The sequence below is a fragment of the Salvelinus fontinalis genome, chromosome 1, assembly GCF_029448725.1.
Source record: "Salvelinus fontinalis isolate EN_2023a chromosome 1, ASM2944872v1, whole genome shotgun sequence".
Lineage (NCBI taxonomy): Eukaryota > Metazoa > Chordata > Actinopteri > Salmoniformes > Salmonidae > Salvelinus > Salvelinus fontinalis.
In genome coordinates, this window is record NC_074665.1 from 67,925,705 (window position 1) to 68,069,883 (window position 144,179).

General features: G+C 44.1%; 2 protein-coding genes and 1 long non-coding RNA gene across 6 annotated transcripts; 2 read left to right on the top strand and 1 right to left on the bottom strand.

Moving 5' to 3' along the window:
* Positions 1 to 31,710: 31,710 nt before the first annotated feature.
* LOC129860449 (suppressor of cytokine signaling 3-like) lies at positions 31,711 to 41,950 on the bottom strand. 2 transcript variants are annotated; one of them, XM_055930842.1, is made up of 4 exons: positions 41,522 to 41,950; positions 40,793 to 40,908; positions 39,542 to 39,971; positions 31,711 to 34,847 (listed from the first exon to the last, which is right to left on the bottom strand). In XM_055930842.1, exons 3-4 carry the CDS (start codon positions 39,668 to 39,670, stop codon positions 34,251 to 34,253), a joined length of 726 nt encoding a protein of 241 aa, XP_055786817.1. In that variant the 5' UTR covers positions 39,671 to 39,971; positions 40,793 to 40,908; positions 41,522 to 41,950; the 3' UTR covers positions 31,711 to 34,250. The 2 variants fall into 2 exon arrangements, with proteins under 2 accessions (XP_055786817.1, XP_055786826.1); XM_055930851.1 differs by having other exon boundaries at positions 40,793 to 41,950.
* A 4,267-nt stretch (positions 41,951 to 46,217) lies between these two features.
* Positions 46,218 to 67,294, top strand: LOC129860464 (CDP-diacylglycerol--glycerol-3-phosphate 3-phosphatidyltransferase, mitochondrial-like). 3 transcript variants are annotated; one of them, XM_055930872.1, is made up of 10 exons: positions 46,218 to 46,542; positions 55,892 to 56,102; positions 56,581 to 56,755; positions 56,835 to 57,024; positions 57,147 to 57,325; positions 58,301 to 58,503; positions 58,672 to 58,963; positions 60,122 to 60,246; positions 60,636 to 60,774; positions 66,788 to 67,294. In XM_055930872.1, exons 1-9 carry the CDS (start codon positions 46,355 to 46,357, stop codon positions 60,753 to 60,755), a joined length of 1,683 nt encoding a protein of 560 aa, XP_055786847.1. In that variant the 5' UTR covers positions 46,218 to 46,354; the 3' UTR covers positions 60,756 to 60,774; positions 66,788 to 67,294. The 3 variants fall into 3 exon arrangements, with proteins under 3 accessions (XP_055786847.1, XP_055786838.1, XP_055786855.1); XM_055930863.1 differs by having other exon boundaries at positions 46,219 to 46,542; positions 60,122 to 60,270; XM_055930880.1 differs by lacking the exon at positions 46,218 to 46,542 and adding an exon at positions 52,460 to 55,531 and having other exon boundaries at positions 60,122 to 60,270.
* A 611-nt stretch (positions 67,295 to 67,905) lies between these two features.
* LOC129854934 (uncharacterized) lies at positions 67,906 to 87,422 on the top strand. The gene is made up of 3 exons (XR_008759407.1): positions 67,906 to 68,445; positions 77,020 to 77,228; positions 86,898 to 87,422. It is a non-coding gene; the product is annotated as an uncharacterized LOC129854934 (long non-coding RNA).
* The last annotated feature ends 56,757 nt before the right edge of the window (positions 87,423 to 144,179 follow it).

Genomic DNA, 144,179 nt, shown 5'->3' on the forward strand with positions numbered 1-144,179 from the left:
ATTATAACAATGCATATACAATGATGTAGGCCTGCATTTAGGTAAACACATCCATATAATATATGTAGTATACCATAATAAACTCAGCAAAAAAAGAAACATTAGTTTTTCAGCGAGACAGGACGGACAGATGATCGTCCTCACAGTGACAGACCACGTGTAACAACACCTGCACAGGATCGGTACATCCGAACATTACACCTGCGTGACAGGTACAGGATGGCAACAACCACTACCCGAGTTACACCAGAAACGCACAATCCCTCCATCAGTGCTCAGACTGTCCGAGAGAGGCTGGACTGAGGGCTTGTCGGCCTGCTGTAAGGCAGGTCCTCACCAGACATCACAGGCAACAACGTCGCCTATGGGCACAAACCAGACAGGACTGGACCAGACAGGACTGGCAAAAGGTGCCAGACTGACGATTCACGTTTATCGTCGAAAGAATGAACGTTACACCGAGGACTGTACTCTGGAGCTAGATCGATTTGGAGGTGGAGGGTCCGTAATGGTCTGGGGCAGTGTGTCACAGCATCATTGGACTGAGCTTGTTGTCATTGCAGGCAATCTCAATGCTGTGTGTTACAGGAAAGACATCCTCCTCCCTCATGTGGTACCCTTCCTGCAGGCTCATGCTGACATGACCCTCCAGCATGACAATGCCACCAGCCATACTGCTCGTTCTGTTCATGATTTCCTGCAAGACAGGAATGTCAGTGTTCTGCCATGGCCAGCGAAGAGCCCGGATCTCAATCCCATTGAGCACGTCTGGGACCTGTTGGATCGGAGGGTGAGGGCTAGGGCCATTCCCCCGAGAAATGTCCGGGAACTTGCAGGTGCCTTGGTAGAAGAGTGGGGTAACATTTCATAGCAAGAACTGGCGAATCTGGTGCAGTCCATGAGGAGAAGATGTACTGCAGTACTTCTTTGGGATAGGTGGGACGGTAGTGTCCCACCTGGCCAACATCCGGTGAAAAGGCAGAGCGCCAAATTAAAATTAAATTACTATAAATATTAAACTTTCATGAAATCACAAGTGCAACACATCAAAATAAAGCTTAACTTGTTGTTAATCCAGCCAAGGTGTCAGATTTCAAAAAGGCTTTATGGCGAAAGCAAACCATGTGATTATCTGAGGACAGCGCCTAACACACAAATGCATAACAAATCATTTTCAACCAGGGAGTTGCGACACGAAAGTCAGAAATAGCGATACAATATATTCCTTACCTTTGAAGATCTTCTTCTGTTGGCACTCCAAAAGGTCCCTGGTTCTATTACAAGTGGTCATTTTGTTTGATAATGTTCTTCTTTATATCCATAAAAACGCAGTTTAGCTGGCGCGCTTCAGTCAATAATCCACTCGTTTTCCCTCCTTCAAAATGCATACAAAATTAATCCCAAACGTTACCAATAAACTTATCCAAACAAGTCAATCAACGTTTATAATCAAACATTAGGTACCCCAATACGCAAATAAATAATCAAATTTAAGAAGGAGAATCGTAATTGTCTTTAACGGAGATAAACAAAAAGAACGCGCTGTCTCGGCCATGCGCTTGGAAACACTACAGCCAAAATGGGAGCCACTTAGAAAAACTACAACTTCTCCCTCATTTTTCAAAAAACAAGCCTGAAACTCTTTCTAAAGACTGTTGACATCTAGTGGAAGCCCCAGGAACTGCAATCGGGGACGATTTCGCCCTATTATAAAAGTGCAGGCCATTGAAATCAGTGGTATGCTGAATTCTTTTGTTGTTGTTGATGGTTTGTCCTCAGGGTTTCGCCTGCCATTTCAGTTCTGTTATACTCACAGACATTATTTTAACTTCTCTAGGGTATGTGGGACGGTAGCGTCCCACCTCATCAACAGCCAGTGAAACTGCAGGACGCCAAATTCAAAACAACAGAAATCCCATAATTAAAATTCCTCAAACATACAAGTATTTTACACAATTTTAAAGATACACTTCTTGTAAATCCAGCCACAGTGTCCGATTTCAAAAAGGTTTTATGACGAAAGCACACCAAACGATTATATTAGGTCAGAGCCAAATCACAGAAAAAGACAGCCATTTTTCCAGCCAAAGAGAGGAGTAACAAAAAGCAGAAATAGAGATAAAATTAATCACTAACCTTTGATGGTCTTCATCAGATGACACTCATAGAACTTCATGTTACACATTACATGTATGTTTTGTTCGGTAAAGTTCATATTTATATCCAAAAATCTGAGTTTAGGCGGGACGCTACTGTCTCACTTGGCCAAAAGCCAGAGAAAATCCAGAGCGCCAAATTCAAATAAATTACTATAAAAATCTAACTTTCATTAAATCACACATGAAAGATACCAAATTAAAGCCACACTGGTTGTGAATCCAGCCAACATGTCAGAATTCAAATAGGCATTTCGGCGAAAGCAAACAATGCTATTATCTGAGGATAGCACCATAGTTATCTGAGGATAGCACCATAGTAAACAAAGAGAGAGAAGCATATTTCAACCCTGCAGGCGCGACACAAAACGCAGAAATACAAATATAATTCATGCCTTACCTTTGACGAGCTTCTGTTGTTGGCACTCCAATATGTCCCATAAACATCACAAATGGTCCTTTTGTTCGATTAATTCCGTCGATATATATATCCAAAATGTCAATTTATTTGGCACGTTTGATCCAGACAAACACTGGTTCCAACTTGTGAAACGTGACTACAAAATATCTCAAAGGTTACCTGTAAACTTTGCCAAAACATTTCAAACTACTTTTGTAATACAACTTTAGGCATTTTGTTACGTAAATAATCGATACAATTGAAGACGGGATGATCTGTGTTCAATACAGGATTAAAACAAACTGTAGCTAGCTTTCTGGTCACGCGCCTCTAACAAACAGGACGAGTGACCCTCGTTCAAGATGGCCGTACTTCTTCATTACACAAAGGAATAACCTCAACCAATTTCTAAAGACTGTTGACATCCAGTGGAAGCGGTAGGAACTGCAAGAAGGTCCCTTAGAAATCTCTATTCCCAATGAAAATCCATTGAAAAGAGAGTGACCTCAAAAAAAACAAATTCTGAATGGTTTGTCCTCGGGGTTTCGCCTGCTAAATAAGTTCTGTTATACTCACAGACATGATTCAAACAGTTTTAGAAACTTCAGAGTATTTTCTATCCAAATCTACTAATAATATGCATATCTTATCTTCTGGGGATGAGTAGCTGGCAGTTTAATTTGGGCATGCTTTTCATCCAAAATTCCGAATGCTGCCCCCTACCCTAGAGAAGTTAACAGTTTTAGAAACTTTAGAGTGTTTCTTATCCAGATCTACCAATTATATGCATATCCTAGCTTCTGGGCCTGAGTAGCAGGCAGTTTACTTTGGGCACGCTTTTCATCCGGACGTCAAAATACCACCCACTATCCCAAAGAAGTTTTATTGCAGCAGGTGGCCACACCAGATACTGACTGTTACTTTTGATTTTGACCCCCCCTTTGTTCATGGACACATTATTCCATTTCTGTTAGTCACATGTCTGTGGAACTTGTTCAGTTTGTCTCAGTTGTTGTATCTGGTTATGTTCATACAAATATTTACACATGTTAAGTTTGCTGAAAATAAAGCTGACAGTTGACAGTGAGAGGACGTTTCTTTTTTTGCTGAGTTTACATCTGCAGTGCCCTACTGCACATGAACGTGTGTGTGTGTGTGTTCTCTTCCTGCTCTGCATGCTTTTGGTGCTAATTTTAGTGTACAGGTGTTTCAGGACAATATTAGGGACAATTTCAGAGACCAGTTACATTACACTCAATGGCTTAGATTGTCTGTCACTGTCTATTTGAGGTGACGGTCACAACGGCATGAGATAAGACACACACACACTTCTGACTGACAGTACATTATCTGAAAACTCTGTCTAATTTCTAAAGACTCAGTCTAATTTCTAAAGACTCAGTCTAATATCTAAAGACAGTTTAACTTCTTGCGAATATAGGGGGTGCTGTTTCGCATTAGCATAATTTGCTCTACAGATTAAACTGCCTAGTACTCAATTCTTGCTCGTACAATATGCATATTATTATTATTGGATAGAAAACACTCTCTAGTTTCTATAGCCATTGGAATTTTGTCTCTGAGTGAAACAGAACTCCTTCTACAGCACTTTTCATGATAGGGAGTCAGATTTCAGACATCTTGGCCCCTGATCTGGAGTCAGTTTAAAGGTCCCTGTAAATGCTATGGAGAAACAGACACTTCTTACGTCTTCCCCTGGATGTCAGTACGTGATGACGCTTTGAATGGAGTCGATTGCGCAATCAGTGCCTCTATAAATCACCAAATACCGGAAGTAACTTCCTTTGGCTGCCTGCGCCTGACGCACGAAGGACGTCGGACTCGCCTCCTTCCAACCTTTTGTTTAGCCAGTAATATTTCTCCGGTCATGTTTTTACTCGTTATAGGTGTTAACAACATCATAAGGTAGTTAATTTGAACCGTATAAATTTATAGCAATTTATATCCGTTTAGTGCGATTTTGAGGCATTTCTTTCTGAGACACTTTGAACCGCTGGGCACGTTTCCAGTTCATGCCGAACGTTAGTGGGCATTTCCACATGGCAAGAGGACAGCTTTCGACCAAAAGACGATTAGACCCAAGAAAGGATTCATTGCCCAAGATTCTGATGGAAGAACAGCTCAAAGTAAGAACAATTTATTATGATAAATCGTGTTTCTGTCGAAAAATGTGAAACGCTTATGCCGCCATTTTGTTAGGTGTAGCTTCGCTTGGCGCAACCTGTATTGAAAAGTAAGGATAATTTAAAAAATGTAATTCAGCGATTGTATTAAGAATTAAATTGTCTATCAATCGCTGTCCACCCTGTATTTTTTAGTCAAGTTTATGAGTATTTATGTATAAGACTAGATCACTGTCTAATATGGCGCACGACATTTTCTGACCAGCTGGGCTACTTTTGTCATTGTCTAACCATGATTTTGGTAGCTAAATGTGCACATTTTCGAACAAACTCTATATGTATGTTGTAATATGATGTTACAGGAGTGTCATCTGAAGAATTCTGAGAAGGTTAGTGAAAAAATTCATACATTTTGGCGATGATTACGTTATCGCTCTCTTTGGCTAGAATCAATGCTCTGGTAACGTTTGCACATGTGGTATGCTAATATAACGATTTATTGTGTTTTCGCTGTAAGACACTTAGAAAATCTGAAATATTGGCTGAATTCACAAGATCTGTGTCTTTCCATTGCTGTGAGTTGTGTATTTTTAAGAAATGTTTTATGATTAGTAATTAGGTAATACACGTTGCTCTGTATTTTTTCTAGTCGAGTTGTGATGGTGGGTGCAATTGTAAACTATGATTTATACCTGAAATATGCACATTTTTCTAACAAAACCTATCCTATACCATAAATATGTTATCAGACTGTCATCTGATGAGTTTTTTTCTTGGTTAGTGGCTATCAATATCTTTATTTGGCCGAATTGGTGATAGCTACTGGTGTTGAGAGAAAATGGTGGACAAAGAAAAATGGTGTCTTTTGCTAACGTGGTTAGCTAATAGATTTACATATTTTGTCTTCCCTGTAAAACATTTTAAAAATCTGAAATGGTGGCTTTATTCACAAGATCTGTATCTTTCATTAGGTGTCTTGGACTTGTGATTTAATGATATTTAGATGCTACTAATTAATTGTGACGCTATGCTAGCGATGCTACTCAGTGTGGGGGGGGGGGTGGGGGGTGCTCCCGGACCCGGGGTAGAGACCCGTGAAAGGTTAATATCTAAAGACTCAGTTTAATATCTAAAAACTCAGTCTAATATCTAAAAACAGTCTAATATCTAAAAAAGTCTAATATTTCTTAAGAGTTGCAGTCAGTGTGTACGGTTCTCTGGCTTTGTAGCCTAAGTGAAAGTCAATGTAAACCTGGAGTGCGGTTGTACAATACAGAGTTGGTCATAAGTGTAATGCACAAACAACGCATAACATACACACACCCACACGTGCATACACACCCACACATGCACCCAGACTATAAACGTTTTCTTTTTCACTCACAATCAAACATGTGTACACACACTGTGACACACACTTGCTTGTTTGATGAGCAATGACTCATTAGACTGTGTTATTAGCGCTATGTGGTAATGCCAATGTGAGTTCATGAACAATGTGATGGGTGAGCGCATCTGTGCGTGCCTTCATGCATGTTTATTCTCCCTTATTCAGTACATTCCAGCATTGCTGCATCTGTCAAAGAGCAGTGTTATGGGAGTGTGTTTTACTTTGTGAGTGTGGAAGAGGTGAAACAAATGTTGTTGTCTATCACCTGGGTCTGACAACATGGATGTAAAATGAGGGCGATAGCCGACTATATTGCCACTCCAATTTGCCATCTCTTCGATCTAAGTCTACAGGAAAGTGTTTGCCCTTTAGGCCTGGAGGGAAGCAATAGTCAGTCCGCTACCCAAGAATACCAAAGCACCCTTTACAGGCTCAAGCAGCCGACCAATAAGCCTGCTACCAACCCTAAGTAAACTTTTGGAAAAAATTGTGTTTCACCAGAGTATTTCACAGAAAACAAATTAACAACTGACTTTCAGTATGCTTACAGGGAAGGGCATTCAACATGTATGGCACGTACACAATTACTGATGATTGGCTGAAAGAAATGGATAAAATCAAGCTTGTGGGAGCTGTTTTGTTAGACTTCAGCACAGCTTTTGACGTTATCAACCATAAGCTGCTGCTGGAAAAAATGTATGTGTTATGGCTTTACATCCCCTGCTGTAACGTGGATCGAGATATACCTGTCTAACAGAACACAGAGGGTGTTTCTTTAATTTAAGCCTCTCCAACATAATCCAGGTAGAATATTCAGGGCAGTTGTCTAGGCCCCTTACTTTTTGAAATCTTTACTAATGACCTGCCACTGAAATGTCAGAATAATAGTAAAGAGAATGATTTATTTCAGCTTATATTTCTTTCATCACATTCCCAGTGGGTCAGAAGTTTACATACACTCAATTAGTATTTGGTAGCATTGCCTTTAAATTGTTTAACTTGGGTCAAACGTTTCATGTAGCCTTCCACAAGCTTCCCACAATAAGTTGGGTGAATTTTGGCCCATTCCTCCTGACAGAGATGTTGTAACTGAGTCGGGTTTGTAGGCCTCCTTGCTCGCACACGCTTTTTAAGTTCTGCCCACAAATGTTCTTTAGGATTGAGGTCAGGGTTTTGTGATGGCCACTCCAATACCTTGACTTTGTTGCCCTTAAGTCATTTTTCCACAACTTTGGAAGCATGCATGGGGTCATTGTCCATTTGGAAGACTCATTTGCGACCAAGCTTTTACATCCTGACTGATGTCTTGAAATGTTGCTTCAATATATCCACATAATTTTCTTTCCTCATGATGCCATCTATTTTGTGAAGTGCACCATTCCCTCCTGCAGCAAAGCACCCCGACAACATGATGCTGCCACCCCCGTGCATCATGGGTGGGATGATGTTCTTCGGCTTGCAAGCCTCGCCCTTTTTCCTCCAAACATAACAATGGTCATTATGGCCAAACAGTTTAATCAGAACAGAGGACATTTCTGCAAAAAGTACGATCTTTGTCCCCATGTACAGTTGCAAACCGTAGTCTGGCTTTTTTTATGGCGGTTTTGGGGCAGTGTCTTCTTTCTTGCTGAGCGGCCTTTCAGATTATGTTTATATATTGGACTTGTTTTACTGTGGATATAGATACTTTTGTACCTGTTTCCTCCAGCATCTTCAAAAGGTCCTTTGCTGTTGTTCTGGGATTGATTTGCACTTTTCGCACCAAAGTACGTTCATTTCTAGGAGACAGAACGCGTCTTCTTCCTGAGCGGTATGATGGCTGCGTGGTCCCATGGTGTTTATACTTGCGTACTATTGTTTGTACAGATAAACATGGTACCTTCATGCGTTTGGAAATTGCTCCCAAGGATGAACCAGACTTGTGGAGGTCTCCAACTTTTTTTCTGAGGTCTTGATTTCCCATGATGTCAAGCAGAGATGCACTGAGTTTGAAGGTAGGCCTTGAAATACATCCACAGGTACACCTCCAATTGACTCAAATTATGTCCATTAGCCTATCAGAAGCTTCTAAAGCCATGACATAATTTTCTGGAATTTTCCAAGCTGTTCAAAGGCACAGTCAACTAAGTGTATGTAAACTTCTGACCCACTGAAATTGTGATACAGTGAATTATAAGTGAAATAATCTGTCTGTAAACAATTGTTGGAAAAATTACTTGTGTCATGCACAAAGTAGATGTCCTAACCGACTTGCCAAACTATAGTTTGTTAACAAGAAATTTGTGGAGTGGTTGAAAAACGAGTTTTAATGACTCCAACCTAAGTGTATGTAAACGTCCGACAGTATGCTGTTGACTGAACATTATACATGACAGCTACCACAGCAAGTGAAGTCACTGCAACACTTATTAAAGAGCTGCAGTCAGTTTTAGAATGGGTGGCTAGTAATAAGCTAGAACTAAATATTTCAAAAACTAAAAGCTGTCATGGAAATTACCGCAGGAACACCTGAAGTCAATCTGAAATGAATCATTCTTTGTGAACAGCAAGCTGGAGAGGTCACAGTCAAACTTAGATAAATAAAGTTCCGGTCTGAAGTGAGCTCTACCGGTGCAGTCTTGTTAGTTCTCTTATATACTGCTTACACAGACAAGCTACGTAAGGTTGATTCCTGCATGTGACTGGCACGTCTCCTATCTTAACTTATTCTGGGCATTCTGCCAAAATATCTCCCCCTCATATCTCTACCCAGCATCTACAGGAACCAATGATTGTGTGAGACAAGATGTACAATTTAAGCCTGTCCCTCCAGACCATACATTTTTCCTCCACATTCTCAACTTTGATCACTTCTATGATAATAATCGTTGAAAATGTAATGAGATAGACACTTTCAAACCTTTCATTCTGTGTTATACAATCAAATTAGTATAGTAATACTATAATCATAATAAAGGTTATACCTTTATACACACACATACACTACACAGCATGTTAATAACACAATTAGGCCAACTAAGCAAAAGACACACGTTGCAGCCCATTTGGCAATTTGGGATCCCCAGCTTCCAAACAGGGATTCCAACCAAGTTGCAAGCGTCCCCTCTGGTTGTGGAGAATTATTCTTAGCAACAGTGGCAATGTATTCGGCGAGATAAGTCATTAGAAGAGTGATCTGGGACAAAAGTACAACATTCGTCGCCAATGATTGCACGAGTGCACATATATGATTGCAATAATTTGCACATAAATCATTCCATCTAACCCATAACACATTAACTGCCCCACTTATACAGTTATAAACATATTAAAAACTTGCTCAAGTCAGTTACAAAACACGTGTCCGTTTCCACATTCCCTCATCTGGAACAATAATCATTCACATGTTCCACCCCACCTAGAAACCATATTGACTTTCACAGGAAGATAGAGAACACATTTTATAACAGTTTCACACCAACCTTGATAAGAATGAGATTGGGGCAAGGTTAGCCCAAGCTGCAATCTAGTGGCTCTCCTCACATTTTAGGGGCATCACTCTGTCTCTAGAAGCCTCGCCTTTCCAAATTATAATTAGAACTATTGATAATTTATCCAACCCAAATTTAGAATGACATTCCTTAGTGCTTCACGTTGGTTCTATCACTCAAATTGAAGACCCTCAACTTAGCACACACCGACACTGGCAGAATGTACATTTATATAGACATACAGTATATATGGTCAGATGACGTGGATGCTACGCTTCAGGACTGTTTTGCTTGCATAGACTGGAATATGTTCCGGGATTCATCCAATGGCATTGCGAGGTATACCACCTCAGTCACCGGCTTCATCAATAAGTGCATCGATGGCGTCGTCCCCACAGTGACCGTACGTACAAATCTCAACCAGAAGCCATGGATTACAGGCAACATCCGCACTGATGCTAGTCGGATGTGGCAGGGCTCGCAAACTATTACGGACTACTAAGGGAAACCCAGCCTCTGCCCAGTAATGCAAGCCTATCAGATGAGCTAAATGCCTTTTATGCTTGCTTCGAGGCAAGCAACACTGAAGCATGCATGAGAGCACCATCTGTTCCGGATGAATGTGTGATCAAGCTCTCCGTAGCCGATGTGAGCAAGACCTTCAAACAGGTCAACACTAACAAGGCCGCAGGGCCAGATGGATTACCAGAGCATGCATGGACCAAATTGTAAGTGTCCTCACTGACATTTTCAACCTTTCCCTGACCGAGTCTTTCCCTAACTTACATGTTTCAAGCAGACCACCATAGTCTCTGTGCCAAAGAAAGTGAAGGTAACTTGCCTAAATGACTACCGCCCCGTAGCTTTGAAAAGCTGGTCATGGCTCACATCAACACCATCATCCCGTAAAACCTAGACCCACTCCAATTCACATACCGTCACAACAGATCCCCAGATTATGCCATCTCAATCGCACTCCACACTGCCCTTTCCCACCTGGACAAAAGGAACACCTATGTGAGAATGCTGTTCATTGACTACAGCTCAGCGTTCAACACCATAGTGCCCTCAAAGCTCATCACTAAGCTAAGGATCCTGGGACTACACCTCCCTCTGCAACTGGATTCTGGACTTCCTGATGGGCCGCCCCCAGTTGGTAAGGGTAGGCGCCCTCAATGTGAGCAATACAAAGGAGCTGATCGTGGACTACAGGAAAAGGAGGGCCGAACAGGCCCCCATTTAAAAGTTCCTTGGTATCCACATCACCTACAAACTATCATGATCCAAACACACCAAGACAGTCGTGAAGAGGGCACGACAACACCTTTCCCCCCTCAGGAGACTATTTACATTGACACACCCCCTATTTGTTTTTACACTGCTACAACTCGCTGTTTATTATCTATGTATAGTCACTTTACCCCTACCTACATGTACAAATTACCTCAACTAACCTGTATATAGCCTCGTTATTGTTATTTTATTGTGTGGCTTGTTATTTTATTTTTTACTTTGGTTTATTCAGTAAATATTTTCTTAACTCTATTTCTTGAACTGCATTTTTGGTAAAGCGCTTGTAAGTAAGCCTTTGAGAGTAAGGTGTTGTATTCGGCGCATGTGACAAATAAAATGGGATTTGATTTGATCCTTACCTCCAATGAACTCTCACATCCCAGCCAGCTTAGACAGTTACATGCCAACTGCCCCTGCTGTGGTTTGGCCCCTGGTCTTACCAGCTGAGACCCTCTCCTAGATCAGTGAACCAACTGCCTCTGTTCAAGTCTTTAACTGCCGGCCACAGCTCAGCCTCGCCCAAGGCCGCCCCACCCCCCTCGTCGCTATCCCATCACCATTGACATCATGTCTGCCTGCATCCAGATGCTGAGACTAGGTTACGTCTCCATCGCAGTCTCTCCGCTGGCGTTCTTTCGCTCCCCACGATGTTACGAGTATACGTTTTCATCTTCTAACTACATCGTTTCTGATCATCTCAGCATGTCAGACACATCACCATCCTAGACAAAGATACCTTCACCTTCAAACACCGTAAACTGATCAGTTTGGAAGAACCACACCCGTCTACCTGTTCCCGCTACCATCTACCCTCAGCCCTTAAGAACCACTCACCTACTTCCTACAGCTCAGATAATCTCTACATGCTTTTCCATCCAATTCACTATTCATCACCGAATATTGTTCCATCGCCAAGCCAAGGGTTCCCATCTGAGACAAATACTATCCCTGTACGCCTATCCGGCTAGCCAATTCTCCGGACACTCTTTCCACATCGGAGCTGCATCCATGGCATCTCGACAGGGCATCCCAGCCCACACCATACAACCAGTGGCGGTTCTAGACCATTTCAAATGGGGGGGCCAAGCTAAGGCTAGTTGTACTGTTAGAGGGGTCAGTTACATTAGACGTTATTGTTGTCATATTGTTTTCTTCACTGCATTGCAGGCATTAGCAGGCAAAAGACCATGTTCATAATCATCATCGTTGCCACTGTCTAATAACGGATGTAAAAAAAGAACGATAGCAAAAATTAATTATGTCAAAATTACTTCATTCTCCACATTTAGGGGGGCCCAAAATTGTTGTCAGGGGCACAGCCCCCCCCCCCCCCCAGAACCGCTAGTGCATACAACTCTTCAGATGCTTGTACTCTGAAGCCTATCATTCCTGCATCCACTTTGACATCAACAGCCCACAACATTCTCATCTCTCAGAAACAGCATTTACTCATGCACAGTCTTCCAGTCACTGCCTCATGTCACGGACACCATCTACCACACACACCGAATCCTACCCCCCCATCCAAAAGAGGATTAACTCCCCAGCTGAGCCTGGTTCCACAAGGTTTTCTTCCTTGCCACCGTCACTTATGCTTGCTCTCCTGGGGTCTAAGGTTGGGTCACTCCTTTGGCATCTCGTCCGTAAGCCTGTACTACCTCAACTATATCGGCAACCATTCAGCACCTGCAGTCCAGAACAGCTCACTTCCTCTCCAGGGTCCGGCTAACTTGGAGTGCCCTTTTTGAGGATTGCCATCACCACAACAGTCTAACTATGACGGCCTGACGATGATGTGTACCTGAGATTCCAAGCCACAGAGTCCACCCATCCGGATCCTTCATCTGCAGCCCTCTGCTTCATCTGGTCCATTCTCATTCCCCTCCGGAATCCTAATTTGTCATACCCATTCCATTTCCTCAATAAATATTCTACAATATTGCACACTCTTGGCATTCTCTCAACTTGCTTCACCTGTAATGCTTTTCAAACTGTCTTGAAGGAGTTCCACATATTATACTGAGCACTTGTTGGCTGCTTTTCCTTCACTCTGCGGTCCAACTCATCCCAAACCATCTCAATTGGGGTGAGGTCAGGTGATTGTGGAGGCCAGGTTACCTGATGCAGCACTCCATCACTCTCCTTCTTAGTCAAATAGCCCTTACACAGCCTGGAGGTGTGTTGTGCCATTGTCCTGTTGAAAAACAAATGATAGTCCCACTAAGCGCAAACCAGATGGGATGGCGTATCGCTGCAGAACGCTGTGGTAGCCATGCTGGTTAAGTGTGCCTTGAATTCTAAATAAATCACAGACAATGTAACCAGCAAAGCACCCCCACACCATCACACCTCCTCCTCCATGCTTCACGATGTTGTTATTGTCGGTCAATCAAAGCAGCACTACAGTCAGAGGCTCTATGTGTAGCCAGTGAAGAGGGAGCTAATCAATGCAAAATGAATTAACTTGGCTAAATGAGAAGGAGTAGGCTACAATGATCAATCAAACAGTAGGCTGTTGTTTCATATGAATGGTGTTGCTGTAGACAATGGACAGGGATTGCAGCATAATAGTCTCAATTAGCTAGCTTCTTTACAACAATTTGATGCAGTCAAGACAGGCACTGCTAGATGTAAGTATCCTTGCACGAGCCAGAATGGCTCATAGGCTCCTGCCCTATCTCCTGTTTCTGTAGTATGAGGCAGCTTGATGTACAAGTACACCCCCTGGACAGGGGGGTGTACAAGCCTATCACAGGACCTTTACCCCAAATCTATCTCCTTATTGCTGAGTGCCAAGCAGAGACTCATCAGGTCCCGTTTTTACAGTCTTTGGTACGACTCGGCCAGGGATCGAACTCACTACCTTCCAATCTCAGGGCAGACACTCTAGCCAGAAGGCCACTGAGCTGGCACTACTAGGTGGTATGATAGACAAACTTGTTGCTGCCATAGATTGTCTAACTAGCATGAGTCGGTTTGGCTACTTTCTCTTCCTCGATGCCACATATAGCCTGTCAGAGCGCAGCGCACCGATTCTCTTTCTCGAGTCTCAATTGAAGTTAAAAATATATATATCTTTAAAACACATGTATTTCAACTATCCAGATATCCGAAGAAATATCATGATATTATTTGAATACTGAAGTCATTTCAAATACCCATTTCTACGTACCAGCATCTACCCCCTGTTTCTCCCCCTTTCCCTCTTTCCTCCCCCTCTTTCTCTCTTCTCCCCTTGTCCCCTTTTCCCCCATTTAACCCATTTTCAACCCTCCTCTCTCTACAGCTAGCGCCCTCTCTCTCCCCCCTTTCTCTCGCTCTCTCAATTCAATTCAATTCTCTCTCTCTCTCTTTCTCTGGTAAGTCATGTGACTTCTCTGAAGTGGAGACCTATAAACCAGCTGTACTGGGGGCTCAGTCTCCATACTGCTCCCTGATTGGCTCTCAGAGGGTCAGGTGATGTTCTCTTCTCTGCTGGAAACAGACCCTGTGTTTCTCCTCCTGGGAGCAAATGACATCCCACAGTAATATGTGTGTGTGTGTGTGTGTGTGTGTGTGAGTGTGTGAGTGTGTGTGTGTGTGTGTGTGTGTGTGTGTGTGTGTGTGTGTGTGTGTGTGTGTGTGTGTGTGTGTGTGTGTGTGTGTGTGTGTGTGTGTGTGTGTGTGTGTGTGTGTGTGTGTGTGTGTGTGTGTGTGTGTGTGTGTGCGTGCGTGCGTGAGTGCATGTGTGTGTTAGGGGGAGAGGGAAATGAATGACATCCCTCACAGTAAAGAGAAGGGTGTGGAGGAACAGGCCATTTACCCTTATAGGAAGGTTAATGCACACACACACACACACATTCCACAGACGTACCATAAGTGATAAGCCAACAAACAAACTGGTATGTAAACTGGGGGAGAAAGAGATTACTAATTTCAGTACCAGTAGTAAGATTGTCTCATTTGATAATGACACTAAACTGAACAAACATATAAACACAACATATAAAGTATTGGTTCCATGTTTCATGAGCTGAAATAAAAGATCCCAGTAATTTTCCATAAGCACAAAAAACGTATTTCTCACAAATTTGGTGCACATATTTGTTTACATCCCTGTTAGTGAGCATTTCTTCTTTGCCAAGATAATCCATCCACCTGACAGGTCTGGCATATCAAGAAGCAGATTAAACAGCATGATCATTACACAGGTGCACCTTGTGCTGGGGACAATTAAAGGCCACTCTAAAATGTGCAGTTTTGTCACAAAACACAATGCCACAGATGTCTCAAGTTTTGAGGAAGCGTGCAATTGGCATGTTGACTGCAGGAATGTCCACCAAAGCTGCTGCCAGATAATTGAATGTTCAATTCTCTACCATAAGCAGCCTCCAACGTCCTTTTAGAGAATTTGGCAGTATGTCCAACCAGCCTCACAACCACAGACCTCATGTAACCACACCAGCCCAGGACCTCCACATCCGGCTTCTTCACCTGCGGGATCCAGCCACCCAGTCCAGCCACCCAGAGTCCAGCCACCCAGACAGCTGATGAAATTGAGGAGTATTTCTGTCTGTATTTAAGCCTTTTTGTGAGGGAAAACTCATTCTGATTGGCTGGGCCTGGCTCCCCAGTGGGTGGGCCTATGCCCTCCCAGGTCCACCCATGGCTGCGCCCCTGCCAAGTCAATTGAAATCCATAGATTAGGGCCTAATGAATTTTTGTCAATTGACTCATTTCCTTATATGAACTGTAACTGGAAATTGTTGCATGTTGCGTTTATATTTTTGTTCACTATATATGGAAATGCTGTACAGTCCTGTACATGTCTGTTGGAGCATACAAAAGCATGCATATGACCAACTGAATATGCTTCCCATTTGGTCTACATTCATCTGTCTCTTTGTACGCCCCTCTCTCTCTCCTCACTCTCTCTATCCCCTCTCTCTCTCCATCCCCCTTCTACTCCTCTCCCCTCTCCCTCCCTCTCTCTGCTGATGTTGTGCTGTGAGTGATGGAATGTTGCGGACGGTAAATCCAGATTCCTGGAATCCCTCTCCAACTTTCTCAGAACCTGGCTGTAACTGAGGGACTGATGATTGGCCAATCAAACGTCTTTCCTGTAACGGCTTTCCCGTCAGAACTGATCGGCTAACTAAGACCCTTTACTGGAACCCTATAGTGAAGTCCAGATTCATAGTTAAATGGGGGATTCATCCTACCGGCCCCCATATTCCTGGGCATGCCAGCATAGAAACACGGTTGACGTGTTTTGAATTTGGGTTTGAGTCCCTGGTCAGCTGAATAAGGACTCTGTTACATACTACAGTATAGGCATGTAAAGGATTCAGCCAAGTATTGATACTGTAGGAAGGACATAAGATGTTAGCAGTAGTTGACTTGGGTACCGGCACCTCAAATTTTCTACTGCTTGAGCTCCTGTTCCTCTTATAGAATATTGCTTCAAAAGTATTGAGGAGCTCTTGCACCTAAATATAAACAGTACAGGCATCCAAATTAAGTACCAGCACCTATTTCAGTCCAAGTCAAGCACCGGATGTTAGGGATACATTAATGTATATATCCATGCAGCTACATGGTGGAATGTGTAAAATGGTAGGGTGTCCAACCCTCCTCCTGGAGAGCTAACCTCCTGCAGGGTTTTGTTCCAGTCCAGTAGTTGTGAGGGGAAGAGAGAAGTAGAAATTCTCTCAGCTATAGACTATAACCTAGATTCCATCACCATTATCCAGATACTTTAGGGAAATATAAAGTTAGTCACTATTAACCGGCCTGTGTAGAGTGCGTGAGATTGTTTGTGCGTCCCTGTGTGTGTGTATTCTCGCTTCAGGGTTATTTTGGTGTGTTTTAGGAAGGAAGGCTGATTGTTCCTGTTTGGTAGTCTGTGTGCGTCAGTCGTGCCTGTGTTGCTCATCTGACACACACACACACATTCCTCATCATCGGTTACCGGGAAGAAGACAGGAAACGGAGGAACCAAAACTAGAAAAAAGAGAAGACAGAATGACACAAATAAATGACATGGGCACAGTGTGTTGATGTTGTTGTTTCTGCTCTCTCATCTTTCCTCTCTCTCTCTCACAAACACAGGCACACATACACACACACAGTCACGTCATAAAAATTCTACAAAAATAAAGCACCTCTTTCCTGGAAACGAACCCCAGACTAAACATAAGGCGCATAGAGAATGGGAACCTTGTGTGTGTTTGGTTTTACTATCCTTGTGGGGACCATAAGTCCTCACAAGGATAGTAAAACGAGGAGAATTCTAACAAGTTGGGACATTTAGCTGGTCACCACAAGGAAAAAATATATTTTAGGGGTTAGGTTAATGGTTACAATTAGGGTTAGGGGTGAGGTATAGGAGGTTTAGTGTTAAGGTTAGGGTTAGCGTTAGGGGTTAGGTAAAGGATTTTGAATGGGAATAAATTGTTTGGTCCACATAAGGATAGTAAAACAAACATAGGCCAGACAGACTGTGTGTACGTGCTTGTGCGCATGTCCATGCGTGTGAAAGAGAGAGAGGGGGATGGGGGGAGGGTGAAGAAATTCTCCCCCAGGTTGATACCAATGCCAGCAATCCACCCAGATCCTCACGCACACACACACTCTATACACTGTTAATCACAGCCCATCATGAATCTCTCTCACATGGAACCTTTCACCTCTCTGACCTCACACACACAAATTCTCTCTGACCCCCCCCCCCCTCTTTCTCTCTCCCAGACCTTCACACACACACACACACACACAACGGTACAGTTCAGCTCAGTACAGTACACATTACCATCCCCTCAGGCCGGATGTGTAAAAGCTCACTGCATTCCATTGCTGTTAGGTACACCCCAGAACGAGACTATAGCATACTGATGTGTGTGCGATTTGTGGGAGGGGTTGCCTGAAACAACTGAATGCATCTGGGAACCCGTCTTTGTTTCTTTGTATCGTGACACTAGGCGAAACCCAAATGCAGACACAGGAGACAGATGGTTAGAGTTTAAGATGTTTAATAAATCCAAAGGGACTAGGCAAGAGAATGGTCGTGGACAGGCAAAAGGTCATAACCAGATCAGAGTCCAGGGGGTACAGAGTGGCAGGCGGGCTTGGGGTCAGGGTAGGCAGAATGGACAAGCAGGTGGGTAATGAGTCCAGAACAGGCAAGGGTCAAAACCAGGAGGACTAGAAAAAGGAGAAAAGGCAAAGCAGGAAAACGGGAAAAAACGCTGGTGGGCTTGGACATACAAGATGAGCTGGCACAGAGAGAAAGGAAACACAGGGATAAATACACTGAGGAAAACAAGTGACACCTGGAGGGGGTGGAGACAATAACGAGGACAGGTGAAACAGATCAGGGTGTGACACTTTGACCTTCCTGTTTTAGTGCTAGTGTATGTGTGTGTGCATTATAACCAATTATAACTCTCTCTCCCTCTGAATGTCCCTAATGAGTATTGAATGCAATGCAAGAAAATGAAAACAGAGTGCATTTACTGTCAGACTGGACCCCACTTACATGCGGCTGTGTGCTTGTTATACATATGAGTTGTGTTATTCTAAATATCCCCTGAGCAACAATACATTTCATTATATCTCATCTTTGAAGTTAGGGTCCAGAGATTTGACTAGTCATGTGGTCATTAAAAACTTTTGGTCTCAGGCATAATGCGTCAGCTACAAGGCTGTTGTGCTCTGGATATTGTTATCATGCAGGGCTCTGGGAATTGCCTAAAACAGTGAGGTCTTTGTATTTGTTGGAACCAGGAAGTGGAGTCCTCCTGATGGGTGCCAGATACTAAACATTACTGTAATAGTATATTACCCTATTCCCATCAATGTTGCTGAATCTGTCAATCTATTATGTAATCAGGATTCCAAGTATGGTGACTGGGAGGTAGTCAGGTGAAGGTGATCCGTTTGGCCTTCCCTTTCTTTATGAAAACATGCCTCTTAAATAGAAAATAACTTGACTGAACAAACACACAGTACCAGTCAAAAGTTTGGGCACATCTAGTCATTCAACGGTTTTTCTTTATTTTTACTATTTTCTACATTGTAGAATAATAGTGAAGACATCAAAACTATGTAATAACACATATGAAATCATGTAGTAACAAAAAAGTGTTAAACAAATCAAAATATATTTTAGATTTTAGATTCTTCAAAGTAGCCATCATTCGCCTTGATGACAGCTTAGCACACTTTTGCCACTGGTAAGCTGGAGAAGTGTACTCTTCATTGATGAATTCCGGTTTCAACCGTATCGGGCAGATGACAGGCAGCGTGTATGGCGTTGAGTGGTTTGCTGATGTCAACATTGTGAACAGAGTGCCCCATGGTGGCGTTATAGTGTGGGCAGGAGTAAGCTACGGACAACTAACACAATTACGTTTTATCGATGGCAATTTGAATCCACAGAGATACAATGGTGAGATCCTAAGGCCCATTGCCGTGCCATACATCCGCCGCCATCACACCTCATGTTTCAGCATGATGCCCAATGTCGCAAGGATCTGTACACATTTCCTGGACCCTGAAAATTTCCCAGTTCTTCCATGGCCTGCATACTCACCAGACATGTCACACATTGAGCATATTAGGGATGCTCTGGATCGATGTGTACGACAGTGTGTTCCAGTTCCCGCCAATATCCAGCAACTTCGGGCTAGCCATTGAAGAGGAATGAGACAACATTCCACAGGCCACAATCAACAGCCTGATCCAATCTATGTGAAGGAGATATGTCGTGCTGTATGAGGCAAATGGTGGTCACATCAGATACTGACTGTTTTTCTGATTCACACCGCTACTTTTTTTTTTAGGTACTGTGCCTATGACCAACAGACGCATATTAGTATTCCCAGTCGTGAAATCCATAGATTTAGGGCCTAATGGATTGATTTCATTTGACTGATTTCCGTATACGAATTGTTACTCAGTCAAATCTTTCAAATGGTTACATGTTGCGTTTATATTTTTGTTCAGTGTACATACTATGGCAAATACTAGATCTAGAAATAGGGACAAACAAACACAGCGAAACAATGTGACCATGGACCAAGTAATTGACAAATCGACTAAAGTGAGTTTAGAGACACCACTAACAGAAATTTGCACTGATAATGAGAAACTGTCTAAGCAGATGAAGAAAATATCCGAAAGTATAAAAGCTAATATGTAACGGTCGTCCGATGAAGAAGGAGTGGACCAAAGCGCAGCGTGGTAAGTGTTCATGATTTATTTTCAAAAAACACTTGAACAAAATAACAAAGAGCAAAACGACAACGAAGAGTTCTGTCAGGTGCAGAAACACAAAACAGAAAATAACTACCCACAAAAACCATGTGGGAAAAAGCTACCTAAGTATGGTTCCCAATCAGAGACAACGATAGACAGCTGTCCCTGATTGAGAACCATACCCGACCAAAACAAAGAAATACAAACATAGAAAAAAGAACATAGAACGCTCTAATATGACTGAACTCGCCAAACAAACGTTTGGAGAAGGCTTAAAATGGGTTAACTCTGGAGGAAATCACACAAGAAAAGCCTCAGAAAATATATCATTACAGGGCTTATTGAAACATGTTATGGGATGGAGGACTTCAGTTGCCTGTCAAATCTTCTTTTCGTAGTTTTCCCCAACATTTCCCCGAAAGAAGAATTTCTAGAAAGGGTAATGCCACAACTACTGGGTCAGGATGACTTCACATAGGCTCCTGGTTCACCAACTACTTCTCAGATAGAGTTCAGTGTGTCAAATCGGAGGGCCTGTTGTCCGGACCTCTGGCAGTCTCTATGGGGGTGCCAGAGGGTTCAATTCTCAGGCCGACTCTCTTCTCTGTATACATCAATGATGTCGCTCTTGTTGCTGGTGATTCTCTGATCCACCTCTTCCACAGACGACACCATTCTGTATCCTTCTGGCCCTTCTTTGGACACTGTGTTAACTAACCTCCAGACGAGCTTCAATGTCATACAACTCTCCTTCCGTGTCCTCCAACTGCTCTTAAACGCTAGTAAATCTAAATGCATGCTCTTCAACCGATCGCTGCCCACACCTGCCCACCCGTCCAGCATCACTACTCTGGATGGTTCTGACTTAGAATATGTGGACAACTACAAATACCTAGGTGTCTGGTTAGACTGTAAACGCTCCTTCCAGACTCACATTAAGCATCTCCAATCCAAAATTAAATCTAGAAATCGGCGTGCTATTTTGCAACAAAGCCTCCTTCACTCATGCTGTCAAACATACCCTCGTAAATCTGAATATCCTGCGATCCTTGACTTCGGCGATGTCATTTACAAAATAGCCTCCAACACCCTACTCAGCAAATTGGATGCAGTCTATCACAGTGCCACCCGCTTTGTCACCAAATCCCCATATACTACCCACCACTGTGACCTTTATGCTCTCATTGGCTGGCCCTCGCTTTATATTCGTTGCCAAACACACTGGCTCCAGGTCATCTATAAGTCTTTGCTAGGTAAAACCCTGCCTTATCTCAGCTCACTGGTCACCATAGCAACACCCACCCGTAGCACGCGCTCCAGCAGTTATATTTCACTGGTCCCCCCCAACGCCAATTCCTCCTTTGGCCGCCTTTCCTTCCAGTTCTCTGCTGCCAATAATTGAAAACAAATTGCAAAAATCACTGAAGCTGGAGACTCATATCTCCCTCACTAACTTTAAGCACCAGATGTCAGAGCAGCTCACAGATCACTGCACCTGTTGCCTTACAACAGGCCTACAAGCTATCAGATCAGCCTCTCTCAGTCTATTGTGGACAGTCTGAGCACTGATGGAGGGATTGTGTGTTCCTGGTGTAACTCGGGCAGTTGTTGTTGCCATCCTGTGCCTGTCCCCCAGGTGTGATGTCCGGATGTACCGATCCTGTGAAGGTGTTATTACATGTGGTCTGCCACTGCGAGGACGATCAGCTTTCCGTCCTGTCTCCCTGTCTTAGGTGTCTCACTGTACGGACATTGCAATTCCTTGCCCTGGCCACATCTGCAGTCCTCATGCCTCCTTGCAGCATACCTAAGGCACGTTCACACAGATGAGCAGGGACCCTGGGCAGCGTGCACTGCGTCCGGCCAGCCACAGGAGTCGCTAGTGCGCGATGAGACAAGGATATCCCTACCAGCCAAACCCTCCCTAACCCAGACGGCGCTAGGCCAATTGTGCGTCGCCCTATGGACCTTCCAGTCGCGGCCGGCTGCGTCAGAGCCTGGGCTCGAACCCAGAGTCTCTGGTGGCACAGCTAGCACTGCGATCGATAAAATGCAATTGTATTCAATGTCTGTAACTTATGCCTGCCCATACCATAACCCCACCACCACCATGGGGCACTCTGTTCACAATATTGACATCAGCAAACCGCTCGCCCACACAACACCATACACGCTGTCTGCCATCTGCCTGGTATAGTGTCCATCGAAGGTGAATATTTGCCCACTGAAGTCGGTTACAACACCAAACTGCGGTCAGGTCAAGACCCTGGTAAGGACAACAAGCACGCGATGAGCTTCCCTGAGACGGTTTCTGACAGTTTGTTCAGAATTTCTTTGGTTGTACACACCCACAGTTTAATCAGCTGTTCGGTTGACTGGTCTCAGACAATCCCGCAGGTGAAGAAGCTGGATGTGGAGGTCCTGGGCTGGCATGGTTACACATGGTGTAAGGTTGGTTGGACATAGTGCCACATTTTAAAAGTTTGGGTTTTATTCTGTTAATTTTGTAGTAGCATTATGGCATCGATTGAGGATTTTATCCATACTCCTTCTGAAGAGTTGCTTATGCAGTTTACGAAGGAACTGCTTTTGAAGTTGAGTGAGTATTATCATGTTGAGATTAGTGACACTGTATCTCAAAGATATAGTGAGGTCTATTCTGTCAGCTAATTTGCTTTCAGCTGTTATTTTGAAGGCAGAATTGAGTGAACCTAGTCCAGCTGTACTGGATGTAGCAATTGTGTCTAGAGCTAGTTTGACATTCAAGCAAAAAAATGAGTTACTTTTATTGCAGCTAAATCATGACAAAGATCTGGAAAGGTTGAAACCGCAAAAATTACTTGATTTGGAACGGTTGAATGAGAATTCGGAACAAGCTAAACTATGGTTGCAACATCAGGGGTTAGAACTTGTCAGAGAAGGCAAGTTTTCATGTGAATTCTTTTTGAGAATGACTACTCAAGCTCCCCAATGGGACGCTCTTCCCTTGGTCGTTCTCCGTCTTTGATGTTGCTGGTAATCTCTGGTTGTTGCCTAAATTTACTGAAAAGGATCCTGATCTATTTTTTATGTTATTTGAACGTGTAGCAGACTCTTAGGCTTGGCCTGATGCAGACCGTACTTTGACACTACAGTGTCTTTGACCGGTAAGGCTTAGGAGGCTTACTCATGTCTTAGCGCTATAGATGCCGACGATTACGTAAAGGTTAAAACTGCTCTTCTGCATGTTTACGAGTTGGTCCCTGAAGCGTATCGACAACGTTTCAGAATGTTGAAGAAAGGTGAAAAACAGTCCCATGTTGAGTTTTCACAGGATTTGGTAACTCAATTCAATCGTTGGTGTACTGCGTCAGCAGTCACTAGTTTTGAAGATTTGTGTAACCTGTTTGTCCTCGAACAATTTAAAGAATCTGTCCCCGATCGTCTTGCTACCTATATAAATGAACATAAAGTACGGACTGCATCTGAAGCTGCTGTTTTGGCAGATGAGTACGTATTGACCCACAAAAGCAGTTTTGGGGGTCCCGTATGCGCGATTGGGGACAGAGGAACATTTCAAGTGGATTTCGCTGTTACGGCTGTCGTCTTCCTCCTCCTCGGACGAGGCGAGGAGAGAAGGATCGGTGGACCAATACGCAGCGAGGTATGTTGACATAATGAATTTATTGAAAAGACGAAGACTGACACGAACTATACTTGACTTATACAAAATAACAAACAAACAACGTAGACAGACCTGATCGTGGAACTTACATAAAACACGCAGAACTCACGAACAGGCACGGACTACAATAAACGAACCGAACAACCAAAACAGTCCCGTGTGGTGCACAGACATGGAAAACACAGGAGACAATCACCCCCAAACAAACAGTGAGAACAACCTACCTTAATATGACTCTCAATCAGAGGAAATGCCAAAAACCTGCCTCTAATTGAGAGCCATACCAGGCAACCCTTTAACCCAACATAGAAACACAACACGTAGAAATGCCCACCCAGCTCACGCCCTGACCAATAAACACATACAAAACAAGAGAAAACAGGTCAGGAACGTGACATTCGCTCAGCAAATTCCTTTGTTTCTGGTAATGACGCATTTCCATCTAGATCCGAACATGGTTCATGTGGACAGAATGATGTAAGTAAAATCTGTAATTATTGTCAAGGTAAAGACCACTGGAAGAATGAATGTCCTGTCTTTGGTAAAAAGGTAAGCAGATTGGCCAGCAGAAATTTAACCTGTTGCGTTAGCTGGGCCTGTTCCTCATGTTAATCCTGTTGTGCAAGCTCAAGAATTGTCCACACCTTTTAGTACTTATTATTTGCCATTTGTCAGAGGGTTATGTTTCACTATTGGGAAGTGATGTGCAAGTGCCAGTAAAGATTCTGCGAGACACTGGTGCCTCTGAATCGTTTATTTTGGAGTCTGTTCTGCCCTTTTCTCTGGAGACAGATACAGAAACCAGTGTCCTGATTCAAGGGATAGGTTTGAATACATTGTCTGTACCCTTGCACAAAGTCAAACTTATATCTGACCTAGTCCAAGGTGAGCTTTCCATTAGGATGTGTCCCTTTTCTGCCCGTTGACAGTGTTCATGTGATTTTGGTTAACAACTTAGCCAGCAGTTGTGTCTGGCGTGATGCATCTCCTCTGGTGGTTTCTCATACCCCATCCCATGTAGGGATTATCGATGAAAACGTACAGAGATCAAATCAAATCAAATGTTATTTGTCACATACACATGGTTAGCAGATGTTAATGCGAGTGTAGCGAAATGCTTGTGCTTCTAGTTCCGACAATGCAGTAAAACCAACAAGTAATCTAACCTAACAATTCCACAACTACTACCTTATACACACAAGTGTAAAGGGATAAAGAATATGTACATAAAGATATATGAATGAGTGATGGTACAGAACGGCATAGGCAAGATGAAGTAGATGGTATAGAGTACAGTATATACATATGAGATGAGTAATGTAGGGTATGTAAACATAAAGTGGCATAGTTTAAAGTGGCTAGTGATACATGTATTACATAAAGATGGCAAGATGCAGTAGATTATATAGAGTACAGTATATACATATACATATGAGATGAGTAATGTAGGGTATGTAAACATTATATTAAGTGGCATTGTTTAAAGTGGCTAGTGGTACATTTTTACATAATTTCCATCAATTCCCATTATTAAAGTGGCTGGAGTTGAGTTAGTATGTTGGCAGCGGCCGCTAAATGTTAGTGGTGGCTGTTTAACAGTCTGATGGCCTTGAGATAGAAGCTGTTTTTCAGTCTCTCGGTCCCTGCTTTGATGCACCTGTACTGACCTCGCCTTCTGGATGATAGCGGGGGTGAACAGGCAGTGGCTCGGGTGGTTGTTGTCCTTGATGATCTTTATGGCCTTCCTGTGACATCGGGTGGTGTAGGTGTCCTGGATGGCAGGTAGTTTGCCCCCGGTGATGCGTTGTGCAGACCTCACTACCCTCTGGAGAGCCTTACGGTTGTGGGCGGAGCAGTTGCCGTACCAGGCGGTGATACAGCCCGACAGGATGCTCTCGATTGTGCATCTGTAGAAGTTTGTGAGTGCTTTCGGTGACAAGCCGAATTTCTTCAGCCTCCTGAGGTTGAAGAGGCGCTGCTGCGCCTTCTTCACAACGCTGTCTGTGTGGGTGGACCAATTCAGTTTGTCCGTGATGTGTACACCGAGGAACTTAAAACTTTCCACCTTCTCCACTACTGTCCCGTCGATGTGGATAGGGGGGTGCTCCCTCTGCTGTTTCCTGAAGTCCACAATCATCTCCTTTGTTTTGTTGACGTTGAGTGTGAGGTTATTTTCCTGACACCACACTCCGAGTGCCCTCACCTCCTCCCTGTAGGCCGTCTCGTCGTTGTTGGTAATCAAGCCTACCACTGTAGTGTCGTCCGCAAACTTGATGATTGAGTTGGAGGCGTGCATGGCCACGCAGTCGTGGGTGAACAGGGAGTACAGGAGAGGGCTCAGAATGCACCCTTGTGGGGCCCCAGTGTTGAGGATCAGCGGGGTGGAGATGTTGTTACCTACCCTCACCACCTGGGGGCAGCCCATCAGGAAGTACAGGACCCAGTTGCACAGGGCGGGGTCGAGACCCAGGGTCTCGAGCTTGATGACGAGTTTGGAGGGTACTATGGTGTTAAATGCTGAGCTGTAGTCGATGAACAGCATTCTCACATAGGTATTCCTCTTGTCCAGATGGGTTAGGGCAGTGTGCAGTGTGGTTGCGATTGTGTCGTCTGTGGACCTATTGGGTCGGTAAGCAAATTGGAGTGGGTCTAGGGTGTCCGGTAGGGTGGAGGTGATATGGTCCTTGACTAGTCTCTCAAAGCACTTCATGGTGACGGAAGTGAGTGCTACGGGCGGTAGTCGTTTAGCTCAGTTACCTTAGCTTTCTTGGGAACAGGAACAATGGTGGCCCTCTTGAAGCATGTGGGAACAGCAGACTGGGATAAGGATTGATTGAATATGTCCGTAAACTCACCAGCCATGTTTTACTCACCTCGGCTGCAGTGAAGGAGAGCCCGCAGGTTTGGATAGCGGGCCGTGTCAGTGGCACTGTATTGTCCTCAAAGCGAGCAAAAAAGTTATTTAGCCTGTCTGGGAGCAAGACATCCTGGTCCGCGACGGGGCTGGTTTTCTTTTTGTAATCCGTGATTGACTGTAGACCCTGCCACATACCTCTTGTGTCTGAGCTGTTGAATTGCAACTCTATTTTGTCTCTATACTGGGACTTAGCTTGTTTGATTGCCTTGCGGAGAGAATAGCTACACTGTTTGTATTCGGTCATGTTTCCGGTCACCTTGCCCTGGTTAAAAGCAGTGGTTCGCGCTTTCAGTTTCACGCGAATGCTGCCGTCAATCCACGGTTTCTGGTTTGGGAATGTTTTAATCGTTGCTGTGGGTACGACATCGTCAATGCACTTTCTAATGAACTCGCTTACCGAATCAGCGTATTCGTCAATATTGTTGTTGGACGCAATGCGGAACATATTCCAATCAGCGTGATCGAAGCAGTCTTGAAGCGTGGAATCAGATTGGTCGGACCAGCGTTGAACAGACGTGAGCGAGGGAGCTTCTTGTTTGAGTTTCTGTTTGTAGGCTGGAAGCAACAAAATGGAGTCGTGGTCAGCTTTTCCGAAAGGAGGGCGGGGGAGGGCCTTATATGCGATTCCTGGAGGTATTCTCTGCATGTGCTGTGACTCGTGCTATGACCTGTGCTGACACTACGGTCAAAACGGAACTTACACAACACATAGCCGAACAGTTTGATAATACATTAAATTATTTACCTTTGCCTATGTCCTGTATTGATCTTGTGATGGAGCAGTCTGCTGATCCTACCTTAAAAGGTTAATTTGATCAAGTACTTCTGGGTGAGGAGGTAAGGAGTGCTGCCCAGGGTTACTACATTCAAGATCAGTTGTTGGTGAGGAAATGGATGCCTCACAGCAAAAGTTGTGGGTGACGCTATTGTTCAGATCGTTTCCTTCTTAGCTTCGAGATCTAGATTTGAAAACATCTCATGACCTTTCTGTTCACTTTGGGGTTAGTAAAACCTATGATTGAATTTTGCGTCATTTTTGTTGGCCTCGTTTAAAGACATTTCCTCTTACATCAAAACATGCCATGTTTGTCAGCTGTCTGGGAAGCCTAATGAGATGTTAAATCCAGTCCCAATACAACCGATTTCTGTTACAGGCTAGCCATTTTAGCATTTGATTATTGATTGTTTTGGACCCTTACCCCGTTCTAAAGCTGGTCGCACCTACATGTTAACTGTGTTGTCAGGCTATGAGATATCCCGCAGCCTATCCACTTTGCAACATTACCATTAAGTCTGTTGTGAAGGCTTTGTCACAGTTCATCTCAATTTTCGGAATACGTACATTAAGGCGATTCAGATTGATCAGGGTTCCAACTTCACTTCGCACATATTTGCACAAGTCTTGCGATACGTGCGTATATAACATAATCAGGCCAGTGCTTATCCTGCACAGTGTCAAGGGCCCTTGACCGTTTTCATTAGACTTTGAAGTCACTGTTATATGCGTACTGCACTGAATTAGAATGTGACTGGGAAGAGGGGTTACCCTGGTTGCTACTCGCTGTTAAAGTATCACAAGAGAGCACAACTCAGTCCTAATGACCTTGTTTTTGGTCATACTGTGCGTGGTCCCCTTGCTGTATTAAAGGATGATTGGAAGGTGGTTGAGCCTTTCCCAAATTTGTTGTCATATGTTAGTGGTTTTTGACGCAGGTTGTATGTAGCTTGTGAAATGGCTAAAGAAAAACTAGCATCCTCTCAGGTGAGGATGAAAAGGTTGTTTGACCGGCAAACTGAGCCGTGGCAATTTAGTCCAGGGGACCAGGTTCTGGCCCTGCTGCCCGTTGTCGGTTCTCCTTTTTCAGTACAAATTCAGCAGCCCATACAGTGGTTCTTCCTCTAAAAGTTTTGAGCTTATGCCACAACCGTTTGTGATAGATTGTGGTAAATTGCGACATTCTGGCAACAATGGCTGACACTTAAATAACATGCCATAGAATTCTGAGGCACCCCGCAAGCTATGCTGCAGTACACTGCAACTTTTAAAGGAAGAACCACTGTACACTGTGGTTTGCCAATTGACCAATCCATCAAGCTAACAAAGTTATTCCCGGATGAGTTTTGCAATGGAGCCCTCTTTGTCTGGAGAAATAGGAGCTATCGGAGTTGTATGTACTACACTTTGTTTCGGGACAAACTGGAGTTCCAATATGGAAATTGTTTGCTTGCTGAGGATTATAGGCTTGAGGTGGCTTCCTTTTATTTATTTTTTATTTATTTTTAAATTTCACATACAGTAGCTGAAGCTACACATCCAAGGATATCTGACCAAATTATGAAAAACAAGCATTTTCATTTTGAAAAGTGAGTGTGGAAGAGGTGAAAAAAAACATTGTCTATCAACAATGACAAGCCACTGGGGTCTGACAACTTGGATGGAAAATTACTTATAGCGGATGATATTGCCACTCCTATTTGACATATTTTCAAATTAGCCTACTAGAACGTGTGTGCCCCCAGGCCTGGAGGGAAGCAAAAGTAATTCCGCTACCTAGGAATAGTAAAGCCCCCTTAACTGACTCAAATAACTGAGTCTTGTTACCAACCATTAGTAAACCTTTGGAAAACATTGTGTGTTGACTGTAACGCTCGTCTTCCTCCTCGTCTGAAGAGGAGCAAGGATCGGACCAAAACGCAGCGTGGGTTGAATACATAATAATTTTAATAATAATAACGAAGATGAAAAAAACACTTGAACAAACTACAAAATAATAAACGACGTTAACAGACCTGAACTTGAGAACACATAAAACATGAACGCACGAACAGGTAGGAACAAACGAACGAACGAAACGAAACAGTACCGTGTGGTGAAACAAACACAGACACAGCAACAGTCACCCACAAACAAACAGTGAGAACAGCCTACCTTAATATGGTTCTTAATCAGAGGAAACGTAAAACACCTGCCCCTGATTGAGAACCATATCAGGCTAGTTGACAGTGAACCCAACATAGAAACACATAACATAGAATGCCCACCCAGCTCACGTCCTGACCAACTAAACAATACAGAACAAAGGAAATAAGGTCAGGAACGTGACATTGACCAGATACAATGCTATTTTACAATTTTACAACGGCTGTTCAGCACACTTATAGGGTAGGACATTCAACAAGCACAGCACTTACACAAATGCCTGATGATTGGCTGGGAGAAATTGATGATCAAAAGATTGTGGGGTCTGTTTTGTTAGACTTCAGTGCAGCTTTTGACATTATCAATCATAGTCTGCTGCTGGAAAAACATATGTGTTATGATTTTACACCCCTACTATATTGTGTATAAAGAGTTACCTGTCTAACAGAACACAGAGGGTGTTCTTCAATGGAAGCCATCCAACATAATCCAAGTAAAATCAGGAATTCCCCAGGGCAACTGTCTAGGCTCCTTACTTTTTCAATCTTTGAGTAAAGCCAGTGTGTATATGTATGCGGATGATTCAACACTATACACGTCAGCTACTACAGTGACTGAATGTCCAGTCTGACACCTTCAAGTTCAGAGTTGTCATCCAAGACCCTCACCAGAAGAGGGATCCATTGTGAGCTTGATCTACAATCCATTGGTGACCATGGTTCCAGTGGTTCTGCCAGTGAAGAAGATCCTGCAAGAGCTGTGCAGACTGAACCTAGGCTGGGATGACTTCGTGCCAGATCAGCTTGCTCAGGAATGGTCGACCGGATGAAGGTGCTCCATCAGTAGAAAGACTTGAGTTGGTCAGTGCTTTAAACCCTCAGGCTTTGTAGAGTCACCGTTCGCTCAGCTGTATCACTTCTCAGATGCGAGTGAAGAAGGCTATGGTACAGTGTGCTACCTGCTGCAACGGAACAGCCACGATGAAGTACATTGTGCCTTCATCATTGTGAAGGCTAGAGTTTCTCTGCTCAAACATACCATTATTCCCCTTATGGAGCTCACAGCAGCCACCATGGCAGGACGCATGGACAACATTCTGAAAAGAGAGCTGTAGCTTGAAGATTCCGTTTTGTGGACGGATAGTACAGCTGTACTGAAGAACATCATAAACATGGCTCTTTATGTAGTTTTGAGTAATTGTTTCATGTTTAAGATAACAATTAGGGGCCGGTAATGTGGGAGCCAATTTAGGATTGTCAACATTAGTATAAAATACATTTCTTGGTTTACTTATTGTTAAATAGTTTAAGTCGTCTCGTTATTTTTTGTTGTGGGATACTGTCTTAAGAGACCATGCAGTGGCTCATGTCCACTCTATTTTGGCTTTTGGGTTTGTTTACATTTTAGAGCTCTAGTTGTAACTGACACTTTCAGCTGTTGTCATACAGTTTTCTTACCACATCCTAATTGTTATCCCTGTGGAAATAATTGTGCGTACCTGAAGATACTTACCTTGGTATTGTTACTTACTTGAAGATCTGTGGATACCTGTACACACTGGAAACCTGTGGAATAAAGTAATTTGGCTTTGGAGTCTGTGTTTGTTAGAGTGATGAGTGCGTCTGACGCGCATCGCTGCCCCTACATGGCATTTTGTTTTGTGTTATGTTTGTGAAGTAGAAAAACATAAACAAATGGTCAATTATGTAATCTAATAGGTTCATGGAGAAGGGGAGGCAGTATTGGTAAAGGTGTGTGTGAGGGTTTGTTTGTATGTGTGTGCATGCATGCGTGTGGTTGTGTGATTTTGGCAAGTTGCATGAGAGCTCTAAAGCAGCTGTACCTTCGAGTTAAAAAACTTGAGGTAGAAACCACAATGTAGAAATGAAACTGTGTAGGTGTGTTTTTTCCTTTATGGTGTGAGAAAGCTGCGAGATGTTCTGTGTAAGTGTGATTGTGTTTATTCATCTGTGTGCATTCTCAGTACAGGAAACCTCATTGGATTTGTGTTTAAACCATAGCACTTGTTTTCTGATTACACCGTGTAAGTGTGATATTCAAAAAGCAGAGACAGAAATGTGTGTATCCAACAGACAAATGAAGGCACAAGGAGAATCAGTTCAATTTTGTAAAAATAGTGCTCTTTAATATACATTGTTGAAATATCTTAGAAATATAAATATGTGCAAAGTTCAATCTTTAATTTCTCTTCTGAAATGCTTTTAGTTTTTTGTTGTTCCAGATAGTTGGGCTTGCACTGTCTGCCAGTCTAGTGGCGAGGTCATGAGCAGTCTTTATAAAAGACAAGTACTTCTGACACACACATGTAGCTGAGCTGGTGCGACACATTAGGTTGATATGACGATAATAGATGTTAAAAATTACAAACGTTGCTCTTCTACTAGCTAGGCTCCTATCAGGAAGACATGGATTTAGCTAAACACGACATCATCCTCTTCAAATGAAGGATTTGTTGTCTCTGTGGCCCAGTTTGAAAACAATCTTGCCTACTCATCCCTCACCACTCACTCACTATTACCGCTTCTCCCCCAATCATCCTTGCCTGTCCCCCCCCCTCATCCAGCCTCAGCCATACTCATCTTCAGCACTCTTCCCTCACCCTTCAATCCCTCACCATTCAATCCCCCCCCCGCACTACTGACTATGTTCGGCTTCGGTTTTTGTTTCTGACTGTGTCCCAAATGGCACCCAATTTTATATACAGTGCACTACTTTTGACCAGGGCTAGTGTACTTTAAAGGGAATAAGGTAGCATTTAGGACACATGTTGTTTCTGCCTGCCAGGAACTAAAATAAGATCCACTGTTAGCTTTGGGGTTGAGTGAGAGAGAGATCTATTTATTTATATAAATAAGCGAGTGAGCGGTGTTAGTGTTATCATAAATCTTCTATAGTGAGTAGATGGATGGAGAGATGGGAAGAAAGACAAAGACACAGAGGCATCTCCATCACATTCTAACAGAAGAGCTACCAAAGCTGCAGTTACAGTGCCGTGAAAATGAATTTGCCCCCTTTTTGATTCTCTATTTTTGCATATTTTTTCCAACATCGCTGTGGAGGAATTTAGGCCCACTCTTGCATGGAGAACTGATTTAACTCAATGACATTTGTGGGTTTTCATGCATAAACTGCTTGTTTCAAGTCCTGCAACAACATCACAATTTGGATTAGGTCTGGACTTTAACTAGGCCATTCCAAAACTTAAAATGTGTTGCTTTTTAACAATTTTCATGTAGACCTGATTGTGTGTTTTGGATCATTGTCTTGCTGCATGACCCAGCTGCCTCAGGTCCTGGACCACTTGCCTTAATAGACAGAACCATGAATTCTACTCTGTATCAGAGAATTCTACAGGAGAATGTCAGGCCATCCGTCTGTGAGCTGAAGCGCAGCTGGGTCACGCAGCTAGACAATGATCCAAAACAAACAATAAAGTCTACATGAAAATGGCTAAAAAGAAACAAATTTGAAGCCTTGTCAAAGTACAGACCTAATCCCAATTGAGATGTTGTGGCAGGACTTCAAACAAACAGTTCATGCTTGAAAACCCACAAATGTCAATGACTTAAAGCACTTCTGCATGCATAAGTGGGCCAAAATTCCTACACAGCGACGTGAGAGACGGATCAACAACTACAGGAAGCATTTGGTTGCAGTCATTGCAGCTAAAGATTGCACAATCAGTTATTGAGTGTAAGGGGGCAATTACTTTCACACACAGGGGCATTGGGTGTTGCCTAACTGTGTTTATGAAATAAGTATATAATTGTGTTATTTGTTCACTCGGGTTCCCTGTATTTAATATTAGGTTTTGGTTGAAGATCTAATAACATTCAGTATCAAAAATATGCAAAAGTAGAGACAATTTGAAAGTGGGCAAATACTTTCACAGCACTGTAAGCTGTATGTACATACGTACGTGGTGTCTTGTGTATGTTTGTGAGGCTAGTGGCTGTCTTCAGCCATGATCCCCCACACCCTCCTATGAGGCAATGCTAGTTGGCATACAGCAGTGGAAATGTGTACGACACCACACACACAAACACTTTCACTCTGCTTTTGGCCCCTTCGTTTGACATACTGCTGTTCTCCAGACACTCTCATTACGCTGCTCTCCTTGTCTCTCGCTTCCTTTCCCTCCCTCTCGCAGTCCATTGAGCCCATTCTACATGTCAAACAGGAGAAAAAGGGAGGAGATGAAAGCCTCTGTTGATCAATAGAAGGAGCTATACCTCAGCCACAGCAGCACAACAAACCCAAAACAACCTTCTGGCTACATTCCTAAAGCCACACACAGCAGTGTGTATGTGTTTGCATGCATGTGTGGCGGGTCCACGTTCTGCATTATCGACCTATCAATCTTTTTGACTACCCAATCACAGCACCCGCTGGGAGATTGGGTCACTGGCTGAGAGGGCAACGACTTTTAACCCTACCAGTCTCGTCTTGACTCCCATCAACGGTCTGTCCAGGAGCGGAGGCGTATCAATGGTTACCTATATTAGGCTCCCCTTGGTAAGAAAGCGGTGGCATCGATCTGGAACAGCTTACCCTTTCCAAATCCTATCCTCAACCGTTAGAGGGGAAACCCCAAACCTGAACTGTGTGAGTATGTGTGTTTTTGTTTGTATGTGTGTGTTAGATGGGGGCATCGTACTCCTCCAAGAAGTTCCTGAGTGTGTGAGGGAGCTGGTGTGTGTCGGGGCTGACCGAGCCCCCGAGGTGTCCGTTCAGGGTCCTCCTACACAGGTGTTGGAGGGAGGACAGGGAGGAGGGGAGGGGTCTACGCAGCTCCAACGGAACCTTCTCTCCCCCTGAGTGGATCAGATACACACTCCCAGTCCCCGACCCCACAGTCTCTCCTTCCGGCGCAGCCGTGCCTCCCCCCGCCCTTACCCCAGCCTCCCCCTCTCCTCCTCCTGCTGCTTCTCCACCTCTTCCTTCCTTCCCCATGTAGTGTCCAATCAGTTTGAGCACACAGTCGAAGCGCGGGGGCATGTGTGTGCAGCACGAGTCGGGTTGCAGGTAAAAGCTTCCCCCCTGGCTGTGGATACGGAGGTTCTTGGTCCCGCGGGCCGTCTGGACCGACAGTGTGAAGAAGTAGTGGTGGTCGGATGAGTCTCGAACCAGGAAGGTCCCGGGGGGCTGGGAGCGGAGCAGAGAGCTAGCCTCACGACCCCCCACTGCACCCCAGTAAAACCCACTCTCTTGTAGCTTACGCACTGCACACAGCACCTGAAGCAAGGAGAAGAATAGGTTACTTACTGTATATTATAAACTGGGTGGTTCGAGCTATGAATGCTGATTGGCTGAAAGCCATGGTATATCAGACTGTATACCACAGGTATGACAAAACCTTTCTTTTTATTGCTCTAATTACATTGGTTAGCAATTTATAATAGCAATAAGGCACCTCGGGGGGGTGGGGTATATGGCCAATATACCATGGCTAAGGGCTGTATCCAGGCACTCCACATTGCCTCGTGCTTAAGAACAGCCCGTAGCCACGGTATATTGGTCATATCCCACACCCACTCGTGCCTTATTGCTTAAAAATAGTTGATGACAATAACTACGATACATACACTGTCGTTTGACATATTCAATCTCTCCCTATCTGCTGTCCCCACTTGCTTCAAGATGTCCACCATTGTTCCTGTACCCAAGAAACTAAATTACTGTCCTGGGCTTCATGGCGGGCTGCCTCCAGGAGGTGAAGGTAGGCAACACCACCACTACGCTGATCCTCAACACGGGGGCTCCACAAGGGTGTGTGCGCAACCCCCCCCCCCCCCCCCCCCCTGCACTCCCGGTTCACCCATGACAGAGTGGCCACGGACTTCTCCAACTCAATCATCAAGTTTGAACACAACAACAGTCGTGGTTCTGATTACCAACAATGTCGAGACAGCCGGCAGAGAGGTGGTGAGGCATCTGGCTGAGTGGTTACAGAAAATAACCTCTTCCTCAACATTAAAAAGACAAAGGAGCTGATCGTGGACTTCAGGAGACACCAGAGGGAGCATGCTCCCATCCACATTGACAGGTCCACTGTGGAGAAGGTGAAAAGCTTCAAGTTTCCTCAGAGTACACATCACTGACAAACTGAAATGGTCCACCCACGCAGACAGTGTGGTGAAGAAGATGCAACAGCGCCTCTTCAACCTCAGGAGGCTGAAGAAATTCAGCTTGGCCCATAAGACCCTCACAAACTTTAACAGATGCACCATTCAGAGCATCCTGTCGAGCTGTATCACAGCCTGGTATGGCAACTGCACAGTCCAGAGGTTGGTGAGGTCTGCCCAACGTTGGCATCACCAGGGGCACACTGCCTGCCCTCTAGGACATCTACAGCACCCGGTGTCACAGGAAGGCCACGAAGATCGTCAAGAACCTCAGCCACCTGAGCCACAGCTTGTTCACCCCGCTACCATCCAGAAGGTGAGGTCAGTATAGGTGCATCAAAGCTGGTACAGAGACTGAAAAATAGCTTCTCTCTCAAGGCCATCAGACTGTTAAATAGTCACCACTAGCCGGCCTCTGCCCAGTACCCTGCCCTGAACTTTAGTTACTGTCACTAGCCTGCTACTCTCCGGTTACTCAAACCTGCACCTTAGAGACTGCTGCCCTATAGACATAGAACACTGGTCACTTTAATAATGTTTACATACAATTTTTTACCCAATTCATATGTCTATAATGTATTCTAGTCAAGGCCTATCCTATTTAACTATTGCTGTACATATACTATTCTTCAGATATACTACATATTCTAACCATACTCTCTCCATAATGTCTATACATCCCATCATACACACACACAGTACATTCGAAAAGTATTCAGACCCCTTAACTTTTTCCACATTTTGTTACGTTACAGCAAGAATAGGTTCAGACATTTTTGCAAATTTAAAAAAAACTGAAATAACATTTACATAAGTATTCCCGACCCTTTACCCTTTACTCAGTACTTTGTTGAGGCACATTTGGCACCAATTACAGCTTCGATTCTTTTTGGGTATGACCCTACAAGCTTGGCACACCTGTATGTGGGGAGTTTCTCCCATTCTTCTCTGCAGATTCATCTCTGGAGACCTGAACAGCTATTTTCAGGTCTCTCCAGAGATGTTGATTGGGTTCAAGTCCAGGCTCTGGCTGGGCCACTCAAGGACATTGAGACTTGTCTGAAGCCACTCCTGTGTTGTCTTGGCTTTGTGCTTAGGGTCATTGTCCTATTGGAAGGTGAACCTTAGCCACCCAGTCTGAGTGCTCTGGAGCAGGTTTTCATCAAGGATCTCTCTGTACTTTGCTCCGCTCATCTTTCCCTCCATCCTGACCAGTCTCCCAGTTCCTGCCGCTGAAAAACGTAGCCACACCATGCTTCACCGTAGGGATGGTGCCAGGTTTCCTCCAGACATTATGCTTGGCATTCAGGCCAAAGAGTTCAATCTTGGTTTCATCAAATCAGGGAATCTTGTTTCTTAGAAGCCTTTTGGCAAACTCCAAGCATGCTGCCATGTGCCTTTTACTATGCTGTGCCTTGATTGTATTACTGTTGATGATATCTGGAAATGTGCATGTACATCCTGGCCCATCTACTGTTGCTAGCCCCAATTCTGACTTGTGCTCTGATATCTGCTTCACTGATTTCTGCTCTCGTAAAAGCCTGGGTTTTCTGCCGTTAACACTAGAAGCTTATTACCTCAAATGTAATACAGCTCCAATCCAGATGTGTTGGTCATTACTGAGACGTGGTTAATTAAGGAAGTGTGTTTTGAATACTGATGTTAACCTTTCTGGTTATAACCTTTTTCGGCAAGACAGATCTTCCAAAGGTGGAGAAGTGGCAATCTTTACCAAGGATCACCTTCAGTGCTCGGTTGTCTCCACCAAGTCTGTCCCCAAACAATTTGATTTGCTGGTTTTAAGCATTCAACTTTCAAATAGCTCTTTGTTGACTGTTGCTGGGTGCTATCGTCCTCCATCAGCACCAGCCTGTTCCCTACCTGCCCTAAGCTCTCTCCTGGCCCCTTACTCTAAGTTTGAATTTGTCCTGCTTGGTGACCTAAACATGCTTAAACCACCTGACCAAGTCCTAAAGCAATGGGACTCCCTAAATCTTTCTCAGATTATTACCAATTCCACAAGGTATGACTACCATTCGGCCATCAGATTTGTCACCACTGCTCGTTATAGAACACATCACTGCACTCGACACTGCTCTATAAACTGGTCATCTCTGTATACCCATCGCAAGACCCACTGGTTGATGCTTATTTATAAGACCCTCTTAGGCCTCACTCCCCCTTATCTGAGATATCTACTGCAACCCTCATCCTCCACATATAACACCCGTTCTGCCAGTCACATTCTGTTAAAGGTCCCGAAAGCACACACATCCCTGGGTCGCTCCTCTTTTCAGTTCGCTGCAGCTAGAGACTGGAACGAGCTGCAACAAACACTCAAACTGGGCCGTTGTCTCCATCTCTTCATTCAAAGACTCAATCATGGACACTCTTACTGACAGTTGTGGCTGCTTTGCGTGATGTATTGTTGTCTCTACCTTCTTATCCTTTGTGCTGTTGTCTGTGCCCAATAATGTTTGTACCATGTTTTGTGCTGGTACCATGTTGTTATGTTGTGTTGCTACAATGCTGGGTTGTCATGTGTTGCTGCCTTGCTATGTTGTCGTCTTATGTCTCTCTTTATGTAGTGTTGTCTCTCTTGTTGTGATAAGTGTTTTGTTCTATATATATATAAAAATATCCCAGGCCCCCGTCCCCGCAGGAGGCCTTTTGTCTTTTGGTAGGCCGTCATTGTAAATAAGAATTTGTTCTTAACTGACTAGCCTGGTTTAATAAAGGTTAAATAAAATAAATAATAAAATACTGAGGAGTGGCTTCCGTCTGGCCACTCTACCATAAACGTCTAATTGGTGGAGTGCTGCAGAGATGGTTGTCCTTCTGGAAGGTTCTCCCATCTCCCCAGAGGAACTCTAGAGCTCTGTCAGAGTGACCATTGGGTTGGTGGTCACCTCCCTGACCAAGGCCCTTTTCCCCCAATTGCTCAGTTTGGCTGGGCGGCAAGCTCTAGGAAGTGTCTTGGTGGTTCCAAACTTCTTCCATTTAAGAATGATTAAGGTCACTGCTCTTAGAGACCTTTAATGCTGCAGAAATGTTTTGGTACCCTTCCCCAGATCTGTGCCTCAACACAATCCTGTCTCGGAGCTCTATAGACAATTCCTTCGACCTCATGGCTTGGTTTTTGCTCTGACATGCAACTGTGGGACCTTATATGTACAGGTGTGCGCCTTTCCAAATCATGTCCAATCAATTGAATTTACCACAGGTGGACTCCAATGAAGTTGTAGAAGCATCTCAAGGATGATCAATAGAAACAGTATGCACCTGAGCTCAATTTCGAGTCTCATAGCAAAGGAATTTCTGTTTTTTTAAAGATTCTAAAAACCTGTTTTTGCTTTGTCATTATGGGGTATTATTGTGTGTAGATTGCTGAGGATATGGTTTTATTTAATCAATTTTAGAATAAGTCTGTAACATAACAAAATGTGGAATAAGTCAAGGGGTCTGAATACTTTCCGAAGACACTGTATATGTATCCTAATGTTTCTATATTTATACATTTTATTTTTAACTTTTTAGATGTGTGTATTGTTAGATATTACTTCACTGCTGGAGCTAGGAACACACGCATTTCGCTACACCCGCAATAACATCTGCTAAATATGTGTATGCGACCAATAAAAGTGGATTGATTTATCAACAAGAGGAACCATATTATACTATGTTGTAAAGATAACAATTGGACAAACCAAGAGACTGGGGGAGGAATAATGATGATGAGGCTAGCTAGTTTACCTCGAGTACATGTGGAGCTGACTGACACAGTCATGACAGTATTTAACTGACCTGTTGGTAGTGTGCATGTGAGCTGAAGGGTTTATAGCGCAGGGGGTGCACACGAGACCCATGACCTCTGGGCTCTGGGGGGGTCATGCTGCTCATGGTGGGGGGGTCGCGCCTGCTGTGGGTTACCATGGCGCCCTGACCCCCACGCTCGGCTCGTTGACCGAGGGGTGGGGGGTCCAGAGCAGGGAGGGGCGAGGGAGAGTAGGGGGCAGGAGGGAGAGAGAGAAGAAGGGATGAAGAGGGTTTGCGATGTGGGGAAAGGGTGAGGGCGTGAGGAAGGAGGGGAGGAAAGGGAGCGATGACGTGAGGGAGGAGGGGGGAGAGGGCGTGAGGAAAGTGGGGAGGAGGGGGGTGCACACACGTTTCCCAGAGCGACGACACTGAGGAGCAGTCCAAAGAGGACCTCAGAGAGACCACCTACTGCAGACAGCTGCAGAGAGAAAGGAGAGAGAGAGAGAGCAGGGGGCAGAAATGTGTTATAATAGTGTTATCATACATTTTCTCTTGTGAACACTTCAAAGGTGTGAAGTAGTCTTTTTCCACTGATTCTATATGGAGGCCAACACATGGTGGAGTACATCTTCTGTATATAAAACACTTTCACAAAAACACAAATAGCTACACACCCACAAACATTCAGCTAGAGGTTTGAACCTCGATCCCTGTTGTCAGTCAGGTCATTATCATCTTTGACATTAAGGTCCAAATAACTGTGTTCACACACACACACACACACACACACACACACACACACACACACACACACACACACACACACACACACACACACACACACACACACACACACACACACACACACACACTATACGTGTACAGTGTTAAACAGCTCAGCTCAAACTCTCTTTTACCACTGGGGGGGGGGGGGGGGGGGGGGGGGGGGGGGGGTCAGAAACCGGGTTATTATGAATGAGTCCAGGTTCATTCTGAATAAATAACCTGATTCCCATGCAGCCTGCTGCTTTCACCAGCAGAGCTCTATGGTTCTCCGGTTTCATGGTAAATAGGCTACCCCCAGGTGGGTGGGTCTGGCCGTCTCACTGTGCTGCTGATCAGTGCATTTGAAGCAAGATGGAATGGGCCCAGCTCCATATTGAATAGATCTCCATTCACCAAGGACCGGTGCTAGTTGTTACTTGAAGCGGCAAGAGATGCCATAACTGCCCGCTCTGCAGCTGCTAAACATGGCTGAGCTGAGGCCCCTTCCAGCCACAAAATAGAAATGTGACTTACCCCCTAATTCTAAGAGAGTAGGCTGACTCGAGGAAACCTGGAGTTCCTCAAGGAGCCATTGCAGTCAATGGGTTCATATTTTCACCGTCGGTTAGTTGAGGGGTTCTTGGAACAACCTTTAATGTTTCAATATAGCAAAGGGTTAACATGAATAACATTTACTCTTACAGTGGGGACAAAAATAACTAAAAGTCATGCCTCCAATCTTCTGATAGGCTGTTGCCACTACAATATATTATTGAATAGGTTCAAAATGTAACCCCTTGCATCACAAAAAGGTTACTGTTATAAGCTTTACACAGGGGTTCCTTGAAGAACCTTTTCAGAGAGGTTCCTCAAGGAACAGTTTTGACCTGAAAAAAAGGTATGTGGCAATCTGTTGAACACCAAAAGGCTATTTGAGGCTTATTTCCTTCCAAGAGTGTACAACATAGCACTGTCTATCTCTGTGTGTCTATCTGGAATAAGGAGAATGAGTATAATACATCTCAAAAGCAAAGTCCTGTTCTGCATTACGCCATTAAACTGCCTGTAGTAGAGCTGGTTCCCTGTGATGTTTTGGAGGCACAAATGGCTTCCCATATCGCCGTTATGATAATCATGTTTTTGCGCAATTACAACGTCTTGCTTAACATGTGGACTGTTACACACATATGCAGTGTGCTATTTTATGCACCATTTACAGCACCAGCAGCACTCTATGCCCCGGTATGGAGCCTGTTTATTTACCTTGGAGATTGTTCCTGTTTCGGGGTCCAGCGTTCCTCTCCAGGGAGAAAATATCCAAAGTCCCCGAATGTCTATGTGTTAAATCATTTATTAACTTGGTCATTAACTCTGAATAGACTGCCTCTTCTAACCGACGGAGGAGTGTATCGGTAAAGACGTCGGCGTCCCCTCTCTCTCTCTCTCTCTCTCTCTCTCTCTCTCTCTCTCTCACTCTCACTCTTTCTCTCTCCAGCAAACGGAGGTAGCTGTGTTACCGCGGTCAACGAGTAGAGCGAAGGCTCCACCTCCTCAGCTCTGAGGTTCTTCCAGTAAATACACACACACGCGCGCGCGCGTTGGCAGATTTCCAATAAATAATCAGTGCGTGGCCTTTTACGGGAAGATTCCCGTAGTTATTGGCTGGTGAGTCCTCCCTTCCCATCCACTCCTCTGACAAGGTGAAACAGTTAAAGCCGTTTGCTTAGACTACCCTTGATAAAAACCACAATTCAAGCCTGACGACTAGCCTACTGCACCTATAAACAAAGTGTTACACAATACACAATTTAAACTCAAGCTTCCACAGTATACTATAGGCCCCTCAAACTCAACTCTGGAATCGACGCCAGTCACACTGCGTTTTTTCATTGTTACCGTCTAATGTACTGATTTATATCTGGGACACCAGGTGGGTGCAACTAATTATCATGTAGAACAGAAAAACAGCAGGCTCCGGACCTCGTATGGTAAGTTGTATAGCCTGTCCCTTCTGTTGGGTATAATGTACTCCAAAAATCATATCCAAATCAATACAACCGGTGTATACCTTTTATTTCATTTATTTATTTTACCTTTATTTAACTAGGCAAGTCAGTTAATAACAAATTCTTATTTACAATGACGGTGTCACGTTCCTGACCTGTTTTCCTTGTTTTTGTATGTGTTTAGTTGGTCAGGGCGTGAGTTGGGGTGGGCATTCTATGTTCTGTGTTTCTATGTTGGGTTAAATGTATTGCCTGATATGGTACTCAATTAGGGGCAGGTGTTTGACGTTTCCTCTGATTGAGAACCATATTAAGGTAGGCTGTTCTCACTTTTTTTTTTGTGGGTGATTGTTCCTGTTGCTGTGTCAGTGTTTGTGCCACACGGGACTGTACGGTATGTTATTTTGTTATTTTGTATAGTGTATTGTTTTCATGTTCATTAAATCATGGAAAATTACCACGCTGCACATTGGTCCTCTGATCCTTCTCGCCTCTCCTCGTCTGAGGAGGAGGACGACTTAGACTGCCGTTACAGAACAACCAACCAATCTTGGACCAAGCAGTGTAGCAACGGGCAGCAGCGGCAGCAGCAGCAGCAGCAGCGGGACCAGGAGAAATAGACTTGGGAGGGCGTATTGGACGGAAAGGGTTGCTACACATGGGAGGAGATCCTGGCTGGTAAGGATCGCCTTCCATGGGAACAGGTGGAGGCAGCTAGGAGAGCGAAAGCAGCTGAGAAGGGGAACCGGTGTTATGAGGGAACACGGCTGGCCAGGAAGCCCAAGAAGAAATCCCCAAAAAGAGAGCGGGAGTACGGGCAGACACCGTGTTATGCGGAAGAGCGCACGGTGTCTCCTGTACGCGTGCATAGCCCGGTGCAGGTTATTCCACCTCCCCGCACTGGCCGGGCTAGATTGAGCATTGAGTCAAGTGCCATGAAGCCGGCTCTACATATCTGGCCTCCAGTACGTCTCCTCGGGCCGGTGTACATGGCACCAGCCTTACGCATGGTGTCCCCAGTTCGCCAACACAGCCCAGTGCGGGTTATTCCACCTCCCCGCATTGGTCGGGCTACGGGGAGCATTCAACCAGGTAAGGTTGGGCAGGCTCAGTGCTCAAGGGAGCCAGTACGCCTGCACGGTCCGGTATATCCGGCGCCACCTTCCCGCCCCAGCCCAGTACCACCAGGGCCAATACCACGCACCAGGCTTCCTGTGCGTCTCCAGAGCCCTGTTCCTCCTCCACGCACTAGCCCTATGGTGCGTGTCTCCAGCCCGGTACCACCAGTTCCGGCACCACGCACCAAGCCTCCTGTGCGTCTCCAGAGCCCTGTTCCTCCTCCACGCACTAGCCCTATGGTGCGTGTCTCCAGCCCGGTACCACCAGTTCCGGCACCACGCACCAAGCCTCCTGTGCGTCTCCAGAGCCCTGTACGCACTGTTCCTTCTCCCCGCACTCGCCCTGAGGTGCGTGCCCTCAGCCCGGTACCACCAGTGCCGGTACCACGCACCAGTTTGAGAATTCAGTGTGCCCTGTTCCTGCTCCCCGCACTAGCCTTGAGGTGCGTGTCTCCAGTCCGGTACCACCAGTTCCGGCACCACGCACCAGGCCTACTGTGCGCCTCAGCAGGTCAGAGTCGGCCGCCTGCCCAACGCCGCCTGCACTGCTCGTCTGCTCAACGCCGCCTGCACTGCTCGTCTGCTCAACGCCGCCTGCACTGCTTGCCTGCCCAGCGCCGTCTGAGCTGACTGCCTGCCCAGCGCCGTCTGAGCCATCCGTGTGCCCAGCGCCATCTGAGCCATCCGTCTGCCCAGCGCCGTCTGAGCCATCCGTCTGCCCAGCGTCATCTGAGCCATCCGTCTGCCCAGCGTCATCTGAGCCGCCCGTCTGTCCCGAGCCATCAGAGCCGTCAGTCAGTCAGAAGCCGCTAGAGCCGTCAGTCAGTCAGGAGCTGCTAGAGCCGTCCATCAGTCAGGAGCCGCTAGAACCGTCCGTCAGTCAGGAGCCACTAGAGCCGCCAGCCAGTCAGGAGCTGCCAGGCCCGCCAGCCAGTCAGGAGCTGCCAGGGCCGCCAGCCAGTCAGGAGCTGCCAGGGCCGCCAGCCAGTCAGGAGCTGCCAGGCCCGCCAGCCAGTCAGGAGCTGCCAGGGCCGCCAGCCAGTCAGGACCTGCCAGGGCCGCCAGCCAGTCAGGAGCTGCCAGGGCCGCCAGCCAGTCAGGAGCCGCCCTTCAGTCATGAGCCGCCCTTCAGTCATGAGCCGCCCTTCAGTCATGAGCCGCCCTTCAGTCATGAGCCGCCCTTCAGTCATGAGCTGCCTTCCAGTCATGAGCTGCCTTCCAGTCATGAGCTGCCTTCCAGTCATGAGCTGCCCGCCAGTCATGAGCTGCCCGCCAGTCATGAGCTGCCCCTCAGCCCGGAGCTGCCCCTCAGTCCGGAGCTGCCCCTCTGTCCTGAGTTGCCCCTCTGTCCGGAGTTGTCCCTCTGTCCGGAGTTGCCCCTCTTTCCGGAGTTGCCCCTCTGTCCGGAGTTGCCCCTCTGTCCTGAGCTACCTCTCTGTCCTGAGCTACCTCTCTGTCCTGAGCTGTCTCCTCTATCTAGGGGGGACCTTTGTGAAGGTTCCTAGAACAGGGTCTGGGGCGAGGGTCGCCACTCAAAGGACGCTAAGGAGGGGGACAAAGACAGTGGTGGAGTGGTGTCCTCGTCCTGCGCCGGAGCCGCCACCGCGGACAGATGCCCACCCAGACCCTCCTCTTGAGTTTTAGGGGTGCGTTCGGAGTCCGCACCTCAGGAGGGGGGTACTGTAACGTCCTGACCAGAGTTCTCATGTGTTTTGCTTGTTTAGTGTTGGTCAGGACGTGAGCTGGGTGGGAATTCTATGTTGTGTGTCTAGTTCGTCTGTTTCTGTGTCCAGCCTAATATGGTTTTCAATCAGAGGCAGCTGTCAATTGTTGTCCCTGATTGAGAATCATATATAGGTGGCTTGTTTTGTGTTGGGATTTTGTGGGTGGTTGTTTACTGTCTTTGTGTTTTGTCTGCACCAGAAAGGACTGTATCGGTTTGCCACATTTTGTTATTTTGTTATTTGTTAAGTGTTCACTGTTTATTAGTTTTATTAAACATGTTGAGCACTGGCTACGCTGCGTATTGGTCCGATCCCTGCTACACTCTCTCTTCTCGTGAAGAGAGGGAAGGCTGCCGTTACAGACGGACTACACCGGTCAAACCCCGGACGACGCTGGGCTAATTGTGCACCGCTCTATGGGACTCCCAATCATGGCCGGTTGTGATACAGCCTGGACCTTACCGTGAAATGCTTACTTATAATGCAGTTAAAAAAATGTTGTTAAGAAATTATTTACTAAATACACTAAAGTATAAAAATGTTTTTTTTTTTTTTAAGTAACACAAAATAATTACAAGGCTATATACAGGGGGGTACCGGTACTCAATGCGTGAGGGTACAGGTTAGAAAGTAGGGTTTCCCAAACTCGGTCATGGGCACCCCTGGGTTCACGTTTTGTTTTTTGCCCTAGAACATCACAGCTAATTCAATAACCAAAGCATGATGATGAGTTGGTTATTTGAATCAGCTGTGTAGTGCTTGACCAAGCCCATGACCGAGTTTGGGAAACACTGCTATAAGGAACCCTAGTTAGATTAGTTTATCTTTGCAATTTCCAAAGCCTTCTGCCCGTAAGGCCACTTGAATTAGGTAGGCTATCATCCAAGTAAATATTTTTTGCCTTAGAATATTGATCTACCCCTGATAGCTAAATGTGTAGCCTATAATAGAGGTGCGATTTCAAGGTGCCCATAAAGTACCCTCAAAGTCAGGTCCCGGACAGAACCACCTGGCTCTGTAGTTCAGAACTCGACCGCTAGAGGTCCCGCTAGAACTGGAAATGTATTATTAATACAGACAAATAAGTAATGTACTGTGTGTGGCGCATTCAGTTACGCTGAAATAATGTGGATACATAGATTTCTTTAATCCAGATTCTGCCCTCAACTAAATTTCAGAAAGTTTATTTATAATCCAGCTGTACCCCGATGCACATACGTTGAATATTGTGTGCAGAACATTTTGTGCATGTGCAGTGCGGATTTCCTTGTTTCGTCTCAATTTGCTGATAAAGTTGGGTGGATTGAAACGGCTGTCATGATGGCGGCTCCCATGTCGTGGAGGAGGCTTGTGTACTCTGTGTACACACCGGTCCTCACCGGGATTTTCACCCGAATATCAGACCGATTGTTCCGCACAAGGGATCGGAGGAGAGGGTAATATACGACTGTTGTAGACATGGATAAAAAAAAGACAGACACTTTTTCTTCGTCAGACGTAATGACAGAGCTCTCATGTCTTGCCAGCGACGTGTGCTTACTGCCTGTCTTTACGTGCACAGTGTTTCCTGTTTTGTTTTTTTTCGCAATATCAATTTGATAGCTTGCGTCGAATATTATTGAAACATTTTAATGTTGCATTCGTTGATCTGATTGTCATTACTGTTGTGTGCAAGTAGTTTAAATCTTACAACATAGCTACATGCTCAAGTCAAGGTTACATAATAAACACACGTGCAAGTCAAGTTCAGCCAGTAGATATAAACTTTGCAAAACATTCTCTGTAGGCTAGATATGGCGCGATATGAGACTTCCTTTCCAGTTTCTTTAGCCCTTATCTATGAATTCGCCTCTTCCTCCTTGTGTTGTCAAGTCTCTGCGTGTAGAGTAAGAGTGACTCAGAAATTCTCAGAATGAGGACATATCTAAGGTCTTTTTGTGGTTTCCTGAAAACCTAAAGTAACAACGACTGTCAGATGTCTGTCCACAACTGCCTATAGTATGCGTCAGTTTTACATCATTTTAAGTAGCTAATACCATAGTGCCTCACAGACAGTCTGTCTGGCCTAGGCATAGCTGTGAGTACCAAGGTCAGGGTTGTAGACTGTCATGCAGGAGTGAGATCAACCCTGGGCGGTCAAAACGACTCCTCATCCAGACTAGGGTTGCGTCCCAAATGGCACCAAATTCCCTATTTAGTGTACTACTTTTGACCAGGGCACGTAGTGAATAGAGTGCGATTTGGGACATAGCTGAGCTTTATCTTCATTCCTATAACCTGAGGTGGCTATCATGGCACCTTGACTAGCTAGGCTACATGGGACTCTTAATAATAATATGTGGTGTTTGTATAGTTTAAGGACCAGTATAGCATGCCTATGGCCATAGACAGAACAGTTTTATCTCAATATTCATGGCACCCTAGAGGCTTGATTTGGCTACACACCATATCACATCTCTATTCACTGCAGCTGAGCGACAGATGATGGAGGCACTTGCATGTACAGTTGAAGTTGGAAGTTTACATACACTTAGGTTGGAGTCATTAAAACTCGTTTTTCAACCACTCCACAAGTTTCTTGTTAACAAACCAGAGTTTTGGCAAGTCCGTTAGGACATCTACTTTGCATGACGCAAGTATTTTTTCCAAAAACTGTTTATAGACAGATTATTTCACTTATAATTCACTGTATCACAATTCCAGTGGGTCAGAAGTTTACATACACTAAGTTGACTGTGCCTTTAAACAGCTTGGAAAATTCCAGAAAATTATGTAAATTGGAGGTGTACCTGTGGATGTATTTCAAGGCCTACCTTCAAACTCAGTGCCTCTTTGCTTGACATCATGGGAAAATCAAAAGAAATCAGCCAAGTCTGGTTCATCCTTGGGCGCAATTTCCAAATGCCTGAAGGTACCACGTTCATCTGTACAAACAATAGTATGCAAGTATAAACATCATGGGACCACGCAGCCGTCATACCGCTCAGGAAGGAGACCTGTTCTGTCTCCTTGAGATTAATGTACTTTGGTGCAGAAAGTGCTAATCAATCCTAGAACAACAGCAAAGGACCTTGTGAAGATGCTGGAGGGAACTGGTACAAAAGTATCTACACTGCTCAAAAAAATAAAGGGAACACTTAAACAACACAATGTAACTCGTTGCCTGCTGGAGGTTATTTTGCAGGGCTCTGGCAGTGCTCCTCCTTGCACAAAGGCGGAGGTAGCGGTCCTGCTGCTGGGTTGTTGCCCTCCTATAGCCTCCTCCACGTCTCCTGATGTACTGGCCTGTCTCCTGGTTGCACCTCCATGCTCTGGACACTATGCTGACAGATACAGCAAACCTTCTTGCCACAGCTCGCATTGATGTGCCATCCTGGATGAGCTGCACTACCTGAGCCACTTGTGTGGGTTGTAGACTCCGTCTCATGCTACCACTAGAGTGAAAGCACCGCCAGCATTCAAAAGTGACCAAAACATCAGCCGGGAAGCATAGGAACTGAGAAGTGGTCTGTGGTCACCACCTGCAGAACCACTCCTTTATTGGGGGTGTCTTGCTAATTGCCTATAATTTCAACCTTTTGTCTATTCCATTTCCTCAACAGCATGTGAAATTTATTGTCAATTAGTGTTGCTTCCTAAGTGGACAGTTTGATTTCACAGAAGTGTGATTAACTTGGAGTTACATTGTGTTGTTTAAGTGTTCCCTTTATTTTTTTGAGCAATGTATATCCACCGTAAAAACCTGAATGGCCGCTCAGCAAGGGAGAAGCCACTGCTCCAAAACCGCCATTAAAAAAAGCCAGACTACGGTTTTCAACTGCACATGGGGACAAAGATTGTACTTTTTGGCGAAAAGACCATCGTTATGTTTGGAGGAAAAAGGGGGAGGCTTGCAAGCCGAAGAACACTATCCCAACCGTGAAGCACGGAGGTGGCAGCATCATGTTGTGGGGGGGTGTGTTGCTGCAGGAGGGACTGGTGCACTACACAAAATAGATGGCTCATGAGGAAGAAAAAATATTGAAGCAACATCAAGACATCAGTCAGGAAGTTAAAGCTTGGTCGCAAATGGGTCTTCCAAATTAACAATGACCCCAAGCATACTTCCGAAGTTGTGGCAAAATGGCTTAAGGACAACAAAGTCAAGGTATTGGAGTGGCCGTCACAAAGCCCTGACCTCAATCTTTTAGAAATTTTGTTGTCAGAACTGAAAAAGTTTGTGCGAGCAAACCTGACTCAGTTACACCAGCTCTGCTCTGTCAAGAGGAATGGGCCAAAATTCACCCAACTTATTGTGGGAAGCTTGTGGAAGGCTACCTGACACGTTTGACCCAAGTTAAACATTTTAAAGGAAATGCTACCAACTACTAATTGAGTGTATGTAAACTTCTGACCCACTGATAATGTGATGAAAGAAATAAAAGCTGAAAACATTCTCTCTACTAAACTCAGCAAAAAAAGAAACGCCCCTTTTTCAGGACCCTGTCATTCAACGATAATTTGTAAAAATCCAAATAACTTCACAGATCTTCATTGTAAAGGGTTTAAACACGGTTTCCTATGCTTGTTCAATGAACCATAAACAATTAATTAACATGCACCTGTGGAACTGTCGTTAAGACACTAACCGCTTACAGACGGTAGGCAATTATGTTAGGAATACTTAGGACACTAAAGAGGCCTTTCTACTGACTCTGAAAAACACCAAAAGGAAGATGCCCAGGGTCCCTGCTCATGTGCGTGAACGTGCCTTAGGCATGCTGCAAGGAGGCATGAGGATTGCACATGTGGCCAGGGCAATAAATTGCAATGTCCGTATTGCGAGATGCCTAAGACAGCGCTACAGGGAGACAGGACGGACAGCTGATCGTCCTCGCAGTGCCAGACCACGTGTAACAACACCTTCACAGGATCGGTACATCCGAACATCACAACTGGGGGACAGGTACAGGATGGCAACAACAATTGCCCGAGTTACACCAGGAGCGCACAATCCCTCCATCAGTGCTCAGACTGTCCACAATAGGCTGCGAGAGGCTGGACTGAGGGCTTGTAGGCCTGTTGTAAGGGAGATCCTCACCAGACATCACCAGCAACAACGTTGCCTATGGACACAAACCCACCGTCGCTGACCAGACAGGACTGGCAAAAAGTGCTCTTGACTGACGAGTCGCGGTTTTGTCTCACCAGGGGTGATGGTCGGATTCGCGTTCATTGACGAAGGAATGAGCGTTACACCGAGGCCTGTACTCTGGAGTGGGATGGAGGTGGAGGGTCCATCATGGTCTGGGGCGGTGTGTCACAGCATCATCGGACTGAGCTTGTTGTCATTGCAGGCAATCTCAATGCTGTGCGTTACAGGGAAGACACCCTCCTCCCTCATATGGTACCCTTCCTGTAGGCTCATCCTGACATGACCCTCCAGCATGACAATGCCACCAGCCATACTGCTTGTTCTGTGCGTGATTTCCTGCAAGACAGGAATGTCAGTCTTCTGCCATGGCCAGTGACGAGCGCGGATCTCAATCCCATTGAGCACGTCTGGGACCTGTTGGATTGAAGGGTTAGGGCTAGGGCCAGAAATGCCCCCCCCAGAAATGTCCAGGAACTTGCAGGTGCCTTGGTGGAAGAGTGGGGTAACATCTCACAGCAAGAACTGGCAAATCTGGTGCAGTCCATGAGGAGGTACACTGCAGTATAAATGCAGCTGGTGGCCACACCAGATACTGGCTGTTATTTTTGATTTTGACCCCCCCCCCCCCCCCCCTGTTCAGGGACACATTATTCCATATACATTCGGGAGAACAAGTATTTGATTCACTGCCGATTTTGCAGGTTTTCATACTTACAAAGCGTGTAGAGGTCTGCAACTTTTATCATAGGTACACTTCAACTGTGAGACAAGGAATCTAAAACAAAAATCCAGAAAATCACATTGTATGATTTTTAAGTAAATCATTTGCATTTTATTGCATGACATAAGTATTTGATTTACCTAGCAACCAGTAAGAATTCCGGCTCTCACAGACCTGTTAGTTTTTCTTTAAGAAGCCCTCCTGTTCTCCACACATTACCTGTATTAACTGCACCTGTTTGAACTCGTTACCTGTATAAAAGACACCTGTCCACACACTTAATCAAACAGACTCCAACCTCTCCACAATGGCCAAGACCAGAGAGCTGTGTAAGGACATCAGGGATAAAATTGTAGACCTGCACAAGGCTGGGATGGGCTACAGGACAATAGGCAAGCAGCTTGGTGAGAAGGCAACAACTGTTGGCGCAATTATTAGAAAATGGAAGAAGTTCAAGATGACGGTCAATCACCCTCGGTCTGGGGCTCCATGCAAGATCTCACCTCGTAGGGCATCAATGATCATGAGGAAGGTGAGGGATCAGCTCAGAACTACACGGCAGGACCTGGTCAATGACCTGAAGAGAGCTGGGACCACAGTCTCAAAGAAAACCATTAGTAACACACTACGCCGCCATGGATTAAAATCCTGCAACGCACGCAAGGTCCCCCTGCTCAAGCCAGCGCATGTCCAGGCCCGCCTGAAGTTTGCCAATGACCATCTGGATGATCCAGAGGAGGATTGGGAGAAGGTCATGTGGTCTGATTAGACCAAAAAGCTCTATTTTTGTCTCAACTCCACTCGCCGTGTTTGGAGGAAGAAGAAGGATGAGTACATCCCCAAGAACACCATCCCAACCGTGAAGCATGGAGGTGGAAACATCATTGTTTGGGGATGCTTTTCTGCAAAGGGGACAGGACGACTGCACCGTATTGAGGGGAGGATGGATGGGGCCATGTATCGCGAGATCTTGGCCAACAACCTCCTTCCGTCAGTAAGAGCATTGAAGATGGGTCGTGGCTGGGTCTTCCAGCATGACAACGACCCGAAACACACACAGCCAGGGCAACTAAGGAGTGAGAAGCATCTCAAGGTCCTGGAGTGGCCTAGCCAGTCTCCAGACCTGAACCCAATAGAAAATCTTTGGAGGGAGCTGAAAGTCCGTATTGCCCAGCGACAACCCCGAAACCTGAAGGATCTGGAGAAGGTCTGTATGGAGGAGTGGGCCAAAATCCCTGCTGCAGTGTGTGCAAACATGGTCAAGAACTACAGGAAACGTATGATCTCTGTAATTGCGAACAAAGGTTTCTGTACAAAATATTACGTTCTGCTTTTCTGATGTATCAAATACTTATGTCATGCAATAAAATGCAAATTAATTACTTAAAAATCATACGTGATTTTCTGGATTTTTGTTTTAGATTCCGTCTCTCACAGTTGAAGTGTACCTATGATAAAAATGACAGACCTCTACATGCTTTATAAGTAGGAAAACCTGCAAAATTGGCAGTGAATCAAATACTTGTTCTCCCCACTGTATGTTAGTCACATGTCTGTGGAACTTGTTCAGTTTTTCTCAGTTGTTGAATCTTCTTATGTTCATACAAATATTTACACGTTAAGTTTGCTGAAAATAAACACAGCTGACAGTGAGAGGACTTTTTTTTTTTTGCTGAGTTTATTATTCTTACATTTCACATTCTTAAAATAAAGTGGCGACCCTAACTGACCTAAGACAGGGAATTTTTACTAGGATTAAGTGTCAGGAATTGTGAAACTGAGTTTAAATGTATTTGGCAAAGGTGTATGTGAACTTCCGACTTGAACTGTATTCATGGTCATATTAATTTGGGCACACCGTAGCAAAACGTTTAGAAGTGAAAAATGAAAATGAGCCTTATTGTTCAAGTGGTCACTCCATGTTTTAGTTTGTTTTCTTCCGTTTGATGGGAATGAATGACACATTTGTCTGTCAATGCCCTCCTGACTGTGGGGTAAAGGAGGGAGGGAAGAGAGGAGGATTGTGTTGCCTGTTAGCAGTAATAAGAAACTGTTTGGATGGAAGACACATGATCTAAATTAACCCCCGGGACAAACACGTACAATGGCAGCCACACGTACTCACAACTAAAATTGCTTTCTTCTAGCTGTCACCGATATGCCCCTATTGCACTAACTTTTTTTCATAAATTCCCCCAGCACATATCTCAGCTCTCTAAGATCTATCCTCATGATATTACCACTGTTCTACGAAGAGTGAAACTAGTGTGTTCTCTCTATAGACACTGTATTCCATTGTACTTACACCCATCCAACCTTAGTCCAGTGGTAAAACAGGGGTAGTATTGTATACTTAACCTATATGGATAGGACACGGAGATGTTGGATCACCATAATAAAGATTATACTTCATAGCTTGTCTACCTGTTTAAAAAAAAAAATAATAATAATAATAATTAAGAAGCCTATATTCCCTTGTCTCTCCATTTGATAGGCTATGAATATGACGGAAGGCTATGATTCATCGTTTTTATGCATGGCTTTTTCCAGATCAAACAATTAATGTTTTATCTCAGTTATTTGAATAGCCTAAAACCTTAATGTAGCCAGAGGACTAATTATAAGCGAACAATATCAATAGCCGGGAAAATCCCTCAATGCGAGTTTGAAAACCAAATTGTCAATCTATCCTCCTCCTAGGCCTATCATGAAAGACATGTTAAAGTTATGAACAGTAGCTTGTTTCCCAAATATTCTAGCCTATGAAGTTCTAGCCTAGTTGTTGTGGCTTTCAAAAATAACAGATGAAAGTCTATAGCCTAGACTATTCTCATTCACAGCTTTGAGGGATAGTACGAACAATATTATAAATGTTTCTATTTTATTAGGCAAAAAAAGCTATTATTATCCAGTTGTGAAGACGGTAGACTGCTTCTATCCAGCCCATGATGAAGGCCTATAACCTAGCTCACTTCAGTAAGATGGCCCATTCCTCTTCACTGCTCCATCATGTGCCTGCGCACACACACCTGCTCTGCTTCTCCACCAGAAAGTAGTATTAGAGAAGATTTGCCATCGCCTGCACTTAGCCTCTGCCCAGGCTTTCAACATTCTCTTTCGTCATGATTTGTCCAGTTGCATTTGAATTCGCACTATAGCCCAACGGTCATTAGCTGATTTAAAAAAATATATATATTTGGGGGAGTAGCCTCAAAGGGGCGACATCATTGTATTGTTAGGTTTTAAATAAACAGAGTAAAAACTCAGTATGACTAGTAAAGCTCAAACCAGTTTATTCACCAACAGGGTCACACAGCTGCATAAGACAAAGACATACAGTTGAAGTCGGAAGTTTACATACACCTTAGCCAAATGCATTTAAACTCAGTTTTTCACAATTCCTGACATTTAATCCAAGTAAAAATTCCAAGTCTTATGTTAGTTAATGTTAGTTAGTCAGAATAATAGTAGAGAGAATGATTTATTTCAGCTTTCATCACATTCCCAGTGGGTCAGAAGTTTACATACACTCAATTAGTATTTGGTAGCATTGCCTTTAAATTGTTTAACTTGGGTCAAACGTTTCGGGTAGCCTTCCACAAGCTTCCCACAATAAGTTGGGTGCATTTTGGCCCATTCCTCCTGACTGAGCTGGTGTAACTGTAGGCCTCCTTCCTCACACACGCTTATTCAGTTCTGCCAACATATTTTCTATGGGATTGAGGTCAGGGCTTTGATGGCCACTGCAATACTTTGACTTTGTTGTCCTTAAGCCATTTTGCCACAACTTTGGAAGTATGCTTGGGGTCATTGTTCATTTGGAAGACCCATTTGCGACCAAGCTTTAACTTCCTGACTGATGTCTTGAGATGCTGCTTCAATATATCCACATAATTTTCTTTCCTCGTGATGCCATCTATTTTGTGTAGTCCCTCCTGCAGCAAAGCACCCCCACAACATGATGTGCCACCCCCTGTGCTTCATGGTTGGGATGGTGTTCTTCGGCTTGCAAGCCTCGCCCTTTTTCCTCCAAACATAACGATGGTCATTATGGCCAAACAGTTCTATTTTTGTTTCATCAGACCTGGGGACATTTCTCCAAAAAGTACAATCTTTGTCCCCATGTGCAGTTGCAAATCGTAGTCTGGCTTTTTTATGGCAGTTTTGGAGCAGTGGCTTCTTCCTTGCTGAGCGGCCTTTCAGGTTATGTCGATATAGGACTCGTTTTACTGTGGATAAAGATACTTTTGTACCTGTTTCCTCCAGTATCTTCACAAGGTCCTTTGCTGCTGTTCTGGGATTGATTTGCACTTTTCGCACAAAGCTACGTTCATCTCTAGGAGACAGAAGACGTCTTCTTCCTGAGTGGTATGATGGCTGCGTATTCCCATTGTGTTTATACTTGCGTACTATTGTTTGTACAGATGAACGTGGTACCTTCAGGCATTTGGAAATTGCTCCCAAGGATGAACCAGACTTGTGGAGGTCTATAATTCTTTTTTTTCTGAGGTCTTGGCTGATTTCTTTTGATTTCCCCATGATGTCAAGCAAAGATGCACTGAGTTTGAAGGTAGGCCTTGAAATACATCCATAGGTACACCTCCAATTGACTCAAATGATGTCAATTAGCCTATCAGAAGCTTCTAAAGCCATGACATAATTTTCTGGAATTTTCCAAGCTGTTTAAATGCACAGTCAACTTAGTGTTTGAACTTCTGACTGGAATTGTGATACAGTGAAATAATCTGTCTAAACAACAAAAACATGTTCTGCATTCTCTCTTAGTGTAGTGAGTTGATTTTAAGGATATTTCAAGTTTATAAGTCAGAACCCATCAGTCTATCACAATGTTTTCCAGCTATAGACAAATTTCTCTATCTCTTTCTCTTTCCCTCCACGTCTCCCCACCCCCTACCTCTCTCTCTTCCAGGTCATCCGTGTTGCTCTTAGCCCCTCTCCTAGCGGAGGCAGACCCCTCTCCCCTTCCTGTCTTCAGGTCCCCTGGCTCGACTGGAGTTCAGGGCACCGATGGCCTCCGTGCCCGCTTCCGCTGGATGGCAGAACACGTGCCTGCCTTCAGGGTGCCCGGCGCACACATCCACATCCTCACATCCCCTGACCAGTTCTACCACACCATGAAGGTAAGGTGTGTGTGTGTGGTGGAAGCTTTCTCTAAATCATGTGATGTACTAATAAACAGGGTGTAATAAACCAAAAATTAGGAAAGGAAATAATTGATTGTTTCCTCCAACACAGTGTGCTCTTTATACCACAGTGGCGCTCAACTGTGTGTGTTTGTTTCTTTCCGTGGTTGACTATTTGTTTGAATTGCGTACAGGATGTGTGAGTTTGTGATAATGCTTGAGTCACCGGCATCAACCCTTTCGGGCACAGCAACAACAACAAAAAGCTGTTTATTTGGCTGTGTGGGAACATTAGGAAACAGTGCATGTGACTCACCTGATTGAGAAATAATGACTAGGCTGGAAGAATATCAGGCTCTGTGTGTTTGACGTCTTTGAATTTTATTTGGAGGGAGTTCAAGCCCCCTGATGAAGCCCTCTAGTTTGTGTCCTGTAATGCCTGAATCTACTGTAATTTATTGTTTTTTCCGTTCAGGCTCGTATAAAGACGGCTAAGCGGCGGGTGGTGATGGCCTCCCTGTATCTGGGTACAGGGCCGCTGGAACAGGAGTTGGTGGACTGTATGCAGGAAGCTCTGAAGCGTTCACAGGAGGGTGACAACCCCGACCTGCAGGTTTCCATTCTACTTGACTACACTCGTGGCTCACGAGGTAGGAGTGTGTGTGAGGGAGAATGCCATATTACTCTTACAAAGTTGTCTGTTTGTAACCCTTCTCTTTGTCGGTCTAGGTAAGACTAACTCTAGAACCATGTTGCTGCCGTTGCTGAAGCAGTACAGCAGTCAGATGCGTGTATCTCTGTACCATACCCCTGACCTGAGAGGGCTGCTCCGGCTCCTGGTCCCACAGCGCTTCAACGAGACCATCGGGGTACAGCACATCAAAGCTTACCTGTTTGATGACGACCTCATCATCAGCGGGTACACGCTCACGAAAAACAGTTGGTGTTTTTCTCATACAGTAGCTGATGTTTTTTTGGCGTCTCTCGTTCAACCTTGTCTCTCTGTCCTTCACTCTCCGTCTCTCCTCCCTCCTTCCGCAGGGCCAACCTGAGTGACTCGTACTTCACCAACAGACAGGACCGCTACGTGCTCCTGGAGAACTGTGGGGAGGTGGCCGACTTCTTCTCTGATCTGGTGGGCGCCGTGGGTGACGTGTCGTTACAGCTACAGACCGACAACTCTGTGAGCATGATGTACGGCATGGTGCACCCCTACAGAGGTATAAAACGCACACATAACACAGAGGTAACACACACAGACCCTAAGTGTGTAACTCCTTGCTCAGTTCTGCCCGCACACTCATAATGTGGTGGTGTTGGAAAGGTTAATGGAATCAGATTGGCTGCAAATGTAGTCTGGTTCCAGTTCAGACACACGGTGAAATCAGCGAACTGGCATGTGTGTGAATGAGAGAGTGGGAGGCAGGCGAGAGAGCTGAATGACACGTCTGCAGAACTGGACCGCAGTTGGCACGGAGACCAGAAATAGAGCAGTGATGTCAGAGTTGCTGGTAAGCAGTACGGAGTGGGAAGACACACACACTCTAATCATTAGTGAATGAAGTTCCCCAGCTGAAGGGTAGCGTTAACTTTAAATGCATGTCTTTAGAATGAACTCAAATGCTGAACTTACAGGTACCCCTCTCTCACTCCTTCCCATCCCTCACTCCTCTCTCTCTGAGTCATGTCTGTGCGTGACCCCAGCCGCCAGGCGTAGTCCAGATATTGACCCACAGCCGTCATGCCCAGAACTAAATTACCTACTGTACTTTATGCACTCACCTGCTCTACTGCACACTGTGTGTGTGTGTGTGTGTGTGTGTGTGTGTGAAAGATGTCATTCAACGTTTGCTGCAGTGTATGGTTAAAGCTAGAATCCTTCATCGAAACAATAATAAAGGGGTCACCCCCATGTGTTTTGGTAAAAAGCTTAGGGATGGGCCTGGAGAAAGTTGACGCCCTTAAATTCATAGACATCGCTATGGTTGCTAGGACTGACCATGATACCGACATTATAATTTTCACCATTTTTTTTGTTTAACTAAGGTCATGGGGCATTTATAAGTCATGTTCTTCATGAATTAATTGATGTGTGTGCATATATCATTAATTTAGAAATCCTAAAATGGATTCTAGCTTTAACCAGGTCGGTCTGTTTCCTCTTCTCTTACATCACTACATTCTTTTGTCACTAGGCAACAGGGATGAATTTTCGGCGTCGGCTCGGCAACACATCATGGAGGTGGTCAACACGGCTCATGCGCGGCAACACATCGCCGAATCAGAACGTTTAGTGCGGGAGAGCGAGGGGGAGGAAGGAGGGAAGGAGGATACTTGGGTTTTTCCTCTGGTTCAGATGAAACCTCTGGGAATACAGGTGGATGAGCAGGTCACACAGGTGGGTACACAGACATGCACCTGGATACCACTACCCTCACCAACTAATATTGGACAAACAACTCCCATTGTACATGTTATCTTGGGATGTTTTTGTCTTTTTTGTTCATGTGTGACTTAAAATGTAAATGTGGCCACTACATCTGAACTTCACCTTATTTCCTTGTAGCGTTTGCTGACTGATGCAGGTCCCGGTGCGACGGTGTTTCTGACGTCGGGGTATTTCAACCTGACCAGGGCCTACATGTCGCTGATTCTCGGGCTGGGCGCCGACTACCGGATCCTCACCGCCTCCCCGGAGGTCAACGGGTTTTTCGGCGCCAAGGGCATTGCCGGAGAGATCCCAGCCGCCTACATCCACATTGCCAGACAGTTCTACAGCAAAGTGTGTCAGCTGGGACAGCAGGAGAGGGTTCACCTCCACGAGTACCACAGAGCACAATGGACCTTCCACGCCAAGGGTGGGTGACACACAGAGTGCAGAGAAAGTAGAATACACACACAATATAACCCTTTGCCTGAGAGCCTAGATAGAACTAATCACAACGGAGTAGAATCAGTTTGGCTGTGAGTTATGCCAGGTAGTGATGTGATTGTTGTTGCTATGATGTGCCACGGTCAGAGAGTGAGCTTCTGGGAAGCCGAGGGTGTGTCCCAAATGGCACCCTATTTCCTATATAGTGCACTAAACTTTTGACCAGAGCTCTATGGGCCCTGGTCAAAAGTAGTTCACTATTTAGGGAATATGGTGCCCTTTGGGACTCGCACAGATTGTCTATTCCAGTCTGACAGACAGATTAGCTGGACCACGTTCTACTGTTCTGTTCTCTGGCTCTGCTGTTCTGTCCCTGTGGTAAGCTAGACATGTTGCGGGAGTGACAACGGCTTGTCGAGTCATTCACCCTTAGCCCCGGGCCAAGGAAACACACACACACACACACACACACACACACACACACACACACACACACACACACACACACACACACACACACACACACACACAGTCATTTCTGGGTTTTGATGGACTTCGGGGGTTTCTGTGCTTTAGTGTGTTCTTTATATTTGTGGGTGTGGGAAATGGGAACCAAAATCCCCATTTGAAACGGCTTATAAACAATGCTCTGACAAATGATATCTAAACTACTGCCAACATGCACTTCTCTTTCGCTGATACTTATAGAATAAAAAGGCAATGTGTCCAAAATAAATAATATTTGACTTAACTGAAATGTTAGTGATGCATTAGTAGCTAGGTAAGTTGTTTTTTTCAAAAGACCAGTCTTTGAAAAAATGTAGGGGAGAGGGAGAGCGGGAAATGAACACACACAGTGAAGAGAAGTCCCTTTTATTAGATGAAGCAGGGCGGGCCGGCGGTTTCCCGTAAGCACAGCAAGCACTGCAGGAGCGAGAACAGTGGGGGAGAACACACACAGCACCCAGCTGGGAGAGAATCAATGACCATTAGAGTAGAGCAGACCCTGACCCCCCGCTGCAGAACAAATCACTGATATGGGGAAACTACTCCCCTCTTTCCTTCCTCCACCAATATCTCTCTCTCGTGTGTGTGTGTGTGTGTGTGTGTGTGTGTGTGTGTGTGTGTGTGTGTGTGCACGCAGGGTTGTGGTACTACCTACGGGGGCAAGTGCGGCCATGCCTGACACTGATTGGGTCTCCTAACTTTGGCTATCGCTCTGTGCACCGGGACCTGGAGGCCCAGATCGCCATAGTAACAGAGAACCAGGTACTACAGGCCCAGCTGCAGGAGGTAGGCCATTCAAACTGAAATCGTTATTTAAACGGACTTGATGGCTCGATACTGTGGCTCTGCTTTATACAGCTCTCAACCAAAGGCCTGTCTACAAAATTCAACTGGTCTGATAATTCCTGGTATAATAAACTATGCTGAGCTGGCATATGCAACGCAGACTGAGATCGAGCTTGGAGGGAAACTTGTTCAGCAACTTGTGCTAAATGTCTGTATGTGAGACAGTGGGAGCTGATGTATGGCTATACTATGGCCTTCAATTTGAATGTGCTGTGTTTACCTGCCACTCCCCTTCATACACACATTATTTATTTATCTTTCTGCTTCTCTACATCCCGATCGCTGTCTCTCTATCACCCACACAGGAGCAGGAGATGTTGTACCAGAGGTCTACCGAGGTGTCCAGCTCTACGTTCCAGCAGCCAGACCGCCACGTCAAACTGTGGGTCAAACTGCTTACTCCCCTCATCAAGAACTTCTTCTGAGAGACACCTCCTAACACAGGTACCACATGCAGACAAGAGCGCACAGGCACACAGTGTACTAACCCAACACACGTACCACTCCCACTGAACGATCATCTCTTAGTCACGCACAGAAGTAGATGCTGTCTAGAATGGCAGAATGTCCTCAGTTACTGCTGTGTGTACCAGCCCTCAACCCAAACTCCAATCCTAGATTCCAATCTAGCCCTGCCCTAGGCCGCATCAACCTCCGAAACTAAACCGAGCTACCCCTGCTTGAATCCTACCCCCACTGCCCTTACCACACAGACCTTTATCCATTGTACATGTAGGGGACACTCCCTCCTCAATGTCCCGGCTCTGAGAGAAACTCTCTGGCCTTTGATCCCTCAGCTGAGTGCATCAACATTCTGCAGTTAGCATCTGGACCCATTCAGCTGTGCGAGAGTGAGTGAGAAAGGAATGTGACAGCGTGTTTCCCTCCTCCCACTAGTTAAATCCCCTCTCATTATGGCATTGTGGTGATGATTTGACAGATGGCGTATGCAGTGTACGAGACAGTGGGGTCAGAGGGAGGATAAGAGGGTGACCTGATTTGTGTTCAAACAGGGATGTAGATTTGTCTTATGTCACAGCCACATGGCTTTGAGAAAGAAATTGACTGTCAGGAGTTACATGGACTTGACATGGAAAGAGTCATTGTGGGCGGTTTTGAAAACTAAGGTAGGAACATATTTTTCCTTCACAAACTTCTGTACTGTGATGTTATTCTGAATATGCGTTTCATATTATCACGGCAAAGCACTATATATTCTCATGTTTTGTTGCTGTAGCCTACATTGATTTATTTTAAGTTATATTTCAATATTGTGATATTTGGTCTACTGCTACATTGGTATCTTAAATTACACTTAACAAAAATATAAACGCAACATGTAAATTGTTGGGCCTATGTTTCATTAGCTGAAATAAAAGATCCCAGAAATGTTCCATATGCACAAAAAAGATAATTTCTCTCAAATGTTGTGCACATTTGTTTTACATCCCTGTTAGTGAGTATTTCTCCTTTGCCGAGATAATCCATCCACTTGACAGGTGTGCCAAAGGAAGAAGCTGATTTTAACAGCATTATAATTACACAGGTGTAATTCTGTCGCAACACAATGCCACAGATGTCTTAAGTTGAGGGAGCGTGCAATAGTCATGTTGACTGCAGAAATGTCCTCCAGAGCTGTTGCCAGAAAATTTAATGTTCATTTCTCTACCAAAAGCCTCGTCCAACGTTGTTTTTTTTGGAGAATTTATCAGTATGTCCAACCAACCTCACGATCGCAGGCCACTTGAAGCCATGCCAGCCCAGGACCTCCACATCCGGCTTCTTCACCTGCAGAATTGTCTGAGACCAGCTGATGAAACTGTGGGTTTGCACAACCGAAGAATTTCTGCACAAACTGTCCAGATGTCTCAGGGAAGCTCATCTGCATACTCGTCATCCTCACCAGGGTCTTGAACTGACTGCAGTTTGGCATTTTGTTACTTTACAGCCTTATTCTAAGATTAAACATCAATCAATCTACACACAATACCCCATAATGACAAAGCGATAAACATATTTTTACAAATGTATTAAAAATAAAAACAAATCACATTTACTTAAGAATTCAGACCCTTTGCTATGAGACTAAAAATTGAGCTCTGGTGCATCCTGTTTCCATTGATCATCCTTGAGATGTTTCTACAACTTGATTGAACATGTTTTGGAAAGGCGCGCACACACCTGTGTGTGTGTGTATATAAGGTCCCACAGTTGACAGTGCATGTCAGAGCAAAAACCAAGCCATGAGATCGAAGGAATTATACTTAGAGCTCCGAGACACGATTGTGTCAAGGCACAGATCTGGGGAAGGGTACCAAAACATTTCTGCAGCATTGAAGGGCACCAAGAACAGTGGCCTCCATTATTCTTAAATGGAAGAAGTTTGGAACCACCAAGACTTTTCCTAGAGCTGGCTGCACGGCCAAACTGAGCAATCGGGGGAGAAGGGCCTTGGTCAGGGAGGTGACCAAAAATTTGATCGCCACTCTCTCAGAACTGCAGAGTTCCTCTGTGGGGATGGGAGAATTTTACAGAAGGACAACCACCTCTGCAGAACCCCACCAATCAGGCCTTTATGGTTGTGGCCAGACGGAAGCTATTCCTCAGAAAAAGGCACATGACGGCCTGCTTGGAGTTTGCCAAAAAGCCCCGAAAGGACTCTCAGACCATGAGAAACAAGATTCTCTGGTCTGATGAAGCCAAGATTGAACTCTTTGGCCTGAATGCCAAGCGTCACGTCTGGAGGAAACCTAGCATCATCCTGACAATGAAGCATAGTGGTGGCAGCATGCTGTGGGTGGTGTTTTTCAGTGGCAGGGACTGGGAGACTAGTCACGATCGAGGGAAAGATAAACGGACAGATCCTTTGATTAAAAACCTGCTCCAGAGCACTCAGGACCTCAGACTGGGGTGAAGGACCCCCAGCCATAGCCCAGACTTGAACCCGATCTAAACATCCTCTGAGATCTGAAAATGGCTGTGCAGCGACGCTCCCCATCCATCCTGACAGATCTTGAGAGGATCTGCAGAGAAGAATGGGACAAACTCTCCAAATACCGGTGTTTATTTTTTTTATTTTACCGTTATTTTACCAGGTAAGTTGACTGAGAACACGTTCTCATTTGCAGCAACGACCTGGGGAATAGTTACAGGGGAGAGGAGGGGGATGAACGAGCCAATTGTAAACTGGGGATTATTAGGTGACCATGATGGTTTGAGGGCCAGATTGGGAATTTAGCCAGGACACCGGGTTTAACACCCCTACTCTTACGATAAGTGCCATGGGATCTTTAATGACCTCAGAGTCAGGACCCCCGTTTAACGTCCCATCCGAAAGACGGCACCCTACACAGGGCAGTGTCCCCAATCACTGCCCTGGGGCATTGGGATATTTTTTATTTTTTTTTAGACCAGAGGAAAGAGTGCCTCCTACTGGCCCTCCTACACCACTTCCAGCAGCATCTGGTCTCCCATCCAGGGACTGACCAGGACCAACCCTGCTTAGCTTCAGAAGCAAGCCAGCAGTGGTATGCAGGGTGGTATGCTGCTGGCAAGCTTGTAGCGTCATATCCAAGAAGACTCGAGGCTGTAGTTGCTGCCAAAGGTGCTTCATGAAAGTACTGAGTAAAGGGTCTGAATACATATGTAAATGTGATATTCCTGAATTTTATTGTTACTGTAGTACATTTGCAAAAATGTTTATCTGTTTTTACTGTGTCATGGTGTATTGTGTGTAGATTGGGGGGGGGGACTATTTAATTCCTTTTAGAATATGGCTGTAACGTAACAAAATGTGGGGAAAAGTGAAGGGGTCTGAATAGTTCCCGAATGCACTGTATGCTTCTGGCGGGTGTTCTGTATGCATCGCCCAGTGTCTGTGACATCAAAATGTTGCTGTAAATTGATGTCTTCAAATAAGAAATTCGGACTTGTGTAAGCCCCACTGCTATACTCAAGTATGTGGGCATACTATAGGCTATGGGTCAGTTTCAAGATGGAGCCAATTGAGATGCTCACCCTGTTTTCTAGCTCCTAAGCAACTTTTTAAAATTCTTATTATTATTATTATTATATATCATTTTTTGTTGTTATTTCTCACATTATTAGCCCAAAACATTTCAGAGCGGCAGTAACTCACCAGAATTTCAACCAGATACAAGCATTTCGATACACCTGCAAAAACATCTGCTGACTATGTGAATGCGACCAATTAAAATAGATTTTATGCAAATAGTGGGTGTTCTGCAGTGATGTCTACAATGCTTTGAATTAATCACCACCTTGTAGCTCGCTGTCAATTTCACCCCCATAGATAGTCCTCTATTTGGCTGTTTACGCTGTCTGCTGCGCTGCTACATGTGTGTTTGTCACGTCTCATGAGCCACCTGGATAACAGCGCCCGTTTTGCACTCACTGTGATCCGGGACCTCCAGATGTACAAATTAGCACTGATCGTATCGTTTTGACATTGCAATATTTTTCATTAGTGACTGTACTTGCACCAAAACGCCAGTATTTTTCCTTCATAGCTTGTTTTCCATCTTTGTTAATAGGGAGCCAATTTTGTATTCAGCACCTTTTTTAAAATTTGTTTTCTTAACTGATCAAAACTTTTGTTTTATCATGGCTCTCTCTTGTCCAGCTGCAGCGGACATATGGTTTGGAACATCGCATCGCTGTAAAATCACAGTATGGACTTGCAATGCATAGAGAATCGTGATACATATCGTGTTGGCACAAGTATTGTGAGGTCCCTGGCAATCCCAACCCCACTGTGGTATCCGGTACAGTGCCTTTAGGAAGTATTCATTACCCTTGACCTATTACACTTTTTTTGTGTTACAGATGGAATTCAAAATTGAATAAATAATTTGTATCAGGTCTTGCCGTAGATTTAAGTCAACTAACTCAGCCACTCGCTGTCGTGTAAGCAACTCCAATATAGATTTGGCCTTGTTTTATGTTATTGTCCTGCATAAAGGTGAATTCATCGCCCAGTGTCTGTTAGAAAGCTGACACAACCAGGTTTTCCTCTAGGATTTTTGCCTTGTGCTTAGCTCCATTCAGTTTATTTAATTTTTTATCATGTAAAACTCACCAGTCCTTAATGGTTACAAGCATACCCATAACATGATTCACCCACCGCTATGCTTGAAAATATGTGTAGTGGTACTCTGTATTGTATTTGCTGCAAACATATCTTTTTGTCCTGAATATTAAGTGTTAATTGCTTTGCCACATTTTTTGCAGTCTTACTTTAGTGCCTTGTTGCAAACAGGACGCATGTTTTTGAATATTTTTATTCTGTACAGGCTTCCTTCATTTCACTCTATCAATTAGGTTAGTATTGTGAAGTAACTACGTTGTTGATCTATCCTCAGTTTTATCCCATCACAGCCATTAAACTCTGTTTTTAAAGTCACCATTGGCTTCATGGTGAAATCCTTGAACGGTTTCCTTCCTCTCCGGCAACTGAGTTTGGAAGGACATCTGAATCTTTGTAGTGACTGGGTGTATTGATATACCATCCAAAGTGTAATTAATAACTTCACCCTGCTCAAAGGGATATTCGATGTCTCTTCTTTTTTTTTCACCCATTTACCAATGCGTGCCCTTTGCGAGGCATTGGAAAACCTCCCTGGTCTTTGTTGTTGAAGCTGTGTTCAAATTGCCCTGCTTGACTGTGGGACCTTACAATTAGCTGTATGTGTGGGATACAAAGATGAGGTAGTAATTCAAAAATCCTGTTGAACACGTATTGCACACATAATAAGTTCCGTGAACTCACTGTGACTTGTTAAGCAAATGTTTACTCCTGAACTTATTTAGGCTTGACATAACAAAGGGGTTGAAAACTTATTGACTCAAGACATTTCAGCTTTTCATTTTTAATCCATTTTAAATTCAGTATGTAACACAACATGACGTGGAAAAAGTCCAGGTGTGAACTTTCTGAAGGCACTGTAAGTCTGTGGTTGAAGTATTTAACTGCTATCTGGTGATCTGGCAGAGGAAAAATCAACACTAGCTCTAACAATAGCTGAGGCGTTAAAGACAGATTTTCTTATCTACAGGAGTTCTATTGTTACTGTGCTAACAGTAGGCTGGAAGCTCGCCAATAAACAAACCTCACTTTCCCATTCAAAGGGTTATCACTGAGGTGTGTGTGTGTGTGTGTGTGTGCTAGCCTTGATGGTACAGGTTGCCCTCTGAGCTTCCTAGGAACCGTGGGACCGTGAATAAGATGTACTGTGATACAGTGGAGGTTTTTTTTCATGCCGTTTTTCAACACACATCCTCTTACCTCACTGTAATCAGCATCACATCTCTCCAATAGACATGGATGACAAATGTTTTAAATTGTTGTTTTTTGTTTTTTAGAAACATTGTTTTTGTTATTTTAAAGTATTTCAAATGAAAGTACTAAAGTCTTTTTTTTCTTTTTTCTCTCTCTCAGGAAGCAGACTGCGGCCAATACCCACTTGGCAGGCTTCTCCTTGGTCTTGAGGTTGAAGGTCCAGGTGGTGGGGCCCCTCATACAGGTCTTGTTGATGGGACACTCCTCGTACACGTTCTTGGTCTCCTGATGGTCCACCGGTACCGCCTTGATGAAGATCGGCATGTTGGGGGTCAGCTCCTTCAGACGAGCGTCCGCTATCATCCCCATCTGGGTGTCCCAGCGCGCCCCTGCACACACACTACCCCACACACACACTGTATAAAGGGTTGAACTCTAAACATAGAAACATTTGTCATCACTCCATCCCCTGTGACTGACCATTCATCGCCACATTGTGTGTATCTACAAACGGATCCCTTAGTTTACCAATGCCTGAGATATAGTACTGAGTTTTTACTGCTGTGTGTTTTCATTGAACTATAAACATTCTGTACATATAGACCAACAGGAGGAACTGTAGCACAGGATGTTTTGTACATTCAATAAACTCTCATTAGTTCTGTATTGACAGAGTGGAATCTGGTACATGAGTCTTGACTGTAAATAGCCAGGTGTGTCTGAAATTGAATATACAAGTGTGTGTGTGGAGTGTTGCGATCCCTGGAGGAGCCTTAAAGTGAAAATCTACTTAAATATATTTTTCTTCATGATGTGTCTGGTGACACTTTGCTTCTTAAACTTGACTGCTGACATGCAAAACATTTTGGGACCATATCAACAGTGGACTAATGAAAAAATACCTAAAGATAGTTTTTGAGTGGATTTTCCCTTTAAGGACAATTGAGAGATGAACTGAAGTATTAGTGTTTACTACTCTATCTAGCTCATACAGTGAGTCACCCCATAAACTGAACTGGACCGTGTGTGGGTGTATGAATATCTTTGTAACCTAAAAGCGAATGTGTTTTGAGCAGTGGCGGCCCCTCGGAAAAAGGGGAGGACCATTCTCAGTGAATTTCATAAAAATGGTAAAACATTGCATTCATTTTCTCTTTTTAGGTAACTATACTAAATATATTCATGTCACCAAATAATTGATTAAAACACACTGTTTTGCAATGGTCTACAGTAGCCTCAACAGCACTCTGTAGGGTAGCTCCATGGTGTAGCCAGAGGACAGCTAGCTTCCGTCCGTTGGTACATTGACTTCAATACAAAACCTAAGAGGCTCTTGGTTCTCACCCCCTTCCATAGATTTACCCGGTAATTATGACAACTACCATGTTGGAGGACGTCCTCTATCAGAGCTCTTGCAGCATGAACTGACATGTTGTCCACCCAGTCAAAGGATCAGAGAATGAATCTAGTACTGAAAGCATAAGCTACAGCTAGCTAGCAGTGCATAAAATGTGAGTAGTTGACTCTGAGAGAAAGACCATAGTTGAACAGTTACAACAAATTCATTTCAAAATTAGAGAAGCAAGAGTGCGTAAAAAAATAATTATTTCACTTACTTAGCTGGCTTAAACAGAAAGGGGATACCTAGTCAGTTGTACAACTGAATGCCTTCAACTGAAATGTGTAATGCATTTAACCCAACCCCTCTGAATCCTAGAGGTGCGGGGGACTGCCTTAATCGACATCCAGAGGGATGCTATGTTAAAACTAGCTAGCTACGACTATCCAACACAATACTGGAACTCTTCCAAGGCAAGGTAAGCTTTTGGTTTTAATAATGTATTGCCACTGGGGCACGCTGGTGTAACTGCTTACTGACTATACACTAACATTACTGCATGATTGTAGCGGGTTTATTAACAGATTAGTTCTATTAGCTATGTTGACTAGGATGTTACTTTAGCCAATATGGGGACAATCATGTAGGCTGTGTGTAGCGGTTATGACATGGTTTGGCTTGGAAAGGTTTTTTCGCCTGGTCACATACAGCTGATGTGTTAATTGAAGTCAACAAACAAAGGGAACAGGTGAGGGGAGGAGAGCGCATAGGGGCGAGAAGGAATAAAACGTGGCTACTATGAAAGTTAATGGTTTATTTGTGATCAAGGGTGTATTCATTCAGCCGATTATGTTGAAAAACATTTCTTAAACAGAAAATACCTGAATTTGTCCAATAGAAACGCTCATTTGCAACTATTGGACTATTGATTACAACCCAGAAAAGATACAGTTGAAGTCGGAAGTTTACATACACCCTAGCCAAATAGATCAGTTTTTCACAATTCCTGACATTTAATCCTAGTAAATATTCCCTGTCTTAGGTCAGTTAGGATCACCACTTTATTTTAAGAATGTGAAATGTCAGAATAATAGCAGAGAGGGATTTATTTCAGCTTTTATTTCTTTCATCACATTCCCAGTGGGCCAGAAGTTAACATGCACTCAATTAGTATTTGGTAGCATTGCCTTTAAATTGTTTAACTTAGGTCAAATGTTTCGGGTAGCCTTCCACAAGCTTCCCACAATAAGTTGGGTGAATTTTGGCCCATTCCTCCTGACAGAGCTGGTGTAACTGAGTCAGGTTTGTAGGGCTCCTTGCTCGCACAAACTTTTTCAGTTCTGCCCACAAATGTTCTACAGGATTGAGGTCAGGGCTTTGTGATGGCCACTCCAATACCTTGACTTTGTTCTCCTTAAGCCCTTTTGACACAACTTTGGAAGTATGTTTGGGGTCATTGTCCATTTGGAAGACCCATTTGCGACCAAGCTTTAACTTCCTGACCGATGTCTTGAGATGTTTCTTCAATATATCCACATCATTTTCTTTCCTCGTGATACTATATATTTTGTGAAGTGCACCAGTCCCTGCTGCAGCAAAACACCCCCACAACATGATGCTGCCACCCCTGTGCTTCACGGTTGGGGTGGTGTTCTTCGGCTTGCAAGCCTCCCCCTTTTTCCTCCAAACATAACGGTGGTCATTATAGCCAAACAGTTCTATTTTTGTTTCATCAGACCAGAGGACATTTCTCCAAAAAGTACAATCTTTGTCCCCATGTGCAGTTGCAAACCGTAGTCTGGCATTTTATGGCTGTTTTGGAGCAGTGTCTTCTTTCATGCTGAGCGGCCTTTCAGGTTATGTCGATATAGGACTCGTTTTACTGTGGATATAGATACTTTTGTACCTGTTTCCTCCAGCATCTTCACAGGGGCCTTTGCTGTTGTTCTGGGATTGATTTGCACTTTTTGCATCAAAGTGCGTTCATCTCTAGGAGACAGAACTTGTCTCCTTCCTGAGCGGTATGACAGCTGCGTGGTCCCATGGTGTTTATACTTGCGTACTATTGTTTGTACAGATGAACGTGGCACCTTCAGGCATTTGGAAATTGCTCCCAAGGACAAACCAGACTTGTGGAGGTCTACAATTTTGTTTCTGAGGTCTTGGCTGATTTCTTTTGATTTGCCCATGATGTCAAACAAAGAGGCACTGAGTTTGAAGGTAGGCCTTGAAATACATCCACAGGTACACCTCCAATTGACCTCCATCATTTTCTGAAATTTTCCAAGCTGTTTAAAGGCACAGTCAACTTAGTGTATGTAAACTTTTGACCCACTGGAATTGTGATATAGTGAATTATAAATTAAATAATCTGTAAACAATTGTTGGGAAAATTACTTGTGTCATGCACAAAGTAGATGTCCTAACCGACTTGCCAAAACTATAGTTTGTTAACAAAAAAATTGTGGAGTGGTTGCAAAACAGGTTTTAGTGACTCCAACCTAAGTGTCTGTAAACTTCCGACTTCAACTGTAGATGCAGGCAAGAGTGCAAGGTGGTATTGAATGTGTCACTGTTATCTCAACATTTTCTCTCATCTTGTATGCACCTACATTGTAAACTTTCATTCATAGGCTAGGTTGTAGCAACCCTCATGATGGGTATAGGGAAACCAACCTATCGATGTTACATTGAACTGGGTGAATGGAATATGAATGTCAGTCATCCAACATGCAGTAAAATAAATAAGGCCATGCTCATTAAAAACAAGAAGTCTCCCTCATAAACGTCACTGACGACCGCCATGGATTTTGAGAGTTCTTAAAATGGTATTAAAGGTTTGACTGAACCCGATAAGTGTGTTAATGACATATATTAATCTCCAGAAGATGTTTCACGATGCTAATGGCTATGATGGAACACATCCTCTCTCATTATGGCACTAGTGGTGATGCCTTGACAGATACACTGTATGCACTGTACTAGGCAGTGGGGGTCAGAGGGAGGCTTAGAGGGATACCTGATGTGTGTTCCTTTTTCTGTGACCAACCTTTTTATTATTTCCTTTCTGTGAGGGGTTCAAACATCAGACAGGCAATAATCTTCCACCAGCAACCAGAGAAAAACACGCCTCATACCACCCCTTCCCTGTGGGCCTGAATGCAAATGTAAAAAATATTAAAATAGGTGTGTGTGTATATATATATATACAGACAGACAGACAGAGAGACCCACCCACCCAAATAGGTGTGTGTGTCTATATATATATATATATATATATAGACAGACAGACCCACCCTTATAGCCAGAACCTCCATCAGAAGCTTGCCATCAGAAGCTAACCAGCTAATTAGCTACTAGCTATTTAGTCATTGTTAGCCACTGCTAGCGGCCTTTACCTTCTGCACAGACACCAGATGTTTTTTTAGCCTGGATAATACTTGCCAGCCTGCCTGTATCGGACTGTTTTCTCCACTACAACGCCGGTTTCCCTGGACCATTACTCCTGATCATCACAGCTAGCTAACTGCCACTGAGTGACCCAGCCCCAAAGCTGAGCCAGGCCCACCTCCCGGCCTACTCTGTGATCACTCGGCTACTCAGCCGATGCCTCCCGGACTCTACCCCCAACACGCCTAGAATCCACTACTCCACCAGATCCTTGCCGTAAGCTCTGGACCCTTGCATCGGATCATCGCAGCTAGCTAGCTGCTACCGAGTGGCTATAGTGGCTAACCCCCCTGCCCCGAAGCTAGCACCAGTTAGCCGCGAGCCAGGCGCATCTCCCGGCTAGCAAACAAAATTACTACAACTACAATACCTCTTTCACCATCTGGCCCGGACTCTATGTCGACACGGCGCCTCGACGTACCACCACGACTGGTCCGCCGACCTAACTCCATCCACTGTGCCTTCAACGTAGGAGCAGACGCTCCTACTTACCCCGGCCTGCTAACTTTAAACGCTGTGTCTCCCACGTGCTGGCGTAGTAACGACTACCCTGCGGCTTCCCTGTTCCATCTATTGCTGTTCACTGGACCCTATGATCACTTGGCTACATAGCTGATGCCTGCTGGACTGTTCATTGATCACGGCACTCCATTTTTTTTTATCTGCCTTGAACTCAGGCCCTGTGTGTAGTTAACTGACCCTCTCTGCCCATTCATCGCCATTTTACCTGTTGTTGTTGTTGTCTTAGCTGATTATGCTTGGCCCTCCTATGTTGAACATAATAAACGACTATCTATCCACCGGATGTGTACCAAACTCACTAAAAGTGGCAGTAATAAAGCCTCTCTTGAAAAAGCCAAACCTTGACCCAGAAAATATAAAAAACTATCGGCCTATATCGAATCTCCCATTCCTCTCAAAAAAATTTAAAAAGCTGTGCGCAGCAACTCACTGCCTTCCTGAAGACAAACAATGTATACAAAATGCTTCAGTCTGGTTTTAGACCCCATCATAGCACGGAGACTGCACTTGTGAAGGTGGTAAATGACCTTTTAATGGTGTCAGACCGAGGCTCTGCATCTGTCCTCGTGCTCCTAGACCTTAGTGCTGCTTTTGATACCATCGATCACCACATTCTTTTGGAGAGATTGGAAACCCAAATTGGTCTACATGGACAAGTTCTGGCCTGGTTTAGATCTTATCTGTCGGAAAGATATCAATTTGTCTCTGTGAATGGTTTGTCCTCTGACAAATCAACTGTACATTTCGGTGTTCCTCAATGTTCCGTTTAGGACCACTATTGTTTTCACTACATATTTTACCTCTTGGGGATGTCATTCGAAAACATAACGTTAACTTTCACTGCTATGCGGATGACACACAGCTGTACATTTCCATGAAACATGGTGAAGCCCCAAAATTGCCCTTGCTGGAAGCCTGTGTTTCAGACATAAGGAAGTGGATGGCTGCAAACTTTCTACTTTTAAACTCGGACAAAACAGAGATGCTTGTTCTTGGTCCCAAGAAACAAAGAGATCTTCTGTTGAATCTGACAATTAATCTTGATGGTTGTACAGTCGTCTCAAATAAAACTGAAGAACCTTGGCGTTACTCTGGACCCTGATCTCTCTTTTGACAAACATATCAAGACAGCTTTTTTCCATTTACGTAACATTGCAAAAATCAGACATTTTCTGTCCAAAAATGATGCAGAAAAATTAATCCATGCTTTTGTTACTTCTAGGTTAGACTACTGCAATGCTCTACTTTCTGGCTACCTGGATAAAGCACTAAATAAACTTCAGTTAGTGCTAAATACGGCTGCTAGAATCTTGACTAGAACCAAAAAATGTATCATATTACTCTGGTGCTAGCCTCCCTACACTGGCTTCCTGTTAAGGCAAGGGCTGGTTTCAAGGTTTTACTGTTAACCTAAAAGCAATACATGGGCTTGCTCCTACCTATCTTTCCAATTTGGTCCTGCCGTACATACCTACACGTACGCTACGGTCACAAGACGCAGGCCTCCTAATTGTCCCTAGAATTTCTAAGCTAACAGCTGGAGGCAGTGCTTTCTCCTATAGAGCTCCCTTTTATGGAATGGTCTGCCTACCCATGTGAGAGACGCAGACTCGGTCTCAACCTTTAAGTCTTTATTGAAGACTCATCTCTTCAGTGGGTCATATGATTGACTGATTGAGTCTGGCCCAGGAGTGTGAAGGTGAACGGAAAGGCACTGGAGCAACGAACCGCCCTTGCTGTCTCTGCCTGGCCGGTTCCCCTCTCTCCACTGGAATTCTCTGCCTCTAACCCTATTACAAGGGCTGAGTCACTGGCTTACTGGTGCTCTTCCATGCCGTCCCTAGGAGGGGTGCGTCACTTGAGTGGGTTCAACCCTTAAAGAGATGGGTGGGGGACCTGAGCCCTAGGACCATGCCTCAGGACTACCTGGCATGATGACTCTCTCTAATTCTCTGAATGAGGACCTGAGCCCTAGGACCATACCTCAGGACTACCTGGCATGATGACTCCTTGTTGTCCTCATTCCACCTGGCCGTGCTGCTGCTCCAGTTTCAACTGTTCTGCCTGCGACTATGGAACCCTGATCTGTTCACTGTGATTACTATTATTTGAAATGGCCTTTGAACGTTTTATTACCTACTGGAGAGCTCTTCTTTCTCTACGCCCATTCAGCATCGTTCACACCCTCTAAAACTGTAACCCAACCCATCTCTTTAAGGGTTGATCCGAGTGTTCTGTCCTAACAACAAGAACAGTCAAGCACCCATGCTAACTGACTAATGTTGGCTAGCTTGCTGCTTGCTACTTCCAGACACAAATGAGAGAACAGCTAACTGACCATTTTACTCACCCTAGCAGAGCTGGCTAGGCTGTTTTTATGTTATCCAGGGTGTTGGTGACTGTAACTGTGCTGCTGGCAACAATTTACGCTTTTTTCCCCAACGGGTGTTGAGCGTTAGTAAATTTGTCAGTTATTCTGCGCTCTGGCACACTCAGACGAAAGTGCTCTGAAATCAGAGTAGATAGCCAGAGCGAATTTACCAGCTACATCTATTAACAGTTGTTGCAGTGACATTCAATTGAAATGGTTTCTTACATAGTGAAGTCATTTGTTAAGACATGTAGCTAGCTAGCTAAGTAAACAATTAACCATAATCCCAACTCATGACGTTACTACCCTGCATGAATCTGCAGGTAGCTAACCACCCAGGCTCAATGTTAGCTAGCTAACATTAGCCTGTAACTAGCAAAGCAAATTGCTCTGAGATATGAATAATAACATCATACACATAATGTTAGCTAGCGAGCCAGCCAGCTAACGTTAGCTAGCTAACAGTATACTTTAACTTGAAATGAAAATTACTTTGTCAAAATTAGAAATGTGTAATATCTGAAAATTTAGCTAGCTAGATTATCTTACATCATGGATGGATGCCTCTCCCTTTCACGGATTCCATGGTTGCCCTTAGTATGAAGTTGTAATTCGGAGACACGTGTTTTCTCCATCTCCTTAGCTATCATAATCTAACTTCACTGGTTTCAAAACTCCAGAAAGTGGAGGACTGAGTTTTAAAGCTGCGATAGACAGGATTACCTACACATACTGACCAGCTCAAATAGACAGAAGCTTCTATATGGCAGATCAATCTGAACTCCTCTCTCGGCATGTCCAGCCCACTTATTATCTCAGCCAATCATGGCTAGCAGGAAAGTTGCTGACCTTTTTTGTGGCTAAACCAACTAATTACAGATGACACAAGTCTGTTATTAATGGGCTAGGTGGGACGCTAGCACCCCACCTCGACAACATCCGGTGAAAATGCAGAGCGCGAAATTCAAAATACAAAAATCGTAACATTAAACATTCTTGAAAATACAAGTGTCAAAGCTGAACTTTTTGTTAATCCAGCCGCTTTGTCAGATTTCAAAAAGGCTTTACAGCGAAAGCATACCGTGCGATTATCTGAGGACAGCTCCCCGCATACACCAGCATTAAAAACATTTTTCAAACCAGCAGAGGCGTCACAAAAATCAGAAATGGTGATCAAATAAATCACTTACCTTTGAAGATCTTCCTCTGTTTGCAATCCCAAGGGTCCCAGCTACACAACAAATGGTTGTTTTTTTCGATAAAGTCCTTCTTTATATCCCAAAAAAGTCAGTTTAGTTGGCGTGTTTGATTCAGTAATCCACCCGTTCCATTCGTTCAACTTGCAGACAAAGGAATCCCAAAAGTTACCGGTAAACTTTGTCCAAACAACTCAAACAACGTTTCTAATCAATCCTCATGTACCCTAATATGTAAATAAACGATACAATTTAAGACGGAATGTAGTATGTTCAATACCGGAGATAAATAATGAAGTGCGCGCCCTCATCCACGTGCGCCACAAGACTACAGTCCTAACGAGAGACACCTTGAAAAACTACAACTACTAGCTCATTTTTCAGAAAACAAGACTGAAACCCTTTCTAAAGACTATCTAGTGGAAGCCAGAGGAACTGCAATCTGCGAGGAATTCCTTTGAATATCCCATAGACAAGCATTGGAATGGCCTGTTACCTCAAAAAATATCAGTTCTGTTATACTCACAGACATTATTTTAACAGTTTTAGAAACTTCAGAGTGTTTCCTATTCAATGCTACCAATTATATTATAATTATATCATATCCTAGCTTCTGGGCCTGAGGAACAGGCAGTTTACTCTGGGCACTTCAGTCATCCGAACTTCAGAATACTGCCCCCTAGCCTTAAGAAGTTATTAAGGCGCATGAAAGTTCACATGTTCCAGAAGGCATTTCTGACAAAAAACGTTTACATTCAAATGGCTCTCCTGTGAAGTAGTGACCCGGGACATACGCCTAGTTTCCTGAAACGAGTGACAAAAAAGCAAAGAGAAACGACAATCCATCATTACTTTAAGACATTAAGGTCAGTCAATTTGGAACATTTTGAGAACTTTGAAAGTTTCTTCAAGTGCAGTCAATCGCATAAACGATCAAGCGCTTTGATGAAACTGGCTCTCATGAGGACCGCCACAGGAAAGGAAGATCCAGAGTTACCTCAGCTACAGAGGATAAGTTCATTAGAGTTATCAGCCTCAGGAATTGCAGCCAAAATAAATGCGTCAGAGTTCAAGTAACAGACACATCTCAACATCAACTGTCCAGAGGAGACTGCGTGAATCAGGCCTTCATGGTCGAATTGCTGCAAAGAAACTACTACTAAAGGACACCAATAATAAGAAGAGACTTGCTTGGGCCAAGAAACGCAAGCAATGGACATTAGACCGGTGGAAATCTGTCCTTTGGTCTGATGAGCCCAAATTTGAGATTTATGGTTCCAACTGCCGTGCCTTTGTGAGACGCAGAGTAGGTGAACGGATGATCTCTGCATGTGTGGTTCCCACCGCGAAGCATGGAGGGGGAGGTGCGATGGTGTGGGGGTGCTTTAATGGTGACACTGTGATTTATTTACAATTCAAAACACGTAACTAGCATGGCTACCACAGCATTCTGCAGCGATACACCATCCCATCTGGTTTGCGCTTAGTCCCACTATCATTTGTTTTTCAACAGGACAATGACCCAACACCTCCAGGTTGTGTAAGGGCTGTCTGACCAAGGAGAGTGATGGAGTGCTGCATCAGATGACCTGGAGTGCTGCATCAGATGACCTGGCGTCCACAGTCAAGCCCATTTGAGATGGTTTGGGATGAGTTGGACCGCAGAGTGAAGGAGAGATTGAGAGTGAAGGAAAAGCAGTCAACATGTGCTCAGCATTCCAGGTGAAGCTGGTTGAGAGAATGTAAAAGAGTGTGCAAAGCTGTCATCAAGGCAAAGGGTGACTACTTTGAAGAATCTAAAATATATTTTGGTATTTTTAACACTTTTTTAGTTACTGCATGATTCCATGTGTTATTTCATAGTTATGATGTCTTCACTATTATTCGACAATGTAGAAAATAGTCAAATTCAGAACATCCCTTGAATGAGTAGGTTTGTCCAAACTTTTGACTAGTACTCTAATATACAGTGCATTCGGAAAGTTTTCAGACCCCTTGACTTTTCACATTTTGTTACTTTACAGCCTTATTCTAAAATTGATTAAACAGTTTTTTTCCCCTCCGATCTCCACATAGTACCCCATAATGACAAAGCGAAAACAGGTTTTTAGAAATGTTTGCGAATGTATTAAAAATAATAACAGAAATACCTTATTTACATAAGTATTCAGACCCTTTGCTATGAGACTCAAAATTGAGCATCCTGTTTTCATTGATCATCCTTGAGATATTTCTACGAATTGATTGGACATGATTTGGAAAAGCACACACCTGTCTATATAAGGTCCCACAGTTGACAGTGCATGTCAGAGCAAAAACCAAGCCATGAGGTCGATGGAAGTGTCCGTAGAGCTCCGAGACAGGATTGTGTCGAGGCACAGATCTGGAAAAGGGTACCAAAAAATGTCTTCAGCATTGAAGGTCCCCAAGAACAAAGTGGCCTTCATCATTCTTAAATTAAGTTTGGAACCACCAAGATTCTTCCTAGAACTGGCCACCCGGCCAAACTGACTAATCGGGGGAGAAGGGCCTTGGTCAGGGAGGTGACCAAGAGCCCGATGGTCACTCTGACAGAGCTCCAGAGTTCCTCTGTGGAGATGGGGGAAGCTTCCCAAAGGACAACCATCTCTGCAGCACTCCAAATATCTGACCTTTTATGTAGAGTGGCCAGACGGAAGCCACTCTTCAATAAAAGGCATATGACAGCCTGCTTGGAGTTTGTCAAAAGGCACCTAAAGGACTCTCAGACCATGAGAAACAAGATTCTCTGGTCTGATGAAACCAAGATTGAACTCTTTGGCCTGAATGCCAAGCGTAATGTCTGGAGGAAACCTGGTACCATCCCTACAGTGAAGCATGGTGGTGGCAGCATCATGCTGTGGGATGTTTTTTAACGGCAGGGAGACTAGTCAGGATCGAGGGAAAGATTAACGGAGCAAAGTACAGAGAAATCGATGAAAACCTGCTCCAGATTTCTCTGTACTTTGCTCTGTTCATCTTTCTCTCAACCTGACCGGTCTCCCAGTCCCTGCCACTGAAAAATCCCCACAGCATGATACTGCCACCACCATGCTTCACCGTAAGCATGATGCCAGGTTTCCTCCAGACATATGCACAAATGTCTAAAAATCTGTTTTTGCTTTGTCATTCTGGGGTACTGTGTGTAGATTGATGGGGGGGGGGAACTATTTAATTAATTTTAGAATAAGGCTGTAACGTAACAAAATCTGGAGAAAGTCAAGGGATCTGAATACTTTTCCAAATTCACTGTATATCACAGTATATAAAAAATATAAATGCAACATGCAACAATTTCAAAGATTTTACTGAGTTACAGTTCATATAAGAAAATCAGTCAATTGAAATACATTTGTTAGATCCTAATCTATGGATTTCAGATGACTGGGAATACAGATGCATCTGTTGGTCACAGATACCTTAAAAATGGTAAGGGGCGTGGATCAGACAACCAGTCAATTTCTGGTGTGACCACCATTTGCCTCATGCAGCGTGACGCATCTCTTTCGCATAAAGTTGATCAGGCTGTTGATTGTGGAATGTTGTTCCACTCCTCTTCAATGGCTGTACGAAATGTCTGGATATTGGCGGGAACTGGAACACGCTGACGGACACTTCGGTCCAAAGCATCCTAAACATGCTCAATGGGTGTCATGTCTGGTAAGTATGCAAGCCATGGAAGAACTGGGACAATTTCAGCTTCCAGAAATTGTGTATAGATCCTTGCGACATGGGGCGTGCATTATCATGCTGGAACATGAGGCGATGGCGGCGGATGAATGGCACGACAATCGGCCTCAGGATCTCGTCAAAGTATCTCAGTGCATTCAGATTGCCTTCGAATGCACTTTGGTGAACTTTGTTCACAATGTTGACATCAGCAAACCGCTTGCCCACACGATGCCATACACGTGGTCTGCGGTTGTGATGCCGATTGGACGTACTGCGAAACTCTAAAACGCAATGGAGGTCGCTTATTGCAGAGAAATAAACATTAAATTCTCTGTCAACAGCTCTGGTGGACATTCCTGCAGTCAGCATGCCAATTGCACACTCCCTCAAAACTTGAGACATCTGTGGTATAATGTTGTGTGACAAAACTGCAAATTTTAAAGTGGCCTTTTATTGTCCACAGCACAAGGTGCACCTGTGTAATCATCATTCTGTGGAATCAGTTTCTTGATATGTCACACCTGTCAGGTGGATTATCTTGGCAAAGGAGAAATGCTCACGAACAGGGATGTAATCAAATTTGTGCACAAAATTTGAGAGAAATAAGCTTTCTGGGATCTTTTATTTCAGCTCATTAAACAACACTATATTTGTGTGTGTGTGTGTGTGTGTGTGTGTGTGTGTGTGTGTGTGTGTGTGTGTGTGTGTGTGTGTGTGTGTGTGTGTGTGTGTGTGTGTGTGTGTGTGTGTGTGTGTGTATAAACTCGGCAAGAAAAGAAACATCATCTCACTGTCAACTGCGTTTATTTTCAGCAAACTTAACGTGTAAATATTTGTGTGAACATAAGATTCAACAACTGAGACATAAACTGAACAAGTTCCACAGACATGTGACTAACATAAATGGAATAATGTGTCCCTGAACAAAGGGGAGCTCAAAATCAAAGTAACAGTCAGTATCTGGTGTGGCCACCAGCTGCATTAAGTACAGCAGTGCATCTCCTCCTCATGGACTGCACCAGATTTGCCAGTTCTTGCTGTAAGATGTTACCCAACTCTTCCACCAAGGCACCTGCAAGTTCCCGGACATTTCTGGGGGGAATGGCCGAGCCCTCACCCTCTGATCCAACAGGTTCCATACGTGCTCAATGGGATTGAGATCTGGGCTTGTCGCTGGCCATGGCAGAACACTGACATTCCTGTCTTGCAGGAAATCACGCACAGAATGAGCAGTATGGCTGGTGGCATTGTCATGCTGGAGTGTCATGTCAGGATGAGCCTGCAGGAAGGGTACCACATGAGGGAGGAGGATGGCTTCCCTGTAACGCACAGCATTGAGATTGCCTGCAATGACAACAAGCTCAGTCCGATGATGCTGTGACACACCGTCCCAGACCATGACGGACCCTCCACCTCCAAATCGATCTCGCTCCAGAGTACAGGCCTCGGTGTAAAGCTCATTCCTTCGACGAATAAGCACAAATCCGACCATCGCCCCTGGTGAGACAAAACCGCGACTCATCAGTCAAGAGCACTTTTAGCCAGTCCTGTCTGGTCCAGCAACAGTGGGTTTGTGATCATAGGCGACGTTGTTGCCGGTGATGTCTGGTGAGGACCTGCCTTACAACAGGCCTACAAGCCCTCAGTCGCGCCTCTCTCAGCCTATTGCTGACAGTCTGAGCAGTGATGGAGGGATTGTGCGTTCCTGGTGTAACTCGGGCAGTTGTTGTTGCTATCCTGTACCTGTCCCGCAGGTGTAATGTTCGGATGTACCGATCCTGTGCAGGTGTTGTTACACATGGTCTGTCACTGCGAGGATGATCAGCTGTCCGTCCTGTCTCCCTGTAGCACTGTCTTAGGCATCTCACAGTACAGACATTGCAATTCATTGCCCTGGCCACATCTGCAGTCCTCATACCTCCTTGCAGCATGCCTAAGGCACAATCACTCAGATGAGCAGGGACCCTGGGCATCTTTCTTTTGGTGTGTTTCAGAGTCAGTAGAAATGCCTCTTTAGTGTCCTAAGTTTTCATAACTGTGACCTTAATTGCCTACCGTCTGTAAGCTGTTAGTGTCTTAACAACCGTTCCACAGGTTCATGTTCATTAATTGTTTATGGTTCATTGAACAAGCATGGGAAACAGTGTTTAAACCCTTTACAATGAAGATCTGTGAAGTTATTTGGATTTTAACGAATTATCTTTGAAAGACAGGGTCCTGAAAAAGAGGCGTTTCTTTTTTTGCTGAGTTTATATATATATTGTATATATATTATACAGTGCTGTGAAAAAGTATTTGCCCCTTCCCTGATTTCTTATTTTTTTGCACATTTGTCACACTTAAATGTTTCAGATCATCAAACAAATTTTAATATTACACACAGATAACCCAAGTAAACACAAAGTGCAGTTTTTAAGTGATCATTTTATTTATTAACCTCTACTTCATCACCCTCCCGGATCCGGGATCCTCCTCATCAAAAAACTGACTAGCATAGCCTAGCCTAACGGGACAGGGATATCATATAATATAATTTTCATGAAATCACAAGTCCAATACAGCAAATGAAAGATAAACATCTTGTGAATCCAGCCATTATTTCCGATTTTTTTAAGTGTTTTACAGCGAAAACACAATATAGAATTATATTAGCTTACCACAATAGCCAAACACACAACGGCATTTATTCACCGCAAAGGTAGCTTTCGCAAAAACCAGCAAAAGATATAAAATTAATCACTAACCTTTGGACAACTTCATCATATGACAGTCTTATAACATCATGTTATACAATACATTTATGTTTTGTTTGAAAATGTGCATATTTATAGCTACAAATCCTGGTTATACATTATGAATACGTAGCAACGATTCACCAGAATCTCCGGAGATATTTTGGACACTCACCTAATCTGACCAAAGAACTCATCATAAACTTTACATACAAATACTTGTTGTATGGCAAATGAAAGATACACTGGTTCTTAATGCAACCGCTGTGTTAGATTTTTAAAACTAACTTTACCATAACATACAGCTTGCGTTATTGTGAGACAGTGCTCACCAACATGGCGGAGAATAGGAGTCAACATTTTACATAGAGATACGAAATAACATCATAAATGTTTTCTTACTTTTGCTGAGTTCCATCAGAATGTTGTACAAGGAGTCCTTGGTCCAGAATAAATCGTTGTTTTGTTTTAGAATGTCCATTTCTTCTGTTGAATTCGCGCCACAATGCTAGCCAAGGTTGCTAACATTCCCATCCTCTCTTGGCGCAAGGAACGGAAAACTCCAAAAGCCCCAATAAACGTTGAATAAACTGATAAAACTCGGTTGGAAAAACCTACTTTATGATGTTATTATCATATGTATCAAACAAAATCAGAGCCGGAGATATTGGCCGTGTATACCGTATGCTTTTCAGAAGACAATGTCGAGGTCCCTCGCGCGCCGTCGAAGACAAAGAAAATACCGGACCTGTCATTCCAAAAGCTCTTGTTCGGCCTCAGATCAAGCTAGACATCCCATTCCACCTTCCACTGCCTGTTGTGGAAGGCGTATGAAGTGTATGCATATCGATAAATAAAAGCCAGTTGAATAGGCAGGCCCTGAAACAGAGCCTCGTTTTCAGATTTTTCACTTCCTTTATGGAAGTTTGCTGCAAAATGAGTTCTGTTTTACTCACAGATATAATTCAAACAGTTTTAGAAACTTGAGAGTGTTTTCTATCCAATAGTAATAATAATATGCATATTGTATGATCTAGAACAGAGTACGAGGCCGTTTCATTTGGGCACAATTTTTTCCAAAGTGAAAACAGCGCCCCCGTATTGACAAGAGGGAAAAAAGCTATCCGAACCTTCATGGCCCTATGTGATAAAGTAATTGCCCCCTCCCTTGTTAAATCATGAATTTACTGTGGTTAATCACATTTTTTGGAAAGCTGAGTTCAATTTCACTATCCACACCCAGGCCTGATTACTGCCAGACCTGTTGAATCAAGAAATCACTTAAATAGAACTTGTCTAACAAAGTGAAGTAAGCCAAAAGATCTCAAAAAGCAAGACATCATGCCGTGATCCAAAGAAATTCAGGAACAGACGAGAAACAAAGTAATTGACATATATCAGTCTGGAAAGGGTTACAAATCCATTTTTTAAAGCTTTGGGACTCCAGCGAACCACGGTGAGAGCCATTATCCACAAATGAAGAAAATTTGGAACAGTGGTGAACCTTCCCAGGAGTGGCCGGCCTACCAAAATTACCCCAAGAGCGCAGCGACGACTTATCCAAGAGGTCACAAAGAACCCACACCATCATCTAAAGAACTGCAGGCCTCACTTGCCTCAGTTAAGGTCAGTGTTCATGACTCAACCATAAGAAAGAAACTGGGCAAAAATGGCATCCATGGCAGAATTCCAAGGCAAAAACCACTGCTGACCAAAAATAACATAAAGGCTCGTCTCACTGTTGGCAAAAAAAACATCTTGATGATCCCCAGGACTTTGGGGAAAATATTCTGTGGACTGACGAGACAAAAGTTGAACTGTTTGGAAGGTGTGCGACTGGCATAAAAGTAACACAGCATTTCAGAAAAAGAACATCATACCAAAAGTCATATATGGTGGTGGTAGTGTGATGGTCTGGGGCTGCTTTGCTGCTTCAGGACCTGGACGACTTGCTGTGATTGATGGAACCATGAATTCTGCTCTCTACCAAAAAATCCTGAAGGAGAATGTCCGGCCATCAGTTTGTGACCTCAAGCTGAAGCGCACTTTGGTTCTGCAGCAGGACAATGATACAATACACACCAGCAAGTCCACCTCTGAATGGCTTAAAAAATCCAAAATGAAGGTTTTGGAGTGGCCTAGTCAAAGTCCGGACTTGAATCCGATTGAGATGCTGTGGCGTGACCTTAAAAAGGTGGTTCATGCTCAAACCCTCCAATGTGGCTGAATTAAAACAATTCTGCAAAGAATAGTGGGTCAAAATTCCTCCACAGCGATGTGAAAGACTCATTGCCAGTTATCGCAAACGCTTGATTATGGTTGTTGCTGCTGAGGGTGGCAAAACCAGTTATTAGGTTAAGGGGAAATTACTTTTTCACATAGGGCCATGAATATTCGGATAGCTTTTTTTCCCTTAATAAATAAAATCATCACTTAACTGCATTTTGTGTTTACTTGGGTTATCTTTGTGTAATACTTACATTTGTTTGATCTGAAACATTTAAGTGTGACAAATGTGCAAAAGAATAAGAAATCAGGAATGGGGGAAATACTTTTTCACAGCACTGTATATACACTGAGTGTACAAAACATTAAGGACACCTGCTCCTTCCATGAAAAGATTTGGTATGGGTCCCCAGATCCTCAAAAAGTTCTACAGCTGCACCATCGAGAGCATCCTGACCGGTTGTATCACCGCCTGGTGTGGCAACCGCTTAGCATCTGATCATAAGGCGCTACAGAGGGTAGTGCATACGGCCCAGTACATGACTAGGGTCAAGCTTCCTGACATCCAGGACCAATATACTAGGCTGTGTCAGAGGAAGGCCCCAAAAATTGTCAGACACCAGTCACCCAAGTCATAGACTGTTTTCTCGGCTACAACATGGCAAGCGGTACCGCAGCGCCAAGTCTAGGACCAAAAGGCTACTTAACAGCTTCACCCCCAAGCCATAAGACTGCTGAACAATTAATCAAATAGCCACCTGGACTATTTACTTTCTTTTTACACTGCTGCTACTCGCTGTTTATTATCTATGCAGTCACTTTATAAATTACCTCGACTAACCGCACATTGACCCTGTACTGTTTTTTTTCACTTGAGTATTTTCTTAACTCCATTTCTTGAACTACATTGTTGGTGAAGGGATTGTAAGTAAAGATTTCATGGTAAGGCCTACACCTGCTGTATTCGGCACATTTGATTTGATTTGACATAGGTGAATCCAGGTGAAGCTATAATAACTTCAGTCAGTGTAGATAAAGGGGAGAAGACAGGTTAAAGAAGGATTTTTATTCCTTGACAATTGAGACATGGATTGTGTCTGTGTGCCATTCAGAGGGTGAATGGGCAAGACAAAAGATTTAAGTGCCTTTGAACGGGGTATGGTAGTAATTGCCAGGCACACCGGTTTGAGTGTGTCAAGAACGGCAACGCTGCTGAGTTTTTCATCCTCAACAGTTTCCCGTGTGTATGAAGAATGGTCCACCACCAAAAGGATCTCCATCTAACTTGACACAACTGTGGGAAGCATTGGAGGCAACACTGGCCAGCATCCCTGTTGAACGCTTCGACACTTTGTAGAGACCATGCCCTGATGAATTGAGGCTGTTCTGAGGGAAAAAGGGGTAGCAACTCAATATTAGGAAGGTGTTCCTAATGTTTTTTTTTACACTCAGTATATGTGTTGAGCTTTAAAGATTGTTTATTTGTATGTGTTGGGCTTTACCTGAGATTTTTCTTTACAGAGTCAAGTATATTTGTCCAGGCCTCAATTGACCCTTGACAAGCACTATTCATTGTCGCTGTCGATAATGATAATGTTATAACTTCTAATAGTAACTGTATCCACTGGCGGATAGGGAGAGAGTGAGGTGATTGCCATCTAAGAGCCAACATTTTCTTTCGGCAGTGCTGCCTGCCAGTAGTAATTGTCTCTGATTAATTGAGAGATTCAATGAGTTATCATCGTTAAGTAACATAGCAGATGCAACGCATTGAATATTTACATTCATGCACTTCAAAAGGAATTGTGTAACTTTGTCCTAGAAGAATTTAACTGCAAGGCAGTCCCACATCATATTAAGGAATGTGCCTGCCTTATTTAAGGGACACAATGAACAGTTGGGAGTTGTGGCCAATTTCATCATAAAACTTTTCCTTGGTGTTAAGTACAGTCTGTGAACAAATGTAAAATGTATAAGTTGATGCCAAGGTCATATTTTTCCATATTCTGTTCCAGTTAAAGGGTTGTTCAGATCCACTTAGATCTGTGGACCATACTTTTTTAATTGCTAGCTCAGAATATGAGCTATTCAAAAGTTATTTATATATTATGGAGATCAGTCCTTTCAGGATCCCAGATAAAAATATATATATAAATAAAAGAGAAACTTGGTTTATATAAGGCTGTGGTTGTAGTTGAAGTACTTAACTGCTATCTGGTGATCTGGCAGAGGAAAAATCAACACTAGCTCTAACAATAGCTGAGGCGTTAAAGATAGATTTTCTTATCTACAGGAGTTCTATTGTTACTGTGCTAACAGAAGGCTGGAAGCTCGCCAATAAACAAACCTCACTTTCCCATTCAAAGGGTTATCACTGCGGTATTGTGTGTGTGTGAGCGCATTTGTGCGCGCAGGCAGGTGTGTACTGTACAGTGTCTCTGATGTGTGTACTAGCCATGCTGGTACAGGTTGCCCTCTAGTGGAGCTTATAGGAACAGTGAGAAAGATGTACTGTGATACAGTGGAGTTTTTTAATGCTTTCCAAGCTCAACACACGTCTTTCTCCCCCACACATCCTCTTACCTCACTGATAACTGTAATCAGAATCACATCCCTCCAATAGACATGTATGACATAAATATTTATATCGTTTTTTTTTAAACATTGATGTTTTTGTTATTTATTTCAGATGAAAGTACTGTTTTTGTGTTTCTCTCTCTCCTCTCTGTTGCACACTGAGCAGGAAGCAGACTGCGGCCAATACCCACTTGGCAGGCTTCTCCTTGGTCTTGAGGTTGAAGGTCCAGGTGATGGGGCCCCTCATACAGGTCTTGTTGATGGGACACTCCTCGTACATGTTCTTGGTCTCCTGGTGGTCCACCGGTACCGCCTTGATGAAGATCGGCATGTTGGGGGTCAGCTCCTTCAGACGAGCGTCCGCTATCATCCCCATCTGGGTGTCCCAGCGCGCCCCTGCACACACACTACCCCACACACACACTGTATAAAGGGTTGAACTCTAACCATAGAAATATCTGTCATCGCTCCATCCCCTGTGACTGACCCTTCATCGCCACATTCTGTGTTTGTGTGTATCTACAGTGCTGTACAAACGGACCCCTTAGTTTACCAATTCCTGAGATATAGTACTGAGTTTTTACTGCTGTGTGTTTTCATTGAACTATAAACATTCTGTACATATAGACCAACAGGAGGAACTGTAGCACAGGATGTTTTGTACATTCAATAAACTCTCATTAGTTCTGTATTGACAGAGTGGAATCTGGTACATGAGTCTTGACTGTAAATAGCCAGGTGTGTGTCTGAGGGGGAATACACTAACGTGTGTGAAGGTGACTAGACAAACAGGTGTGTATGGAGTATTTGCATCATCATGATGATTTGGCCGGTGAAACTTTGCTTCTTGAAAGTCCAATATCTTGAAAACTTGACTGCTGACATGCAAAACATTTTGGGACTGTATCAACAGTGGACTAATAAATAAAAAAACAAAATATCGAGTTTGTGATGCATTGTCACACACATACACACTCTGTCTCATACCTTGAGTCCGAGGCTGAGCTCTTTCAGAGAGCGCGTGATCTCCTTGGTGAGGAGGTTCTTCTCACACTCCTGGAAGGCCACAATGATGTAGGGAGTTCTCTCCTCCACCTTACCCATGACCTCTATCATGTTGAAACCATCTGGCAGTTTCTCCAAGATCTCATTCAAGATGCCCTTCACCTGAGGGGAAGACACACACACACACACACAAACTACAAATATTGTTATCTCTCAGGAACCCCCAATGTGTGTGTCCAGGGCAACTATATGTATATAGATGAGGTGCTGCCTCCAGAGATCCCCTACCGTACCTCCACCCAAATGCTGAGATAGTCTTCCTCACCATCATCTCAGAGAAGCTGTTCTGCACTGTGCAGCCCAAAGAGTCAGACACTGCTGGGGGAGGAGGGGTGTCCAGAGAGAAGGTATGAGAGACAGACACTGTCATACTGTCACTCCACCTCAGAGCCTTTAATGACCACACACACACACACACACACACACACACACAAAGTCCTGACATTGTGTGTGTGTGTGTTTTGTGTGTGTGTTTTCATCTTGGATGAGATCTTGGAGAGACTGCCAGATGGTTTCAACATAATAGAGGTAATGGCTAATTTCTTAAGTGTCCGGATTGGTGTCCCGCTCCTTGAAAGCGTCAGCTCTAGCCTTTCGCTCGATGCAGATGTTTTCCTGTAATCCATGGCTTCTGGTTGGGATATGTACGTACGGTCACTGTTGGGACGACGTCGTCTATGCACTTATTGATGAAGCCGATGACTGAGGTGTTAAACTCCTCAATGCCATTGGATGAATCCCAGAACATATTCCAGTCTGTGCTAGCAAAACAGTCCTGCATAATACATCTGACCACTTCCGTATTGAGTGAGTCACTGGTACTTCCTGCTTTAATTTTTGCTTGTAAGTAGGAATCAGGAGGATAGAATTATGGTCAGATTTGCCAAATGGAGGGTAAGGGAGAGCTTTGTATGTGTCTCTGTGTGTGGAGTAAAGGTGGTCTAGAGTTTTTTTTTACTTTGGTTGCACATGTGACATGCTGGTAGAAATTAGGTAAAACGTATTTAAGTTTGCCTGCATTAAAGTCCCCGGCCACTAGGAGCGCCACTTCTGGATGAGCATTTTCTTGTTTACTTCTGGCCTTATACAGCTGGTTGAGTGCGGTCTTAGCATCAGTTTGTGGTGGTAAATAGAGGACTACTAATAATGTAGATGAGAACTCTCTTGGTAGATAGTGTGGTCTACAACTTATCATAAGGTACTCTACCTCAGGCGAGCAATACCTCAAGGCTTCTTTAATATTAGACATTGCGCACCAGCTGTTCTTGACAAATAGACACACACCCCCACCCCTCGTCTTACCAGACGTAGCTTCTCTGTCCTGCCAATGCATGGAAAATCCCGCCAGCTCTATATTATCCGTGTCGTTGTTCAGCCAGAACTCAGTGAAACATAAGATATTACAGTATTCAATGTCCCATTGGTAGGATAGTCTTGATCGTAAATCATCCATTTTGTTCTCCAATGATTGCATGTTGGCCAATAGAACAGATGGTAGTGGAGGTTTACTCACTCGCCAACGAATTCTCAGAAGGCAGCCCGACCTCCGCCCCCTTTTTCTCCGTCTTTTCTTCACGCAAATGACGGGGATTTGGCCCCGTTCCCAACAAAGCAGTATTTCCTTCGCATAGGACTTGTTTAAGAAAAAGTCTTTGTACAGTTTGAGGTGAGTAATCTCTGTTCTGATGTCCAGAAGTTATTTTTGGTCATAAGAGATGGTAGCAGCAACATTATGTTCAAAATAAGTAAAATGATGTCATGGCTTTAGAAGCTTCTGATAGGCTAATTGACATAATTTGAGTCAATTGGAGGTGTATCTGTGGATGTATTTAAAGGCCTACCTTCAAACTCAGTGCCTCTTTGCTTGACATCATGGGAAAATCAAAAGAAATCAGCCAAGACCTCAGAAAAAAAATGTAGACCTCCACAAGTCTGGTTCATCATTGGGAGCAATTTCCAAACACCTGAAGGTACCACGTTCATCTGTACAAACAATACTGTGCAAGTATAAACACCATGGGACCACGCAGCCATCATACCGCTCAGGAAGGAGACGCGTTCTGTCTCCTAGAAATTAACGTAATTTTGTGCGAAAAGTGCAAATCAATCCCAGAACAACATCAAAGGGTCTTGTGAAAATGCTGGAGGAAACAGGTACAAAAATAACTATATCCACAGTAAAACGAGTCCTATATCGACATAACCTGAAAGGCCGCTCAGCAAGGAAGAAACCACTGCTCCAAAACCGACCATAAAAAAGCCAGACTGTGGTTTGCAACTGCACATGGGAACGAAGATCATACTTTTTGGAGAAATGTCCTCTGGTCTGATGAAACAAAAATAGAACTGTTTGGCCACAATGACCATTGTCATGTTTGGAGGAAAAAGGGGGAGGCTTGCAAGCCGAAGAACATCTTCCCAACCGTGAAGCACGGGGGTGGCAGCCTCATGTTGTGGGGGTGCTTTGCTGCAGGAGGGACTGGTGCACTTCACAAAATAGATGGCATTATGAGTAAGGAAAATTATGTGGATATATTGAAGCAACATCTCAAGACATCAGTCGGGAAGTTAAAGCTTGGTCGCAAATGGGTCTTCCAAATGGACAATGACCTCAAGCATACTTCCAAAATAGTGGCAAAATGGCTCAAGGACAACAAAGTCAAGGTATTGGAGTGGCCATCACAAAGCTCTGACCTCAATCCTATAGACAATTTGTGGGCAGAACTGACAAAGCGTGTGCGAGCAAGGAGGCCTACAAACCCGACTCAGTTACAACATCTCTGTCAGGAGGAATGGGCCAAAATTCAACAAACGTATTGTGGGAAGCTTGTGGAAGGCTACCCGAAACGTTTGACCCAAGTTAAACAATTTAAATGCAATGCTACCAAATACTAATTGCGTGTATGTAAACTTTTGACCCACTGGAAATGTGATGAAATAAATAAAAGCTTAAATAAATCCTGTCTACTATTATTCTGACATTTCACATTCTTAAAATAAGTCGTGATCCTAACTGACCTAAAACAGGGAATTTTTACTTGGATTAAATGTCAGGAATTGTGAAAAACTGAGTTTAAATGTACACTGCTCAAAAAAATAAAGGGAACACTTAAACAACACAATGTAACTCCAAGTCAGTCACACTTCTGTGAAATCAAACTGTCCACTTAGGAAGCAACACTGATTGACAATACATTTCACATGCTGTTGTGCAAATGGAATAGACAACAGGTGGAAATTATAGGCAATTAGCAAGACACCCCCAATAAAGGAGTGGTTCTGCAGGTGGTGACCACAGACCACTTCTCAGTTCCTATGCTTCCTGGCTGATGTTTTGGTCACTTTTGAATGCTGGCGGTGCTCTCACTCTAGTGGTAGCATGAGACGGAGTCTACAACCCACACAAGTGGCTCAGGTAGTGCAGCTCATCCAGGATTGGCTCAGTGTTTTGCACCGTGATTGGCTCAGTGTTCTGTCACTCATGGGGACACTACATCACCGAAAAAATCTACAGGGAGAGCTCGAAAATTCAAGCCGCTTGGGTGCTGCTGTAACAGTATAACTTTACGTCCGTCCCCTCGCCCCGACCCGGGCGCGAACCAGGGACCCTCTGCACCCATCAACAACGGTCGCCCACGAAGCATCGTTACTTGCAGAGCAAGGGGAACCACTACTTCAAGTCTCAGAGCAAGTGACGTCACCGACTGAAAGGCTGCTAGCGCGCACCACCGCTACCTAGCTAGCCATTTCACATCGGTTACACTGCCATAGAGTTACATTAGAAGTGCCCATCCAAGAAGGCTTAAGGTAATTGGCCACAGATAAAATGACATCAAATCACGTTATATCTACCGTAGCTTTGATTGGACTGATCATGTCAACATCATGAATCAAGTTGACAATCTACTGGCAAATCCTTTTCAATCCTCATCATATAAAGATAAATAACAGAAATGACAGATAAAACGTATCGGTGCTCATCGGCCATTGGACATAAACATTACGCAACAAGAAGGAAATCGCAAATTCAACAATGAGTGGTTTGGAAGGAATCAGTGGCTAACTGCAAGTATAGTAATCATTAGCCTGCTATTCAGTGGAGTGGGTGTGTAGTCCAAGTCTGGGTTTAAGGGTCTCTTTTCCAAGCAAAAAAGGATAAACATTCAACATTGGCCAGGCTGTCAATCTAGCATGACTTTTACCGCGTTCAAAACAACTGGAAACTCGGAACCGGGTATATCTCAGACTTCAGTGAGTTCAAGACAACTGGGAACTCAGGGAAAAAAACAACTTTTTGAATGGTCATCCAACTAGGAATTGCAAGTCGGGAACTCTGTATTTTTCTAAAGCTTCGACCTGAAGATCACTGACCTTATGATTCAACCAGTTAAAAAAAAAAATGTTCCCAGTTGTCTTGAAAGCACCATAAACACAGAGAATTTCAGACTTTGATGACAAAGTTTGGTGACAAAATTTACCCATGAAGGACCGCCGCACCACCTTCCTGTTCAAGTGAGCACAGCACAAGGTGAGTCCCAAAATGTCTTGTATGCTGCTGCATAAATGATGTAATATGCCAGGGAGATATGTATACTGTAGCTAAGAAAGTAATACTAAGTGTATGTTGTGTAGTAAGCTGTTAGTAGCCCATGTGCCTCACCCTAATTATTTGGTCCCTTTTCCCCTCATAACTTCCCTTACTGTTCTGACTGGGTGGTGCACATGTAGCGAATATTGTAAGAGCTTTCAGTGTCTGCTTATATGCCCCCTTTTATTTATCCTACGGTTCTGACTTGGTGTACAGGGAGAACACCATAAGAACGGCCTATGTTCTGAATTCTGTCGCTGTACATTTCAAAGGTGCTGAACAAATAGTTACACTGACTATGTCCGTCCTAGCTCGCTCATTGACTTAATCAAAATTATGGATTGCCTCTTACTCGCTAGTCATCCCCTTATGCCATAGTTTGTACATCTCAATTGTCAGTAGAGACCACATTTGCTTAAGCAAATCAGCCATAACAGCGTTTTTTTTTAAGACAGTAAATGAGGCTGAATGAACTGTTTCGCTGCCAGACAAGCCTCCGCTGATAGCCAGGTGTAGCAGTGGTAAGGTGTTGGGACTGCTGTTGGGTCAGCTTTATGTAGGCCCTAACAGTTTGTGGGCACCGTTTGTTGCCGTTATAGTGCAATTAATGTATGGTTTAGTGTTGTGTAGTGGCTTTGCTGGCATGCATCTACAAAAAAGACATTAAAGTTTGCCCCACCCAAGATTTACCCCACTGGTCCGTGTACGGTCTCTATGGCTCCCTTTATTTGCACTCCATAACCAGAACTGGCGGCTCAAGAAAAAGATTTTGAATGAAAAGATAGGAAATCTGTACAGATGGTTGGCTTACAGTATACTGTATATGGCTAATTAAGCATCCCACTGCAACGTGTTAACGCCACCTTTTCCAATGTGAGGAGAATAACATTATTTCACCCCCACATGTGAACTTGCAATTCCTGCAATTCACATGTGAGGTGAAAACATCTTATTCTCTTCACATGTGAAAAGGTGGTGTTAACATGTTCACTCTACATTTAATACGTGAATATACGGTTTTACATGTGCACAACTGACCTCACGTGCCTCTATTATATTTTTTTTTTACCAAGTAGCAAGCCAGCAATGCCAATTAAAATATCACAAATAGAGCTAGATAAAGCCAGAAGAATGCTTTACTTGTTGAGCATAGCTATAGCCATCAGTCGTTTTCATGGTCATCAATCATTCACTGCATAGTTTGTCAAGGTCCGGACATATTAATTTTAACATATTAACGTATATCTGCTGCCTATTAAAAATAAACATATTAATGTGTATCTGCTGCCTTTTAAAAAAAAATAATTGTGAATTCTCAGTGACAGCAATCAATAATGAAGCATTATCTGAAAATTGTAGCGACCTTAACCCAACACCTAGCGACCTCGTCAGGAGGTTCAGACCTCTTGGCGTAACGGTTAGTGTTACTTTGACAATTGCTAGACCAGGGTTTGAGTCCCGGTAGGGGAAACTTCCTGAATTTGCTACACTGGTGTCAGAACTGCGATGGTGGTCATCGGAGGAGGAAGGGGTTAATGTAGCGACCTTAACCAAACACCTAGCAACCTTGTCAAGAGGTTCAGGCCTCTTGGCGTTAAGCTGTTGGCTTGACAGTCACTGGACCAGGGATCGACTCCCAGTCAGGGCTACCCCCTGAATTTGCTACACTGGTGTCAGAACTGGGATGGTGGTCATCGGAGGAGCAAGGGGCTAAAGTAGCGACCTTAACCCAACACCTAGCAACCTTGTCAAGAGGTTCAGGCCTCTTGGCGTTCAGCTGTTGGCTTGACAGTCACTGCACCTGCGTTCGACTCCCAGTCGGGGCTACCCCCTGAATTCACTACAATAATATAGTTGTATTGTGTAGGTTGTATTATATATGCATTGTCTCAGTAATATTATCTAGTATAATGAACAAAAATATAAATGGAACATACCATTTCAATGATTTTACTGAGCTACAATTCATAGAAGGAAATCAGTAAATTGGAAAATTAAATTAGGCCCTAATCTATGGATTTCACATGACTGGGCAGGGGTGCAGCCATAGGTGGGCCTTGGAGGGCATAGGTCCACCCACTGGGGAGCCAGGCCCAGCCAATCAGAATTAGTTTTTCCCCACAAAAGGGCTTTATTACAGACAAAAATACCCTTCAGCACCACCTCAGATGATCCTGTGGGTGAAGAAGCCAGATGTGGAGGTCCTGTGCTGGCATGGTTACACGAGGTCTGCGGTTGAAAGGCCGGTTGGACGTACTGCTAAATACTCTAAAACGACGTTGGAGTCAGCTTATGATAGAGAAATTAACATAAAATTATCTGGCCACAGCTCAGTTGGACATTCCTGTAGCCAGAATGCCAATTGCACACTCCCTCAAAACTTGAGACATCTTTTGCATTGTGTTGTGTGACAAACTGCACATGTTAAAGTGGCCTTTTATTGTCCCAAGCACAAGGTGCACCTGTGTAATGATCATGCTGTTTAATCAGCTTCTTGATATAACACACCTGTCAGGTTGATGGATTATCTTGGTAAAGGAGAAATGCTCACTAACAGGGATGTAAACAAATTTGTGCACACAATTTGAGAGAAATAAGCTTTTTGTGCATATGGAACATTTCTGGGATCTTTTATTTTAGCTTATGAAACATGGGACCAACACTTTACATGTTGCGTTTATATTTTTGTTCAGTTTCAAAATGTTATATGAATGGTGACAGTTCCAATGATATAAAAATATTGCTATATCAATACATTTTCAAATATATTGTGAATAATACATGTATAATATGGTCTCAACACTGTATACATTACCAAAAAATATCTCAAATATATATTATTTATATATTATGTAGAATATATTTTAGCATATTGTTACTCTAATATATTCCACAATACATTTAACAAAATGTAAATATATTCAAGATATACAGTACATTTGGAAAGTATTCAGACCCCTTGACTTTTTCCACATTTTGTTACGTTACAGCCTTATTCTAAAATTGATCAAATAAAAAAAATCCTCATCAATCAACACACAATGTCCCATAATGACAAAACAAAAACAGAAATACCTTATTTACATAAGTATTCAGACACTTTGCTATGAGACTCGAAATTGTGCTCAGGTTCATCCGGTTTCCATTCATCATCCTTGAGACGTTTCTACAACTTCATTGGAGTCCACCTGTGGTAAATTCAATTGATTGGACATGATTTGGAAAGGCACACACCTGTTTATATAGAGTAAGGTCCCACAGTTGACATTGCATGTCAGAGCAAAAACCAAGCCGTGAGGTCGAAGGAATTGTCGATAGAGCTCAGAGAGAAGGAATTGTCCGTAGAGCTCAGAGAGAAGGAATTGTCGATAGAGCTCAGAGAGAAGGAATTGTCCGTAGAGCTCCGAGACCGGATTGTGTGGAGACACAGATCTGGGGAAGGGTATCACAATTTCTGCAGCATTGCAGGTCCCCAAGAACATCATTCTTAAATGGAAGAAGTTTGGAGCCAGTAAGGCTCTTCCAAGAGCGGGCCTTTGTCAGGGCAAGAACCCGATGGTCACTCTGAAAGAGCTCCAGTGTTCCTTTGTGGAGATGGGAGAACCTTCCAGAAGGACAACCATCTCTGCAGTACTTCACCAATAAAGCCTTTATGGTAGAGAGGCCAGACGGAAGCTACTGCTCAGTAAAAGGCACTTGAAATCCCACTTGGAGTTTGCCTAAAGGACTCTCAGACCATGAGAAACAAGATTGTCTGGTCTGATGTAACCAAGATTGAACTATTTGGCCTGAATGCCAAGCGTCACGTCTGGAGGAAACCTGGCACCATCACTACTGTGAAGCATGGTGGTGGCAGCATCATGCTGTGGGGATGTTTTTCAGCGGCAGGGACTGGGGGACTAGTCAGGATCAAAGGAAAGATTAACGGAGCAAAGTACAGCGTGATCCTTGATGAAAACCTGGTCCAGAGCGCTCAGGACCTCAGACTGGTGCAATGGTTCACCTTCCAACAGGACAACAACTCTCAGCACACAGCTAAGACAATGCAGGAGTTGCTTCGGGACAAGTCTCAATGTCCTTGAGTGGCCCAGCGAGAGCCCGGACTTGAACCCGATCGAACATCTCTGGAGAGAACTGAAAAAGGCTGTGCAGCGACCCTCCCCATCCAACCTGACAGAGCTTGAGAGGATCTGCAGAGAATGGGACAAACTCCCCAAATACATGTGCCAAGCTTGTAGCGTCATACCCAACAAGACACAAGGCTGTATTCACTGCCAAAGGTGCTTCAACAAAGTACTGAGTAAAGAGTCTGAATACTTATGTAAATGTGATAATGCCATTTTTTTTTTGTAATAAATTTGCAAAAATGTCAAAATTGTTTTTGCTTTGTCATTATGGGGTATTGTGTGTAGATTGATTAGGGAAAAAACAATTTAATCCATTTTAGAATAAGGCTGTAATGTAACAAAATGTGGAAAAGTGAAGGGGTCTGAATACTTTCCGAATGTACTGTAATATATTTAATTTCTGTAAGGTCTCCCCTGCAATACATTTCTGCCATTTGTCCGGCTTCAATTTTAGTGCCTTTAATGTGACATTCTGAAAAAACTCAACCCTCTCAACCTTCCATGTCCTCCTAGTTCTGACAGCCACTGTCAGCTGTTTGCTAGCTAGCTATTCCCTGATTTTCGGTGAACATCAATCTTACTAGCTAGCTAGACATCAAAACGTTGTCCTAAAAATTCACCCATTCCAAACGCTTTTGTTCTGCTTGTCAATCAGCTCAAAAGGCTGGTGCTATGAAACGTGGACCATATATCACCGTGTCTTTGTGTCTAGTGTGGTTTATATCCAACGTCAAAATAAAGTTTTTACTGAGTTTAACCTCACAAGTCAAATCTTAAACAAAGAAAGGAAAAATGAGACTAGCATTGGAGATATATTTTTGATAATCTGAAATCAAATGAACAAAAACATGATGGCATAATAAGGGCATAACAGCACAAACCTTTATGATACAAAACAAACAATAAATTATGTGCATTATAGGTAAATAAACATATATAATTCAAGCTTGACTTGCATTTCATAATCAGTACATTGAGAACATAACAATTGTCGATTAATTTATTTACCATTATAAAAATTAAATCACAGCCCTCCAAAGAGCACATTGATGACAGAAATGCATCTCTTATAACACATTTGTAACAGACAGCACACAACTGTATAACACTGTAATAAGGTCTTAATAGACCTTAGGTCTTTTATTTATTCACCAAATCCTTTCTCTGCAAACATATTGCTGCTTCTACAAAAGTACTTTTAATTGTCACAATATCAGAATAAAAGACTGAATAGTTCAACCGGAAACAAAGTGATATGTTATGATCCTTTGTCTACCTCTCACCTTTATTTCTTTCTCCCCCTTCCACCATTCCTCCTCCTTCCACGTGACTGTGCAGTTGCAGTAACAGAGGTATCAACACAAAAAAACTAAATGAAGGGCAGAACTAATACAGTGATGGCAGCAGAGAAAGGCTTTTGGCAGAGACAGTTTTTTGCAACTATTCTGCCGACTCAGCTCCCATATCTCAAACCCTGGCTCACTGACACAGCCCAATTACTAGTGATGCAAGAATAAAATCGGTACGGTTACATATCGGGATATTATTTTTGATGATGTATCATATCGTTTGACAATATGGCAATAATACTGTTGCGCTAGTTGGCTTAACCTGCACCAAAACTCATGTATAGCTTGTTCGCCATCTTCTTTTGAAATAGGGAGCCAATTTGTTTTCAGCACTTTCATTTCCATGACTGATCAAAACGTGTTATCTCATGGCTCTCTTGTCCCTCTGCAGCAGACATATCCTGAGAAATATGTTTGGATTATCGAATCGCAAAATCACAGTATCGAATCTCAATACATATAGAATCGTGAGAATCGCAATACATATCGTATCGGCACCTAAGTAGCGTGATATTGCATTGTGAGGTCAGTCCCTGGCAATTCCTATCAATTACCTTTAAACATACATGGAACCAAAGAAAGAGAGAAACAGAGACAGAGACAGAGAGACAGAGCGAGAGAGACACACACAGAGAGACAGAGAGAGGAGAAACAGTGGTGGTTTGTTATGAGAACCCTTCAGAAAGAAATGTTCTGTAGTTACAACAGCACTATGACAAGAACCCTCAGAAAAGAGGTTTGTGTAAAAATAGGTTCATGTTGCCTTTCTCTGTAAATTTTTATCAAAGCATAATATTGCATTATGTAACTTCCTGTAGAGGGCGCTGAAAAAGGACATCTAATCCTCTATGCATTCCTGTCCCAACCCTGTGCCCCTTCATAATCCTTCCCCTCCAGTGTTTGTGAATCTGAAGAAAACAAGATCAATATGATGACAGCGTCCACCTAGACTTTCAACAGGCTTTTGGGATCTTCTGCTTTCTTGTGTATACAGTTCCATAGGTCCATAGTTCAGGTCCATGGGCACAAACACTGGGCTGTAGAATAGAGTGAGGCCTGCTCCTCCTGCAGAAGTGCTGGAGCCTGGGTCTTTTCTACAGACTTGTCAGGGCAGACACCTTCTTCTTCCGTGCTGCCAGCATCTCGTAGAAGGGGTCCCTGCTGATGGCTTTTCTACATTAAGAGAGGGGAGAGCAATATGAATTTAACTCTTTGTCATGAGACTAGAGCAGGATCATACAGATGAAGGATAGGACATGACTTGGAAGAAATAAGAACCAAAAGTCTCTCCTTTCTCCCAAAGTGTGCACTTGTTCACTTCCCGGAATGGATTTGAAAGTAAATGACTGGTACAGTTGAAGTCGGAAGTTTACATACACTTAGGTTGGAGTCATTAAAACTCGTTTTTCAACCACTCCACTAATTTCTTGTTAACAAACTATAGTTTTGGCAAGTCGGTTAGGACATCTACTTTGTGCATGACATGACACAAGTAATTTTTCCAACAATTTTTAAAGACAGATTATTTCACTTATTCACTGTATCACAATTCCAGTGGGTCAGAAGTTTACATACACTATGTTGACTGTGCCTTTAAATTCCAGAAAATTCCAGAAAATGATGTCATGGCTTTAGAAGCTTCTGATAGGCTAATTGACATAATTTGAGTCAATTGGAGGTGTATCTGTGGATGTATTTAAAGGCCTACCTTCAAACTCAGTGCCTCTTTGCTTGACATCATGGGAAAATCAAAAGAAATCAGCCAAGACCTCAGAAAAAAAATGTAGACCTCCACAAGTCTGGTTCATCATTGGGAGCAATTTCCAAACACCTGAAGGTACCACGTTCATCTGTACAAACAATACTGTGCAAGTATAAACACCATGGGACCACGCAGCCATCATACCGCTCAGGAAGGAGACGCGTTCTGTCTCCTAGAAATTAACGTAATTTTGTGCGAAAAGTGCAAATCAATCCCAGAACAACATCAAAGGGTCTTGTGAAAATGCTGGAGGAAACAGGTACAAAAATAACTATATCCACAGTAAAACGAGTCCTATATCGACATAACCTGAAAGGCCGCTCAGCAAGGAAGAAACCACTGCTCCAAAACCGACCATAAAAAAGCCAGACTGTGGTTTGCAACTGCACATGGGAACGAAGATCATACTTTTTGGAGAAATGTCCTCTGGTCTGATGAAACAAAAATAGAACTGTTTGGCCACAATGACCATTGTCATGTTTGGAGGAAAAAGGGGGAGGCTTGCAAGCCGAAGAACATCTTCCCAACCGTGAAGCACGGGGGTGGCAGCATCATGTTTTGGGGGTGCTTTGCTGCAGGAGGGACTGGTGCACTTCACAAAATAGATGGCATTATGAGTAAGGAAAATTATGTGGATATATTGAAGCAACATCTCAAGACATCAGTCGGGAAGTTAAAGCTTGGTCGCAAATGGGTCTTCCAAATGGACAATGACCTCAAGCATACTTCCAAAATAGTGGCAAAATGGCTCAAGGACAACAAAGTCAAGGTATTGGAGTGGCCATCACAAAGCTCTGACCTCAATCCTATAGACAATTTGTGGGCAGAACTGACAAAGCGTGTGCGAGCAAGGAGGCCTACAAACCCGACTCAGTTACAACATCTCTGTCAGGAGGAATGGGCCAAAATTCAACAAACGTATTGTGGGAAGCTTGTGGAAGGCTACCCGAAACGTTTGACCCAAGTTAAACAATTTAAATGCAATGCTACCAAATACTAATTGAGTGTATGTAAACTTTTGACCCACTGGGAATGTGATGAAATAAATAAAAGCTTAAATAAATCCTGTCTACTATTATTCTGACATTTCACATTCTTAAAATAAGTCGTGATCCTAACTGACCTAAAACAGGGAATTTTTACTTGGATTAAATGTCAGGAATTGTGAAAAACTGAGTTTAAATGTACACTGCTCAAAAAAATAAAGGGAACACTTAAACAACACAATGTAACTCCAAGTCAGTCACACTTCTGTGAAATCAAACTGTCCACTTAGGAAGCAACACTGATTGACAATACATTTCACATGCTGTTGTGCAAATGGAATAGACAACAGGTGGAAATTATAGGCAATTAGCAAGACACCCCCAATAAAGGAGTGGTTCTGCAGGTGGTGACCACAGACCACTTCTCAGTTCCTATGCTTCCTGGCTGATGTTTTGGTCACTTTTGAATGCTGGCGGTGCTCTCACTCTAGTGGTAGCATGAGACGGAGTCTACAACCCACACAAGTGGCTCAGGTAGTGCAGCTCATCCAGGATGGCACATCAATGCGAGCTGTGGCAAGAAGGTTTGCTGTGTCTGTCAGCATAGTGTCCAGAGCATGGAGGCGCTACCAGGAGACAGGCCAGTACATCAGGAGACGTGGAGGAGGCCGTAGGATGGCAACAACCCAGCAATACCTCCGCCTTTGTGCAAGGAGGAGCACTGCCAGAGCCCTGCAAAATGACCTCCAGCAGGCCACAAATGTGCATGTGTCTGCTCAAACGGTCAGAAACAGACGCCATGAGGGTGGTATGAGGGCCCGACGTCCACAGGTGGGGGTTGTGCTTACAGCGCAACACCGTGCAGGACGTTTGGCATTTGCCAGAGAACACCAAGATTGGCAAATTCGCCACTGGCGCCCTGTGCTTTTCACAGATGAAAGCATGAGCACATGTGACAGAGTCTGGAGACGCCGTGGAGAACGTTCTGCTGCCTGCAACATCCTCCAGCATGACCGGTTTGACGGTGGGTCAGTCATGGTGTGGGGTGGCATTTCTTTGTGGGGCTGCACAGCCCTCCATGTGCTCGCCAGAGGTAGCCTGACTGCCATTAGGTACCGAGATGAGATCCTCAGAGCCCTTGTGAGACCATATGCTGACACATGCACATTTGTGGCCTGCTGGAGGTAATTTTGCAGGGCTCTGGCAGTGCTCCTCCTGCTCAAAGGCGGAGGTAGCGGTCCTGCTGCTGGGTTGTTGCCCTCCTACGGCCTCCTCCATGTCTCCTGATGTACTGGCCTGTCTCCTGGTAGCGCCTCCATGCTCTGGACACTACGCTGACAGACACAGCAAACCTTCTTGCCACAGCTCGCATTGATGTGCCATCCTGGATGAGCTGCACTACCTGAGCCACTTGTGTGGGTTGTAGACTCCGTCTCATGCTACCACTAGAGTGAGAGCACCGCCAGCATTCAAAAGTGACCAAAACATAAGCCAGGAAGCATAGGAACTGAGAAGTGGTCTGTGGTCACCACCTGCAGAATCACTCCTTTATTGGGGGTGTCTTGCTAATTGCCTATAATTTCTACCTTTTGTCTATTCCATTTGCACAACAACCTGTGAAATTTATTGTCAATCAGTGTTGCTTCCTAAGTGGACAGTTTGATTTCACAGAAGTGTGATTGACTTGGAGTTACATTGTGTTGTTTAAGTGTTCCCTTTATGTTTTTGAGCAGTGTATTTGGCTAAGGCTTATGTAAATTTCCGACTTCAACTGTATATGGAAAGCCCCTCTAGCGCATGCCTACACAAATCCAATGGTGTTTTTTTAATGCATTTCCACTTCAGGAAGAATGAGAGGTTAATGGGACACCGCCAAGAATTCACTTTATGCTGGTGATCCACTCCTCCTTTTCCTCGGCTGTGGGGGCGGAGATTCGATAGAAAGTGTGGTTGCCCTCGACAACACGTCCGTCCGCCTCTGTCTTACATGCCTTGATCACCTGATCCCTGTGGTCCGGGATGAACAGCTCAAAACAGTTCTGAGAGAGAGAGAAAGATGTGACTCAGAGGCTTTTAAAAGGAAACAGGGAGAAAGAGCACAGGAAAAGAGGGAGAGAGAAAGAAAGTAACTTACTGGTTTCTTGGAGTCGTCCACCTCTCTAATACTCAGATTCTCCAGAGGGATGATACCCCTAGGCTCCTTATCCTGGAGGGAGGGAGGAGTGAGAAATGAGAAGAGAGAAAGCACAGCGAGAGCATTACAGCTCACAACTGGTACATTGCATGTCATGGAGAAAAAAAGCATAACAGAAAAAGAGAGAGGAATAGAAAGAGAGAGCAACTCACAGTAGTGTACTCAAAGTAGTACAGGCAGTTGTCTGTGAGGATGAACCATCGTCTCTTCCACGTCTTCACACGCCCTCCTGAGGGGTTTAGAGGTTAAAGGTCAGAGTTCAATCAGGATTCATAAGATGAAAGGGTTAGAACAAGCAAAATCCACTGATTAAAAAGGTGCCCCTAGACAGTCCAGACAGACAGATGGCAGCACATACATCAGCCAGTACCAGGCAGGAGGCTATGGACGCATTCCAGGTAGCCTTTAATGCAGTCATGCTTCTCAGAAGACACAGCATGATGGCCAGAAAATCGACCGTGAAAGCAATGCATTAGTTGAGATCATACAGAATGATAGAGGACTCTTCTTTGTATCTGTCCCATTATGACGTCTATAAGTGCACAGGCAGCGCCATTGAGGCCATCTCCATTTTGAAGTAGTACATTTTCTTCTTCTACTACTACTACTTCTGTGAGTTGCTAAATAAACTGAAAGGGTGCATACTGCCACCTGGAGTGTGTTTGAACAGGTATAATGGTTGCCGATTTACTGCCACCTGCAGTTATGGAATATTTGCTCACGAGTGTAAATCATTGGCTGATCCCTCCTGATGTCCCGGATGGAATTATGTGATCATTTTTTAACCCATAGGAAGTCCCACCCAGTTGACTACTTCAAAATGGTAAAAGTCCTCAATTGCGCTGCCCATGCTGCAACGGGCTTTTGAGCACTAGAGTCCTCTATATATCTCTATGGTTGAGATACTGATTGGATGGTAGGGTTAGGTTTAAAGGTTGTTTGCGTTGAAGTCAATGACATCTTGCACAGATTAAAGAGCAGATAAATCACATCTTACCAACAATTAAAAACCATTTCATTCTTTATAATGAAATCATAGTTAACAATATATTTTCATTAGACAAAACCTTGGGTTGCATGGCAGAGTATGGGAAGCAGCACCAAGAAGCAAAGCACATACAGGCTGAGGAGGTTAACGCCTTGATCACACCGATAGCATTATTACGCAAAATAGTAAGCAGCATCATCTAGATATGTGTGCAACAAAAGTTCAACATTCACCTTCTGCTACCATTTCTGTCAAGCTGTCTACGCATACAGTTTGACGCATATGTTCCATAAATCCAACGTATGCACCACACAGAACGCACTACGATGCAATGCTGCAAGGCAAATGCAGCGTTCCATTGGAAATTAATGTACTTCTAGTGTACCAAAATGACGCTGTTGGTATGATCAAGGCGTCAGGCTTCCAATCCATAAATACATATTTACATACCTCCTGGAGACCAAAATCACCCAAAACAAAGGAGGAAGAAAAAACACAAAGACAAACTACATTGAGTCATAAATACGTATACCCATTATATAGGCTATATTCTTGGTATGAATGAGAAGGCCAAACAGGAGAGTGTAGTTCTGCATCTGTCCATCCGAGGGAGTGGAAGTATCAATCAAGCTTGCTGTCCTGTGCTCTATAAGACTTTTACAGCAAAGTTGACTCTCTCACCTCGTTTGAGTAGCCAGCCCTCCCGGTCAGGGTTGAAGAAAGTGTGTGTGAGGTCATTCCCATCATCCTCTGGAATTTTAAAGGGCTCATTCTTTATACCTTCATACAGGTTCTACAGAGAGCACGAGAGAGATGGAGATATATACATATATATATATATACACACACACAGACAGAGACTATATATATATATATAGAGAGAGAGAGAGAGAGCGAGATTGAAAGCGAGCGATATGGAGAGAGAGCGAGAGAGAGAAAGCGAGTGATATAGAGAGAGAGAGATATGGAGAGAAAGAGAAAAAGCGATGTGGAGAGAGAGAAAGTGATATGGAGAGAGAGAGAGGGAGAGAGAGCGAGCGAGCGATATGGAGAGAGAGCGAGCGATATGGAGAGAGAGCGAGAGATACAGAGAGAGAGAGATATGGAGCGAGAGAGAGAGATATAGAGTGAGAGAGAGAGAGAGAGATATAGAGAGATATGGAGAGAGAGAGAGATATGAAAGGAGATGTGGAGAGCGAGAGAGATATGGAGAGAGAGATATGGAGAGAGAGAGATATATAGAGAGAGAGAGATACGGAGAGAGAGATGTAAAAAGATATGGCGAGAGAGAGAGATATGGAGCGAGAGAGAGAAAGAGAGATATGGAAGGAGATGTTGAGAGCAAGAGATGGAGAGGGATTGAGAGATATGGAGAGAGAGAGAGAGAGATATAGAGAGAGATATGGAGAGAGAGAGATATGGTGAGAGAGAGATATGGCGAGAGAGAGAGAGAGATATGGCGAGAGAGAGATATGGAGAGAGAGAGAGAGATATGGCGAGAGAGAGAGAGATATGGTGAGAGAGAGAGATATGGCGAGAGAGAGAGATATGGCGAGAGAGAGAGAGAGAAAGGGAGATTATATATATAGAGAGAAACATGGAGAGGGAAATATATATATTTATATGAGAGAGAGAGAAAGAGAGATATGGAGAGGGATACATGAAGAGAGAGAGAGATATGGAGGGAGAGAGATTTGGAAAGAGAGATATGGAAAGAGATAGAAAGGTATGGAAAGAGAGAGAGAGATGGAGAAAGAAAAAAAATCTAAACACTCTTAGATAACTTTCTGGAAACCACATCCACTCACAGTGAAGAAGGCATCAATCTGTCAGTAAAAAAACATCAGCAATATAGTCAGGCAAACGGTAAAAGAAGCACAACTGGATATATAAAAAACAAACCAAAAAAGACCACAGATGACAACACTATCAAACCAAAAGCACAGAGACCCAAATAATGGTGAATTACACCTCATGCCTTATTACTGTGAGACTTTAAAACTCTATAAACATACACTCAGAACCAAAAAAGCCCAGTACAACAGCAAGCAGCCGACACTAATTGAGTAGTCCATGAACAAACCATTTTTGGCAAAATTGTAAAACGCCCCAAAAAAAAAATAAACTAGAGGAATTAGCAATACAAAATGGTGATATATGGACAACCCATTTTAAAACACTCTACAACACCGTTCAAACTGATACAAACACAGAACAACGCCAAATTCGTGAGAAATTGAATGGATTAGAAAAAGCTATAAAGAACAATCAAAATCCATTGGCCTCCCCAATGACTGACCAGGAGCTCTATAAGAAACTTCAGGCCCTTACATTTAAAAAAGCATGCAGACCTGATGGCATCCTAAATGAGATGCTCAAATTCACTAGTGCAAAATTTCAAATCGCTATATTAAAACAGTTTAATTTTATCCTGACTGTAGGTTATTTTCCTGACATCTGGAATAAAGGACTCATAACCCCAATCTTTAAGAACAGAGACATATTTGACCCTAACAATTACAAATGCATTTGTGTGAACAATAATTTGAGGTTTTCTGTAGTATTATAAATGCAAGAGTTCTAAACTTCCTTAATAAGCACAATGTCTTGAGTAAAAGCCAAATTTGATTTATACCAAAACATTACATGACCAATCATATTTACACCTTACACACCCTGATAGATAAACATGTCCACCAAAATAACACCAAAATGTACGCTTGCTTTATCGACTTCCAAAATGTATTTGATTCTATTTTGCCTACAGGACTGTTCTACAAAGTTATTGAAGGTGGTGTAGGGGGTAAAACATATGACATTATTAAAACTGGCAATATGCGCAGCATAAAAATTGGTAAGAAAATAACATAATAACTATTTAACCAGTTTAACCACTATTTAACTGGCCTTCGCCAGGTTTGCAATCTGAGCCCCACGCTCTTCAATATTTACATCAACAGTGGTACTCTAGAAAAATCCTCGGCCGCTGGTGTTAGTCTCCACAATTGAAAGGTTAAGCGCCTGCACTTCGCAGATGACCTGTGCCTGCTGTCACCCACAGCACATGGCCTACAACTGAGCCTGGACCTGCTAGAGCAGTACTGCCAGACCTGGGCCCTGGCAGTACACCCAAAAAAGACAAAAATACACTGCTCCAAAAAATAAAGGGAACACTAAAATAACACATCCTAGATCTGAATGAATGAAATATTCTTATGAAATACTTTTTTCTTTACATAGTTGAATGTGCTGACAACAAAATCACACAAAAATGATCAATAGAAATCAAATTTATCAACCCATGGAGGTCTGGTTTTGGAGTCACACTCAAAATTAAAGAGGAAAACTACACTACAGGCTGATCCAACTTTGATGTAATGTCCTTAAAACAAGTCAAAATGTGGCTCAGTAGTGTGTGGGGCCTCCACGTGCCTGTATGACCTCCCTACAATGCCTGGGCATGCTCCTGATGAGGTGGCGGATGGTCTCCTGAGGGATCTCCTCCCAGACCTGGACTAAAGCATCCTCCAACTCCTGGACAGTCTGTGGTGCAACGTGGCGTTGGTGGATGGAGCGAGACATGATGTCCCAGATGTGCTCAATTGGATTCAGGTCTGGGGAACGGGCGGGCCAGTCAATAGCATCAATGCCTTCCTCTTGCAGGAACTGCTGACACACTCCAGGCACATGAGGTCTAGCATTGTCTTGCATTAGGAGGAACCCAGGGCCAACCGCACCAGCATATGATCTCACAAGGGGTCTGAGGATCTCATCTCGGTACCTAATGGCAGTCAGGCTACCTCTGGCGAGCACATGGAGGGCTGTGCGGCCCCCCAAAGAAATGCCACCCCACACCATGACTGACCCACCGCCAAACCGGTCATGCTGGAGGATGTTGCAGGCACAGAACGTTCTCCACGGCGTCTCCAGACTCTGTCACGTCTGTCACATGTGCTCAGTTTGAACCTGCTTTCATCTGGTAAGAGCACAGGGCGCCAGTGGCGAATTTGCCAATCTTGGTGTTCTGGTAGCGCCTCCATGCTCCATGGTCCATGCGCCTCCATGCTCTGGACACTACGCTGACAGACACAGCAAACCTTCTTGCCACAGCTCGCATTGATGTGCCATCCTGGATGAGCTGCACTACCTGAGCCACTTGTGTGGGTTGTAGACTCCGTCTCATGCTACCACTAGAGTGAAAGCACCGCCAGCATTCAAAAGCGACCAAAACATCAGCCAGGAAGCATAGGAACTGAGGAGTGGTCTGTGGTCACCACCTGCAGAACCACTCCTTTATTGGGGGTGTCTTGCTAATTGCCTATAATTTCCACCTGTTGTCTATTCCATTTGCACAACAGCATGTGAAATGTATTGTCAATCAGTGTTGCTTCCTAAGTGGACAGTTTGATTTCACAGAAGTGTGACTGACTTGGAGTTACATTGTGTTGTTTAAGTGTTCCCTTTATTTTTTTGAGCAGTGTAATTCATTTTCCAGAGAAGATCCAGATCTCAGGGAATTAGACCAAAGTTCATAATTGGTACAAAATATAGAGTACTGCACACACTACAATTACTTAGGTTTAAAAATAATCTTAACGGGACACCTTAATGAGGCGGTGAATGAACAGAGAGAAAGCACACAGGGCATTCTAAAAAACAAAATCAAATCGAAATACCTCAAATTTGGTGAAAACTAATTGATTGTGTCATTGAACTAATTGCACTATATGGCAGCGAGGTGTGTGGTCCACTTGCAAAACAAGATTCCACCCAATGGGACAAACACCCCATTGAAACCCTACATGCAGAGTTCTGTAAGATTGTCCAGAGGAAAATTACAAACAATGCATGCAAGGCAGAATTAGGCCAACATCCACTAATATATATATATTTTTAAAGAGCAATTAAGTTTTGGAAACATCTCAAATACAGTGACCCCCTCTCATATCATTACCAAGCCCTGCAATGCCAAGAGCTGAGCAAAGAGTCCCCTCATCTAGCTGGTCCAAGTTCACAAACCTGTTTTACTAACACACTGAAGCCTCAGGACCAAAAAGCCAATGAATCAGAATAAACCAAATTACAACAGTCAAAACAAAACTACATTACCTATTGGGAAACACAAGCACAAATCAGTGCTATCTGGCACCATGGCAAATTATTTGACCATGGTGACTGATCAAAACCTTAGAAAAACCTTGACAAAGTACATGCTCAATGAGCACAGCCTTGTCATCGAGAAGGATAGACACAGGAAACCTGGCTCCCTGTAGAGGAAAGGCTGTGCAACGACTACACCACAGCAGAACCTGAGACAGAGCTGCATTTCCTGACAAAATGTCCAAAATATAAAACAAATAGTGTTTCCTTATTCAAGGTTTCAAAGACCTCTCTTATGAGAATAGGCTACCCGTCCTGTTGGGGGAGGACGCAGAGCACTGTGGGTTGGCAGCGCACTACATAGCTGCCATAAAATGAGGGACAGTGTCTTACAGACCAACCAACCTGCACATGTCCTCTATGTTATTGTCCATTGTATGGTTATTTTTACCCTTGATTATTGTTGTAACATTGTCCCACTGACAATCTTGATTATTATTATTTTAATTATGTTAATATTGTAAATGTATCACTTAATCTCCAAAGTATGCTTTGGCAATATGTAAATTGTTACGTCATGCCAATAAAGCAAATTGAATTGAGAGAGAGAGAGAGAGACTGCCAGAGAGTGAGAGAGAGACAGACAGAGAGAGTGAGAGAGAGAGACTGACAGAGAGTGAGAGAGAGAGAGAATGGTGTTCCAAAAAAGGTCCAGTCGCCAGGACCACAAATTCCATCTAGACACTGTTGCCCTAGAGCACACAAAAAACTATACATACCTTGGCCTAAACATCAGCGCCACAGGTAACTTCCACAAAGCTGTGAACGATCTGAGAGACAAGGCAAGAAGGGCATTCTATGCCATCAAAAGGAACATAAATTTCAACATACCAATTAGGATCTGGCTAAAAATACTTGAATCAGTCATAGAGGCCATTGCCCTTTATGGTTGTGAGGTCTGGGGTCCGCTCACCAACCAAGACTTCACAAAATGGGACAAACACCAAATTGAGACTCTGCATGCAGAATTCTGCAAAAATATCCTCTGTGTACAACGTAGAACACCAAATAATGCATGCAGAGCAGAATTAGGCCGATACCCACTAATTATCAAAATCCAGAAAAGAGCCGTTAAATTCTACAACCACCTAAAAGGAAGCGATTCCCAAACCTTCCATAACAAAGCCATCACCTACAGAGAGATGAACCTGGAGAAGAGTCCCCTAAGCAAGCTGGTCCTGGGGCTCTGTTCACAAACACACCCCACAGAGCCCCAGGACAACAGCAAAATTAGACCCAAACAAATCATGAGAAAACAAAAAGATAATTACTTGACACTTTGGAAAGAATTAACAAAAAACCAGAGCAAACTAGAATGCTATTTGGCCCTAAACAGAGAGTACATAGTGGCAGAATACCTGATCACTGTGACTGACCCAAACTTAAGGAAAGCTTTGACTATGTACAGACTCAGTGAGCATAGCCTTGCTATTGAGAAAGGCCGCCGTAGGCAGACATGGCTCTCAAGAGAAGACAGGCTATGTGCTGACTGCCCACAAAATGAGGTGGAAACTGAGCTGCACTTCCTAACCTCCTGCCCAATGTATGACCATATTAGAGAGACATATTTCCCTCAGCTTACACCGATCCACAAAGAATTCGAAAACAAATCCAAACTTGATAAACTCCCATATCTACTGGGTGAAATTCCACAGTGTGCCATCACAGCAGCAAGATTTGTGACCTGTTGCCACAAGAAAAGGGAAACCAGTGAAGAACAAACACCATTGTAAATACAACCCATATTTATGCTTATTTATTTTCCATTGTGTACTTTAACCAGTTGTACATTGTTACAACACTGTATATAAACATAATATGACATTTGTAATGTCTTTATTGTTTTGAAACTTCTGTATGTGTAATGTTTACTGTTAATTTTAATTGTTTACCTCACTTTTGTATATTATCTACCTCACTTGCTTTGGCAATGTTAACACATGTTTCCCATGCCAATAAAGCCCCTTGAATTGAATTGAATTGAGAGAGACAGACAGACAGACAGACAGACAGACAGACAGACAGAGAGTGAGAGAGAGACAGACAGAGAGAGAGACAGACAGACAGACAGACAGACAGACAGACAGACAGAGACACAGACAGACAGACAGACAGACAGACAGACAGACAGACAGACAGACAGAGAGAGAGAGAGAGAGAGAGACAGACAGAGAGACAAGGAGAGATATTGAAAAAGAGTGAGAGACTTCCAACAAAATGAGGTGGAAACTTGGAAACTGAGCTGCACTTTCTAACCTCCTGCCAAATGTATGACCCTATTAGAGACACATATTTCCCTCAGATTACACAGACCCACAAAGAATTCGAAAACAAATCCAATTTTGATAAACTCCCACTCCGCCAGGAAAATAACCTTTCCCTCAACGTCAACAAAACGAAGGAGCTGATCATGGACTTCAGGAGACAGCAGAGGGAGCCCCTATCCCTTGCCATGTGTTCTCCAACCTCATTACACATTATAGGATAAGACTCAGAGCTGTTATCTTGGCAAAGGGAGCTTGCACAAAGTATTGAATGAAGAGTGCCAATAACTGTGGCACACATATATTTGAGAAAAATGTTTTATTTTTTCTTTCAATTATTTTACTTTAATAAAATTTTTGATTTTAGTGAATATTTTAAATGAAAGACCAAAAGGATAAACAATATAATTTTTTTCTTTCATATTTACCAAGGGTGCCATTATTAGTGGAGGGCGCTATACTACTGCAGTGTTGGAGCTAAGAACAGAAGCATTTCGCTCCACCCACAATAACATCTGCTAAATATGTGTATGTGACCAATAACATTTTATTTTATGTATTGGGTGAAATACCACAAGAAAAGGGCAACCAGCGAAGAACAAACACCATTGTAAACACAACCCATATTTATGTTTATTCATTTTCTTTTTTCTACTTTAACTATTTGCACATCGTTACGACACTGTATATAGACAGACGTTTGCTGCAAACACAGGATGGTTTCTCATGTGTGACCAGGTCCTCAACCTCTAGTATTGTATGGATAGAGGGCGGAAGAAACAGAGGTATAGATAAAGGGAGGGGACGAGAAAGAGCTTTATTAAAGGACAGAGGGATGGAGAAAGTGATAGTTACCCTGAGTAGGTCCTCAGGCAGGTCACCTCCATCGTTAATTCCTCTGTTCATGGCGCTGAATCTCTGGTGGGAGGGTTTGTCCTTCACATTGGGGTTATGGAGACTGGTGTTCAGCATGATCACAGCAAACGACAACACATAACACGTATCTGGAGCACAGAGAGGGACGGGAATGTTAGTGTGTGTGTGTGGTGTGGTGTGGTGTGGTGTGGTGTGGTGTGGTGTGGTGTGTGTGTGTGAGTGTGTGTGTGTGTGTGTGTGTGTGTGTGTGTGTGTGTGTGTGTGTGTGTGTGAGAGAGAGCGAGTGACTGAATGGTGGCCTTTCTATACCGCTGTGCTGGAAGACCCCAGGGTTACAGTGACAGTATCTCTGGGCAAACGCCTCCATCATCCTGTCGATCTTCTGAGCTTCGCCTGGCAACCGGAAACTCCAAAGGAACTGCCTGGGTGAGAGAACATGCAATCACAAGGGAGTGTGTGTGTGCATGCGTGCAAAAGAGATGTCATGTGTGTGTGTGTGTGTGTGTTACCTGAGGGCCTGGACCAGGTTGAGGTCTGTGAATTCATGCAGCTCCACGAAGGCATGTAGAACCTCAAGATTGAAGTCATTTCTACAGAAAACACATACCAACAGACAGTATTCAAGTTTATGGCCATAAAACTGAATAGATCAGGGTCATGTTCAGTAGGGAATACTGTAATTAAACGTTTTAAAAACAAGAATTAGCGTTTCCTGTTCATTCTGTTTCTGTGAGATTTCTCAGAGAACAGCTCTGCAACCAGAAACATGGAAACCCAAATATAATCTATAATCTCCTAATACTGACCTCCTTTCTGTGGTCAATGTGTGTGTCTGTCTGTCTAGGGAGGATGGGCCAAATCAATATCACTGAGCTGAGAACGCATTAACCCACTTAAGAGGTCATCTCCCTCCCTCCCCACCCACCCGTTTCTCACCTCTCCCCCAGATAGTCTCCGATGGCGGTCTTGTTAAGCCCCTCCCCTTTATAGAGGAACTGAGCGATGTCATCGCTGGTGTTCTTCAGCAGACCGCTGTCAATCAAAAACCGGATCCCCTGATTGATGGTACACACAGCCAATCAAAACACAGAACCCCAACCACAGCACAGAGTGGGAGTTAGGGGCTGGTTTGCCATTGGGTTTCTCCCTCACCTTCTTGGGGTCCATGTTGAACTTCTTACGGCCCATGGATACCTGCTTGTTTCTCTGCATGCTTTTTCTACAGACAAAACACAGTTATGAAGTCTGTATAACACATTCATAGAGCCTACCTAAACACTACATAGGACCTTCAAAACACAATTCCAATGACCTTCATAACAGACAGAAATCTTTGTAAACCATTTATACACACACTTCATACATGTTATTAACACCATCCCTCAATTAACAGCCCCATTAACTCATTTAGGTGTCTGTAGATTCAGGGCAACAACTGGCCCAGACCAATCCCTCTTAAAGGAGACACACACAGACACCTGATCACTGACATCATTACCAATACCATGCGTTAGTGGGTGGGGAGTCTGGGGACACTTCACTAAGGATGATTCTTCTCCCTCTCCCAACATTTTTTACATTTGAGTAATTTAGCAGATGCTCTTATCCAGAGCGACTTACAGTTAGTGCATTCATCTTATGATAGCTAGGTAAGACAGCCACACATATCACAGTAGTAGTAAGTAACCTTTTCCTCAATAAAAAGTTATCAGCAAAGTGCTAGTAGGAAAAGACAAGTGCAACTATTATTTATTTTTCAGCGGGCGGGCTTGGGGTGGGATGGCCCTTGAGACCACAGGTGGCAGAACAGAGTGCTAGGTTTGGGGTGTAGGGTTTGAGCATAGCCTGAAGGCAGGGAGGGGCAGTTTTGCGACATCCAAAGCCATCACCACACAAAGGGTAGAACGCACACAGTACATACAGTACACACACACACACACACAGAGGACAATCCTCAGTAGAGTGATACACAATCACAATAACAGACATAGAAACACACACAGATCATACCTCTCTTTGGTAATGCCCAGGTTGTCAATTTCATTCGTCACCTCTTCTATCTCATCCTTCAGCCTCTAGAGAGAGAGAGAGAGATGAGTGTATGGTACATAGAGATCACATTACTCTGTCTGTCTCGTGATGTCTGACCATCCCTCAACCCCACAGAGCAGCTTTGATGCAGCCTCAGCTAATACTCATACCCATGGCACTAAAAGAGAGGGAGGGAGAGAGGAATGAAGGCGGGAGAAAGAAGAGTGAGAGAAGTTTGTTGTGTATATGTAATTGGTGTATGGATGGAGTGTGTTTACAAGAAGTAAACCAACTGAAATATCTGCCTTTGAACAAGGGTTTAAGGTTTCTGACAGGAGACATACTTTATATATTGTTTGGGAGGAGTTAAGTGGAGACAATCCTATGGGTTGTGTAGGAGGAGGTAAGTGGAGACAGTTCTATGGGTTGTGTAGGAGGAGGTAAGTGGGTGAATCTTCTACAGATGGTCCCACTGGGAACTGATGCACCTGCTGCTAGCTAGGGTCAAACCAGACAACCCTCCCCCTCCATACCTCCCCCCACCTGTCACTCATTTTGTGGCACGGAGTCAAAGTGGATTACTCTACACACAGCCAGAGACAGTAGCCGCAGCATCGCCCTTGCAAAAGAAACCTGCGTCAGATTGGCTAGTGAAACGCACACTCGGCACTGTGATTGGACCAGAAAACTGTCAATCAACACAGGTCGGTGAGCTAGCGAACAGATTACTGATTTGCTGTAGCATAGAGCTATAGAATCGGGTGCAGCGCAAAGGTCAAATTATAGGACGAGAGGATTGACATAAATAAATATGCAGCTCTAAACATTGTTTGGCTTATGAAGCCCCCTCCATCTGTGCAGAGAAGATAACCTCCTCAGAATCCCCAAAATATAACAGTGTAACGGCTTTCCTCTTCCTCTTCATCAGAAGAGGAGGAGCAGGGATTGAACCAATATGCAGCGGAGTTTGAAGACATATTTATTAAAGAAAACACGAACTTGACTATACACTAACAAAACAACAAACGACATAGACGCACCTGAACAGAAGAACTTACATATAACGAAGAACGCATGAAACAGGAACAGACTACATAAACCGAAAAACAAACAAACCGAAAACAGTCCCGTGTGGCGCAACGACATACACAGACACAGGAGACTATCACCCACAACGAACACTGTGAAAACACCTACCTAAATATGACTCTTAATTAGAGGAACGCCAAACACCTGCCTCTAATTAAGAGCCATACCAGGCAACCCATAAACCAACATAGAAACAGAAAACATAGAATGCCCACCCAACCTCACGTCCTGACCAACTAACACATATAACAAACTAACAGAAATAGGTCAGGAACGTGACATAACCCCCCCCATAAGGTGCGAACTCCGGGCGCACCAGCACAAAGTCTAGGGGAGGGTCTGGGTGGGCATCTGACCACGGTGGTGGCTCAGGCTCCGGGCGAGGTCCCCACCCCACCATAGTCAATCCCAGCTTCCATCTCCCCCTATGAATGTCCACCCTCATCTTACCCCCACAAAATCCTCTTGGTAACATCAACAACAGGGGCAGCACCGGGACAGAGGGATAGATCAAGACAGAGGGATAGCTCAAGACAGAGGGATAGATCAGGATATAGAGGTAGCTCAGGATAGAGAGGGAGATCAGGATAGAGGGGCAACTCCGGACTGAAAGGCAGCTCCGGACAGAGAGACAGCTCTGGACTGAGGGGCAGTTCTGGGTAAATAGCCGCTCCGGGCTAAGGGACAGCTCATGACTGGCTGACGGCTCTCGACGCTCATGGCTGGCTGACGGCTCTCGACGCTCATGGCTGGCTGACGGCTCTCGACGCTCATGGCTGGCTGACGGCTCTCGACGCTCATGGCTCGCTGACGGCTCTGGACGCTCATGGCTCGCTGACGGCTCTGGACGCTCATGGCTGGCTGAAGGCTCTGGACGCTCATGGCTCACTGACGGCTCTGGCAGATCCTGTCTGGTTGGCGGCTCTGGCAGATCCTGTCTGGTTGGCGGCTCTGGCAGATCCTGTCTGGTTGGCGGCTCTGGCAGATCCTGTCTGGTTGGCGGCTCTGGCAGATCCTGTCTGGTTGGCGGCTCTGGCAGATCCTGACTGATAACTGGCTCTAGCGGCTCTTGACTGACTATCGGCTCTGACGGCTCGGGACAGACGGGCGGCTCTAATGGCTCAGGACAGACGGATGGCTCAGACGGCGCTGGGGAGACGGATGGCTCAGACGGCGCTGGGGAGACGGATGGCTCAGACGGCGCTGCGGAGACGGATGGCTCAGACTGCACCTGTCTGGCGGAAGGCTCTGGCTGCTCCTGTCTGGCGGAAGGCTCTGGCTGCTCATGGCAGACGGGCAGCTTTGCAGGCTCATGGCAGACGGGCAGCTTTGCAGGCTCATGGCAGACAGGCAGTTCATGCGCCGTTGGGCAGACGGCAGACTCTGGCCGGCTGAGACGCACTGTAGGCCTGGTGCGTGGTGCCGTAACTGGAGGCACCCGACTGAGGACACGCACTTCAAGCCTAGTGCGGGGAGCAGGGACAGGGCACACTGGACTCTCAAAGCGTGCTATATTCCTGGTGCGTGGTACCGGCACTGGTGGCACCGGGCTGAGTGCACGCACATCAGGACGAGTACGGGGAGAAACAACAGTGTGCACAGGACTTAGGAGACGCACATGTGGCTTAGTGCACGGTGCCGGAACTGGAGGCACTAGGCTGGAGACACGCACCATAGGGAGAGTGCGTGGAGGAGGCACAGGGCTCTGAAAACGCACTGGAAGCCTGGTGCGTGGTGTAGGCACTGGTGGTACTGGGCTGGGGCGGGGAGGTAGTGCCGGAAATACCGGACCGTGAAGGCGTACTGGCTCCCTTGAGCACCGAGCCTGCCCAACCTTACCTGGTTGAATGCTCCGCGTCGCCCGACCAGTGCGGGGAGGTGGAATAACCCGCACCGGGCTATGTAGGCGAACCGGGGACACCATGCGTAAGGCTGGTGCCATGTAAGCCGGCCCGAGGAGACGCACTGGAGACCAGACGCGTTGAGCCGGCCTCATGACACCTGGCTCAATGCCCAATCTAGCCCTACCAGTGCGGGGAGGTGGAATAACCCGCACTGGGCTATGCACTCGTACAGGAGACACCGTGCGCTCTACTGCGTAACACGGCGCCTGCCCGTACTCCCGCTCTCCACGGTAAGCCTGGGAAGTGGGCGCAGGTCTTCTACCTGCCCTTGGCCCTCTACCTCTTAGCCCCCCCCAAAGAAATTTTTGGGGTCTCCTCTCGGGCTTCCAGCCACGTCTCCTTGCTGCCTCCTCATACCACCGCCTCTCTGCTTTCGCTGCCTCCAGCTCAGCTTTGGGATGGCGATATTCTCCCGGCTGTGCCCATGGACCTCTCCCGTCCAATATTTCCTCCCAAGTCCATGATTCCTGTGTATAATCCTGCTTGACTTCACGCCGCTTGGTTCTGGATTGGTGGGTGGTTCTGTAACGGCTTTCCTCTTCCTCTTCATCAGAAGAGGAGGAGCAGGGATTGAACCAATATGCAGCGGAGTTTGAAGACATATTTATTAAAGAAAACACGAACTCGACTATACACTAACAAAACAACAAACGACGTAGATGCACCTGAACAGAAGAACTTACATATAACGAAGAACGCATGAAACAGGAACAGACTACATAAACCAAAAAACAAACAAACCGAAAACAGTCCCGTGTGGCGCAACGACATACACAGACACAGGAGACAATCACCCACAACGAACACTGTGAAAACACCTACCTAAATATGACTCTTAATTAGAGGAACGCCAAACACCTGCCTCTAATTAAGAGCCATACCAGGCAACCCATAAACCAACATAGAAACAGAAAACATAGAATGCCCACCCAACCTCACGTCCTGACCAACTAACACATATAACAAACTAACAGAAATAGGTCAGGAACGTGACAAACAGCCACAGGAGAACTTTGTTTGGACGTCGTAAAAGACCATTCACCAACACTGAAAAGATATAGCAAACTAATGACCTCCTTTTCTACGTGGAAAAGACGGACAGAGACTTACCAGCTACGTTAGCCTCCCGAAGAAAGCTTCTCCCAAGTGGGTGTGACACCTACTCCCATTGCCTGCTGCACTGCTGCTTGGATTCCACCTGGCGATATGTTCACCGTCTGCCCTGGCCTGTCTCTCCCTGTCTGGTATAGGTACCCCCGCCACACTCCCCCCCCTCTCCCAAGCTTTCGCTAGTCTCCAGCACACATGCACTGTTGAGGCGAGTGACTCTGAACTTACAATGGCTAGCCCCAAGTTGTTATATTTTTCTCTTGTGCTTTATGCTATTTGCCTCATGACTCCTGCATGCTTTGTTGACTATGAACTTGCTTGTTTAGACCAACCGTGGGACAGACTGTTTGTTCCCACACTCGGAACTCTGACTCTCTATTGGTTACAGACTCTTGGCCTCCCATCCTATTCTAACCACCTCTTGCCGGCTTTGTATTCATGTTACCTGATGAAATTGCTGTACAATATGATCTTGTTGCCATCTAATGTACATTCAAGTGTTATAAAATCAACACTGCAGAGCTCTCCCTGTCCTCTGCCTTGCCCTGATTGTATTACTTCCGATTATATCTGGAAATGTGCATGAACAACCTGGCCATCTGCTGTTGCTAGCCCCAATTCTGATTTGTGCTCTGATATCTGCTACAATGATTTCTGCTCTTGTAAAAGCCTGGGTTTTCTGCACGTTAACACTAGAAGCTTATTACCTCAAATGTATCAATTGAAAGTGTGGGTTCACAGCTCCAATCCAGATGTGTTGGTCATTACAGAGACGTGGTTAAGAAAGAGAGTTTTGAACACTGATAACCTTTCTGGTTCGAATCTTTTTCGGCAAGACAGATCTTCCAAAGGTGATGAAGTGGCAATCTTTAACAAGGATCATCTTCAGTGCTCGGTTGTCTCCAACCAAGTCTGTCCCCAAACAATTTGATTTGCTGGTTTTACACATTAAACTTTGTTGACTGATACTGGGTGTTATCGGCCACCATCAGCACCGGCCTGTACCCTAAATACCCTAAGCTCTCTCCTGGCCCTTTACACCAAGAATGAATTTGTCCTATTAGGTGACCTAAACAGGGACAAGTCCTAAAGCAATGGGACTCAAATCAAATGTTATTAGTCACATGCGAAGAATACAACAGGTGTAGTTGTATTTCACCTTACAGTGAAATGCTTACTTACAAGCCCCTAACCAACAATAAATGCAGTTTAAAAAAAATACAGATAAGAATAAGAAACAAGTTATTAATGAGCAGCAGTAAAATAACAATAGCAAGACTAAATACAGGGGGGTACCGGTACGGGGTAATATGTACATGTAGGTAGAGTTGTTAAAGTGACTATGCATAGATGATAACAGGTAGTAGCAGCGGTGTAAAAATAATGGGGGGGGGGGGGGGGGGCAATGCAAAGAGTCTGGGTAGCCATTTGATTAGATGTTCTGGAGTCTTATGGTTTGGGGGTAGAAGCTGTTTAAAAGCCTCTTGGACCTAGACTTGGCGTTCCGGTACCGCTTGCCGTGCGGCAACAGAGAAAACAGTCTATGACTAGGGTGGCTGGAGTATAGACATGACACCGCCTGGTATAGAGGTCCTGGATGGCCTGAAGCTTGGCCCCAGTGATGTACTGGGCCGTTCACACTACCCTCTGTAGTACCTTGCGGTCAGAGGCAGAGCAGTTGCCATACCAGGCAGTGATGCAACCTGTCAGGATGCTGTCGATGATGCAGCTATAGAACATTTGAGGATCTGAGGACCCATGCCAAATATTTTCAGTCTCCGGAGGGGGAATAGGTGTTGTCGTGCCCTCTACACGACTGTCTTGGTGTGCTTGTACCGTGTTAGTTTGTTGGTGATGTGGACACCAAGGAACTTGAAGCTCTCAACCTGCTCCACCGCAGCCTTGTCAATGAAAATGGGGGCGTGCTGGGTCCTCTTTTTCGTGTAGTCCACAATCATCTCCTTTGTCTTGATCACGTTGAGGGAGAGGTTGTTGTCCTGGCACCACCCGTCCAGGTCTCTGACCTCCTCCCTATAGGCTATCTCGTTGTTGTCGATAATCAGGCCTACCACTGTGGTGTCATCGGCAAACTTAATGATTGTGTTGGAGTTGTGCCTGGCCGTGCAGTCATGAGTGAACAGAGGGGATTGAGCACGCACCCCTGAGGGGCCCCTGTGTTGAGGATCAACCTGCCTTCTGTTGATTTCATGCTCTTATGGCAGCTACAAGGTTCCTATTTTATACCATGTTGAGCTGCAGCCATGTTGCATTGCCATCATGTTGTCATGTTGTGTTGCTACCATGCTAATGTTGTTGTCTTAGGTCTCTCTTTATGTAGTGTTGTGGTGTTTTTCGTCGTGATGCGTTTTGTCCTATATTTTGTATTTATTTTTAATCCCTTCTGCCTTCTGGTAGGCCGTCATTGTAAATAAGAATTTGTTCTTAAATTACTTGCCTAGTTAAATAAAATCAAGAATATTAACTGTTTACTTTGCTAGCTCACCAGCAACAATTACTAACATAGGCCTACTGATCTTTTGGTATGTAAAAATTGCTTGAAATGTATCATTTAGTTATGAAGCTTGTATTTGGAATTTGCTGTTAAAATTAATTATTACTGTGGCGAAGACACACCATATGCGAAGCTCTTCACTTGCGCTCTCCAAACTCCTGCCAATGGAGGGCTTTTTTTCTTGTTGAAATGTTTGCTGTTGCTTTCACACATGTAAATACATAGGCCCTATGTGGGAAATCTATATGACATCCAATACAACAATAATAATAGCTGGCGTTTCATCATGCCATCCCTGTACTGTTCATTTCAACACAGTCATTTCTGTTTCATAGGCCTATAATACATTTTCATTTAGCCAACCATTTCGTTCCCTGCTCTGAGTGGGCCCAATGTTTATAGTGCACATGAACGTTCGCAAGACTAACGAGGGAGAAGTTCTGTTTATTTAATTAATATTTCCTGTGTTATGTCGGAGTTCTGTGTGCTATTTTTTTAAAATATTATTTAACAAGGCAAATCAGTTAAGAACAATTCTTATTTACAATGACGGCCTACACCGGCCAAACCCAGACGACGCTGGGCCAATTGTGCGCCACCCTATGAGATTCCCAATCACGGCCGGTTGTGATACAGCCCTATGTCTCTGCCATTATTGTTGTGCGTAATAGGAGCGAGCATGGTGCTCAGTGTAACAGAAATATGCTACATGGCCTGCGCTCAACGCTTTGGGGTCAAAACATTCAATAAGAGAAAATGATTGTTCCATGTATGCATGGTGTTGAAATATTAACAATCATTAAGTCTGATTAAGATGAATGTACCAATGTAACAATGGATGTGGAAAATGCCTTTTACATTGTAGGACCAGTTTATTGCCGATTGGGTAATTGTATGGTCCTGGGGGCCAAGTGCTTATATTATGTAGGTCTACCTGTTTGAGCTCCTTTTAGACAGATTCCATTTGGTTTCTCAAGGGGAGGCTGTACAGTCTTGCCCTCTACCTGTGTCCATTCAGATATGATAGGTTAAGCCTGATACAGAGGCTATTTATTTTGGGCTATTGCCTGTGTATATTTTGTATGATATGGTGCTTTCACCATTGGATCACCAAGACCTATAAATAAATCTACACTGAACACATCAACCTGCCTTTGCTGATTTCATGCTCTTATGACTGCTACAAGGTTCCTATTTTATAATTACATAGTCTAATCAAACTGTGTTGTAGACAAATTAATGAAAAGGGCTGCCTCAATATATAGACAAAGATTTGTAGTTGCATGTATAGATTTGATTTATTTACTTGACTTGAGACTTGAAAACTTGTGACTCGACTTGACTTGCTCTTAAAATGCACGACTTGGACTTAACTCGAGTCTTGACCTGTTATACTTGAGACTCGGATAATAGTGACTTGGTCCCACCTCTCACACACAAACACAGTCCTTTCACACACAAACACAGTCCCTTTCAGGATCAGGTTAAGGGGCAGGTCAAGATCTAAGCCCCTGGCTGGCTAATCAGAGCCACTGAGATCAAAGACACAAAAACAGAAAGATGAAACAAAGAGAAAGAGGGGGGATATTGAAAATATTTTTTTGTGAATGTAGAGAGGGGGGATAGAGAAATTTGAGAGGGATAAATAAGATGAAGAGAACAACAGAGAGGGAGGATGAAGGAATAAGAGAGGGTGAGATGAGAGGCATAGCGCTTTGAGAATCAAAAAAAATATTTAACCAGGAAGGGCTCATTGAGATTTGAAATATCTTTTTCAAGAGCATCCTGGCCAAGATAGGCAGTACCAAGTCATTACACAAGTAAAGACAGACATTAAAAACTATTAGGTAATCTAGTAAAGAAAACAGAATTCACAAGAGTATAACAAAATCATATAACAGCAAAAAAAACATTGACAGGTCAGGGAATCAACCTCAAAATCCTTCATCAATGATTTAAAAACACCAATCGGGATAAGTTCATCCAGTTTAAAAGTATTTTGTAAGGAGTTCCAAGCCGATGGCGCAGAGTACATAAAAGCCCTTTCACCAAATACAGTTCGGACATTTGGAACAGTTAGCAGGATAAAGTCCTGCGAACGAAAAGAGTACCCACCACATTTCTGAACAATAAAAATGCCCAAATAAAATGGTAGTAAACCCATAATGGCTTTGTAAATAAAAGTATACCAATGACTGAGCCTACGATTGACTAGAGAAGGCCATCCAACCCTTGCATAAAGTGCAGTGGTGCGTAAGAGTTTTGCAGTTTAAAATAAATCTCAAAGCTCCATGGTAAAAGGTGTCAATTGATCTCAAACACTGAGCAGAAGCATTCATATATAAAATATCCCCAGTCTAGTATAGGCCTAAATGTAGCTGATACTAGCCTCCTTCTGGCTTCAAAAGAAAAACAGGGCTTATTCCTAAAATAAAAATAATTTGTTATTATAGGGTGAGATGAAGAGACAGACGTCGCGTCCAAATGGCTTCCTACTCCCTACATAGTCCATTACTTTTGAGCACTACCAGTGCACTTCATAGGGAATAGGGTGCCATTTGGACACACCCAGAGAGGGGGTTACAGACCGGTTTCTAACAGATTAGAGGGATAATCATCAGAGGACAATGTGCATGAGAGAGTCTGCTGACTGATGTATCCTTCATCTGTGTTTGAGTTACCAATTCGACACGTCGCCAGTCTCGGTAACAGGGACATTACACACTCCACCAGCCCCCCTGGGGCCCTACCATCCTTTACCAATAGACACAACTCTAGCACAAAACTAATACTAATACTTGCACACACCCACAGGATAAGAGGGCCTGCTAAATTACTTTTTTTAGTAGTTTGTTTTTGCCAGTAATTTACTGGCTTTTAAAAATAAAAATGAGTCATTGAGCAGACACTCTTATCTAGAGCGATTTACAGGAGCAATTACGATTAAGTGCCTCGCTCAAGGGCACGTCAGCAGATTTTTCCCCTAGTCGGCTTAGGGATTCAAACCAGTAACCTTTTGATTACTGGCGCAAAGCTCTAACCGCTCTGCTACCTGCCGCTTCTGTGCTGCCAGTAATTTACAGTAACCTTCTGGCTACCGTTCCATTTATCATTATCACATCAAATCTACTGAAACACAAATGCACAGCATATTACAGGAACACCTGTCTACAGCAACATGCTGCATTTCTAGAACCTACAGTGCATTACTGGAAACAGTGGTAAGTAAACTGTTGCAGATTTACAGTGCAGGTAGCTAGTTTCAACGACAGGCAGTATTTCTGCTCCATGTATTTGATATACAGTACAGTATGTATTTCAATACCTATTTTGTCATTTGTATTTCACTGGCCTGAACTACAATTCATGTAGCCCATTTTGTAACAGTTTAATAAGAATGCATGCCTTTCCTAATACAAAAATGAACTTGCAAAATAGCCCACTTAACAATAACAACATTCTCGGTAACGGTAACGTAACCTTTTTACTTGCTATGACTGTGCTATGTTCTTGCACTGACAGTGTCGCTGTGGATCAGTGTGTCTGCTAAATTACCAAAATGTAAAAATGAACACTTGCAAAGAACATGCCTGGGTATCAGCCCCTGAACTAGGCTTAATTTGATCAAAATACAAGTAGTTTAAGGGTTGAACTCAGAATAATACCCAGCGGTGTGCTTTGCAAGTTCATTTTTATATTGAGGTCATTTAGCAAGTGCTCTTGTCCAGAGCGACTTAGTCAGTGCATTATACTAAGGTTGATAAGAAAACACGTCATAGCAAGTAAAAACCTTTATGTAACAGATAATTTTGTTGTAATTAAGGATACATTGGCCTTCGAGGTATTGTGTATTTGTAACAAGATACTTTGAAGGATCTTTGCCCATCTCTGGCTAGCGGAAAGTACATTACTGTAATATTCACAGGAACTTGCCACCAGCTTCCTGTAAGTTAGACCAGTAGACCAGTTGTGAACAAGTTCTCATTTACAACTGCGACCTGGTCAAGATAAAGCAAAGCCGTGCAACACAAACAACACAGAGTTACGCATGGAATAAAAAAACGTTCAGTCAATAACACAATAGAAAAAGTCTATATACAGTGTGTGCAAATGGCGTGAGGAGGTAAGGCAATAAATAGGCCATAGTAGCAAAGTAAATGACAATTTAGCAAGTTAACACTGGAGTGATAGATGTGCAGATGATGATGTGCAAGTAGAAATACTGGTGTGCAAATGAGCAAAAAAGTCAAATAAAAACAATATTGGGATGAGGTAGGTAGATTGGATGGGCTATTTACAGATGGGCTGTGCACAGCTGCAGCAATCGGTAAGCTGCTCAGATCGCTGACGCTTAAAGTTAGTGAGGGAGATAAGTCGCCAACTTCAGCGATTTTTGCAATTCCTTCCAGTCATTGGCAGGAGAGAACTGGAAGGAAAGGCAGCCAAAGGGGTGTTGGCTTTGGGGACGACCAGTGAGATATACCTGCTGGAGCACGTGCTACGGGTGGGTGTTGTTATGGTGACCAGTGAGCTGAGATAAGGCGGAGCTTTACCTAACAAAGACTTATAGATGACCTGGAGCAAGTGGGTCGGGCGACGATATGTAGTGAGGCCCAGCCAACGAGAGCATACAGATCGCAGTGGTGAAGTGCATCCAATTTGCTGAGTAGAGTGTTGGAGGCTATTTTGTAAATGACATCGCCAAAGTCAAGGATCAGTAGGATAGTCAGTTTTACGAGGGTATGTTCGGCAGCGTGAGTGAAGGAGGCTTTGTTGTGAAATAGGAAGCCGATTCTAGATTTCATTTTGGATTGGAGATGTTGAATATGAGTTTGGAAGGAGAGTTTACAGTCTAGCCAGACACCTAGGTATTTGTAGTTGTCCACATATTCTAAGTCAGAACCGTCCAGAGTAGTGATGCTAGTCGGACGGGCGTGTGCGGGCAGCGATCGGTTGAAAAGCATGCATTTAGTTTTACTAGCGTTTAAGAGCAGTTGGAGGCCACGGAGGAGTGTTGTATGGCATTGAAGCTCGTTTGGAGGTTTGTTAACAGTGTCCAAAGAAGGACCAGATGTGGTGTCGTCAGCGTAGAGGTGGATCAGGGAATCACCCACAGCAAGAGCGACATCGTTGATATATACAGAGAAAAGAGTCGGCCCAAGAATTAGACCATGTGGTACCCACATAGAGACTACCAGAGGTCCGGACAACAGGCCCTCTGATTTGACACACTGAACAAGTAGTTGGTGAACCAGGCGAGACGGTCATTTGAGAAACCAAGGCTGTTGAGTCGGCCGATAAGAATATGGTGATTGACAGAGTCGAAAGCCTTGGCCAGGTCGATGAATACGGCTGCACAGTAATGTCTCTTATCGATGGCGGTTATGATATCGTTTATTACTTTGAGCGTGGCTGAGGTGCTCCCGTGACCAGCTCGGAAACCAGATTGCACATCGGAGAAGGTACGGTGGGATTCGAAATGGTCAGTGATCTGTTTGTTAACTTGGCTATTGAAGACTTTAGAAAGGCAGGGCAGGATGGATATAGGTCTATAACAGTTTGGGTCTAGAGTGTCACCCCCTTTGAAGAAGGGGATGACCGCGGCAGTTTCAAACCTTTAGGGATCTCGGACGATACGAAAGAGAGGTTGAACAGACTGGTAATAGGGGTTGCAACAATGGCGACAGATCATTTTAGAAAGAGAGGGTCCAGATTGTCTAGTCCAGCTGATTTGTACAGGTCCAGGAATACAGCAAAGCATAGGCAAAGTCCTAGAGGACAACCTGGTTCAGGTCTGTTTTCCAACAGACAGAGACAAATTCACCCGTCAGCAGGATAATAACCTAAAATGCAAGGCCAAATATACACTGAGTGTACAAAACATTAGGAACCTCTTACTTATATTGAGTTGCACCCCCTTTTGCCCTCAGAACAGCCTCAATTCGTTGGGGTATAGACTCTACAAGGTGTCGAAAGTGTTCCACAGGGATGCTGGCCCATGTTGACTCCAATGCTTCCCACAGTTGTGTCAAGTTGGATGGATGTCCTTTGGGTGATGGACCATTCTTGATACATACTGGAAACTGTTGTGTGAAAAACCCAGCAGCATAACCCTAACCCTTGAAACCAGTGTGCCTGGCACCTACCACCATACCCCGTTCAAGGGCACTTAAATATTTTGTCTTGCCCATTCACCCTCTGAATGGCACACACACAATCCATGTCTCAAGGATAAAAAAAATCCTTATTTAAATCTCCTCCCCTTCATCTACAATGATTGAAGTGGATTTAACAAATGACATCAATAAGGGATCATAGCTTTCACCTGGTCAGTCTGTCAGGGTATTCAACTCTTACCCTACGAGGTCTGGCGCCTGCTGGTTTTCTGTTCTAGCTGATATTTAAATTGCACCCACCTGGTGTCCCACGTCTAAATCAGTCTGTGATTAGAGGGGAACAATTTAAAAAAGCAGTGGAACTGGCTTCAAGGTCCAGAATTGAATTGGAAGGGTTTATGTCATGGAAAGAGCAGGTGTTCCTAATGTTTTGTACACTTAGTGTACACTGGAGTTGCTTACCAAGACGATATAAATGTTAACGAGTGGCCTAGTCACAGTTGACTTAAAATCAGGTAAGAAAAAATCTATGGCAAAACTTGAAAATGGCTGTCTAGCAATGATCAACAACCAACTTGATAGAGCTTGAAGAGTTTAAACAATAATCATGTGCAAATACTGTACAATCCAGGTGTGCAAAACTTTGAGAGACTTACTCAGAACAGAAAGACTCAGTAATCGCTGCCAAAAGGTGATTCTAACATGTATTGACCCAGGGGTGTGAATACTTAAGTGAATGTGTTATTTCTGTATTTCATTTTCAAAAATTAGCAAACATTTCTAAAAACATGTTTCACTTTGTCATTATGGGGTATTGTGTATGAGGAAATAGATGTAATCCATTTTGAATTCAGGCTGTAACAACAAAATGTGGAATAAGTGTCACGTTCGTCATAACATTGAAGAGAGGAGGACCAAGGCGCAGCGTGATATAAATACATTCTTCTATTTATTATAACGTAACGAAGAATACTTAAACAGACTTACAAAACAAGAAACGAACATGAAGCTATATAATGACAAGTGCAGACACAGGCAACTTACACATAGACAAACCAAAAGTGAAACCCAGGCTGTCTAAGTATGATTCTCAATCAGGGACAACGATTGACAGCTGCTTCTGATTGAGAATTATACCAGGCCGAACACAAAACCCCAACATAGAAAAACACAAATAGACAGCCCACCCCAACTCACGCCCTGACCATACTAAATAAAGACAAAACAAAGGAAATAAAGGTCAGAACGTGACAATAAGTCAAGGGGTATGAATACTTCCTGAAGGCACTGTAGGTATTTACATTTACATTTTACATTTAAGTCATTTAGCAGACGCTCTTATCCAGAGCGACTTACAAATTGGTGCATTCACCTTATGATATCCAGTGGAACAACCACTTTACAATAGTGCATCTAACTCTTTTAAGGGGGGGGGGGGGTTAGAAGGATTACTTTATCCTATCCTAGGTATTCCTTAAAGAGGTGGGGTTTCAGGTGTCTCCGGAAGGTGGTGATTGACTCCGCTGACCTGGCGTCGTGAGGGAGTTTGTTCCTCCATTGGGGTGCCAGAGCAGCGAACAGTTTTGACTGGGCTGAGCGGGAACTGTACTTCCTCAGAGGTAGGGAGGCGAGCAGGCCAGAGGTGGATGAACGCAGTGCCCTTGTTTGGGTGTAGGGCCTAATCAGAGCCTGAAGGTACGGAGGTGCCGTTCCCCTCACAGCTCCGTAGGCAAGCACCATGGTCTTGTAGCGGATGCGAGCTTCAACTGGAAGCCAGTGGAGAGAGCGGAGGAGCGGGGTGACGTGAGAGAACTTGGGAAAGTTGAACACCAGACGGGCTGCGGCGTTCTGGAGGAGTTGTAGGGGTTTAATGGCACAGGCAGGGAGCCCAGCCAACAGCGAGTTGCAGTAATCCAGACGGGAGATGACAAGTGCCTGGATTAGGACCTGCGCCGCTTCCTGCGTGAGGCAGGGTCGTACTCTGTGAATGTTGTAGAGCATGAACCTACAGGAACGGGTCACCGCCTTGATGTTAGTTGAGAACGACAGGGTGTTGTCCAGGATCACGCCAAGGTTCTTAGCACTCTGGGAGGAGGACACAATGGAGTTGTCAACCGTGATGGCGAGATCATGGAACGGGCAGTCCTTCCCCGGGAGGAAGAGCAGCTCCGTCTTGCCGAGGTTCAGCTTGAGGTGGTGATCCGTCATCCACACTGATATGTCTGCCAGACATGCAGAGATGCGATTCACCACCTGGTTATCAGAGGGGGGAAAGGAGAAGATTAATTGTGTGTCGTCTGCATAGCAATGATAGGAGAGACCATGTGAGGATATGACAGAGCCAAGTGACTTGGTGTATAGCGAGAATAGGAGAGGGCCTAGAACAGAGCCCTGGGGGACACCAGTGGTGAGAGCACGTGGTGCGGAGACAGATTCTCGCCACGCCACCTGGTAGGAGCGACCTGTCAGGTAGGACGCAATCCAAGCGTGGGCCGCGCCGGAGATGCCCAGCTCGGAGAGGGTGGAGAGGAGGATCTGATGGTTCACAGTATCAAAGGCAGCCGATAGGTCTAGAAGGATGAGAGCAGAGGAGAGAGAGTTAGCTTTAGCAGTGCGGAGCGCCTCCGTGACACAGAGAAGAGCAGTCTCAGTTGAATGACTAGTCTTGAAACCTGACTGATTTGGATCAAGAAGGTCTTTCTGAGAGAGATAGCAGGAGAGCTGGCCAAGGACGGCACGTTCAAGAGTTTTGGAGAGAAAAGAAAGAAGGGATACTGGTCTGTAGTTGTTGACATCGGAGGGATCGAGTGTAGGTTTTTTCAGAAGGGGTGCAACTCTCGCTCTCTTGAAGATGGAAGGGACGTAGCCAGCGGTCAAGGATGAGTTGATGAGCGAGGTGAGGTAAGGGAGAAGGTCTCCGGAAATGGTCTGGAGAAGAGAGGAGGGGATAGGGTCAAGCGGGCAGGTTGTTGGGCGGCCGGCCGTCACAAGACGCGAGATTTCATCTGGAGAGAGAGGGGAGAAAGAGGTCAAAGCACAGGGTAGGGCAGTGTGAGCAGAACCAGCGGTGTCGTTTGACTTAGCAAACGAGGATCGGATGTCGTCGACCTTCTTTTCAAAATGGTTGACGAAGTCATCAGCAGAGAGGGAGGAGGGGGGAGGGGGAGGAGGATTCAGCAGGGAGGAGAAGGTGGCAAAGAGCTTCCTAGGGTTAGAGGCAGATGCTTGGAATTTAGAGTGGTAGAAATTGGCTTTAGCAGCAGAGACAGAAGAGGAGAATGTAGAGAGGAGGGAGTGAAAGGATGCCAGGTCCGCAGGGAGGCGAGTTTTCCTCCATTTCCGCTCGGCTGCCCGGAGCCCTGTTCTGTGAGCTCGCAATGAGTCGTCGAGCCACGGAGCAGGAGGGGAGGACCGAGCCGGCCTGGAGGATAGGGGACATAGAGAGTCAAAGGATGCAGAAAGGGAGGAGAGGAGGGTTGAGGAGGCAGAATCAGGAGATAGGTTGGAGAAGGTTTGAGCAGAGGGAAGAGATGATAGGATGGAAGAGGAGAGAGTAGCGGGGGAGAGAGAGCGAAGGTTGGGACGGCGCGATACCATCCGAGTAGGGGCAGTGTGGGAAGTGTTGGATGAGAGCGAGAGGGAAAAGGATACAAGGTAGTGGTCGGAGACTTGGAGGGGAGTTGCAATGAGATTAGTGGAAGAACAGCATCTAGATTATTATTAACAGTATTCAGATGTATACCTTGTTTTTTTATTAAATTGAGGGTTCATATAAATTATCATAATAAAATATATTTCGTCATGTAATTACATTTGGGGAAACCGGTTCTAGACTTTATTTTCCTTAACCATTATTAAATAGCCTGCCTAAAAGATATAATGAGTCTTGTAAAACCATGTAGAATTGCAGAAAATTATCTTAAGAAAAAAAACAAAAAAATGCATCGGTCCCTCAAATTAAATTAAATAAAGCTGGTGTTGTATTTAATATAGACTCTCTCAATAAACAATACTACAAAAGTGAATAAGGGGGCTCTGGATAAAATATTTAGGAACCCCTGATCTAGAATGTAACGATCTAGTGGACCAATGTGTTCCTTCAGCTCCCCCCCTTTCATTCTGCCTTCCCCTCTCCTTCTCTACCTCTTTCATGATTGGCCAGTGAAGAGGGCCTACCGTGCGAGTAGAAATCAGGCCCAGTGTTGAGGAGGAGGTCCTAATTCTTAGGACATGCTCTTTCAGGTTTAACCAATTAAAACCACAGAGAGAGTAAATTGACATTCAATAACAGAATCAGCTGCTTTGCATTTGGCAGTAAGTGTATGTTACCTGTATGGCCTGCAGTAGTTCTTGTTTCCTGCGGCGTATGCTCTCCAACTCCTGTTTCTCCTTGGGACTCAGATCATGAGGCACTGAGAGAGGGAGAGAGGGGGGGGGAAAGAGAGAGCGAGAGAGTGTGAAATAGAAAGTGAGGATAATAGTGCTCTGGGTCACCATTGCAACACAGAGCCTACATCCATCAAATTACACCCCAAACTCCAACCCCCTTCTAGCCAACTACTGAGGTGACATACCCCCACATACACCTTACAAACCAGCCCAACCCATGCCAATTAAGCACTCAAGCGCCAAACCAAGTACTCACTCACAAGACCAAACCAACCCTCCCAGACACACACCTGAACCATATCTGCAGTAGAAAAACAAGAGAAAGACAAAACACCACATGTCCATCCGAGAAAGATGGACAAAGGACACCCGTCACACCATAGGCCAGCTAAGCAGAGAAGCTGAAGCTGTAGACCAAAATATCAGCTCCCATTTTGAAACATGGACATGAGAATAACATCTCCCTGGTGCGTGCACGCCCACACTACATGAGTCCCAAATTTCATCAGGGGAAGATAACAGAATGGATTTACATATCAGCTTATGAAGTAATCAGGCCTGCGCTATAGTTTAGAGGTCAGTGTGTGTGACAGAACATACTGTCATAGCTCTACTGCCACTGGATGTGTGGTGGCTGTACCTTCAACAACAAAACACACACTGTTGGCCTCTGCCTGTTTACTGTCCTTAAACACGCGAGGAAAATATACAGAACCACAAGGAAGTAATTTAGGCTACTAAACAACAGTTTTGGTCTTCTCACAACAGACTTCAAGGTCTTCTACAAAATAAATTGAACTTACCTGCTAAAGTTCTCAAAATTATCCATTGAAGACTGTTGTGACGTGTCTTTTGTACACGTAGGCCTAGTACTCAACTAAGAGGTGTGTATACAGTGCATTCAGAAAGAGACCCCTTCACTTTTTCCACATTTTGTTACATTACAGCCTTATTCTAAAATTACAGCCTTATTCTAAAATCAATCTACACACAATACCTCAATGTATTGTAAACATCACTGGGACCAAGCTTCCTGCCATCCAGGACCTCTATACCAGACGGTGTCAGAGGAAGGCCCTAAAAATGGTCAAAGACTCCAGCCACCCTAGTCATAGACTGTTCTCTCTGCTACCGCACGGCAAGCGGACCCGGACCGCCAAGTCTAGTTCCAAAAGACTTCTTAACAGCTTCTACCCCCAAACCATAAGACTCCAGAACAGCTAATCAAATGGCTACCCAGACTATTTGCATTGCACCCCCCCCCCCCCCTTTTCTCTTTTACACCGCTGCTACTCTGCTTATTATCTATGCATAGCCACTTTAACTCTACCTGCATGTACATATTACCTCAATTCCCTTGTCTAACCGGTGTCGCCGTACAGGTACCCCCTGTATATAGCCTCGCTATTGTTATTTTACTGCTGCTCTTTAATTATTTGTTACTTACATTTTTTACTAAACACTTTTCTTAAAACTGCATTAATGGTTAAGGAGTTGTAAGTAAGCATTTCACTGTTGGCACATGTGACAAATACAATTTGATAATGACACAGCGAAAAGTTTATTTTTTTTTGCAAATGTATAACATAAAAAAATGTAATACCTTATTTACATAATTATTCAGACTCTTTGCTATGAGACTCGACATTGACCTCAGGTGCATCCTGTTTCCATTGATCATCCTTGAGATGTTTTTACAATTAGATTAGAGTCCACCTGTGGTAAATTCAATTGATTGGACATGATTTTTAAAAGGCACACACACACACCTGTCTATAAAAGGTCCCAGAGTTGACAGTACATGTCAGAGCAAACACCAAGCAATGAGGTTGAAGGAATTGTCCGTAGAGCGCCAAGACAAGATTGGTACCCTTCCTTAGACCTGTGCCTCGACACAAACAATTTCTGCAGCATTGAAGGTCCCCAAGAACACAGTGGCCTCCATCATTCTTAAATGGAAGAAGTTTGGAACCACCAAGACTCTTCCTAGAACAGGCCGCCCGGACAAACTGAGCAATCGGGGAGAAGGCCCTTGGTCAGGGAGGTGAACAAGAACCCGATGGTCCAGTGTTCTTCTGTGGAGATGGGAGAACCTTCCAGAAGGACAACCATCTCTGCAGCACTCCATCAATCAGGCCTTTATGGTAGAGTGACCAGACGGAAGCCACTCCTCAGTCAAAAGCACGACAGCCCGCTTGGAGTTGCCAAAAGGCACCTAAAGGACTCGCAGACCACGAGAAACACAATTATCTGATCTGATGAAACCTAAATTGAACTCTTTGGCCTGAATGCCAAGCGTCACGTCTGGAGGAAACCTGGCACCATCCCTATGTTGATGGCAGCATCATGCTGTGGGGATGTTTTTCAGAAGCAGGGACTGGGAGACTAGTCAAGATCGAGGGAAGGATGAATGGAGCAAAGTACAGAGAGATCCTTGATGAAAACCTGCTCCAGAGTGATCAGGACCTCTGACTGGTGTGAAGGATCACCTTCCAACAGGACAACAACCCTAAGCACACAGCCAAACACAACGCATGAGTTATTTCGGAACAAGTCTCAATGTCCTTCGAGTGACCAAGCCAGAGCCCGGACTTGAAACCGATCGAACATCTCTGGAGACCTGAAAATAGCTGTGCAGCGACGCTCCCCATCGAGCCTCAGGATCTGCGGAGAAGAATGGGAGAAACTCCCCAAATACAGGTGTGCCAAGCTTGTAGCGTCATACCAAAGAAGACTCGAGGCTGTAATTGCCGCCAAAGGTGCTTCAACAAAGTACTGCGTAAAGGGTCTGAATATTTATTTGCAAAATTTTAAAAAATAAAAATAAATTGCATTGTCATTGTGGTATTGTTTGTAGATTGATGAGGAAAATTTGTTTTAAATCAATTTTAGAATAAGTTGTAACCTAACAAATGTGGAAAAAGTCAAGGTGTCTGAATACTTTCTGAAGGCTACTTGTAACGGCTGTCTAATTCCTCCTCCGACGACGAGAAGGAATAAGGGTCGGACCAAAACGCAGAGTTGTTAGTGCTCATATTGATTTAATCAAAACGAAACTGAACACTTACAAATACAAAAAAACAACAAACGTGACAAAACCGAAAACAGTCCCGTGTGGCACGAACACTGACACGAGATACAAACACCCACAAACACACACGTGAACCCCGGCTGCGTTAGTATGATTCTCAATCAGGGACAACGATTGACAGCTGCCTCTGATTGAGAATCATACCAGGCCGGAACACAAAATCCCAACATAGAAAATTACACATAGACAAACCCACCCAACTCACGCCCTGACCAACTAAATAAATACAAGACAAAAGAAAACAGGTCAGGAACGTGACATAAACCCCCCCCCCCCTCCCCCCTTAAGGTGCGAACTCCAGGCGCACCAGCATAAACTCTAGGGGAGGGTCTGGGTGGGCGTCTGTCCACAGTGGCGGCTCTGGCGCTGGTCGTGGTCCCCACCCCACCATAGTCAATCCCCTCTTCCGTAGCCTCCTCCAAATTAACCCCACTAGATTAAGGGGCAGCACCGGACTGAGGGGCAGCACCGGACTGAGGGGCAGCACCGGACTGAGGGACGGATCCTGGCTGGCGGATCCTGGCTGGCTGGCTCTGGCTGCTCCTGTCTGGCGGACGGCTCTGGCTGCTCCTGTCTGGCGGACGGCTCTGGCTGCTCCTGTCTGGCGGACGGCTCTGGCTGCTCCTGTCTGGCGGACGGCTCTGGCTGCTCCTGTCTGGCGGACGGCTCTGGCTGCTCCTGTCTGGCGGACGGCTCTGGCTGCTCCTGTCTGGCGGCTCCGGACAGACGGGCGGCTCTGACGGCTCGGGACAGACGGGCGGCTCTGACGGCTCGGGACAGACGGGCGGCTCTGACGGCTCGGGACAGACGGGCGGCTCTGACGGCTCGGGACAGACGGGCGGCTCTGACGGCTCGGGACAGACGGGCGGCTCTGACGGCTCGGGACAGACGGGCGGCTCTGACGGTGCTGTGCAGGCAGGCGGCTTTGACGGCGCTGGGCAGGCAGACAGTTCAGACAGCGCTGGGCAGGCAGACAGTTCAGACAGCGCTGGGCAGGCAGACAGTTCAGACAGCGCTGGGCAGGCAGACAGTTCAGACAGCGCTGGGCAGGCAGACAGTTCAGACAGCGCTGGGCAGGCAGACAGTTCAGACAGCGCTGGGCAGGCAGACAGTTCAGACAGCGCTGGGCAAAAAGACAGTTCAGACAGCGCTGGGCAGGCAGACAGTTCAGACAGCGCTGGGCAGGCAGACAGTTCAGACAGCGCTGGACAGGCAGGCAGCTCAGACACTGGCTGCGCTGGAGAGGAGGAAGGCTCTGACAGCGCTGGACAGGTGGGAGCAACTGGAGAGAGAAAACGGAGAGACAGTCTGGTGCGGGGGGCTGCCACCGGAGGACTGGTACATGGAGGTGGCACCGGAAAAACCGGACCGTGAAGGAGGACACGCGCTCTTGAGCACCGAGCCTGCCCAACCTTACCAGGTTGAATGGTCCCCGTAGCCCTGCCAGGGCGGCGAGGTGGAAAAACCCGCACAGGGCTATGATGGCGAACCGGGGACACCATTTGTAAGGCTGGTGCCATGTACGCTGGCCCGAGGAGACGCACTGGAGGCCAGATGCGTTGGGCCGGCTTCATGACACGCGGCTCGATGCCCAACCTAGCCCGGCCAGTGCGGCAAGGTGGAATAGCCCGCACTGGACTAAGCACGCGTACTGGGGACACTGTGCGCTTTACCGCATAACACGGTGTCTGACCAGTACGACGCCCTCTCACTCCACGGTAAGCACGGGGAGTTGGCTCAGGTATCCTGCTTTGCCACACTCTGCGTGTGCCCCCCCCCCCCCCCCCAAGAAATATTTGGGTCTGACTCTCGGGCTTCCGTGCTAGCCGCGTACCTTCATACCGCCGGTTCCTCTCTCCGGTTGCCTCTGCTCTCCGAGCTGCCTCCAGCTGTTCCCATGGGAGGCGATCCTTTCCAGCCAGGATCTCCTCCCATGTGTAGCAACCCTTGCCGTCCAAAACGTCCCCCCATGTCCAATTCTCCTTTTTGCGATGCTGCTGTCGCTGCCCTTTTACACTCCGCTTGGTCCTTTGGTGGTGGGCGTTTCTGTAACGGCTGTCTAATTCCTCCTCCTCGGATCCATTTCTCTCTCTATTCAATGCCATTACAGTATCCATTGACTTAGGACTCAAATTGCAGTTCCTATGCCTTCCACTAGATGTCAACAGTCTTTAGAAATTGTTTCTGGCTTGTATTCTGAAAATGAGGAAGTAAGAGCAGTCTGAATGAGTGGACCCTAAAGTGTCTCAGAGCTTTTTCATTTTTCCGAGAGAGTGCCTTTCTTGTTTACCTTTTATATTGACGACGTTATTATCCGGTTGAAATATTATCGATTATTTAGGCTAAAACAACCTGAGGATTGAATACAAACATTGTTTGACATGTTTCTATTAACTTTACGGATACAATTTGGATTTTTTGTCTGCCTGTTTTGACTGCGTTTGAGCCTGTGGATTACTGAAGAAAACGCGCGAACAAAACTGAGGTTTTTGGATATAAAGATACTTTATCGAACAAAAGGAACATTTATTGAGTAAATTAATGTCTGCTGAGTGCAACCATATGAAGATCATCAAAGGTAAGGGATTAATCTTATCTCTATTTCTGACTTGTGTAACTCTTCTACTTGGCTGATTACTGTTTGTAATAATTTGTCTACTGGGCTATGTTCTCAAATAATCGTAAGGTATGCTTTCGCCGTAAAGCATTTTTAAAATCTGACACCGTGGTTGGATTCACAAGAAGTTCATCTTTAAACCTATGTAAAATATGTTTTGTTTTCAGAATTTTTTTATGAGTATTTCTGTATTTGAATTTGGCGCAAAGCAGTTTCACTGGCTGTTGAAGAGGTGGGACGCTAACGTCACACGTACCCAAGAGAGGTTAAAGAGCAGCAGTAAAATAACAATAGCGAGAATATATACACAGGGGTACCGGTAGAGTCAATGTGTGGGGGCACCGGTTAGTTGCGGTAATATGTAAATGTAGGTAGTTATTAAAGTGACTATGCATAGATGATAACAGAGCGTAACAGCAGTGTAAAAGAGGGGGGGGGGGGGGTGCAAATAGTCTGGGTAGCCATTTGATTAGATGTTCAGGAGTCTTATGGCTTGGGGGTAGAAGCTGTTTAGAAGCCTCTTGGACCGCTTGCCATGCGGTAGCAGAGAGAACAGTCTATGACTAGGGTGGCTGGAGTCTCTGACACCAGGCATAGGATGTAGGGCTAAGGGGGGCATTTTTGATTGGGACACTCACTGAGCAAAACAAATGTCAAGAGTTCTCACTTTCTGTCTGTCTGTCAATTGGGAAAATACATATTGAACCAGGCACACATACAGGACAAAGCAAACCACTCACCAGTGGCAATATTTTACACAACTCACACACACGTTGACAACTGTTTACCTATACAAATAAACATTTGATTGATTAAATTGACTCCTACCACCCCACACAACCTTTAACAGAAGAGCATCCCCACAACGTGTGTGTGTGCATGTAGCCTCTTTATATCAAATCCTTTTAACTGAATCAGTGGACCCTTTCATCATATTTATAGACAGTTATGAATTCAGTGTTTCACAATGCACACATAGCTGCATGGCCTCAATTCAGTCAGCTAAATTAACCTATTGTTCTAAGGTCGCCTGGAAATTTGAATAAGAGGGAAACCAGATTATAGACCTGTTGCGCTGCAGACTGGGTAAATTAACTTTTTAGCCAGTCAATTTGAAAACGTACAGCTAAAACATTTGACTAACAGCCAACAGAAACAATGTAGCAAGAATTTATATGAAAGAGAAATAGCCTACAAGTATTAACTGTTTATAAAGCTAGAGCCTACATCAAATAGCCTCAGCTAGATAACGTTAGGCTAATTAGGTCGGTCGCTACGTACCCACTCCGTCTTCCGACTTCAGAACCATCGTGTAGCCTTTCTGTAAACTACGAATCCCTAAAAAAATACAGATTGCTATTTACGTAGCACCACTTTATTTGAGAGCTCAGATTATAAATATTTTTTTGAGGATAAGTTTTTGTAGACTTCGTATCTTCAAATGTAACAGCTGTGAATTGACTCTGAACTGGAGCGTCCCATTCCGTAGAAATGAGGCGTGGTTTAGGAACACTTGCTACTGGGTAGCCAATCAGATGCTTTGCTATACAGAGAAAGTGGGATAGAGAGAGATGAGAGCATACAAGGACAGAGAAAATGATAGACGAGAGAGAGGAAGAAAAAGAGGAGAAAATAAGAGGGAGAAAAATGAGATAATGGAGGGAGAGGGTTTTAAAGAGCAGCTGTGTGCTTGAATCAGAGCTTCATTCACTAAATTTGGCCACAAAGAGAGGAAAACAGGATATGCTGAGAGAGGGAGAGAACCTGGGAGGAATATAGTCATAGAGATCATTACATGATATGCCACTGATATCTGCAGAACCAAGGAGAAAAAGTTACTTAAAATAAGGTACAAATTGGAATATATGAGTGCCTTGCACTGAATTTCTTCACATTTTATTGTGTTATAAAGTGGGATTAAAATTTATTTAATTGTAATTTTTTTAGATAAACAAAAAATGCATAACTAAAATATAGTCTTTGCATAAATTTTCAGCCCCTTGTTTAGGCAAGCCTAAATTAGTTCAGGAGTAAAATTTTGCTTAACAAATCACATAATAAGTTACATCGACTCACTCTGTATGAAATAATATGAGTTGACATTATTTCTTTATGACTAACCCTTCCTCTGCCCCCCATACATCAAACAGTATTGCATTTGAATTCCAAGCATAGATTCAACTACAAAGAACATGGAGCATTTTGAATGCCATATAAAGAAGGGCAGTGATTGGTAGATGGGTAACAATAGCAAATCAGACATTGAATATCTCTTTAAGCATGGTCAAGTTAATAATTATGCAGTGGATTATATATTAAACCACCCAAACACATCAAATATACAGTTGTCCTTCTGCACGGAGCTGCAGGACAGGAATGAAACTGCTCAGGGATGTTACCATGAGGCCATTGGTGATTTTTAAAACCGCTACAATGTCTGTGAGGGTAGAAAACTGATGATGGATTAACAACATTGTATTGACTCCCCAATAATCACCTGAAGGACAGCGTGAGAATAATACAAATATACAAAATAATTTATATGAATCTTTAAAAATATATATATCATTTTTTCTTCCTCTTTGACATTACAGAATATTTTTTGTAGATTTTTGACAAAATAAATGCCAATTAAATACATTTTAATCCCACTTTGTAACACAATAAACTGTGAAGAAATCCAAGTGGCCTGAATGCTTTTGTAAGGCACTGTATATATTATTAGATATAAGCCTCTGAAAGGAATATATATCAAAAGCAAATCTGATCTTTCTGCTTAAGGAGTTTATCAGTAAAATTATTTAAACCATGGTGAATGGTGATTTTACCACAGTGGCAGGAGAGGACAAGCGCTAAGAAAGAGAGAGGACTAAAAACACATTCAATGGATGTTTTTATTGAGCATGGTTTTAAATACAGGAATAGACACTAGATAGGATTACTGTTCTTCAAGCTCACTGTTAAATTATGTTTGGTGAGTTTGTTTTAAAACAGCTACATTTGTCTATGCATAAATGCGGCACACAGTGGAGAATGTCAGGTTCTATGGCTCTGGGTGGAGCAGGCAGAGTGAAGAATAAGCAAATTGGCATATGATGTACACACCAGAAACTGATGGTTCTAAATAGTACCAGATAGGGGTTATTTGGCTTGTAACCAAATCAGAACCCTTTTTGGTGCTACTGAATATAGAACCCTGCTCATGCGATTCTAAATGGAACCTGTATGGTTCTACAAAGGACCATTTCCCAAGGTTCTATAAATAACCATTAAAAAAGGTTCTATATAGCACCAAAAAAGGGTTCCGTTATGGTCACAACCCAATGTGGGCTTATATAGGGGTAAAAATGTATCAGAAGTTCTTTATAGATTCTTTTGAAGAACCATACAGGGTTTTTTATTCTGGTCAGCCGTATTATATTGTTAATATTCCAACCATGTTATTATTATGTTCATTGACAAGTTGAATCAGGTGAGCTACCTCTGGAACAGCTGGGGGTCCCTGAGAAGAGAATTGAAAACCACTGTCTAATTTAGTCAACCATTCTCATTTGACACAAGGCCATACCTGAGTCTTCCAAAAGACAGCTTCATTGTCTATAATCATATATAATGTGTAAAAGCATAACACAACACATTAGATAAGCTGGAATGACACAATCACTTACGGTTGTTTAAAAAGAGCTGTGAACAAACCACGCCCCCAAATAATTTAATGAGCCGCCTCCTCTTACATTTAATTAACATTAAAAGAGCAAAGAACCCTTTTGTGAACTGTTGCATTTGTCACATGCACCAAATACAACAGGTGTAGACCTTATTGTGAAATGCTTACTTACAAGCCCTTAACCAACTATACAATTTTATGCAAATAGAGTTAAGAAAATATTTACTAAAAAACAAAAGTAAAAATAATTTTAAAAAATGTATATACAGTACCAGTCAAAGGTTTGGACACACCAAGAGTAAGCTGTCATCAAGGCAAAGGGGGCGACTTTGAAGAATCTCAAGCATAAAATCAATTTTGATTTGTTTAACACTTTTTTGGTTACTACATGATTCCATATGTGTTATTTCAAAGTTTTGATGACTTCACTATTATTATACAATGTAGAAAATAGTACAAATAAAGAAAAATCCTTGAAAGAGTAGGTATGTCCAAACTTTTGACTGGTACTGCATATAATTTAGTATAAAAAACTAAAAAAACTAAAATATGAAAAGAAATGAAGATAAAAAAGAAAAAAGAAAATAACACCATAAAAGAATAATAACTATATACCGCGGTACCGAGTCAATGTGCGGGGGTACAGGTTAGTCGAGGTAATTTGTACATGTAGGTAATGGTAAAGTGACTAAGCATAGCTAATAAACAGCGAGTAGCAGCAGTGTAAAAACAAGGGGGAGAGATCAATGCAAATAGTCTGGGTGACCATTTGATTAATTGTTTTGGCTTATGGCTTGGGGGTTGAAGATGTTAAAAAGCCTTTTGGACCTAGACTTGGCACTCCGGTACCGCTTGCCATTCGGTAGCAGAGAGAACAGTCTATGACTTAGCCAAATTTTCAATCTCCTTAGGGGGAAAAGGTATTGTCGTGCCCTCTTCACGACTTTCTTGGTGTGTTTGAACCATGATAGTTTGTTGGTGATGTGGACACCACAAAGAACTTGAAACTCCCGACCCGCTCCACAACAGCCATGTCATTGTTAATGGGGGCTTGGTTGGCCTTCCTTTTCCTGTAGTCCATGATCAGCTCCTTTGTCCTTTTCACTTTGAGGGAGAGGTTGTTGTCCTGGCACCACACTGCCAGGTCACTGACCTCCTCCCTATAGGATATCTAGTGGTCGTCGGTGATCAGGCCTGCCACCGTTGGCCACGCAGTCGTGGGTGAACAGGGAGTACAGGAGGAGACTAAGCACGCACCCCTGAGGGGCCCCCATGTTGAGGATTAGCGTGGCATATGTGTTGTTGCCTACCCTTACCACCTGGGGGCAGCCCGTCAGAAAGTCCAGGATCCAGTTACCGAGGGAGGTCTTTAGATTAGTGATGAACTTTGCTGGCAATATGGTGTTGAACACTGAGCTGTAGTCAATGAACAGCATTCTCACATACAGTTAAAGTCTGAAGTTTACATACACCTTAGCCAAATACATTTAAACTCAGTTTTTCACAATTCCTGACATTTAATCCAAGCAAAAATGCCCTGTCTTAGGTCAGTTAGTATCACCACTTTATTTTAAGAATGTGAAATGTCAAAATAATAGTAGAGAGAATTATTTAATTCAGCTTTCATTTCTTTCATGCCATCTATTTTGTGAAGTGCACCAGTCCCTCCTGCAACAAACCCCCGTGCTTCACGGTTGGGATGGTGTTCTTCGGCTTGCAAGCCTCACCCTTTAACCTTCAAACATAACGATGGTCATTATGGCCAAACAGTTCTATTTTTGTTTAATCAGACCAAAGGACATTTCTCCAAAAAGTATGATCTTTGTCCCCATGTGCAATTGCAAACCATAGTCTGTCTTTTTTATGGCGGTTTTGGAGCAATGCCTTCTTCCTTGCTGAGCGGCTTTTCAGGTTATGTTGATATAGGACTTGTTTTACTGTGGATATAGATACTTTTGTACCTGTTTCCTTCAGCATCTTCACAGGGTCCTTTGCTGTTGTTCTGGAATTGATTTGCACTTTTCACACCAAAGTATGTTAATCTCTAGGAGATAGAACGCGTCTCCTTCCTGAGCGGTATGATGGCTGCGTGGTCCCATGGTGTTTATACTTGCGCACTATTGTTTGTACAGATGAACGTGGTACCTTCAGGCATTTGGAAATTGCTCCCAAGGACAAACCAGACTTGTGGAGGTCTACAATTTTTTTCTGAGGTCTTGGCTGATTTCTTTTGATTTTCCCATGATATCAAGCAAAGAGGCACTGAGTTTGAAGGTAGACCTTGAAATATATCCACAGGTACACCTTCAATTGACTCAAATGATGTCAATTAGCCTGTCAGAAGCTTCTAAAGCCATGACATAATTTTCTGGAATTTTCCAAGCTGTTTAAAGGCACAGTCAACTTAGTGTATGTAAACTTCTGACCCACTGGAATTGTGATACAGTGAATTATAAGTGAAATAATCTGTCTGTAAACAATTGTTGGAAAAATTACTTGTGTCATGCACAAAGTTGAGGTCATAACCGACTTGCCAAAACACTAGTTTGTTAACAAGAAATTTGTGGAGTGGTTGAAAAAATATTTTTATGACTCCAACCTAAGTGTATGTAAACTTCCGACTTCAACTGTAGTTCTTCCTTTTGTCTTGGTAGGAAAGGACAGTGTGGAGTACGATTGAGATCTTGTCATTTGTGGATCTGTTGTTGCGGTATGTGAATTTGAGTGGGTCTAGGGTTTCTGGGATGATGGTGTTGATGTGAGCCATGACCAGCATTTTAAAGCTCTTCATCGCTACCGACATGTATGCTATGCGGCAGTAGTCATTTAGGCAGGTTGCCGTTTCTTTCTTGGGCACAGGGACTATGGTGGTCTGCTCAAAACATGTAGATATTACAGACTTAGCTAGAGGTTGAAAATGTCAGTGAAGATACTTGCCAGTTGGTCCGCGCATGCTCTGAGTACACATCCTGGTAATTCATCTGGTCCACAGCCTTGTGAATGTTGACCTGTTTGAAGGTCTTGCTCACATCGGCTACGGAAAGCGTGATCACACAGTCGTCAAGAACAGCTGGCACTCTTATGCATGCTTCAGTGTTGCTTGCCTCGAAGCGAGCATAAAAGGCATATAGCTCGTCTGGTAGGCTTGCGTCACTGGACAGCTCGCGGCTGGGTTTCCCTTGGTAGTCCGTAATAGTTTGCAAGCCCTGCAACATTTGACGAGCGTCAGAGCCGGTGTAATAGGATTCAATTATAGTCCTGTATTGACTCTTTGCCTGTTTGATGGTTTGTCTGAGGACATAGCGGGATTTATTATAGGCGTCCGGATTAGTGTCTCGCTCCTTGAAAGTGGCAGCTCTAGCCTTTAGCTCAGTGCGGATGTTGCCTGTATTCCGTAGCTTCTGGTTGGGATGTGTGCTTACGGTCACTGTGGGGACAATGTGTTCGATGCACTTATTGATGAGGCCAGTGACTGAGGTGTTATACTTCTCAATGCCATTGGATGAATCCGGGGAACATATTTCTGTCAGTGCTAACAAAACTGTCCTGTAGCTTAGCATCCG

What these genes read in the sequence shown, in the direction of transcription:
- LOC129860464 (XM_055930863.1), top strand. Translation starts at nt 46,355, where the DNA reads ATGTGCAGTGCGGATTTCCTTGTTTCGTCTCAATTTGCTGATAAAGTT. An exon ending in CTACACTCGTGGCTCACGAG is followed by an intron (nt 56,756 to 56,834) that starts GTAGGAGTGTGT and finishes TTGTCGGTCTAG; the next exon opens with GTAAGACTAACTCTAGAACC. An exon ending in GACGACCTCATCATCAGCGG is followed by an intron (nt 57,025 to 57,146) that starts GTACACGCTCAC and finishes CTCCTTCCGCAG; the next exon opens with GGCCAACCTGAGTGACTCGT.
- LOC129860449 (XM_055930842.1), bottom strand. Translation starts at nt 39,670, where the DNA reads ATGGTAACCCACAGCAGGCGCGACCCCCCCACCATGAGCAGCATGACC. An exon ending in CACATGCACACTACCAACAG is followed by an intron (nt 34,848 to 39,541) that starts GTCAGTTAAATA and finishes TCCTTGCTTCAG; the next exon opens with GTGCTGTGTGCAGTGCGTAA.